The sequence below is a fragment of the Meleagris gallopavo genome, chromosome 1, assembly GCF_905368555.1.
Source record: "Meleagris gallopavo chromosome 1, MGAL_WU_HG_1.1, whole genome shotgun sequence".
Classification (NCBI taxonomy): Eukaryota; Metazoa; Chordata; class Aves; order Galliformes; family Phasianidae; genus Meleagris; species Meleagris gallopavo.
Window position 1 is genome coordinate 185220756 of NC_139404.1, and position 132159 is coordinate 185352914.

At 39.1% G+C, this 132159-nt stretch overlaps 3 protein-coding genes and 1 long non-coding RNA gene across 8 annotated transcripts; 1 reads left to right on the top strand and 3 right to left on the bottom strand.

Annotated features, from left to right (window-relative positions):
• Nucleotides 1-1808: 1808 nt before the first annotated feature.
• Nucleotides 1809-23622, bottom strand: LOC146545829 (uncharacterized). The gene is made up of 4 exons (XR_014881129.1): nt 23523-23622; nt 9710-9800; nt 6560-6749; nt 1809-5146 (listed from the first exon to the last, which is right to left on the bottom strand). It is a non-coding gene; the product is annotated as an uncharacterized LOC146545829 (long non-coding RNA).
• A 20-nt stretch (nt 23623-23642) lies between these two features.
• On the top strand, nt 23643-40363 carry CHORDC1 (cysteine and histidine rich domain containing 1). Its single transcript, XM_085216401.1, has 11 exons — nt 23643-23786; nt 28430-28479; nt 30210-30266; nt 30730-30890; nt 31442-31542; nt 32484-32542; nt 33554-33624; nt 33841-33946; nt 35106-35225; nt 35746-35808; nt 36316-40363. The coding sequence occupies exons 1-11, from the start codon at nt 23723-23725 to the stop codon at nt 36457-36459; spliced, it is 996 nt and encodes a 331-aa protein (XP_085072527.1). The 5' UTR covers nt 23643-23722; the 3' UTR covers nt 36460-40363.
• A 5809-nt stretch (nt 40364-46172) lies between these two features.
• On the bottom strand, nt 46173-82458 carry LOC100550530 (N-acetylated-alpha-linked acidic dipeptidase 2). Of its 5 annotated transcripts, none has more exons than XM_085216399.1 (20): nt 82317-82441; nt 76868-77037; nt 74917-75028; nt 73858-74044; nt 72417-72518; nt 71538-71663; nt 69713-69899; nt 68291-68384; nt 67913-68011; nt 65758-65843; nt 63846-63965; nt 63375-63457; nt 61159-61222; nt 58386-58453; nt 55905-55996; nt 54618-54708; nt 53707-53971; nt 49815-49896; nt 48667-48759; nt 46173-47293 (listed from the first exon to the last, which is right to left on the bottom strand). In XM_085216399.1, the coding sequence occupies exons 2-20, from the start codon at nt 76935-76937 to the stop codon at nt 47104-47106; spliced, it is 2211 nt and encodes a 736-aa protein (XP_085072525.1). In that variant the 5' UTR covers nt 76938-77037; nt 82317-82441; the 3' UTR covers nt 46173-47103. The 5 variants fall into 5 exon arrangements, with proteins under 5 accessions (XP_085072525.1, XP_031407960.1, XP_085072526.1 ...); XM_031552100.2 differs by lacking the exon at nt 76868-77037 and adding an exon at nt 73044-73170 and having other exon boundaries at nt 73858-74015; nt 82317-82340; XM_085216400.1 differs by lacking the exon at nt 76868-77037 and having other exon boundaries at nt 82317-82458.
• Nucleotides 81968-105456, bottom strand: LOC100550836 (putative N-acetylated-alpha-linked acidic dipeptidase). Its single transcript, XM_085216398.1, has 19 exons — nt 105266-105456; nt 103891-103999; nt 101167-101353; nt 100269-100370; nt 96543-96668; nt 95411-95597; nt 94539-94632; nt 93241-93339; nt 92369-92454; nt 90845-90964; nt 89457-89539; nt 89134-89197; nt 88533-88600; nt 87167-87258; nt 86287-86377; nt 85237-85501; nt 85063-85144; nt 83676-83768; nt 81968-82675 (listed from the first exon to the last, which is right to left on the bottom strand). Exons 1-19 carry the CDS (start codon nt 105381-105383, stop codon nt 82486-82488), a joined length of 2256 nt encoding a protein of 751 aa, XP_085072524.1. The 5' UTR covers nt 105384-105456; the 3' UTR covers nt 81968-82485.
• Nucleotides 105457-132159: the final 26703 nt, after the last annotated feature.

A 132159-nucleotide genomic window follows, 5' to 3' on the forward strand; every position in this document is an offset into this window, starting at 1 on the left:
ATAGATGAAGATTAAAAGCTAGATGTTGCCGAAAGGTGGTGGATGCACCATCTCTGGAGACACTGGGGACGGGACTCTGAACACCTGATCAAGCTGTAGATGTCCCTGTTCATTGCAGGGGAGTCGGACCAGGTAACATTTAAGGGTCTCCTCCAACTCAAACAATTTTATGATTCCATGATTTCATGACCTCTTGAAATCCACTCTTAGATTTTGTTACTGTCAGTTATTTTCAAGTGTCCTATGATTAGTAGCCTAATCAAGGTGTTGAACTTGACACTGTAAGTACGATGGCACCAGAACTCAAAAAGTTTTGCAACTTTCCAAAAGTAGTGGCAACCTAGCAAGTGGCTAATTCACTTCGTAATCCACAAGCTCTAGGCCTTGAATCCATATACAGTGATGACAGAAACATACTCCCAGTGCCTTTTGGCCAAAGCATACAGGGCAAGAGTTGAAGACCCAAGACACTTTCATGATGCTCAGCAATAAGAAATTGGTGAAATCATTACTGTGAAAAGATCTGTGAAAGGTGAGGTATGGGTAAACACTGTGACTGGCTCTTGTTATTGACACCAATTTATAATACAGAATGATTAGATTCAGTGAATGAGTATAGCATTCATACCAATGTTACAGAATCCTCAATATTTTGGATGAGTACCTGTTTTGTGGACTCCTATAGAATATCCAAAGACTATTATAAAGCAATGCCTATAATAACATTAGACTTAAGGTGCTTCATGTATCATCTAATGCCTTTGCGTAAATCACTCCATGCTTGTGTCAATTCATGTACGTATATACTTTATCTTCTGAGTCTCTACCTTCTTGAGCATACAAAAGCCTTGGTAATAACTGACTCACTCCCATGTCAGAAGTGACAGTGCACTCATTAATATTATTCAATAACTATCTTTGAGCACTTGAGAGAAATCATTAAAAAAATCATAATGAGTAAAAGAACAGGCTTCTGGAAGTGTGCAGTCTAGAAGGCTGTGAGCAGTGACTTCTGAAACTTTGGATTCTTGGGAACTAGTTTAAAAGTTTCTATGCTAGTGTGAGATGAATCACATCCTGAATATAAAAACAGACTTTGATGAATCGTTCAGATTTGGTATTCAAATGTATGTCTGTTTCAATTAAAGCAGGTGAAAAAACCCATTATCCCCTCTGCCATTCCACTGGTTCCATAGGTTTAGGGATTCTGTGAAGACAGCCAACAGAGTACCTCCAGTTATTTAAGTCATGCTGGTGGCATGGAGTAGTTTACATGATGCACTTAGCTTTCACTGGCCATTTGCAGAAAAGATTCCTTCTCCACCCCTGCATGTTTTCCCAGCATTTCTGACATGAAATACACAGCATAACAACATATAGACATTTTCTTTCCACACGTTGGACCATAAGAACATAATAATGTTACGAAATCCAGACAGGTTCTGATATAGGACCACCGTACGGTTCTTTACTCTGTTCTCTATCAATATTCACTGTAATCTAGCTCAGATTAAGGTTGGAAGACAGTCTGTGATACAGCTTCTAAAAGAGATTTGTTGAAGTGAAGAAAAGTTTGCCCTTAGCACCAGTTACACACTCCATCTCAGAATGATGAAATAATTCAAAGCTACTAATGCCCTACTCCTTCTGGGACACTACTCCTTGTGTATAAAATACTGACTGCACAAGTATTGCACTATTCAAATTGCACTATTCAGAGTTCTGAGTATGGATGGAAGAAACTATGGGATTACTAACGTCAGTTTTATTGATTACAGATTTGGGAAAAAGTTCATTTAAATTTCAGAGATTAGTCTTTCAGCCAGTTGTCACTTAGCCATTGTCACTAATGCACTGTGTATGTAAGAAAGCAATATCTGACCACAAATAAGCAAAGTTTTAGTGTTGTAGAAGGAAGATATTTACAAGTAACACATGTGTAGTAATACTGACACAAGAATATTGGTGCACTGCATAAGGACCTGCAATCAGCATTCTGCACTGCAGCTAAAACTACAGCATTTGACTTAATAGCACTGAACAGGAACATAATCATCAAAATGTATGTTGTCAGTGGTGGGGCTAATTAAAACAATACAGCCAACACAATGGGAAACTCCACTGAGAAAAGTTCAAGATCTTTCACCTTCACATTTTTTGTTTCTAAATTTTTGTCAGGGCTCCTATTCAGCAGATGCTGCAAGTTCTTCTCTAAAAAGAGAGAACTGAAAAAATCCAAGAGATCTTAAAAAGGAAGTTAAACCACATTTCTTCATGTACATACAGCATCTTTGCACGATACTGTCTTGAGATGATGACACATACAAGGGGCAAAGACATGACATAATCTCAGATTTTACAGAAAAGCTGTATAAGAAGTTATGAATTTAATGCAATTATATTAACAGCTCTTACAATTCTTCAAAAGTTGAATGGTCTTTGCTGGGCCTGCCTCTCAAATACACTTCACACTGCCACCATCTTGCTCTTGAGTTCTTCAGCTGTAATCCCTTTTCTTTTATTTGAGTACGAGTCCTCTGCAGCAGAGCTCCGGGACTGAGCATGCTTCCATTTCTCTCAATTTCAAATGCCACATGGTACAATCACTCCTTTTGCTGGCAACCCTTATTCTGAAGGAGCCATTATTTGTGACCCCTCTTTATCAGTTTCAGCAGAATTTCATAGCGATAAAGAAAAGTCTAAAGGACTGATTGCAATTTTGTGCAATAGTCTGACTTCTTGTTGCTGTGCAACTGATTATTATTTATCATCTGCCGTTGTAAACTAGTAAATATTAGCCATTGTTCCTGATCCTACACACTTTTTCAAAGAACTCCATTTTATTCCTGTAGGCAAGCTCTTTGAACATCACAAGTGTATGACTTGCTAGGATCTTTTGTACGAAGGAACTAACACTAAAGAATAACTCAAGAAGGAAAAAAAGAAAGAATCAGACTTGGTGTATTAACATGCGTCACAGTTAAAAAATGAATAATGACACAGCATTTGCAGGGCAGCATTGGAGAGGATATACTTGTGACCATCTTCACTGCATTTCATTTTGCTGAAATGTTTCCACTGAGCTTTTAATAACAGTTTGTTATTTCTTAACATCTGGATCTAATCTAACAATAATTACATATGTTGGGGCTTGGGGTTTTGGGTCCTGAGAGGGTAGAAAAGTGGTTTATGGTAGGAGAATGAGCCTTGTGTCATTCAAAGAAAATTCCACTCATGACAATCTACTTTCTCCTTTACATTAGTGAAATGAGACTCAAAAAGACACACTCTGCCTTTTATTTTTGCCCAAGAATTTCAAAAGCAATTGGAGTTGGATTCAGTTACCCAAATTAAGGCGTTTGCATCATTTGGGGCTCACTAATATATTCTAATGTCCTTACGAAGCTGTCAGAAACATCACTGATAAGATCTGTGCTGTTCTGTGGTATTATGTGGAAGAATACCCTAAATGCCAGACACATCTGGTAGGTGAGCCCTAGCAGACGTGAATATAGAGGCAACTGAGTTAAGCTCTATCACCTCATAAACAGAAGTGGGAGTTAAACTGAAGTAGCTCATCTCTGGAAACATACAATGTCTCCGGAGACACCTGTGAGTATGTGGCTGGATGTGAATTTCACAAGAAAGGTCTCCATTCATGAACACCAAAACTCTGACTCAATGTACCTGATTTTCAGATAACACTAAATACAAAGTCTCATTCAAGTATTTCAGAGTAAGTATTGAAAATCATAGTTACATTTGCAATTCTTGCCCATAATGCTAAAACAGGTCTTGCACAGTCATTACACCTTAACAGCAGTGACGACAGGGTATATAAGAAAGATACGAATCAGTTATCTGGAAAAAAAAAAAAGTCTTAAAATCTGAGTCTTAAGACTAGCAAGGATAGCAGCAATTCATGGTAGTCATGACTGAAAACTGAAATGTTAGAAATATAGCAACTACAATGCAATTGCCACTGATAACTGTGATGGGTGCTGATCTCCATTTGCTAGAGGAGCTAAACAGGTTATTGATTTAGTTACTCTAAGAACGAAAATTGAATACAAAATTCTCTCATGAGCAAGCAACATTTGATTGACTGTTATCTTGTGCTAGGCAAAAAAAAAAAAAAAAAGAGAGATTCTGCATAAAATTCTCTCCTTGCATAAATAGATTTTGTTCCCCTCCACTAAATAGAAATATATTTAATTGCACCCAAAAGGAAATCAATCCTTCCACCCTACATATATGGAAAATGCACTTTAGTTCAAATTCTTTATATTCCAGAAATGTTTCCTCCACTGATATGACTCTTCAGGGGGCAGCTGGCAAATTTTATTTTGTCCACACCTGGTCACAGTGGTAGTCATGGGGCCATTATTATAACAGCAGACATCTGTAGTAATAGTTACTGCTTAAATATAAACTTCTGCATTTGAACTACTCTCTCTAGGCTTTTTTTTATAATCAGCAGGAAAAAAGTAAACATTTTTAGTTCCTGATTTTTATATGTTAAAGTAGGTGTCTAAAACAGGTCAAAACAACAGCGTCCTAGAAATTTCTCTTTACTAATAACATAGAATTTCAGGTGGGGAGCTCAAAAGTAAACGTCAGCTCTGCAGATGTCCATACTTAGAAGAGATTAATTCTGTCCCATGAACAAGGAGACACGCCAATTATGTTAATACTTCTCAGCAGCAATTGCCCATGTTATGAGGTATACTTGATTGTGGATTAAGAAACAAGCTTAATGTACCTTCTCCTGAAGTCCATAATCGTCTTACTATTGCAATATTTCTTTTAGAGGAAAATAATATAGCAGTAATGATATACTGATATTTAATATGGCAATTTATGACAAGAATTGAATATCAGTTCTGTAATGCCCCTATTAACGTATCTTTCAGCATCACAGTCCATCAGAAATGTCTACTGGGGGAACGGAACAGTATCTGTCTCACGCTGTAGAGAGTTGCAGTAGAGATGTTTAGATTGATAGGAATAAAGACATATGGGTGTGGGAATACCAGAAGGAGCAAATGGCAAGAGAAGGGCTAGAATAACAATGTGTTGATGCCACTTAAATCATGAGGTCATCAAGATGGTAGCACACCTTGTGTTTCTTCCTAGGATACCCAACCTGGGAAGAAAAAGACAGCAATCAAAACCTAATGACTCCTAGGTGAGACAGGAGGCATAGACCAATTCCTGCCAATTTGCAAGGGAACAAAAACTGTGTCAAAAATAACCAATGTAAGTTGAACTCAGAGGACATGAAGAGGAGCTGGCCTGTTTCTTTTTGCCCACTGTGTCACCACAAGGAATCTCGGTCTGCTTGCCTGCACACCAGCATCTTGGTGCTCCAATAGCAGACCTGACATGCATCTTGGTGCTTGTACATTCTTGTGGAAATATATGAATGAATCAATGAAACCAGTTTGATTTTGAAATATAATCACCCTTCTGCTATAACATCTCCCACTGAGATTTGCGACACATACGATGCAATATTATTTCCTACAAATACTTCTCTGTTTCTGTCCAAAAAAAAAGAAAACAAACAAACAAAAAAAACAACAACAAACAAACAAAAAAACCCCAGCTCCTCATCAGTCTAAATCTTCTAGTTTTGCCTTCATATCATTAAATATCCAAAGGCAGGAGTTTTCTCAAGCTACTGTAACACTTAGATTTCATGAGCATTACAGCAGGCCTTTGGAGGCATATAGAAGACTACAGTTCTACTTAACTTTTGAAATCAGACAAGTAGCATGACTAAATTCACAATTGTGTTATTTAATCTGGATGACAGAAGAGAAAAATGGACAAGACAAACCCTACCCTAGAAGGCACTGAATTATGTGAGACAGGGAAGTTTAAAACTGGTTGTATTCCACAGCTTTGTGAATGATCAGGTTGAAATCTGGCACTTGTAATAAGAAAAATGAATAGTTTGGGTATATTATTCATTCAAATGAAAAAGAGCCAAGCCCTTTGCTGGCATAAATTGCCACAGCTCTATTGATTTCAAACAAGAGCTGATTTGCATCGGATGAACATCCAAGCCATATTTTATAACATGCCCAAATTTGATTAATTGTTTATACAGTCCTGAGCAGGATTTTTCATTGCTCAATTATTTTAGTACAAAAAGCCCTGCTGTTGAACATACTATGCTCTCCACCATAGGAGAATTAATATTACTTTCTCCAAGCTGTGTGGTGTGGTGAACACACTCAAGGGACAGGATGCCAACCACAAAGACCTAGCTCAAGCAGTGGGCCTAATAGAACCTCATACAGTTCCATAAATCTAAGTGAAGGGTCTCACACCTGGGTGGAAGCAGCCCCTGCTGTCAGTACAAGCTGGTAGACAAAAGGATAGGGCGCAGCTCTGACAGAAAAGACTGGGAGTACTGGTGGGTAGGAAGCTGGACATGAGCCAGCAGTGTGTTTTCACAGCCCAGAAAGCCAGCTATATCCTGGGCTGCACCAACAGAAGTGTAGTCAGCAGAGTGAGGGAGGTGATCCTGCTCTGTTCTATGGGACCTCACCTGGAGTACAGCATCCAGATGTGGAGTCCTCAGTACAGGAGAGACATGGAACTGTTGGAGCATATCCAGAGGAGGGCAACAAAAATGGTCCAATGGATGGAACACCTCTCCTGTGAATACAGGCTGAGAGAGCTGGGGCTGTTCAGCCTGGAGAGGCCTCTGTGGAGACCAAAGAGCAGACATTCGGTATCTAAAACGGAGTTAACAGAAAGGAGAGACTTTTTAGCAGGATTTGTGGTGATAGGACAGGAGGGAGTGCTTTCAAACAAGAAAAGGGGACATTTACATTGATACAAGAAAATTTTTTTACAGTGAAGGTGGTGTAGCACTGGCACAGTTTGCCCAGAGAGATGATGGATGCCCCATCCCTGGAGACACTCAAGGTCAGGCTGGACAGGCTCTGAGCACCCGATGGCGCTGTAGGTGTCCCTGCTCATTGCAGGGGAGTTGGACTAGATGGTCTTTAAAGGTCTCCTCCAAGTCAAACAATTCTATGATTCTATGAATTTTAAGGATTATACTTGATGTTAACAGTGGACTTGTCTATGAAAAGTGAACATCTCCTAGATCCCTACAAGTTGACTCAACCAAGCTGTGTTTGTGCAATTTTCTGAGGTTTCTTTCATCAGTTTCTTGGATTGTCAGGCACGTTTCCTTAACAGAAAACCCCAACTGGACACTTTCAGCATCTGGACAGAACAGGATGCAGTTTCCAATAAGACGTGTATAGAGATGGCCGTACAAGATAACTAAAAAGCTCTTGAAATCAGTGTTCAGAACTACAGAAGTATTATTCATGCAGCACTATGGACTTTAATTCAATTACTTCTGATTTTATCATTCCAATTCTAACTTTGAAATAATAATAAAGAAAAATCCAATAACTTTTTCTGAGTACTGTGCTCCCCTGTGATACATGCTATGTTTTTCGGTTTTGTTTCTTGATCCATCAGTGACTTTATGTTTCATTCCTTTTCCGTCTGTATTACTGATGGCTGTAGTAATATATCAGATGTGGGAGGGATAGGAAGAAGAAGGAAGGGAAAAGGGTGGATGGAAGGAAGGAAGGTAGGGAACTGAGAAGGAAGGAAGGGAGGAAGAAAGGAAGGGAGAAAGAAAGGAAGGGAGGAAGAAAGGAACAAAGGAACGAAGGAAGAGAAAATTGAGGAATAAGGAGGAGAATGGAAAATAGACAGCTGCCCTGTGGCTAGGGGAATCATCACAGCAGCTTTCACTCAGAAACAGTGCTGAGTTAATTGTAGACCAAAGCACAAGGCAAGAGATAGTTTCACAGAATCACAGAATTGTAGGGGTTGGAAGGGACCTCTAGAGATCATCGAGACCAACCCCCCTGCCAAAGCAGGTTCCCTACACCAGGTCGCACAGGTAGGCGTCCAGGCGAGACTTGAATATCTCCAGAGAAGGAGACTCCACAACCTCCCTGGGCAGCCTGTTCCAGTGCAAGTTTCTTCAGCAAATTCTTCCCTATGAAAGGCCTTGTGGATAACAGGTGTTTATTTACACCTAAAGTGCTCCCCTCTGAAAAATCTATGCCTTATTTTTGTTTGTTTAACATGTTTCTGTCAGTGGCTTCATCTAGAAAACATCAGCATCCTTCATCTCATTCTACATGGAGCAAAATACATGACACCCTTGTCTCAATTTAAAGAACATTTAGAGTTATCTCACAACTTATTTTTGCGCCACCTAACATTATGATCTTTTCAGACCTCATATGCCAATCAGCCTGGAGCTAAATTTATACTTAAATGAAAGATCTGAAAAATACATCAATACAAAAAGGCCAGTAGTTCTGACACTTGAGAAAATAAGCTTATTCTCTGTGAGTAGATAAGCTCAACTCTACAGAAATGTGCTAACGAATTTGATATAGGATTAAAAAGTGCCATATAATTTTAAAGCTAGACTGTAAGATTAATTGCCAGGAAATCTTTGCCCAATTACACTTTATGGTTCTGGCCCCTCACACTGATAAACTCAGACTGATTAAATATACCAAAGCATATTTGCTTCAGTAAGCTGCTTAAAAAAATGCTCTGGTTCCAAAATCAGGCTCTTCTCAACTATCAACAGGTATAGACATTTGTAAATATGGTTCTGCTATCTTGAACACAACCAGAAAATTCCATATGGAAGCAACTAATTGAACCAAACCAAATGAAAATTTATTCCCTTTTCTTTCACAAAGTTGTACAAACCTAATATCATGCAATCATAGAATGGCTTGGGTTGGAAGGGACTCAAGGATCATCAAAATCCAACCCCTCTGCCATCTCCAGGGATGGGGCATCAAAAGCCTCGCTTGGCAACCTGCTCCAGCACCCTATTGCCATCTCAGTGAAAACCTTCCCTGACATCTGATTTAAATTTTCCCCTCTTTGCATTAAAACCACTTCCCCTTGTGCTATCACCGTCTACCCATGTAAAAAGTTTGTTTCCCTCCTGTTTATAAACTCTCTTTAAATATTGGATGGCCATAATACTGCAAGTTTCCCTGAAATTATACACACACACACACACACACACAAAAACCCACATCCATTAGATATATAATTTAACAAAGCTGGATAAGTAAGAGAAACTGTAACAGCAGGTGTCTTTAATACAGTTTAAACTGAATATGTGGGGCTTTATATGATAATTATCTACCTAGAATTATAGGAAATGTTACCTCAGCAAAATGCCATATCAGTATGCTAGCTTAGCCCACACATTTAAAGACAGAGATAGACAAATAAATGAAAGCAAGATTGGAGACTGAGACATAAATATAGAGAAAACAGGAGCCTAATATATACTGTCAGATAAAAGGAGCCTGAAGGGAGATGATAAAAACAGTTTAAATACCTAGAAGGATGCAATATCAAGGAATGAAGAGAATTATTTATACCATGTAAGAGAGCTAAACCAACTTGTGTTTACCAGGGCCTGAAAGTTTAAAACAAGAAGATATAAGAGCAAGCCAATATAAACATTTTAGGGGAACAATTATGCATGACTGGGACTCCAGCAGGGAGAATGCAACATTCCTCAAGTTTTTTGAGTGCTTTGCAAACCTGAGCACAACCACTGGGGCTCTGTCCCTTCAGTTGTCCCCTTTCTTGATGACAGAGCCCACCTGCTACCTACCTTCATCACCTTGGTTGGCTGGAGCTCAATTCAGCAGAGTTGTTCTCTCACTGACAATGAGGGTGTTAACTAGGGCCCACAGAGGTCTCACCTAAACAGAAAGCAGCTATTTTAAAACCATGAAAGCAGTTGTGCATCTCCATATGAAGGCTCTGGCCCACAGTCAGTGTTTGAAGCCCGTTGTGTCTGGGTCTGTAAGTACAGACAACCATGAGAGAATCGGTAACCAAAAGGCATGTGCCAGGCCTTGAGGATTTAACAACAGAATCACAGAATTCTGGGGGTTAAAAGCGACCTCAAGAGATCTTCGAATCCAATCTCCCTGTTAAAGCAAGTTCCTGAAAACAGGCCACACAGGTACATGTTAAGACAGGCCTTGAATATCTCCAGAGAAGAAAAATCCACAACCTCCCTGGGCAACCTGTCCCAGTCCTCATAAAGAAGTTATCCTACATATTTGTTCATGCTGAACAAACACAGGTTACTCATCTTTTCCTCATACAGGAGATGCTGCAGGCCCTTTATCATCTTTGTGTCCCTCCACTGGACTCTCTCTAGGAGATCCCAGTCTTTTGTGAACTGGGAAGCCCAAAACTGGACACAGTATTCTAAACGTGGCCTCACCAGGGCTGAATAGAGGGAGAGGACCACCTCCCTTTACCTACTGGTCACACTCTTTTTACTTCACTCCATATCACATCATTTCAGGGGCTTTCTTCAGCCTCCTTCTAGCCCAACCCCATCTCATGCATTCTCATCACCAACCAAAATGTGTTAGACATGCTACCAGACTTCCATCCTGTGCTGTGAATCAAAGCATGCCAAGGGTTTTGAGATTCACTTCCAAAGTGCACTCTTGATCCAAATTAAAATGCTAATGGAGATGAATCCAGTTCAAAAATTGGCATTTTATTTCAGATAATTTTCTTCTTAGTCTTCTTTAGCTAGGTCAAAAAAATTTGGCTTCCTTCCTGCAAAACAGCATGGAGATGTTTTGTTTCTGCATTTTTGCATTTGCATTGCTCACCATCGCACTTTCATTTTCTGAACAAAGCACCGTCTAGAACAACGATTTTCAATTTTTCCTATTTTGTAGAATACTGATTTATTTTCTGTTTTTCATTGGAAATTGCAACCCTCTGTTTCACATTGAAACAATGTACTTGTCATACTCTAAAACCTTCTCCAAGATCTGAGGAAAAGGTAGAAAGACCCTCAGAGACCTAATTTCTGCTCATTGTTTTAGATTATCCACAGAAAAAGATGTGTCAATAGTGACAGCATCCCAGTACATGTTGACTATGCCCTACTTCTGGAGAGGTAGCTGTGCTTTATTATTCCGTTCCATTGCATCTCTCCCATATGGCTCAAGATTAAATCAGAATAATCATACAAGGGGAAGACAATTCCATGCATGTTACAATTAGATGAAAATTAAAAAAGGTCCTTTTCAAAGCTCAGCATCTCAGCTCAGAAGATAACTTGGATTATAAAGACATTTTATTAGTTACGATATCTCCATCTAGGCCAAAATCTATTGCTATAATATGGAAGGTGACAACATAGCCAAAAAAGAAAAAAAGAAAAGAAAATCAAGGTTGGCACTGTCTTTATTATTCCTTTACACTGTAATATCTTCTGCAGAATACATCAAGTGGATTATACAAGCAGTGTGTTACAGCACAGATTCATTTTTCATAGCTTTCGTAGACATTTTCTGCATTAAGCAAACAACTGTCAAATAAAGGCTAAACTGTGCTTTCGGAGTCGAGCAATTCCTCGAGCAGTTTTGCATGAATCACATTGTGTTTACAGGTAGCCTCGGACAAACAAGTAGTAGCCCTAACAAATACCTAAAAACAAATGTAATAAAATAGTTATGCCTCATTGCTTCTGGAAAAGAGGACATAGGCAGTATAACCACATTCCTGCTCAATCTGCTGTTACACATGTGTTTCTGTCATTGCCAGACAGGATAAACATCCATTCCCAAATTATTTCCTAGGGAGGGAGCATCTGACCATCAGCAAGCAAATTGGATATGACACAGGTTACCTGGATTTATTTCCTTGCCTCGACAAAGACTTTCCATCTGATTCAGGCAAGCTATGTTTCTGTATCTCTGTTCCCATGCATGATGCATGGAAATATTTAATTACTTCAGAAAGTATTAAGAAAATGTACATTGATGTTCCAAGAGTCCACGGAAAGAAGACTCAGACAATCCAAGATCTCTCCCATGTGGGAACAATCTAATTGTTTCAAGAGATGCTATATACAATAACACTGTGATAATTAAAAAAGAAAATCCTGATTCATAATTATAATTTTCATCCTAGGAATACATGGAAAAAATTACATGAGTAATATTTAATATTATTTTTCTTTAGAGCCTCAGAAATTACTGTGATATTTAAAAAAAAAATAATTAAGTTTTATTGTTCTTTTCCCAAAGCAAGTCAGAATACACTGGATACAGTGCAGTAGCACCATCTCTCAGCAAATTTGTTACAAAGTTATCCAAAAGCAAATAGGAAATCGTCAGCACAGACCATAAAATGAAATGCTGTGATATGACCTGCGAAGTATATCCTTAAGGGTGCCATCTTACTGCCAAGATCCTCATGTGCAACAAGGTCCCACAACAAGGCGCAGCCATATTGCCAGTGCCACAGAGCTATTATTCCACACAAACCATTCATTTACTGGGAGCCACATTTTCATGAACTAGAATCTCACATGTTAACCTCAGTAATTTTGCTGGAGCAAAGGTTGCCTAATTTGCACAAAAGCTTCAGATTAAAATAAGGGTAGTTCCTCAAAGTGAGTACGCACAGAAAAGAGTGTTCCTGGAAGAGGCAAAGCCATCATGAGTGGCAAACAGTTTATCAAGCTGTCAGCAGTGTCAGTTCTGGCTGTGAAATCCAAAAGAGCAGCAAATGTAAGGTTAACGAGTGATTATTACTTCAGGAAGGGTGGCATTCACATAACTGTGAATACAGGGAAATCTCACAGCTCCTACTGATGAGATCATTTTTCCAGTGTGGAATAGTAACTGAAATTACTAGGAGATTGTAAGGAAAATACACACCTCATCACCTTAATCTCAGAAACAGGCTGCAGTGTGTAGATAAATATTTTGATTGCTGCCATAGAGGAGATCTTAAGCAGTGATTGTGGCATATCATAACAGAGGCAAATGACATGGAAAGGAAACTGTCATCAACTGCAGAGATCAGGAATCCATCCTCAGGCAGGTGCTGCTGTGCTTAGACTACACAGTGTAGTTCATACAAATATTTGAGTGCGCACTGCAAGGCACTGTTTTAATTTACAGTTCAACCTATTGGGCTGGGATAATCCTAAAGCAGATGTGATCATCATATCAATCTCTTTTCCACCTGAGCATCCACCCAGAAGAGCTGCTTTACAGCTTCTGTGGTCTTCTATTATCAGCAATAAGCCAGCTTTCAATGCTCTTACATCTGCTGGGGCCTGTTTTCCAATAAGAGTCTGAAGACAAGAACATCCAGCTCATCTTACATGAAAAATATTCATCACAAAATCACATCATAATTTAGTTTGAAAAATACTGTCAAGATCATCAACATGACCTACCAAGTCCCATGACTAAACCACGTACCTTAGGTCACATCCACACATCTCCCATCCTGTTCCAAAGCCTAGCCATCCCCTCCGTGAAGAAATTCTCTTTGGCACCACTGGAGACCATTTCCTTGTGTCCTATCACTTGTCACATGAGGAGAGATTGACATCCTACTCACTGCAACCTCCTTTTAAGTAGTTGTACAGAGCAAGAGGTCTCCCCTCAGTCTACTTCAGATTAAACAACCCCAGTTCCCTGTGGCACTCCCCATAACTCTTCTTTTCTGGTATCTTCATCAGTTCTGTTGCTCTACTTTGCAAATTCATATTCTTCTTGCAGGGAAGGGTCCAAGCCTGAGCACTGGAGGTGCATATCAGCATGCCATGTACAAACAAGGGGACAATCCCTTCCCAAGCCCTGGGGTCACACTATTTCAGATGCAGGCAAGGAGGCCATCAGCCTTCTTGGCCACCTGGGGACACTGCTGACCTGTGTTCAGCTAGCTGTCAACCAGCAGCTCCAGGTCCTTTTCTGCCAGCCTCTGTTCTCCAAGCCTGTAGCCTTGCTTGGGGTAGTTGAAATCCGAGAGCAGCACCAAGCATTTACTGAATGCCACACAATTAGATTTGACTTATTGATGCAGCCTATACACGTCTCTATGCAAAGTCTTCCTACCCTCAAGCAGATCAACATTCCCACTTAATGTGGTATCATCCACAAAATGGTACTTTCAATACTTTGTTCTGGATATTTAGTACTTGACTGCCTTATATAAATTATATTGCCATATACTTTATGCAATAACTCATTATTTTTATTACGGATTTAGTCTTAACAAGAAAGACACAGGATTACTTGCATCTTGCTTTGGAGAACTGCAAGTCCAGCCAAGCAGCTTAAATTACACACACCCTGGTTTTGCCAGTCCTTCTTCTAATTACTCATGCCTGACAACGTGATCGGCATCAGCAGTTTCAGAGCTTACTTTCCCATACTTGTTACATATGATCAATTGCACAGCCTTCCTACTTCTTTTTAAAATTCCTCACTGACTGACACATCCATTTATTTACAGTTAAGTAGACACAGGCTACAGATTTCACTTTCATCAGTGCTATAAGATACAGAGAAATAAGACCAGTGTGAAGTAAAAGTAGCATTTGGGCCTCCTCATGCTTCGCTTGGTCTCTCACCATCAGCAGCAGAGCAAAATTTCAAAGGGTTTGATACAAGCTTTGCCTTCCTGAGCATGTATCAAAACCAGATAGGAGAAATCATTATAAAAGTGCTGTTTCCTCCTTCCACAGACTACAAGGATAGTATGAGGGCCGATATTGTGAGGCTGATATTACACGCCTAACCTTTTCATAACTAAAGATAGGTATAGTAATTTTTTTTTCTGCTATGGTCTTTCCCACACTTGACTAGAATAGGGTTTTCAGTTCATTTCTAGGAATCTTACTCTACAGAACGTTTGTGCATCCTATCCTCTCTGCAAGACGAGCAGTGCTCCTTTCTCTCCAGATGGAAGCATTAGCTGCAAATAACTGCATTGACATTTTCTTCTCTGCCCTCTTACACTCTTGACACAACCACATTAATAAGTCAGTAGGAGCAGGAAATACAGACCAAGATGTTTCAGATGACTAATAGAGTTCAGGTACCCCAATTAATTTGGTGTCTGACACAAAACATCTCAAAAGAACCTCCATTTTTCAGCAAGTAGTCACTCAGCACTACATGAAGAGAAAATAACCTTCAAAAATCTCAAAGGAGATACCAAGTATCAATTTAAAGCAATTGGGAATGTCTCTGGGTTTCATGAACACTTCTCAAAGACTTGGAGATAAAGAATATATATATTATTTCTAAACTATTCATTTGCACCTATCTAGAAATTCTACTTTTTGTATTCTGTACATTTGAGGGAAAGTTCAGTCACTGCACACTGCAGTATTACGCTGAACTAATTTGCAAAATACTTTTGATTAATGTGGTCTCTTTTCCCCTACACTGTAAAAAAACATGAGGATAATGCATTTCTTTTATCAGTACTGATCAAAAAAAAAAAAAATTTTTTTAAACAAAAATTGAGCACTCCACCAACAGCATCTTTTCCCTCACATCATCCTTCATCACCTCATTCAGATCTCTAAATAAGATTAAACCAAGTCCCTCTTTAATCATAAAAGCAGTTATTTTCACTGTCTAAGTTTTCTTTTGGTTTATCTCTGTACAAGTTACAGCATCAACATTAAAAAAAAAAAAAAGGATTGTTGGCAATACAGCCAATCATCTTTCCAATTGCTCAGGTATTACCCGGCAATCCACAGTCAATTCTACCTCAGGTAACACCTAATTTTTTGCCTCAAGCCTTGTGAGTACGCCTTCCATGCATACATGCAAAACAAATGATCTAAATATCTTAATGTTTTCTATGTTGTATATACATGTAGGTTCTTTTTAACTATGCTTTGTATCCCTGCATTAATATCCATAGCTATATCCATCCATTATTTACATCTGCTGTGATTGTTTGCTGCCTTCTTAATCAGCTCATCCAGTCTCTTTATCACTATAATTGTTGAGGATCCAATACATACTGCCCTACAGACACTACCACAAACAGTTCTGTATTTGTACTGTGAAGAACAGAAAATGAGGAGAGGAGAACAATGAAATAACACTCTGTTGTTGTAACCTTTGCTGAATACTTTTCTCTGTCAGAACTTTGGCAGAAGGAAACAATGAAAGCTGCAGGCACTGTAAAAAGCGTCCAATTCTAAAAGACTGCTAGCTTCAAAATTTTAGCAGTGGCAGGACTTGCTTTGGGCTTCTTCTTCTTTGCTTTCCTCTACAGTTCTGGCAGCTCTGAGCTGCTTGTCTTATAAGCCAGGTAGGGAGACTGATGCTCTCTTGAACTACTATTTCAGTTTACTGATAAATAGATCAAATACAGAATACTTTGTTTTTCCAGCTTATTTCATCACTGCATTCCCAGTGTCACATTAAAACTCTGTTCCCTCCATTCCAAACTGTCCACTAAGTTAAAAAAAAAAAAAAAACAAAAAAACTACGTAGTTACCATAGAAACTATATCTAAGATAAAGAACAGTTTCTTAAAGAAGTCTGCACAGGAGGACTGAGCATCACCAGAGCAGTGCTTCAGAAGGAAATGAAGGGGAGGCTGTGTTCCTGAGCCTGAATTCCTCAGTCATTTCTCTCAGTGATGCAGAGTGTTTCTAGTGATATACGAATGACTGCACAGTGAGTGACTTATCAGTGGGTCACATGAGTATCACAAGTCCATCACAAAACAATAAAACAATAGTAAGAGTTATACCTCACATCTTCAAAGTGTAATTGTTGTTAAGAATGCTAAGAGTGTAATGTGGCATCAGCCCCAGCCCTGGGGGATGCTCTCTGCCTTTTGCTGGTATCTGGAAGAATGGAAAGCTGGAAACAACTATAGAATTCCTCTGGGTAGAAATAATACACTATCTGGTCATCTCATAATACTGACATCTTCCAGTCTTGCAATACTACGACATACAACATGTACCTTGTCATGACAGCTTGTAAATGACTCCTTTTGGCATTAAAAATTCTGTAGACACCTTAATTACAATTTCAAAGAAAAAAAAAAAAAACAAAAAACAACAACAACAACAAAAACCCACAGACAAAAACCAAGTAACAGATCCCACATACATTCCCAATGCACGACATCTCAGGGATAAGAGCAGACACTTTTCTACTGAACAATGCTGCCAAACAAAAAAAAGTGTCAATGCTATTTGTTCCTGCCACTAGAAAAAAATATGTTTTCTGAACTGCATTTCAAAATCACTTTGTATTGAGAAAGCCTGCTGGAACACAATTCAGAGCTGTTAGAGAGGATTCTGCTACCACCTTCTGGCTGCCAGAAATACTTTGAGATTATTTAACCAGCACACAGAGTTCATAATGCATCTACTGTTTCTTCAATATGCACACTTAACACAATACTGCCCCATTTTCTTTAATATATAAATAAGAAATATACCCCCAAAAAAGTAACACCTGTAGCAATAATTTTGATGATAAACAAAAAGAACTAAGTATTTCAGTACTTTAAATGACCTCATTTTAAAACAGTGTTGGATCTGGGGAACTCTCCAAGGGAGAACCTTGAATGTCTGAGTCTGGCAATACTGACCAAACGGGACTGAAAACATGAGCAAAGAGTACAAAGTAAAGCTTAGAATTTTCCACAACGAAGACCAGGTCTCTTCATCTAATATAAGCCTCCCCTATTGCTGAAATAGGTGGTTTGAACCCCCCCATCATCCACAAAATCATTAGTTGTACACAATACTTCCTTCTAGTAAAAAGAAGGGAAAAGGACAAATACCTGGAGATAGCGGAAGCTCAACCGTGCATTTTGGTTATACAGAACATGTTGAAGTGAACACGTTTTTAACATCTGATCTTAATATCTTAATTGTTGTGACGTTGTTATGTTTTGCTTTCTCTCCCACAAGTATTCATCTAATCCAACACCTTTATTTTCAAATTCCTTTGGGTTGCAGCATTAGCGCACTATGTGTACTTACAAGTACATGACTTATCTGAGTATTTTCTCCCATCTAGGGAGTTGTATTTTTTAAATATTCATAGGTCCTGTTGTATTTCATCCTTGTTTCAGCTGCGGGAAGGATGAAAAAGATCATTATAATATATGTACCATTGCCAGTTATTACAAAGCACTACTCTACGTAACGGCTGTAAAGAAAGGTAGAGATTGCATCAAAGAGGTTCCACTCCACAGCTAAGGCTTAGAAAAAAACAGATGAAGTATCACTGCATTATTTGTACTTAACCCATATCCTATTGAATTCAATAAAGAAACTTCCAGTCTCCTGAAAGCAGACCACTGAAAACTGATTAAAAAATCATGTTTTTTAGATTTCAAAGACCCCTTGAGAATCCAGCCATAACTGTCTAAGGATCTCTCAAAATGAGATGCAGGCATCTAGGTTACTTAGATGACACTTTTGAAAATTCCACCTTAAATGAATTCTTAAAATCAAAAGGCAAGCCAGCAAAGCCAGATATAAAAGGCAGGTGGCAAGCTTTAATGAAGCATCTACTCAAATTCAGGCCATCTTTTAGCAGCAAGAGTTCAGGTGGATTATTAGAAGTTGGTGCTCTTTAATCTCTTACCTCCTGGGAAAAACTGGCATTTAAAAAATGTTAGCAACAGCAATCACAGAAGGAATGAAAAAAGCCTGAAAAGCCAGTTGTTCTGTTTCTCTGTGAGATGTGACATTTTCAAATGTTCTGCCCATCATATCTGACTATGTTCAGTTGAACTGGACAGTGTATTGCAAGCTCTGCAGGCTTGTGACTCCATTAGTTTTTCAGGGATTTACATCTTATTTTAAACCACCGCTAAGTTACCTGAAGAAAGGATTTTTTTGAATTGTTTTTAATTTTTATATTTCCAGATCTGAAACAGAGCGCCCTGCCCTGACTGTCATAGATGCCTTAGATCCCTTTTAAATTTCCAGAGTTCCTTGTCTATTCCAAGGAAGCTGAGGGAGGCCAAATTGCCCACTGCCACTAACGAGAAGCTAGAACATTCAGGCATTACCCACAGCAGCAGCTCTATCATACAAGCATAGAATTTGTGTTGGAAGGTACCTTTAAGATCATCTAGCTCCAACCCCCTGCTATAGGCAGGGACACCTCCCTCTAGACCAGGTTGCTCACAGCCCCATCCAGCCTGGCCTTGAATGCTTTCAGGGAGGGAACATCCACAACTTCACTGGGCAACCTGTTCCAGTGTCTCACCACCCTCATAGTAAAGGATTTCTTTCTAATATCTAGTCTAAATCTACCCTCTTTCAGTTTAAAGCCATTTTCTCTTGCTATTTTCTCTTGCTCTGTCACTATCTGGAGGTAGAGCCTTGACAATCACTCCCCTGCCTCTGTCAGTTTTATTCAGAACTGGTGTAGTCTGGAGTTTGGGGAAAACCTGCGATTAGCAATTCTATGTGAAAGACGTACTGCCTTGCAGATAGCAAGACTCAATGCTCTTCCAGAAAAGAAATAGTAAAATAACACAACAGCTTCTGCATTTTGAAAACTTAAATGAAATACTGGTTTTCATGTTTGCAGTGAAACGCTGTTGCTTCAAACGCAATTCTTGTATGCATTCCATAAAGTATGTGTGTGATGGGACAACTTTTGACTGTTAGATATCCAGGGTGAATTTTGGCAGAGGGAATCTCTGCACAAAATCTAGCTCAAAGAGAGACACAAATGCCTCTCTATTAGCCAGAAAACACATGCAGCACGTCAGGCCACATGGAGAGCATTCAGCGTCCAAGAGATCGATGTGGGAAATACTGACATGCTACCTTGCAGTGGCAGCTGACAGAGGATAACTTCACTAAAACGTGATAGACCTAATGATGCATTTTCAAGCATCAAGCACAATAAATAGACATTTCTGTCTACCTAAGGTAGTCTTTGAGAAAGAACTGCTCTGCAATCTATCCTTTGACAATTCAATAGCACCTTCTGCTCACGTGTTCTGCTCCTTTCACCCACCTGCTTGTTCTGAAGTAGCAAATACAGACTTGGTAGAGACTTCCTATTTGGTACAGAGTATGGTACAGAGCCTTGAAATGAAAACTTAGCTAACAAGTCATAAAATATTGAAGCACAGGTTTTAGGAATGTAAATGTTAAGAACAATACAGCATACCCCACAGTAGTTGGATGGAAAAGTGAGAATGCTTCACATGACAGTGGTCATCTCCAGGAGCTAGTAAGAAAACATATTTCATGGCTTCTCAGCATCACAGGATGGGCAGTAGCTCTGCAAACAAGGAATGAACACACATTCATTGTGGTAGTAGATCACTAACTTCCACTTTGGTGAAAGCAGAAAGGACTGAGAAAGAGAAAAAAATACCATCACAATGAATGTGTTGCTGACACTTCAGTCTTTCCCAAATTAAAAAGAGTTTTCTCTGGGAAGAAGAGATTTATTTCCTCCACCACAACACAAACTGTTTTTCACTGTTTGTTCATCTAGTTTGATCCCCACAGTAACAAAACACAGGTTTTTCCTGGAGCAAATCCTAACTCAAATATCCCCAATGCTCACTTCCAACTCAGAATAGGTAATCTGTGCTTGAAAGACACTCTGTTTCATGCACATACATATAAAACAAGTACGTATTATACAAAGCCAAACATTATTTCAAAATTCCCAGTGATGGAAAAATAGCAATCTTTGGAAACGTATTTCATAGATCAATCATCACTACTCTTAAGAATGTGCACTGTTTCTGGAAAACAGATGATGTATAGCTTCCCTTCCCAGACATTGATTTTTCATACTCCTTTTCATTAATTTCAGTGACTCTGTATCTAGAAGAGCAGTTTTCCATGGAATTATACAATGATCAAGTCTGACCTATCTCTAGAATTACTTCAGAAATCCCCATAATCAGAACAATTCTCCTACTTTGTCACCAACTCCAATCAGCAAAAGAAGTTGTGTTCTTACTGTCAGTATGGACTGGGACTGACAGATTATTTCCCACCCATCATTTACTGCTTCTCTAGTAAGGCTTCTCAGAAAAACAAATAAAAGAGTCAGTCATTAAAGACATCGTAACAGTCTGGAAGACTTTGTAAATCAAAGGATAAAATTCATCAAAAATTATATATAGACTTTGAATGTTTTAAATGCTGGGAATCCAAAAACATTGAAAAGATATTGAGTATCATTTCAAATCTGCTAAAAACAGAGGTTTCTACACAAAAAATATTCTACAATCATAAACAAAGCTTTTAAAATGTATTCTCATACACACAAGATGACAGTCTAAATCTTATGTGAACAGTTTATTCTCTCAATTTTCAAAAGTGGATTGAAAATCTCTTATGCCTTCCTCTAAGCACTGAAACTGCCCTTTGAAGTTATACCCAGTTCTGTGAGATGATCATTGTGTGCTGCAAACTGCAGTGCTTCATGTAGGCAGGTGATAGGCAACTTCAAAAGACCTACTTAATTGCAAAACAGTATTCACTTGTATGCTGTTCTGGGAAACAGAAAAACTGAGTCTCTTTAACGCTATGTACAGAGAAGAGCGATAAACCTTGGTAACCTTCACAGATTAAGTGCATGTGAAAGTTAGTAACAAAAAAACAGTAATATTTTTTTAATGTGATACACCACAAAATTTTGAACAGTGAAACAAACAGATTTTCCTTCTGGAAAATTTACGAACAGATTTCTATGACACTGAAGTAGCAACTAACAGTGGAATAGCATCACATGATATTTCTGGGGAACTATGGATTTTCTACTTCATTTTTCTCCCCTCATCTTTTGTTTGTTAGTATTTATAACAAAATCCACTACTAAGACAATAAGAATGCTACTGCTTAATCCAGCAAACATAATATCAGAATGTTTTTGAATTGTTCCCCAAATAATCTCAGGACAAGAATGAAAGAAATTGGTTCTTTCTCAAGCAGAAGCATGATGCACACAATTGTTAAAATACAACCACAGACACAGGAAGAGCACAGTGTTTACTTTGCAGATGTAAATTAGATTTTTATTCTCATGTGTTATTTTTGTTGACACTGTGTAAAGTGAATTTCAAGTTTTAAGAACAATTCTTGGCCCTAAGAGAACAAATGCCCTTAATTGCATTCTCCTGTGTGAGGTGTTCAAGGCCAAATTGGATGGGGCCCTGGGCAGCCTGGTCTAGTATTAAAGGTGGAGGTTGGTGGCCCTGCCTGTGACGGGGGGGGTTGGAGATTCATGATGCTTGAGGTCTCTTCCAACCCAGGCCACTCTGTGATTCTGTATGTTCCCATCAATCTTCTCCTTACAAATTAGGCTATCCAACAAACAGAAACAACTGAAATGTTTTCAATATGAATAAGAAAACATAAGACTTAATTATATTCTTACTCATTCCTTTGTAAATTGTTATTACCACACCTTACATTAAAATGTTCCTGCTTAATAGCAAGAGTTGTTGTTTGTTTTTTTCTGCTGGGTTCAAAGCAATTTATCTTACATTTTGACTCATATTTTGACTAAGAGCTGAAGCAACCTCTTGGTCTTGATGGCTCTACCAAATTTCTGCATCAGGTATGATATATAATGAAGTGAATGTTTTAAGTTAAGGGAGGGAAGATTTAGGTTCAGGGGAAGTTCTTTACAGAGAGTGAAGTGCTGGAACAGGCTGCCCAGAGAAGCTGTGGATGCCCCGTCCCTGGAGATGTTCAAGGCCAGGTTGGATGGGGCCCTGGGCAGCCTGGTCTAGTATTAAATGTCGAGGTTGGTGGCCCTGCCTCTGGCAGGGGGGTTGTTGATTCATGACCTTTGAGATCCCTTCCAACCTTGGCCATTCTGTGATTCTGTGAATAGAGCGCACTTGTTATTAACTTCCAATTGGTAGATACATTGGAAGAAATTTCCTGATTTTTTCACATCCTTTAAGAAAATGTTTTTAGCAAAAAGCACATCTGCTTTAAGATGTCACACACCTTATAAACAGGCATTATAAACTCAGCGTTTCTAGTTAAAAACAGTGTAGCAGATATTAAGTTAGAAGAAGCTTATTTGTGTTTGCCCATATAAATGTAGGCAGTTAACACTGCTGTAACACATTAAAGAAGCCATAGGGTCATCAGCTGACAGCAGCACTCAGCAGAACAATCCTATCAGCAATAAGAACTCTAAATTTCAGATGCAATTGTCCTCATTTCAGCACAAACAAGATGATCCCTACTACACGTTTTTCAAACTAAGTGCACACATACCAGGCACCAAACAACCACAGCTCTAATTGCCACATCTTCATATATATTTCTGAGGTGACTATCCAACCCTCAAACATAATTAAACCACCAGAAGCCGAGTCCAGTGACGGAATCAGCCTTAGGCCAGTTCCTGCGTGTCTCCTGACCACAGAGAAGCACAGCTATTTGATAGCATCCCTACACTCATCATCCCCACTCCAAGCCGCTGCGGACAAAACTCAGCCGCCACCCCCACACAACCTTCCCACACAACCTTCCCGCCACGCCACGCGCATGCGGCCCGCCCACCGCGCGCCCAGCCGCGCGCGTGCGCATGCGCCCCGCCACGGCGCGCCCGGCTCTTTGGTTTCCCTTCAGCACTCACGACTCCCGCGCCGCGCGACGGCACATGCGCAGTGACCGCCGGTCTCTCTCCCCTTCCCCCGAAGCTTCGTGAAGCTTCCGGAAGGCTGCGGCCGGCTCCTTCCGCCGCACCGCCCCCCTCCCCCCAACCCCCGGCTTCCGGTTGCTGCATCCCGTTTCGCCGCGCTGCCGCTGCTGTAATCTGGTCCGCGGAACGCCGCCATGTCCTTGCTGTGCTACAACCGGGGCTGCGGCCAGCGCTTCGATCCCGAGACCAACACGGAGGGTGAGGATGGGGCGGGGGGTCCGTCACGGCGCGGGGACCTGAGGGAGCCGGGGTGCCGGCAGCGGGCGGTGACGGGGCAGGACCCGGCCGCAGTTTGACTGGATAGCGAAGGACGGCCGAGCTGCGGCTGAGCCTTCAGTGCTGAGCCTTCAGTGCTGAGCCTTCAGTGCTGAGCCTTCAGTGCTGAGCCTTCAGTGCTGAGCCTTCAGTGCTGAGCCTTCAGTGCTGAGCCTTCAGTGCTGAGCCTTCAGTGCTGAGCCTTCAGTGCTGAGCCTTCAGTGCTGAGCCTTCAGTGCTGAGCCTTCAGTGCTGAGCCTTCAGTGCTGAGCCTTCAGTGCTGAGCCTTCAGTGCTGAGCCTTCAGTGCTGAGCCTTCAGTGCTGAGCCTTCAGTGCTGAGCCTTCAGTGCTGAGCCTCAGTGCTGAGCCTTCAGTGCTGAGCCTTCAGTGCTGAGCCCACAGCCCGGCTGCCCGCCTGAGTGCTGTCAGCGAGTGCCTGTCCTGCCCGCTTGAGTGGGAAGGGACCTTAAAACCCATCCGTTCCAGTGCCCTGTTGTGGGCTGGCTGCCCCCCAGCAGATCGGGCTGCCCCCCGTCCGACCGGCTGCAGTTCTAAGCAAGCTTTGCACTCGTCTGATTTGTGAGATTTCTAGGGTGGGCCTTTTGTGTTAGCATAATTTCTGGCGCAGTGCACGAGTTTAGAAGTCGGCTGATGCGATCTGACACTAAGAAATCACTAAGACTAAGAAATCACTGCATAAAATGTTATTGTCCTGAGATAAATATCTCCAAAGAGAGGGGCAGCACTTTGTGTAGGCTTGCTAATGTTAGGAACAGCAGAAATGGGCACACAGTTTTGGAGTGCTGCCATTCAGAAATCCTATCCCGCCCCAGCTCAGCTCAAAAGACAAAGTAGATATGGTTTAGATAGGTTTTCCTATGTCAGAAACTTTCATTAGGTCTTTATGACCTGTTCTCATTGTTGTGTAACAACAGTTTTTCACTGTGTTTTCTGATGTATGTGATATAAGTTGGAGTGGATCAGACCTAATGGACGTGGCTCTATGCTAACTGCGTGATTGTGAGAGACAGCTTCCTACAATGAAGTTTATTCAGTAAGTGACTGGGTCTTGGAGTTCCTATGTCCTAGCCTAAGCTGTTCTGATGTGTTTTTTCAAGACTACTTTAGAAGACCAGGTCTAACATGTTTAGCTGAAAGAGAGTAATTAAAGCTTTCAGCACCACTAAACTTCACTAAGATCAATAGGGCTATGGCTACTTAGGCATCTAAGACCCTATCTAGCTGCATTTAGCTGTCAGTTTTAAGTGTTTTAGAGCTGGGGAGAACATTTAAATCTTAGGAATTAAGTGAAACACATATTAAACACCAAAATATGTATTCCTGTGATCTTTGATAAACTTTATATTGATATAATCTATCACTTAAGCTTAAGATCAATAGTTATGAGGAGGTTTTTTTTATATATTTTTTTTCCCAACAAAAATACAAGATGAGGCTCACAGGCCTCAAAGCTGTTATGGATGTATCACAATTTCAGCCTGTAGAATAGATATCCCATAGCAATGATTGATATAAGAGGCCTTTAATATTCTCTTTAGAATCAGCGGGCTGACGTAACGTGCATGTATTTTCTGTAGAAGCTTTCATTGTTTCAAAAAAATGATCAGGTGGCAACTGGCTGACACAAAGGATGCAGTGCCTCTTAAAGAGAGGCAGGAAAAACAGCCTGAGGGAAAGCATTAAAGGTATGACTACACAGGTATGACTGAACACACTTACGAAATCGTTTGTGGCATGCCTAGCAAGGTACAAAATTAACGTGCATTTCAGATACAGTAACAACTAGCTACATCCATACAGTTAGAGAGCTGTGCAGCGTTGGATGTAGAACTTAGCTTCCAAAAGGGACAGTAGAGTTTTAGTTTATTTCTCTGGGAATTAATGACTGTATGGACATTTCTAATCCATTTCAATACCAGGTCCAATTTTGCCACTGATACAATGGTGTAACGAAATACTTCTGTATAGGTTTGAAAAGGTGGTGCTCGCAAAGAGGTTGAAGGTGTACACATATGTTTGTCCCAATTTTCTCACTTAACTGCAACACTTTGTTTTAGGCCGCAATTAGAATCTTTGTTAATGCAGTTTTATTTGGTTTGTTGCCAAAACAGGAGGACTTAGCTCATTTGTCAAGGGTATTGGTGTTGCACCTGCAGGATCAATGTGATCATAGAGCTGAGGAAAACTTACTTTACATATTTCTGAGCTGGGGTGAGCTAGAGTTGAAAGCAATGATAGCCTAGATTTTTAGAGTTTATTTGACCTTTCAACTTTGTTTAACTTTGGTCTCCACTATTCAAACTCTGTTACTTTAAAGTGCACCCTCTGGTCCATTCTGTTTCTCAGCCTAAATCTTTCTTTGTGTACTGTTTATAAGCTCTTCACATACAATATTTTTCCTGTTATCTGCCTTTTATTCCAACACTGAGAAATAAGGTGGAATCAGTACCCTCTCAAACGCATTCACTTTTCCAAGGAGCTGGATGAAGTTCATCGAGTTAAATGAACTTCCATTGCTTCTGAGCTGTAAAGCATAGCTTGTGAAGTATTGGAGTGCTTCCACGGGGCAGCAGATCAGTTTGTAAGTTGTATGTAGACATACCTCTCTTTGTCATCAAGAATTCAGCAGGATTCCATCATAAATACCTTTAAGTTTGGACCACCTTTACTGTTTTCTACTTTGCCATGTAACAAGAAGTATAAGGATGGGTAAGCAAGGATGTAGTAGTAAAGTAATAGCAGGCAACAGTGTGTGCAGTGGTAAACTGGAATTGATTTGGGTATCAGATTTTCATTTAAAGAAAAATGACAGTTTGTGTTACTTGCATCTACAGAAATGATTTGAGCAAGAGAGAAATATTGATTGCTTTGAAAAGCGTTTGTTTGTGTTTGTTTGTTTAAGGAGAGGTGAGTTGAAAAAATGCTGAATAGCACCCAAAGGCTGTAAAGCTGAACTCATACAAATCAGAAATAGATCATACTTTTACCTGTTGAAGTGACTGCTGATGTGTGCCCTGATTCCTTCTTCTCCCTGCTAATCTGATATAGGATATTTTTTATGAATGAAAACTTCACTTAGACAAGTGTTGCTGGTCTCAGTACGAATGGTAACGAGGGATGTTCTTCTGTTCTCTGATGCATAGAATGGTCAGACTGCTTAAAGTGCCACTGCCTCTTCTTGAAGCACTGTAGAGCTGCTTGCCTCTGCACCTTCTGTTGTTGTGCGCACATGGCCCTTGTGAGATAGCAGCAGAGAGTGGGTTGTTGTTTCTCCATAATATACTGCCTGCCAAAGGGGCTTAAGGAAGCAAGGAGAAAGGACTGGGCTTGGCCAGATGGACAAACAGGTGCTTGTCTGCATCTGATATGTGAGGGATAGCTGCCCCTGAATTGTTTCTAAGATGTCTCTAAGTCTTGAGAAATATTGCACTAATTAATAGCACCTCTCTCTTTTCAACTCACGTACTAAATAGTAATTGAGGTCTTCTCATTCAGAAATAATCTGAGATGCAGATAGCTTAGTTCTGCTACCATGATGCTTGTGATAGCATGCTTTCATAAACTTGGAAAAGAGCACCCTGTATTTTTTAAGTAAAAGAAAACAGCAAAGCCCTGGGCTCTTTGTACAAAATAAATCTATTTTTTTTTATTCTTAGAAGCTTTATTAGCATTAACTTTTCATCCTGAAGCTGAAAATATTGGTGGTACTTTGTGGATATGTAAGTTTTGCTGAAGGACTAATGTCCTAAAGTGTGTTCCTTTTGACTGAGGTAAGAAATGTCATCTTAAGGCAGTGTGTCTGTCTGAACACATTAGTGCTTGAGACTTAAGCACTGAGTATGTGATGAAAGAAGATACTAAGCCAGAGGAAAAAGTTCTTCAAAATCCATGTATTTTTATATATGTATACATAAAAAACATAGTCATTTGTTGATAGTCCACTTAAAATCTGTAGGCAGAGTATTAGTAAAGTTGTGTGTTGCTCATCTTATTTGAAATGTGGTATTATGCACACTTGTGTTTTATGGAGGCTTATAAAACAATGTTACTGTTTGTGTCATTTTTAATTTTAGCTGTTTCTACGAAAAACAGAAATAAAAAACCAAATTGCTTTAAAGGCTGGAAGGCAACTGATATTTCCCATCTTGTTTTTGATTCACATCATTAAATTATCCATACGGTATATGTCAGAAATGTTACGTAATGAAGGCACTTATATTACACTTGAAAAATACATGTATTAAGTAAAAAGGAACAATTGCTACGTAAAAAACTGTAATGTTGATAAACATCTATGAATATCCACAGTTCAATTAATGAAAGAAGTATTTTAGCATCATGTTTGTACAGAATCTAGTAGCAATTGATAGTATTGACAGAACTAAATTGTGCATGTTGAAGATTGGCTTCTGACTTCATGACCTCAAACAACCTAGGAGACCACAAGCAGTGATGTAAGAACAAGATACTTATTGAGTTCAGTGAACTCATAGTGCTTGTATGTTTGTGATCAGATAAGAATTCTTGGTACAACTGAATATTAATAATAGCCATTTTCTTCTAGATTCATGCACGTATCATCCAGGTGTGCCAGTCTTTCATGATGCTCTCAAAGTGAGTATGCAAATGCCTTTTTAAGTCTCACCTTTTTTCCATATATGTAAAACAGTGCACTTCTTTTCCTCTTTCTCTTTTCAAAGGCTGTCAGTCTCTCTGTCCGGTCTATCATTTTTGAGCAACCCCATGAAATTCCACAAAGCTGCAGAAGAAGCTTAGAACTGTATCCATATGGTTTAAATGTCATACAAGTCCACATGTCTTGTGTTTCTATTATTTGACTCTCAACAGTTTAATTAGGTCCTGTGAATAGATCTCTGGAGGTATTGAGAGGTATCTTACTCTCTGTTAATTAATCTGCTTGGAATTTAGACCAGCTGCATGCACTTTTATATGACTAGAGCACTAACATGAGTGTGACATTTGTTTACCATAGAAAATGATTGCATTATGTTAACCTGTTAACCTGATACCTTGGTTAAGTTGGGACTGCTCACCCGTGCCTCTGGTGTAACTGTCCAGTGTTCTCAGGATAAATCTTCAGTAATGAATTAAATATATCTGCAGTGGCTGTGTGTGCTTTGGCCAACTGCATAGCCCACATTCATTCTATTGAACTGTTTTCCTGCTTCAGGATCTACTCGATATATACAGAATGCCTGTTGGGAATTATTTGACAGAGAACTGCATAGGTAGGCCAAAACAGTACTGAAAATACTTTTTAACCAGTCAGCAACACAGGAATCTGGTGTTCAGAACCCAGCACTGTTCAAAGTACTAATACAGATGAAGCATAAATGGCCTTTCTTAGGATTTGGAACTGTTACTTAACTGTGGGGCAAGCAGTTTTTCATGGTATTTAGAAACTGCTTTGCTGGCAATATGTTTCATCCATATCCAGCCATGTGGTGGTTTGGAGTATGTGGAGGTACTTGTGTGCTGGGTATCACGTTTTCTGTGAGCTGATGGTGATTTTGCCGTGCAGTACAATACAGTTATAGAAGATAAATTGCCATAGTCTAAATAAGGTTGTAACTGTACTCAGTACAGTGCTTAAGACTTCTACATAATTACAAGGACAAAAATTATAAAGATACCTCAAAAAGCTGTGTTTGCTTTCTCTTAAATGAGCATGGTTCGGCTTCTTCCCTCTCACCCCTGCTTTCCTAACTCTAGACCTAATGAAATTTATCACGATTTTCTAGGTTTTCTTCCTAATGTGGATTGTAGGTAATCCAAGTGAGCAGGGGTTAACCTTTTACCTCTTGGATTGTGTAAATAGTGAATATTTTAAGGATATTTTCAAACCATCTACTTGAACAGTGAGCCAGTGCCTCACTCCAGCTCTCAGTGTGGTGGGAAAGTATATCTGCAGTGCAATCTCCAGAACTGTGGGGGGAAATGAGTACTTGAAAGATCTGACTACAAAGAAAGTCTCTTCATTTTGTAAAGCTGGTCCAAATCTTTTGCCACAGGTGAATGTAGTCTCAAGTATAAAATTTGTTTATTCTTCTCAAATGTTAACGTAAGGGTTGAAGTAACATTTCTGCTTTCTCTCATATGGAGTTGGTACCTAACTTGTCATGAAAATGTTCAGTGAAAATTCTCTGATTAAGGCAACGTGAGTGAAGTAGAAATGGCAGATGGAACAGCTGTCCTTGGCTTCTTAAAATGCAGGGTATTGAAAATATTGTCCCATTTTGTAAAAGAGTAGAACTGGTCTTTCAGAAGCTGCAGCTAAATAGGGTAGTCACACTTGTTCTATTTTTGTTCCAAACTGTTTATAGGGTTGGTCATGCTGTAAGAGAAGAACAACAGACTTCTCTGACTTCTTAAGCATTGTGGTATGTGTTCACGTTTATTTACAGTTATTACACTTGCCAAATCACAGTGATAAATATCAAGTGGTACATCTGCTTACGTGTTTAAAGTTTGTTACTTGTTTTACAACTGTCTTAAATCTTGGATACACTGATTTTCTTGCTCTAAAGTTGTAGCTGCATCTTATGTTTCAAGCTTTAATAGACATGCTTTGTTTTATCAAAACTTATTTACAATTGGTAGGAATGAAGGACAATTTTTTTTTCCCTCAACTGTGAAAAATATATATTTTTCTTTAAAGTGTATCCAAATGAAGGTATTTTCTGTCATAGTTATAGGATTACCTTTATGGCCAATCTTATATGTGGGCTAAAGTGGAAGATGAATCTGAAGATATCAAAAACTGTTGTAAGTTCTTGTATAAGCGTGCACAAAAAATACACTGCATTTATGTATAAGCATAAAAACATACACTTTCCCTGATAGGGCTGTACGAAGGGTCTCCATAATAGTGAGAAACCTCCTGAGCCTGTTAAACCAGATGTTAAAAGTACCACTGAGCGAAAAGAGCTGGCTGAACTGAAACCCAAATTTCAGGAACACATCATTCAAGCACCAAAACCACTGGAAACAATTAAAAGACCAAGGTATTGTATACAAAACCCCTTTTCTTTCCCAAATTTGTGGTTGATTTGCCAAATTAAAGCTTGTTTGATGATTAAGTGTTACTCATTTCATACAGTGTAAAATTCCCAAAGAGTTTGGTTTTGCTAGCAGTGATTACATTGTCTCTAACTGCAAAGTGAGCTAAAAGAATTCTGTTTAAGACAAGGTAGTACTGGATTGCTGAGCATTTAGCTTCATGGCAAACCAAAATTGCAGTGTAAAGCTCTGTAGCTTAGAAAGTGTTTTGTAGTAGTGTTTATGGTTTCATATATTCTTAACACACATTAAGGTGTTTGTATGTAGATTCCTTAATCTCTCTGATTTGTTTTTATTGTACAGCACTTAGGATTTCTTGTTGAAAGGCATTTGAAATTTCTAATCTGTAAGAATGGACACCTAGGAATCTGGTTTGTTACTTTAAGGGAGATTAGAAAGGAAGGGGCTTAACAAAAGATTAAAAGTTACTGCTGTCATCTTTTATAAGTTATTTTCCATGAAGTTGACATGAATACATGGACTTTTTTTTTTTCAGCCCAGATGAGCCAATGACAAATTTGCAGCTGAAAGTTTCAGCTTCCTTGAAGCAAGCACTAGATAAACTGAAACTCTCATCAGAAAACGAAGAGAAAAAAGGTAAGGATATAAGGAAGTTAAGTAGGTATGTGATACTTACTGTCAGACAAATAAATTACTTTTTTTGTTGTTGTTTCTTTCTAAGGCAATTGTTTGACAAGATTATTCATGTTCTCAGTAATCTGAGATAACTTTCCTTCTGTAGAACTATAATCCAAGTTAAATGTGAACAGTGTGGGAATTTGGGTAGTAGGAGCAATACATTCCCACTGCAATTATTGGAGCTTCTTATTCATAACGGGTGACGTTCCCCTGAAAACTGGTTGGTTCTCCCTTGTCTGTTTTTCCTCTTTTTATCTCACTGATCACTTCAAATTTAATTCCTTTAGAGACACTAGAATTGCTGAATTCAATCTGTGTGATTTATGGCAATTTTATACCCTTTTATGTTTTAGCAAAAACTGTCATTTAGCTTTTCTTTGTACTTGGTATTCAGATTCTTTGCTTGTGTCTATTTATAGGCAGCAATTGGATCCTTTTATAGTCTTAGTCTTTATAAACGAAACATAATGAGTGATTGGAGTCTTCTGATTGTTTCCCTTTGTGTATGATTGTAGCAATCTTTTTTATCCTTATTTTTTTTTCTTCCACTTAAAACAGCATAAATGTATAGAAGCTAAAATCTGAGGCAGAAATAATGAATTTATTGGAATATTAGCATAAATGTATAGAAGCTAAAATCTGAGGCAGAAATAATGAATTTATTGGAATATTAGCATAATTTCTGGTTTTTTTTTTTTTTGTACCCTTCTGGAAAACTTCAATAACATGCAGAAGTTGCTTGTTTCTGGTTGTTTGTTTTTTTTTGTTGTTGTTGTTTTTGTTTTTTTTGTTTTTTTTGTAATCTACTCTTCAATTCCTTTACATTCTCAATAGCAGCAAAATGTTTTTTACATTGTAAACTTCAGCTGCTTTTTTCTACAATACAATTTTGTTTACAGAGGAGGACAGTGATGAAATCAAGATAGGGACACCATGTAAAAATGCAGGCTGTTCAAAAGTAAGTCATTCAGTTCCATCTTTATGCCCTCTTCCTAAACCATTACATGCGGAGTTCTGTTTTTTGTTTCTTGTTCTTTTTTGTTTGTTTCTGCTACAAATTGACTGGAAATAGGATAAATTCCACTGGGCTTAACAAATATACAATTGTTAACATACATTAGTATTGACACACGTGGGCTATTTTGTATAGTGCAGTAGGTCTAAAATCTCTTTCTTTTGTTATCCATCCTGAACTTCTAATTAGTAAGCTTACCAAACATGCAATGCTGAAGCATTTACCTTAAAATGCTAAATAAAATATTGGTAAGAGGTGACTTACTGTTAACACTTCAGTTGCTTTTATGTACATACCAGTGTATTCTTCAGAAGCATTTCCAGAGGTTGCCACGTAGTGCTTCCTGCCCAAAGAAAACATTTTAACACCTAACACTGAAATTAGCCTTTTTATTACATTCTCATTGAAACAGACAGTTAAGTTTTTTTGCTGCCACCCTTGTTATGTACAGTAAAGGAAAATTTAAGCTGGTAATTCACTGTACATCTGACAAATGTGGGCTCTTGGCTGAAACTCTGGTGGGGGAGGAATTCATGTAATGCACTTATTTGTATTAGGAAGAGCTAATGTGGTATTCAGTGTCAGAGATATATCATTTACTTTCTTTTGAGAATCCATGTTTTTTATGAATGGCAACTTTATTTTCAGTACTTTCTCTGAATTTTTTTTTTCTTGAATGACCTCTGTGAACATAAATGGTGACACCAATACTGTATCCATTGAAGCAATACAAAGCATAGTTCGTAAGCATGGTGTGCCAGGGAAGCTTTTGTGAATGGAGATATCTTTTCAAAATAATAATTCTGATTGGACTTGGATTAACTGCTGGAAAGCTTTATCTTATTTTGTTCAGTTCTTTTTGTTTGTTGTGTTTTGGTTTTTTGTTATTTTCTTTTTTGTTTTTATTCAACTTTGTCCAACCTGCTGTAATAGTAAAATGCTTTGTTTCACTAGACGTACCAAGGACCACACAGCACTGAAGAAGTGTGTCAGTACCATTCTGGCGTGCCTATATTTCATGAAGGGTTAGTACTCAGTTTAATTTTTTAATTAGTCTTTAATCTGCTACTGCTCTTGTCATAGATGTTGTCTTGTACTCATTCTGTATTTTTTGCAATCAAAAAAAGTAATGACTGAAAAACATCTACTAAATTAATGGTAATTCTACTTAAAGGAATGATAGTATCCACAATAGTGTCCTAAAGATTGCTTCTTCACTACTTTCTTTGCAAACTTTAAAGGATGAAATACTGGAGCTGCTGTAAAAGGAAAACATCTGACTTCAATACGTTTTTAGCCCAAGAGGGCTGCACAACAGGAACACATGTATGGACTAAAAAGGATGCAGTGAGTACCATTAGCATTACCTTATGCAGCTGGTTATTCTAAACTTTCAGTACTGAAACGTAGTTCATAGGTTGTTTGAGCTTTTACTATTGTTGAGCTGCTTTGTATCACTACCTATGAAATAATGTGTAGGGTATTGTGCACAGCATGGCAGGACAGAAAAGGAGTTTGAAGTGATCTGTGGTAGTACTCCATCACAAGTATGCTTCTGCCTTTCTTTGCCTTAATGCATGTATAAATGTAAAAGTGTTCTTGGCAAATTCAGCTTTAATAGGAAGACTTACTGTTGGATGCAACTTAAGACACTTATTAATATTTTTAATTGCTGAGGTAAATTCAGTTTGATGCAGCAAATATGTCACTTAAAAGAAAATCAAAGATTTATTATAGAAGATGTGATTCTGTTACCTCATTTTATAATGACTGCTTTCCAAGTGCTTTACTTCCTCACTCACAAAATTGCTGCTTGCTTTTAAGATTTGCTTGTATTTAAGCAGTAATTTCAGACACGTAAATAACCAACATAAAATTTGAAGTGATAAACCTAAAGCAAGAAAGTAGCCTTGTAAAGTAGTTACTCAAATGTTCAGAAATTCATTAAATGTTTTTCTATTCAGATAATGAACTTCTAGTTGACTGTTGTTTGACTGCAGATTTTTTTTTTGGTTTTTAAATTTATCTTTTTACTTATTTGGATCTTGTGTTCTTTTTTGCTTTTGGTTTGTTTTTTCTTTTTACTATTTCATTTTTTCATGAATTAGGGAACAGGGAGGAATACTTAATTTTTTGCAGTGATATGAAAATTTCTTGGGAGTTCTGGCTTTTTTTTTTCTTTATGTTCCATACTGCTACGTGCTGGGTAACTCCAGTCTTGAAAAGGAGGTTGATCCAACAGAAAATATTTTTATTACGCTTCATCACAGTGCCCCTCTTTTATTCCCATATTTTCTATCATGAACATATATTTATTATTGTATTATACACGTGTGTGTGTGTGTGTGTGTGTATAGTGCGTATATAAAAAAGTGTTTTGCACTCACTTCTGAACACGTAATCATATCCTAGTTCATTGGCTATTGGAATAGCCCCAGGATTTTATCCTAATATTGTAAAAAATACTTCTGAATTCATCTTTTTCCATGACCTTTTCTTTATATAGGGAAAGAAAGTAGTTCCATGTAGGCATGATTGGCATCAAACTGGAGGAGAAGTGACTGTTTCTATATATGCTAAGAACTCGGTTCCTGATCTGAGCTATGTAGAAGCAAATAGCACAATGGTGAGTATCTGCCTTAAGATGCCATTCTTGACCCTTGTGTTTAATTATATGTAGTTTGTTTTGTTTTCTTTCCTGTTGAGACATCCATACTTTGATAAGGCTGCAAATAATCTTTAATTAGACTTCTGCAATTAAATCCTGAGTGTAATGACTTCCATTGGCATATATGTAAATAATTACAGATTTGTAATTTCATTGTGTTTGACTTAAAATAACTGAACATTGTTCTTGATGGCATGCGGTTTCACAGGCAGTAATATTTAGGGAGTGCTAGAAGTGATGGTTCTGTGATTTCTTACTCTTGGACAAAATGCAACGATTTCCACTGTATACACATTGTGGTACTGTGTCACAGTCTCGTAGATTGTATTTCCACTTCTGTGTGTGAGTGACAATTTGATCACTTTTCATGTAGGATCTGAGTCCTAATGTAATGCATTTTACTTAAGCATACTTAAACATAGTTGAGGTGCTTCATATTCTTAGTCTGACTAAATTTTCTGCTGTTTTTCCTCTTAAGTTAAATATCCATATTGTATTTGAAGGAGAAAAGGAATTTCATCACAATGTGAAATTATGGGGAGTAAGTATAAGAATCATTTTTCTATTTAAAAAAAAAAAAAACAAGCACAAAAAACACACAAATCTTCAACTGCTTCTCTTTAAAAGCTGTTAATTTTTCCTGCTTTCTTGGCTTATTGAAAGAAATTCAATTGCATATCATTCAATAGTTAAATTCAAATCTAATGCCCCGAGTGACTATTTGACTCTTCTTAGAACAGCAGATGAAACTTCCCTTCTAAGTCAGTTTATCTTAAGATCTTATCCTGGATATGATAGTTGTGTTACAGAAAACTCTATACATGATATGTTATATGCATACTGTGTGCATTAGTCACATGTTTTGTATGCCCAGACACACATTTATCACTTGAGAATGGGAGATAGCTGTTTTTGTCCAGAAAAGAGGGAATTTCACCTGCTTAAATATTTGCTGATGTCTCATGATAAGATACTCTTCCTAACTTGATTCCAAACTTCTGAATGTTTGTTTCTCGAGGCGAAGTGTGAAATATGTTTTCTGTTTCAGGTAATTGATGTAAAGAGGAGTTATGTGAACATGACAGCTACAAAGATTGAGGTTACTATGCGAAAAGCAGAGCCTCTATTATGGGCAAGTCTTGAATTACCAGTATCCAACACCCAACAAACAAATGAGAATTCAGATCAATAATAATTCCAAAAGATGAGATTTCCTATTGTGAAGTGGTGACTTGCTACTGTAATCAAGTATTTAATTTTTATATAGTTTTTTTTAAATGTTTGATCTTGTTCCATTCTACAACAAAGTTCTACTGCACAGTGAATGAAAGTGTCAACTTCAAGAGTAATAGCTATTTCTTCTGCTCTTGCTCTCCTGAGAATATTTATTCTAGTTGGAGTGTCTCCATGAGGATTTAAAATAAAAGAGCTATTGCCTTCTGCTTACAACCTTACCTACTATGCACTGACCATGCAAGCAGATGTGCTGTCAGTCTGCAGTGTGTGTTAATTTTCCAAGTGCTGTGTTTAGACTGGGACTCTGGTAGTACATGTTAGAATCAGAACTCTTCATTATGAAGCACACAATTTTAAAGGGAAAAAAAGCCTGACTTTTTGAAGTAATGAACATGCAATTCCACATCTAAATTAAAAATACACGTGAAAGTAAATGTTAAAAAGCACTTGTAGACTTCTGTTTTTGTCTGCTGGAACTAATGTTTGTTTCAATATCTCTTGGCTGTAAAGGGATGGAATAAAAGGTATTTTGATAAGAGCTTCAGTACTTCCTGACTCTTGCTGTCTTTCAAGCATAAATGCAGGAGATCAAATTAAAATAAAAACAAAGGTGACAAGAGAGGATATTTCTTATTCTTGTACCTTTGCTGTTTGATTTGTTGAATGCAAAAGGCAAGGGGTGGTAAAATGAGTAACAGTACCTCAACTTTGTAAAACTGCCAAACTACTGTATATATTTCACACCATCTTCAGAATGTATGCTCCATTCTATCCCACAACGTTCAACATCTTGAATATTTTCAGTGTGGATATCTGTAGTAGGAGAGAGCAGTACACAATGTAGTTGTCTCAGGAAAATTATTTTGTTACAAATATGCCTTCTCTTGTTCCTGAGTGATCTGAGAACTAAATTCACAGAGCAAGTCTTAGGAGAAATAAACAACAAGCGTTAAAATGTCTGTCTCAAATCATAAGCGTACTATTGAAATAAAATATTTTAAAATATTTTTATTCAAAGCATAAAAAAGCATTTTTATGCTTTGAAGAAGCATAAGCAAAACTATAATTAGAAATCTAGACCTTTCATTTGTTTCCAGTTTTGCAGCATTTAGGATTTGTATCTGAAAGCACGATAGTTTTACAGATGAGGCTTTTACCTAAGCAAAAACTCATGCACTAATGTTGCTTTCTCCTTCTGCTTGCAAAAGCAATTTTGGGTTGCAGCTGTAAGGGGAGGTGGGGGGAGGAAAACACATTTTTAAGTTAAGCAAATTTAAGCAAAATATATAACGTGCTAAAACTTAAGCAGCTTTGTTGACCACAAAATGTGCTGATGCTCATCTACCTACCTACCTTTGCTTGACCTGATATCCAAGAGAAATGGGGAACTCAGAAACAGCATTCTGAAATGAAGTAGGGATTTCTAAAACTCCTACTGTTTTCCAGCAGTCCAGAGTTCTGCCTCTAGCAGTATTTATCCCTGACATAGTAGCAAACACTTTACCAAATAAACTGCCCCTCACACCAGTGGTGTGTTTTGGTGCATCTTTACCCATTTCCTTATCGACTTGGAGGAACTGTGGCTGCTAAACTGTTCCAGCTAAAATCTTACATGACAGATTCAACCGAATTCTAATAATGCCTTTATCAAAATTATTTTTGTTTAAGGGTCAGATGCTGTGAAGTGGTAGGGTACAAGCTTATGGAAGCATAGGCCTGCAAGTGGTCCTCTAAAAATTGTTCCAACGTTCCCCCATGTGCTCTGAGCCAACAGCTGGAGGTCTTATTAGTCCAGTGCTAAGAAAAATTGCTTCAGTGGATGAAGAATTCTAAACAGCTATAGCTATCAGCATGCCATCTATGTTCTTGCATGCAGAAGTCTGAACTTGGGCAATATTTAAACATCAGGATAAAATTCTAATTTTCTAAGCAGGTTAAAATATCTGTCTACGCATGTGGGTATATCAATACTGTAAATGTATCTTTCCTGCATTTTATTTTACAGATTTTCAATATAATTGCAGGATCATATGCTGTGAGTTACATTGTAAAAATCTTTTTTAAAGAACTACAAGGGAAAGGGAATTTCATCAGGAAAAAAATATCTTTTTAAGCGATTCACATGGCCTGAGTGCATTTAACCCTTAACTCATGAAAATTTGAGTGAATGGACTTTCTGCTGTTAATGCTGCAGCTTTGAGACCCTGTAACTATTTGCCTCTTTGAAACTAGATTCTGCTGGGAGCTGGATAGGCTTGGTAGTGAATGGATGAAAGCTCCTACAGACATGGTCTTCAGTTGGGCTTTGGTATTTTCACTGATTCCTTCCACTCTTTCCCTGTTGTTCATACTCATCAGGGAACTCTGCAAACGCTTCAGGAGTTACATAATGATTGCTTTCACATCAGTGATGATGTAAATGCTTTTAAATAGCATCTGTTTAAAAAAGCAAGCAAACAAAAAATCCCAGCTTAGATGAGGTAAGAAGGTCTAGGGTTTTATAAATAATAGTCCAATTGTCAATGGCTGATGGCATTCGAAATAGAAGGACAGTATGGATTGTGCTAAGTTTCTTGTTTAATTGCATTCTTTGCAGCTTTTTAAATTCATTTGTGTTTAACCATCATAAAGGTACAAAAACTTGCTGAATTTACTTGCTGAATCTACTTGCTGAATCTGAGTGCTCTGAGCAAATTATTGTGGTTGCACAGAGCAGTCTTTAGCGCACTGATGTCTGATATCTTTACATGGCTACTGAGAGCTGACACTTCAGTGGTATGTGGGTTTGACTGTGACTTTTATTAGTAAATGAGGGGGAAAAAAAAAGGTGTGGTATACCAAACAAATCATAATACCTCTCCAAAGCAAGATTTGAAAGCTAAGCTAAGCATTTTTTGCTTGCATAGGCTTTACCCTGTTTAATAATGGTGAAATTCAGTAGCGCAAACAAATATATACTGGGTTATTTGCAGTTTAATTTACCCTCTTTTCCATGTTCTTGGACGGTGTGCTGTATTTAACAAGTTGGTTAGCGGTTTAGCTATAATTTTATAATTTGTAAGACTTCAAACCCATACCATAGCACACTGTACCTCATCTAACACAGTGTTACATGTCTCAGATAGAACTGTCCAGGTGCATGTCAAGCTTTTTCTTCATAATGTGTTTTTAATAAAAAAAAAGCAGTATGTGTATGTACCAATTTGTGACAAATTCTAATCTTTTCCTTCATGTTTAGGCCCATTTTCCTAATTACTGTATCACTGCATATCTAGAACAGAACATTCCTTGGATGTAGTTTAGTTTTAATGCTAGAACTGTTAAGCACTGGGCTGTTCAGCTGCTCTGACATTTTACATGGCTCTGATGTAGCTTCACAAAAAACTTCCATCTGATGATCTTCTGGAGCACTTGCACTATCAAGTCACCATTTCAGTAATTTAGGGACTAGTTCTATTTTGAATAGAATTTTGCCTTGAAAAAAACAGTTACTTATTCTATGTAACAATGCATTTTTTGCTTGCATTCTTTAAAAATGGCATGATTATTGGTTAAATACTGCACCCGTTAATCGATGGTGTTTTCCAATTGCTACTGTTTTTTTTTGTTTGTTTGTTTTTGTCTCTGTTCAGGAAAGAGAGAGATCATATTTAAAGTAATGAGTTACGTGTCTGGAACACTGTTTGAAATGATAATTTTGTCATAAAAATGAGTCTTGAATTACAGTTGGGGGAGGGTGGAAAACATCCTTTTGCATGGTTATTTGATTCTGCACATTCATAAAACTTTCATGCAGAAATTAATCTCATGTCTTTGTTGTTTTTTTTTTCAATAAAATTCTTATTACATGCTGGTTAAAATTGGATTTTTTGACTTACTTTGTTGTAGGAGAGAACTTTTCTTTGGGTTTGTAATGCAGTTATTAACATGGCATTATCCACAGGTTGGTGTCTGTGAGGGGTGCAGTGGCCAAGTGGCACAAACATCCAGTGATGTTTGTAAAATCAGCATTTGCAGTTGAACTGCTGACCATTTTAATTTCTTAGTAGCACGAACAGGAATGAAGACACTGCTGTCCATGAGTGCCATCACATATGCATTTGTAGTGAGTCTTTTGAGCCCAAGGGGTTGTAGAAACAGATACTTGTAATGTAGAGGCATTATAAATGTTTGAATGTGTTTTTAATTCAGCTTAACTCATCATGCAGTTGAGCAGTCACAGAATCACAGAATGGCTTGAGTTGGAAGGGACCCCAGGGATCATTAAGTTCCAACTCCCTTCCACAGGCAGGGCCACCAACCTCCATATCTAATACTAGACCAGGCTACCCAGGGCCTGATCCATCGTGGTCTTGAGCATCACCACAGATGGAGCGTCCACAAGCTCTGGGCAGCCTGTTCCAGCACCTCACCAGTCTCCCTGTGAAGAGCTTCCCAATCTAATCCTTCCCTTTTTGAGGTTGAATGATGAGTTTAATATCATCCACTGTACCTGTACAATAACCAATTCTGGCTGTTCAGAATGAGTGCTTTTTTTTTTTTTTTTTTTTTTTTTTTTTTTGCATCTAGTGCTCCTGTGTGAGAGGAAGCATCCTCTTGTATAGAGTATTTGAAAAAATCATTCTTGGTTAAATATTAATAAAAGCTGCATTGCAACCAAAAATCATTGTAAGTTAGCTAGAGGCTGAGCTGCACCTTCAACCATCTGAAATATTTGTAATCCAAAAACCTTGTTCTCTGAAATGTTTATTTTAAATTTGACGTAAATATTGATACTGCAGTACTATAACAGAATTCATTGCTTAAGGTAAAAGTGAACTGTACTTCAAACTTAATGTGCTTCACCTCATTTGGTTCTTCCTTTATTGAAAATGAGAGCTGTGTGTTGGAGGCACTTGCTACTCTGCACTTCCAGACCCTGTGGGACTTTTTAATTTTTGTAATCAGGTAGTGCTGTATACATAAACACGAGCCCAAATTTCAGAACTTCTACTTTTACTTGTGGATGCTGTTAACGTTTGGATTGTTTACTCATGAATATAACCTAAACAGAGGTGTTCAGAATTACTCTTTGATATTAGCTCTGAAATTCAGAAGCCTGTCAGCACTTCTGTGGCAGAATTTTTACTTCCATGAATTTATAAATTAAATGGGATGCTTATGCTTGCCAAGAGCCATGGTTTAACAACTGAAAGAAGATAAAGGTGGAAAAAATAAGTGGAGCGCATTTTACTTCTATTCCTCTCTAGTGCTTTTTTCCTTAAATCACCCTGCTAAAATCATTGCACCATTATGTTGATACTGCCTGAAAACTGCGGTGTGGTTGGGGTTTGCTCAACGAAAGCTGGCGTGCACTTTGGTGTTGCTGAGTGGCAGTATCAAGTCATTGAATATATGGTTCTAAAGCTAAAATGTGCCATTTGCATGAGTTTTTCCATTTCACAGTTGTGTTATTAACTAAAATGCATGTTTGAATTGTGGCAGTGTTGCGCACCCTCATTTTTACGAGGGGAGATTTAGACTGTAAGGAATAAGTTTTTTACAGTAAGGGCAGTGAGGCTCTGGTACAGATTGCACAGAGAGGTGGTGGGTGTTCTGTCCCTGGAGTTACCCAAAGTCAAGTTGAGCAGAGCTCTGAACCTGATCTACATGTTGGTGTCCCTGTTGATTGCAGGGAGTTGGACTAGATGACCTTTAGGAGTCCCATCCAACTCAAGCAATTCTGATTTTTCCTCCATACATTCTAGCTATTTGAGAAATTTTGAATGTGGTTGTGTTTAGAATGAGCACTAGCTATGATATATCATCTGATAATTGCTCTTTGGTACAAGGCTGAGTGCAGTACTGACCAAGAAGCAAGTGCTCAGTTCTGCAGTTACACACTGAATCCCATATAAACATACAGCCCTCCAACAAAAAATCATTTATCAGACTGCAGGTGGCTAGAAATGATAGATGTTTCTAAAATTAAAGCATGAATTATGTGAAAAGATAAAAGCTGTCCATTTCATCTGTTTCTCAGATTTACCAAAACTGGGTATGTCTTTAGATAGTGTATAGAGAAAGCTGTCTCTGTTGATGGTTTGTGAAACGTTTGGGCTCTCCCCCAAGTACTCCCTGAGTGCAGATCTATGCAGACAGCTCCATGAATGCAGCACTGCCATGGCTAGCAGCAAGGCTTCGTTCTGGCCCTGCGGTCTCTTGGGACTTGCTGAGTCTGCTTGGTTTGAGTGCTCCCCACCTTCCTGGTGGGTTGTTTTAGCTTGTTTGGCTGATGGAAAAAAAAATCACACAGAGAATTACAGACTGGTTAAGAGGGGAAGGCACCTCTGGGTTCACCTGGCCCACCCCTGCTCCAGCAGGGACACCCAGAGCAGGGTGCCCAGGGCCATGCCAGGCACCTTCTGGGGGAATGGTTTACAAGGGGAATGGTTTCAAACTGAGACAGGGGAGGTTTAGGTTAGATATTAGGATGAAGTTTTTCTCTCAGAGGGTGGTGACACATTGCAACAGGTTGCCCAAGGAGACTGTGGATGCCCCATCCCTGGAGGCGTTCAAGGCCAGGCTGGAGGTCTGGTGGCTGGCGACCCTGCACATAGCGGGGGGTTGAAACTAGGTGAGCACTGTGGGCCTTTTCAACCCGGGGCATTCTATGATTCTATGGTACTAACAATAAACTTGGCTTTAATTGTGAAGTGTGCTTCTTTCTGCACATAACAAGAGTGGGAGGATGCTTCAGCTTTATCCCACAGCTGTGGCAACGGGTGGCAAAGCTCTGAGCTGTGGGCTGCAGGCAGTATTTCAGGGCATGTGGGAAGTGCCAGAAGACTGAAGCTCAGCTGCTTTGTTCAGCAGGGAGATGCTGGTTTCAGGAATATCAGAAGGGAAAAGTGAGGGAAAAGTGATCTCAGAGGGAGCGAAAGCTTTCTGGGCTCTCTTCGCAGCTGACTCTGTTTCTCCAGGCTGACGTCCTGCTGCTTGTGGATTACCTAAGGATGTGTTGCCACAACAGTCGCTGCATCCAGCAACCGTGGCTTGTCTCCTAAAAATACAACCAAGTTTGGAGGTAATGGGAATGGCAGAGTCAGGAGTGTGTCAGCAGCTTTCTGTCAGCGAGCAGCCTAGCAGAGCACATCTGGGGAAGCTGCCATGTAAACACAGCAAGTCTATTCTTATCTGCTGCCCTCCTGTGAAATGCTTTTCCTGTTATCACCTCTCCCGTTCTTTCCTCTTATGGAAGGCTGTAACACATTCTTACTTGAACCAGGTCCAGCTCCTTCTGCGTGAGGTTCCTCAAATCCAGTTCTCCTCCACTTGGGAAGCTCTCCAGGTTGGATCCATCAGGAAAACCAGTTGATACTGACATGAGTTGCCTTGGCTTCATGGATTATAACTGGCACAAGCAAGTGTAGAAAAAATCCATTGCAAGATCCTAAGCCTTTCTGTGTTTCTCCCAACAACTGATGCCAGAAACTGATGTCCCTGCTGCACTTCTCTTGAAGTTCAAGTCTAGCACGCTGTATACTTACAGCTGAGTTACAGGGTTAAACAGGAACCACATGTACTTTATTGGTGTTACTTTAGGTCTCAGGCATGTAATGGCAATGCTCTGGTCTTGTTGCAGCTAAATTCAGCTCCTACTGGTTTCCCTAGGGATAGTTGCTGCATGGTAATGTGTTTCTCAGCAAGGAGCAGGTTGCTTTGGTTTGGGTCACAACAGCACAGCAGACACAAGGTTTTTGTACTTTACTTTTGCATTCAGTGCTACAGTGTAGTCCATGATGTTCACCTTCTTCCAGGTCTGGTAATGGCACACTTAACTGTATGGCATTAAAATCTCATGGCTGAAAGCATGAGAATTTAGAGTAAGAGAGGAAACTAACAGGTCATGGTGAGTACACTCTATTCCTCCCTGCTGAGGGCAGCTCTCTCAGTTGCTTTTGATGCCTGGAAATTCCAGTCTGCTTCCTTGTACTCTGTTTCAGAGTACAGAGGTTATTTTCCCAGCAACCTCACAATCACAGATTCCTAAAGCAAAGCAAAGGCACAAAGCAGGTATGTTTAATCTGCTGGCTGGAGGTGTTTGGTTCTCTGCTGCAGCAAAATCATGGGCAGTCCACATGGTTCACATTCTCTTGGCACTTACAAACACGAAAGATGTTACAGGTCGTCTATAGAAGAAGGATTGAATTATAGAAATTGGGTCGGTGCAGAAGTCAGCATATACAGCAACGGTACTGATGGTGACCATCTGCTTATCGGGCTGATTCATAGCTTTAGGACCTTCCTCTTGCAGTGCCTTTGCTTTAGTAGGTACCTGAGTTACACTGCATGGTTTGTTTTGGTTTGCTTTTATCACTCTTGTAAAAGAAGGCAGTTTGAGATCAGCTGAAGCAACCTGACAGATTGCTTTGGTTGGATCCAAACCATGGACAGCTCGAGGCTTTGTTCTAACAGATGAACAACACTGTTATTCAGAAGACTTACAAAACCAGAAATTACAAATCGATGGTGTACTTCAGTGGTCAGGATAGTGGGACAGGGAAACCTCAGTCTCACTGCTCCACAAAAACAGTCTCTTGATGAATGTCTGTGTTGGGAAGGGTTATTAAACCAAAGCATTACAAGTGTTGAGAGAAGCACTGGTCTCACCTAACCCCAAATGCTTCATCCACAAAGGTACCACATCAGCTTCTGTTTTCATTAAGCTTAAGATCTGCAAGATGTTTTTGGAGATTATTTTAAATTAATGCCAACTTTAAATTCCTGTGAGTCTGTGAGCATAAGCCATCTATAAGTAAGTGTTTGGGTATCACCATCCCTTTATAACATAACAGAGGAAGGGAAAGAGATCTAAGCTCCACAGAGTTTTCAGGACATAGCAGGTCATAATGATTCATTCATTCACACATAATTATCAATGAAGTTGAGAAGTGGAAGGAAGCAATAGATTTTAGCTGGGCACTCTTTGTACTGCTTTGAATAGTGCATGGAAACCACAGGAGATGACAGGTTATTTTGCAGTGGTGAGGTAATGGCACAGAGCTTTGCAAACTTGCACTGAAAGTATATGTGTACTGGTGGAGCATTTGTTCACTTAAATGAGAGGTGGTTTATTTTATTATGATGATACCTGCCAATTATGAAGAAATCATGCTACTCCATATATTTCTTTTTTCTCTGTCACATCCTCTGACAGGCCCTAGGCAGCGACCACCAACAGCTGTTCACGAGGAAGGGGCACCAGTGGCTTTTCTTCCACCATCCAAGCATTGGAACCTCTCCCTGGGGAACACTCAGTTACTGTCCATAACATAACATAAATTGATGAGGGAGGAAGAGCTACCCAAGAAAAGGGAACAGTGACCAGAGTAGTTATGGATGAGTCACCGTTCTTCTTGGTAGCACATTCCCTTGAAACCAACACCCTGAAGGATTGAACTACTGTAATTTCTGGCTCCCTTGTCTGAATTCAAGACATTTGGGCTGAGAATAACCCTTGCTGAACTGAAAAAGTTGAGTCTGCTGCCCTGTTTGCAGTTCTGTCTGTTTTAGCACCACATCTGTTTCGCTCCCCATAAAACAGAAAGCACTTCATTCCCACAACCTGCAGAAATTTATGGTTGTGAGAAAAGCTGTATCATACTTTATACAACAGAAAGAAAAAAAAAAGGTTATTATCAGTTTTATTATTGGCTCCCTCACATTTGGGAATGTGATTTAATAAAATTCTAGCAATTGTATTAGTTGTAAAGCGGATGAGAGGTACACTTAGAGGCAAATGAAACTTTTTAAAAAATTAAACAGTTTTATACAGTTTAGACTTTCAATATCTAAAGTGGATCTACAGGAAGGAAGGAAGGGGACAGACTCTTTAGCAGGGACCGTAGTGATAGAACAAGGAGAAATAGCTTCTAGCTTAAAGAGGGTAGATTTGAGTGGGATATAAGGAAAAAGTATTTTACAGTGAAGGTGGTGAAGCACTGGAACAGGTTGCCCAGAGTTGTGGTGGATGTCCTGTCCTGGAGACTTGCAAGGTGAGGCTGGACTAGGCCCTGAGCACTTGATCTAGCTGTAGATGGCCCTGTTTATTGCAGGGGAGTTGAACTAAATGACCATTAAAGATTCCTTGCAACTCTAAGGATTCTATTATTCTACATGCAGCTCCTGATGGGAAATTCTCTCTTATCAGATGACAGCATTACTCCATACACTCCAGCCCTACACCAATAGTGTCAGTGCTGTCATCCACCCCCTTCAACTGGAAGGGACATCACTTTGTGAAAGAGCTCTTCCAGGAGAAAAAAAAAAAAGAAAAAAGAAAAGGCAAAAGCTGCCACTGGTTTGAGTTTGGCGAGAGCATCAACAGGAGCAAGGATGTCAGTTCTCAGTTATCCCATAATCTCTGTTTTCCAAAATGCAACTACAGGATGGAAGTGCACAGTCACTGCCCGAGTGGTGGAACCTCACTGTTCCTGAGTCTTTGTGTAAACCTCCAAGAAAATGCTTTTGAAGGTTGGGAGCTCAGGCACAGCAGCAGTTAGTTGAGGCTGGGTCACTGCAGTAGCCTGCCTACAGCGCATTTTCCCAGGCCATCATCCTATGCTACTTCTTTCAGTGTCTCTGCAGCTGCCTGCACAGTGAAGGCTGCAATGGAAATCTGCCTCTTAACTTCTTCCCAGGCTCCTTGATGATCGGTTTTGCTTTCAATATCAAACATGGCATCATAGATACCTGGGAAGGACTCTCCAGCGTACTTGTTGTGGCTGCTTGGAGCGAAGATGACATGTCTGTGGGGAAAAAAAAAGGTGTATGTATACTAAGTAAAAAAAATCATGAATATTATGTGCATTCATTGGGGGAAACTGTAAAAATGTGTGCTACAAAAAGTAATAAAGAATTACAAGAAGACTAGAATTCACTAAATACACAGGCAGTCTTGCTGGAACTGTCGTTAGAAAGACAGAACAGACCAGCCCATAGGACTAACTCTACAGGGAAGGGATCAGGTTTAGCACAGGGAGCCTTCTCCTTGGGAAAACACAATGCATTTGTCTAATTAGGAATGAAACCTCGTTAGGAACTTTTGTAAATGAGAGCTCAACAAATATGCTGAACTAATGTAACAGTACAGAACATGGAATAAAATAGCAAATGGGTGTACAACAGAAGAGAAAAAGTACCTGAGTCCCAAAAAATAATGCAGCAAATAATTGGTAATTGTGAGATCTGGGAAAGGAATGTGGAAAACTATGGGAGAATTGGTAAGAAAGGCATGGATTCTTTAGAGAAGCAGTAATTACATGGGATCCAGAGTGGACCAAATCGTAACTTACATATTTTTTTTTTATAATGAATAGTTGCAGTCCTACTTTTAAATTTTATTCATAAAAGGTAAAAAAGTGCATTTGTAGTATGTGAAAGATGCCCCCCAACTTGAAATAAACACTAAGTCAATGTTCACAAGAAGATCTGCAGAAAACAACCATTTCAATGTTACACAAGTGTGAACAATTTATTCTAGGAAGACGGAAGCCTGAGGGACTTCTGGCTTGGTGCGAATGCCATCAGCCAGTAAGTCAGGTGCATCCAGCCATCAGATGTATCCAGCCATTGGAAAAAGGGGGATATTGTGAGCAAAGTGAGGCAGTTGCACACCTGACATTGGAAGCTAGCTTCTGGCAAGTGGAACTAAGAAATGCATTGGACTTCTACAGAGGGTACGGTCGGTGGTGAATCGAGCACTGCCTTCCTCCAGACCCACAGACTTGTACAGAGAAAACTTTAATAACAGCCAGTTAAGGATTAAAGACAACAGCAAGCAACCGAAAGTGGGATGGACAGGACTCCACGGAATAGCTCATGGGTTATATAAAAACTTCACAGAGTATCCTGGCTAACAGAGTGCTGGAACTGGGAAGACCAATTAGGGTGTTGCAGATTGCAAGTTCCCAACAAGTCTACTACTTGCTGAATTATACCTAAAACAGTATCTGTTCAGCTATGATGCCTACATACAGCCTACACAGGAGTTAAACTGGCTGGCTTGTTAGAGTGGAATTCATCTCCAAAATCAGCTTGGACAGCCAAGAAAATTAAGAGTTAGAGGACTTAACTTAGACAGTTAAGGAACTGGGACAAGTTAAGAAACTTATTACCTCACCTGTAAAACTTTCTTCCTGGTAAGCCAAGAGGATCAATGAAAGCTCTTTCTATAAACATCAGCTGATCGTTCATGATTCGCACTGCAACTGGGCTGCAGAAAATGGAAACAAGATGCATTTCACATAGTGAGGAAACATGACTGCTCCTTTCCATTCAAACACTGCTCCTCTTCTTTGGATAGAAGGTGAAGCTTTGCAAATAGTGGCCTCCAGCCACTGCACCAATAGGGCCTGTGAGTCCCATAGAAACATTAGGATTGGAAAATGCCTCTAAGATCACACCCAAACATCAACCCATCCCCACCATGCCTACTAACCATCCCTCAGTGCCACACTTCCACAGTTCTTGAACACCTCCAGGGACGGTGATTCCACCACCCCCATGGGCAGCCTGTGCCAGGGCCTCAACACTCTGAGAAGAAGTGTTTCCTAATATCCAACCTGAACCTCCTGTGGTGCAACTTAAGGTCATAGGGCTGCCCCCTAGGTTTTCAAGCACCACATGAATGTTTTATATGCTCTCAAGCATCACTCCATCTCCTTTAGGTGTGCTAAAAAGTATAAATATTTGTGACACCTACAGCATTCAAGCATAGGTGTCTAAATACAGAGCTCAGTCCAACTTTAACTTCCACTGCTATCTGCTTTTCCATTTATTACAATAATTGTAATGACAAACTGATATTTATAAGCTCTACAGCTGATACTATTCATCACTGAAAGCAGAATTAATCCTGGCAGATATTGCCTGTCTCAGAGTTCAAGGGCTCTGCTCTATACTAATCAGACAGACTCCCTGTGCAGTCATTGCCCTCGCTGCCCAAAGCAGATGTGATTAACTGCCCCTTCAAAATACTAATTTTGCTCCATTAAATATAAAGGGAATCAAGACAAGTAATTATATCTTTAAGGTGGCTGAAAACTGAGCAAGATAAATATCACCCCAAGGAGAGAAAGAAATGCAGGCTGCACTAGGAGCAAATCCAAAACTGACAAAAAGTTCAGCTGGTCTGCATTTGTAACTTTTTCCAACCAACCAAAGTCTGATGGAGGGTTTCAGGAGTACCCTGGGACAAAGAAGGGAAAAACCAAGAGATGAGCTTTTACCAAAACGGAGATACACACGTCCTTATGTTTTCAGACTTACTCCTTCCTGTCCACTTGCTCAAGCCTCCTGTGAAATTCAGCAGCAGCCTCCGAGAAGTTCCCCACGGCAGAAAAAAGAGGATCTGAAATGGGAAGGATTTAAACAACTTCAGACGATCTGCAGAGCCCAGTACACCTTCCATTTAACCAGGGAGAGTGCAACTACATATGTTTGGCTGTGCTGCTTGCATTAGTTTTCCTGTCTCTCACAGAATATATTACTTTCCCCAGTGCAGGCTTGGAAGAGCTGCACTACCAGCAGGAAGATGTGTGCCACCCACATCACTGCTACCCCAGACTGCCTGCTACACCTGACTGCACGTTTGGTTGCTTTCTCCAGCTCTGCCCCTGGCAGCCCATCCAACCCCATGCCAAGCTGAGCCACAGAAGCAGCAGACCTCCTGCTAATGACAACATCAGCAGCAATGATTTCCCCGTGGAAGGGGCTGTTTGATACAGACCTGGGGAAAAGAAGCAATTTCTGCAGCAGATTTCTGTAGAACAAGGTGGGTGCTGTGAGCAGAAATGACCTCACCAAAACTCGCTACACAGAAGGAAGTTTCACAACTTGCATATTTTGCCTACAAGTTTCAGAAATCTTTAGATGATCCGGAGTATCATAGAATCTACATAAGTAGAAGCACAGATTTTGCCCCTGCAACCTGTTTATGGACTGTGGTGTGGAGTCACCTTGCTGGGGAGGATTTGCACTTGTCCACGACTGCACTTCCCCGGGGCAATAGTTATCATCTTGCCAGAGGACAGATGTCCCGCTGACATCATGGCTGCATTGAGGCAGCAGATTGTATTTCAGAAGCAGTAGGAGGGGATTTAAGAGAAAAAGGAAAGGTCATCTGAAAATATATAAGAGAATTTGTGCTTGTGTTCATGAGCTACTCTGTGCTGCCAATTTTGTTTATTTTAAAAATTATTATCCCTTTTTTTTTTTTTTCTTTTTCCCCCGCAGGCCTTATTTCCCAATAGCTCATTATTACACGTAAATATTTCATGAAGAAAAGGCTTCCAGCATTCATTGTTGCAGAGGAACAGCTGAAATGGTAGCACAAAGGCAAATTAAAAACTTCATCAACTGTTTTGAAGGACAATTATGTGATTTATTCAGCTTTAATTAACAGCTTTCTGACATTCGGAGATGTCAATAAGCAGCTCCATAGAAATGTTGGGTGAAATGAATTTCGATTTTCACAGTAATGTAAAAACTACATCTTTATTGCAATGCACTCTGGTCCCACTGAATAAACATAAAATGAGAATCATAGTTTTATCTGAGAAATATTTTAAAACTGAAATCTGAAAGGCATCAGAGGAGAGACATGAAAATAATGAAAAATAATGAAAAGGTTACAAAATGTGCTTTGTCAAAGTGCCCCATCTGTGAAGTCCTTAAGGAGACAGTTTAGTGACAGGGTAAAAAAGCCTCAAAAATCGCTTCTAGAGCCTACCTAACATAGTATATGTCAGTATAGTATATGTATTCATCATTTAGAAGTTAATTCAGGCAAGTTCTAATGTGAAATGAGAAAGAAAAACAAACAATGGAAATAAAAGATTTAATAGAAATTTTGGGAGATGTTCCAATAGTGGAAAAAGAAAATCCAGTCTTGATGTTTCCTCATACGATATACTGCAGTTCTCACTGAATTAAATTTTTCTGTTGGGTAAACTCTCAGTCCCAACAACTCATCAATATCACAAAGGGCTTCCTTAATGGCCTCATGGCAAAAAACAACATCACTTCAAAATGGTCAAGAGTTTTCTACCTAGGCCATTACAGGAAGTTTTAAACGTCTTTTTTAGGTTTCCCCCGAGTGGGGATTTGATTTGAATTTCTTCACATTTCAGACAACTCAAAAGAGGACTACATGAAAGCTAACTTATGTCTTCTAAACTATGATCCATCAGATACCAAATGGGTTAGGAGTGACCAAAAATCCTCTTTGGTACAGAAACACAAGGGGTGAACAAGGCAAGGAGAAAGAAAAAAAGAGAGGGAGAAAAAAGAGAATGACTGTGGAAACTATCCAGAGAGGTTTGTCCAGAGAGGTTGTGGATGCCCCATCTCTGGAGGCTTTCAAGGCCAGGCTGGATGTGGCTCTGGGCATCCTGATCTAGTGGTTGGCAACCCTTCACGTAGCAGGAGGGTTGAAACTAGATCATCTTTGTGGTCCTTTTGTACCCAGGCCATTCTATGATTCTTTCTGAGCTTGTGATCCACAGCATTCTGCCTCTGCCATTCTCTGTGCCTCATTACAATGTGCTCACGTGCTTAGTAAATGCATTTATGCAGAAATTAAAGGGCTCTGTTGCCCAAAAGTGGCACCCAGGCATTGATACAGATAGTGGAATGAAGCAGGTTTCCCAAGGTCACATTAAGCCTTTTACCCAGGTCTCTCAAACTTTAGGCAGCTGCCACCAATATTTAATCTGCCTTCACAGAATCACAGAATCACAGAATGGCCAGGGTTGCAAGGGACCTCAAGGAGTAGAGGGGGACAATCACCTCCCTGTCCCTGCTGGCCACCCCTCTTCTGATGGAGCCCAGGATACCATTTGCCTTCCGAGCTGCAAGGGCACACTGCTGGCTCATCTTAAGTTTTTCATCCATCAGGACCCCCAGGTCCTTCTCTGCAGGGCTGCTCTCAAGAACCGCTCCTCCCAGTCTGTATGGATGCCTGGGATTCCTCCGGCCCAAGTGCAAAACTCTGCACTTTGCCATGTTGAACCTGATTAGGTTCACCCGGGCCCACCTTTCCAGCATGTTGGGGTCTCTCTGAATGGCATCCCTTCCTTCTACCATGTCAACCGCACCGCTCAGCTTGGTGTCGTCAGCAAACTTGCTGAGGGTGCACTCGATTCCGTCATCGATGTCATTGATAAAGATGTTAAAGAGCACCGGTCCCAAGACAGACCCCTGGCGGACATAGCTCGTTGCCGGCCTCCACCTGGACATAGAGCCATTGATGACCACCCTCTGTCTGCGGCCTTTCAGCCAAATTCTTATCCATTGAATTCGCATCCCTCCAATAAGGAGATAAGGATGTGGTGGGGGACCATGTCAAAGGCCCTGCTCAAGTCTGGGTAAATGACATCGGTCGCCTTTCCCTTGTCCACCAATGCCGTCACTCCATCATTGAAGGCCACCAGATCGGTCAAGCATGACCTTCTCCTGGTGAAGCTGTGCTGGCTGTCTTGGATCACACGCTCATTCCTCATGTGATCAAGCATGTCATCCAGGAGGATCTGTTCCATGATCTTCCCAGGCACAGAGGTGAGACTCACTGGCCTCTAGTTCTTGGGGTCCTAATTGCTCCCTTTCTTGTAAATGGGAGTGACGTGACCCTTTCTCCAGTCATCCAGGACCTCACCTGACAGCCACGACTTTTCAAATATAATGGAGAGCGACTCGGCAACCACCTCAGCCAGCTCTTCAGAACCCTGGGATGCACGCCATCTGGCCCCATAGACTTGGACACATTCAGTCTCATGAGGCGGTCTTGGACTTGCTCTGCCCTTACAGTAGGGGGGGATTTGTCTTCTTTTTTTAAGGAAGAGAAAATAATCTGGTCACAGGTGAGAACCAAGTTGATACTATCTCTTTGTTCTGCTTTTGATTCTGGTTCATGGCTGCTCACCAATACTGTAATAACACACCTAATAGTATATGAATGAACATTATTGTAACTCAATCAGCTCTAAACAATAACGTGTTAATTCCAGTTAGGTTCAGAAAGATCTTTTTTTTAGTGGATCTTAACATGATAGCAGGTTGGAAACAGAAAAGGAATTCGGTTTCAGAGAGAGAACAGATATATCATGTCATTGCATAAATCCAATTGACCCACTCAACAAATTCTGCTTTGGCTATTACTCACCAAATGATACTCTGTATGTTTCCAACTGTTCTTCATGTTTCTTAGCCAATTTATAAATTCTGTCGCTGTATCCTTTTAAGGACTCTCCATAGTCTCTACAGTCGAATGGAATAACCTGGGAATCTGCAAGCTCATAAACCAGTTTGCCTCGCAGCTTGGCAATTGCTAGCTGTTTCGTGAAGGTGGGGTCATAAAATTTTTCCACTAACTCAAAGGTCTCGTACACAGTGTGATAAACAGGGTAATTGCTGAATTTGTCTGTTTTCTGAAAAAAAAAGAGCAAGTTAATTTGTCAGTGACTACAGTTAGGGTTGTATTGCTGCCATGATGTTCTGCACACCTTCCAAATCAAAAAAGCTACTTCTTACAAAACACAATTTACTCTGCTTCCCTTCTTTTCGTGTGTTTATCTTCAGAAAATAAAGCAACCCAAATCTACAGGCTGTCACACAAGAATAAGGGAGCAGGTTTCCTTCTTCCCACCTATGCAGACCTGACTTCAGTTCCCTTGTACAGACATAGCCTTCACTGATTTGGAAATCAGTCTGAAGTTTGGGATCACAGAAATCCTCAGTCGTGGCCCCTATGAATATTGCACAGTTTCCTGAACAAACTCCAGGTGGATGTATATATTAAGGGGACTACTAATAGTACAGTGGAATGAAATCCACCCTCCCAATCAGATGCTATAAATATACTCCTGAGAACTTGATAGCCCATAAAATGTACACATTACAGTAACGTTTTATTCTCCACGCCATTAGGTTTCTTGTTAAATTCTAAAATGGTACTGATGAGTCAAAAACGAGCCAAAAATTCACTGAAGCTTTTTTTTATTAACTATGAATAAATGCTTTTAAAAGATGACTGTTCAGCACTACTGAACCTCTCAGAGCAATCTGTTGGCTCACCCTGTTCTTGGTGTAGCGGACTCTGCCAGATGCAATTCCCAGTCGCTGGAAGTAAGCTTCAAAATCACTGCCTGATCCCAGTTTGTTTATTCTGCATGTAGAAAACAGAACACATCAGAGAGGCAGTACTTATTTTATAAAATGGTGGTAATGTATGCAAAATGCAGATTTTCATAGAAATGGAGGTCAAGGCTTCTGAAGGGCACACCAGGGACGTTAGTCAGATTAGAGAGTAGATGAGCAGCAAGCTTAATTACCCTAACCGATTTTATTCCAGCACACTAATCCAGTATCTGGTATTACTACGAGGATCTCTTAAAGGTAGCATCCCTGATTGTGACCACATTAGGAAAAAAATGAACGTGGCGTGCACGAGAAGTGTAGATTTGCATCAGACAAGCTTCTGCAATCTTAAAATATTAAATGCTTATTCCCAAATTAAAAGGAATTGGGAGGCAATATATGCAAAGACAGATGTGCTTACATTCTTAGAGTATTCCACAGAACAAAGCCTGGCAAATAATTTCCACAGCAGAAGACATTAACTTTTGTTACTTACAAGTAAATATTGCCATCTGCTGGGTAGATGTTGCAAGACAGAGAAAAAGCAAAATAATAGTATCAGCTAAGAGGGATTAGATCTAGTAGGTTTTTCAAAAGGAAGAAATCTTAAGTGAGTTTAATGTGTCTAGAAGAACATGTTACCACGGCTTGAAAGTTGATAGGGTCATCCATGCAGAACATTTGGGTCAAATGATACAGGGGCAGTTCTATTTGCCTTATGAGAATGTAAGATTTAGCCTTACCAGTCTTGGGCTTAACCAATGTGCTGAGGTTTTAATATCTTCACATATAGATTTTTAATGTATAACATCTACATCCATTGTACAAACAAAGAATAAGTATCATGAGAGCTTTTTAATTACTGCCTGAGGCAATTTCTTTCAACAAAGTACTTGCTTAGCATAATAGTCTAAGAGTAACTAAACTATACGTTGATTTTTTCCCCACCCTGCACTTCCATGTTTGCTTTCCAAAATGTTTTTCTGTTCAAAACAGACTTTCAAAGAGCATGAGGTTTTTTTTTCTTGTAGTGGACATAGATGTCACAATCATTCAAAAAACAGTCATGACATTTTATTTTATTTTAGATATTGTTAGAGACTTCAAGTACTAAAAGATTTTTGCAGTGCTGTCAACAACAGCACATCCTGAAGAATTCCAGAGAGGAGCCATGCTATGATACAACAAAAACATTGGGAAAGTGAAAACAGATTAATTACTTACCTGGGATAACTGTTATTTTCAGGTGCAGGGTCTTTCTCAAGCCAACTCTCATAAAGAGATTTATTTTCATAGCCTTCATCAGGGCTTGAAATCTGGAGAGGAATACATCATAATCTCATTGGAAGTACCTCAAAGTCAAACAGGTATCAAAAGAGACCTTAACCAACATCACTGCTGTATGCAAGGAGGCACATATACCCTGCTTACTGCTATATACAGTAACATCTCACAGGCACCTGGAGCCAACCACAGGCAGAGGGTAGAGCAAGACAAAAGCTGTAAGACACAAAATTAAACCCATCTGGTTTAGGAAGAAAGCAGAAACATACTTGGGGTTTCCAGGACTTTTTACCAACTTATTATAGCACTATGTATGCACGTGTACAAATGCACAGGATAGTACTGTGGAGCTGCTCCAGCTGTTCACTTCTCAGCTGGCAAGAAGAAAAGACAGCCCTAAGCCATCACAACTTCGCACACAAAACAATGATGTTCCCTCAACAGGCTGAGCCTGAAATTGGCATTTCTTACAGGAAGCTTATAAAGGAATTGTGGCCTAAAGTAGTGTCAGTGGAACACAGCCAAGATTGGAGCCCTGTTGTGCAAGACACACTTATCTTAAAAAAAAAGTAAATGGATAGTTATGTATCCATGATGGAAAATTTCGACGCTAGGAAATTCGCTGTCCAAAGCTGCTAGAAGAACTATGGCAGAGTTTCACGTAAATCAGAACCCCTGGCCCAGGTCTCCAGCTATGCTTACCTGTCTGTGACAGCTATGGCTAAAGCTACCATTGTCTTTCAAGTGTAAAATTGGTTATGATCTGCACAAGATTGGGATTTTTCTCTCTCCGTCTTTTTCTTTTCTTTTTTTTTTTTTTTTTTAATGCAAAGCATAAATGTGCATGGTTAGATGCATAATATTGTTGAGTCTTAATACAGCATTGAAAAACATACAGACTCCAAAATCCTTGAAAATCCTAGGAGATCTGACCTCTAAAATTATGGCAACAGTTAGCAGAAAAAATAACAACTTTGTGAAGCAGTCACTTGACTGCTGTCATTTTCAGGGCATTTCAGTAAAGTTTTAAGGCTAAATTGGAAATGGCATAACAGGAGCAAGCTGAACTCTTGACATAGGCAAGTGAAAATGCTTCATGCTCTGTCGGAGATGTTATTCTAACAGCTCTGGTCGTATCAAAACCACTGACCAGAGTTTTCATACAACGCTAAGAACCTTATAAAATGAACTGTTCACTCTAACTTAGATTTAAATCTGGAATCAGATCCCAGGAGAATAATGATGTTCAAATCCTTATATAAATTTTATTCTGTGATGCTAGAATCGGTGAGGGAAGGAAAAGATATATCACATCTCTACAATGTTTATCAGTCACCTGTACACATGTTTCTATGCTACCAGAAATGGTGGCCTAGGTAGAAGTGATCTTTCAACACATTGCCCTTAGTATCTCTGATTTCTCTTCTTCGGTCCATCAAAACATCATTTTCCTTGGGGAAATCCCAAAAACTTCTATTAATGATCTTACAGGGAAGGTCAAAGGAGTAGGAAGGAGAAGTTTCACAGCAAAAGATATGTGGTCACTGGAGGCCACTTGGGACACATCAACATTGATAAATTTGAGGTGGTTTGGAATTGAAAACTATCAAATTGAAGCACTGTAAAAATTGAACATGATTTTATCTTCCATGGGAGGCAGTCACCAGTCAAGGAGTAAGAAAAGATAGCCAAAAATTATTCTCTAGAAAACTGTGGCACAAAACTGAAAAGAAAAAAAAAAAAAGAGTATATAGAGAAAATGCATTGTAAATGAGATTCTTCAGAGAGAGAAAATAAGTCTTTCAGCCTTGTGATAATTTGTGCTGAGAGTTAAAAAAGCAAAGGAGATATGATCTGACCACTTGTAGTAAAGCAAATCCATACAACTGGCCCACTACAAAGCCCATTCAGTCCTCTGATATTTATTATAGTGTTTCAGAAGCTCAGTGAGATCTGAAGCTGATTCAAGGGGATCTGAGAAAAACTGGTATCTAGCCAATGTGAAAAGAAATAGATTTTAGATTGTAATAGATTGCACTTGAATGTCAAATGCAGTTTATTTCCTTGCATGCTTACAAGAATTGATCTTGCTTAAGTGTTTTCTTATCTCAAACTCATTTATTTATACAATTATCTATATTCCAAGTTTTATACAAACATATATACAGTTATCTCTACATACAATTATTTCATTATATATTGCAAATAATATTCCAGTTATGTCAGCGACACATTTCAGCCTTGCTAAGAGTACTAGGGAACTGTGAGCCAGGATTGTGTACCACTGAGAGAATTTTAGTAGGATCAAGATTGTTTAGCACTGCTATAAGACAAAAGCAATATTACTCAATAGTCCCATTTTATCCAATAAATTTGCGCATTCTCAGAAAATCAAGAACAATAAACATTCTGATTCAGTACCTCTTTTGTTAGATTATATATCAGTTTGTAGAGAAGAGGGGTGCAGTCAACTCTTAATGTGTAGTTGCCTGAAAATGAAGCACAGACATGGAAATCTTCCCTCCACATACAATTGGCATTATCTTCTTAATGGATTAAGCCCTGCAGTCCTTTCTTAGACAAACTCCTTCTCAACTCCAAGGCAAAAAATTTAGATCTTTCCTCAGAATACACACAGAAACAGACTGTTTATTTGGTCACACTTTGTAAGCTCCTGTTTCTACACAACAGTAGTGCACTGGTTATTGAACATGTAAAGTAATGTAATGAAGCTTCCCCATAGTTCTAGAATATGCGCAACTATCCTTCATCAGCTACTTGTCACTCATTGACCCTGTCTCTCACATGCTCCCAAAAGCCTGCATTAAACAGAATGCAGTGGTAAGTGGGTAAGTATCTCATAGGGAAGCTGTCAGTCATAGCAGCAAGAGCCCCACTGCAAAGAAACTACTGTCAATGCTGAGGGAGACAGGTCTGCAAAGCAACCTTTTCTGTAGTCACCCAACAGTAGCTGGGCAAACATGTGGACAACTAGAAGGGTGAGAAGGTTTTGACATAATGAAACATCAGAAAACTCTGTTATTAGGTCTTGTTACTGCTTTAGACCTGGGGTCATCCACTGCATGCTCACAAGAGTGAGCGTTGGACTAACAATTACAGAAAACCCAACAACAATGTAAAAAATTCTATATAACGTTAAAATCACTTGATAACATTAATAATGTTTCCAACAAGAGTCTCTATTTGAGAAGTGGAAATTAGAGACACAAAAATACTCAAAAGAGTGACTTGCTATTCCTTTTATGGATTTTCAAGTCTCAAGGCCAATGAATAGAAAGAATTTGCTGTTCAAAACATGGCACGAGAAGCACTATAGAAAATGCATGGTGATAAAAAAAAAATAATTCCCAGAGTATATGGATGTTTTGGCTCTACAGTGGATGCTTAGAGGAAAGTGAAAGACACCCAAATACTTAAAACAGTCCACTGATGATGGTGCTTTTTTGCCTTATTACATCTCTTTCCCACTGGTTTTACTCTCACACTTTCTTTAATGCAAAGAGCAAGAGACACGTTTGAGTAATGAGGATTTGGAAGAAAATAGTTAATGCAGCAGCAAGTTGGCTGCAGATCAGCTGAAAAAAATAAATGTGTTACAATCCATGCTGAGAATATGAAGCAGTTGTAAAGCTATTATTTCATCCATAAGATCTAAATGTGAATTTCTGCTCCACTTTTTCCACAGCATGTACACTGTATAATTGAAAGAACAGCTCTACTGTCCTTACACCCAACCTCCAACACAGCATTTAGAAACTGGGTTTGCCTTTTCTTTCCTTCCAATCCTTTTGTGACAGACAGAATGTTCAGCTGACAGGAGTAAGAAGAGTTTTTAAATGTGCCTACTGATATCCATTTTATTCACACAGAGTAAGCTCAAAATGGTTGGGTTTAACATGGAAAAAGCAATGCCAGAAAGAACTGAGAATACGGTGCTGAACAGATTCATGGGGCTCTACTGATGGAACTCCTCCCCTACAAGGACAGGCTGAGAGAGCTGAGGCTGTTCAGCCTGAAGATGAGAAGGCTCCAGGGAGACCTGAGAGCGGCCTTTTAGTGTCTAAAAGGGGCTGGGAGAAAGAAAGGGACAGACTCTTTAGCAGGGTGTGTGGTGACAGGACAAGGGGAAATGGTTTCAAACAAAACAAGAGGTGATTTAAACTGGATATTAGGAAGTTTTTTACGATGAGAGTGGTGAGGCACTGGCACAGGTTGCCCAGAAAGGTGGTGGATGATGCCCCATCCCTGGAGACACTCAAGGTGAGGCTGGACAGGCTCCAAGCACCTGATGGAGCTGTAGGTGTCCCTGTTCATCCAAGGTAGTTGGACTGGATGGCCTCTAAGAGTTCTTTCTCTTCCAACTCAAACAATTCTATGGTTGTATGATAATTTCAGCACAGAAAACAGCAAATGAAGACCTTCTGTAACAAAGCTCAGAATAATTAAATGATATTATTCTTGCTACTCTGATTTAGGTCATTGTGCTTGCTCTAACTTCCCAAGTCTAGTTTCTAAGCAGCATTCCTGTATGCCAGATTCTTCGGAGAATCTGAAGGACACAGTAAATTAAATAACTGTGGGTCACTTTTTTTGTGAATCACTCTGGAGAGCTTATTTTTCTATGACAGCTCAGGCATATTCTGCAAAGAACTCTGCACAGCCTCCCTTCACAGCACTGCACAAAGGGGTGCACCCCATCCCAAAGCAACAGAACGATTTCCCAGACCTACAAAACACAACCCCAAGGTTTTGACAGTAATTGCCCTGTAACTGTAAGTATAGTGTCCCAAGATACTACACTTCCACAGTAAATGGAGCTGGAGCTGTATGTGTAAGTCAGCCATACATCAACAATAATTGTATAATAACTGCTAAAGCAGTTAAGAGAGATTTAAAAATTCAGACTGCTCAGTTCATTTGCACAGAACACTGAATACAGAGGAGGCCTTCTGGCTTCCAGATATGTGGACTGCAGCTCATGGATGGCACTACTTGCAACAAGCAAGCAGCATGAGGATTTGAATTGTCCTCTCCCTCCATTTCATTCTGTATTTGCTACAATTACTGAATATTACATAATTGATGTTTGCTAGCTCTGGATGCAATAATAATACACAGTGAATTACTAAAACTGACATCCATAAAGTAAAGTGAGTTTAAAAGTAAGACACACCTTCTATAGAAGAATCTGTGTTGATGTACGCCACTGCTCGTTCCTGGAGGACTCTGGCATTTTCCTGGGGTTGTAAAAGTGTAATTATTACCTTCAGTTAGTGACATTTACTCAAGAGCATATTAAGTATACTAGGTGGGCTTTTTGTTTGTTTATTTGTTTTAACCACATTACCTTTAGAAAAAAAGTCAGGATAAGTAGCACAATGTTCTTCACCAATTATTGTGATATTTGAGGATGGGTCAATGATCTCAGCATACAACATTCACTCTTGCTTCTGGGACTCATTTTTTTCTGGAAAGCAACCAACCTCTCATACTGGAGAGAGTCCAGATGGGTCTTGAATATCTCCATAGAAGGAGACTAAACAAATTATCTGGGCAACTTCTTTCCTAAGCTCTGTCACCCTTACCATAAAGAAGCTCTTCCACATGTTCATATGGAACTTTCTACGTTCAAGTTTTAGGCCACTGCTCCTTGTCCTATCACTACACACCACTGAGTAGAGCCTGGCCCCATTCATTTGCCTCCCACCTCCTTTTAGATATTTACAAACATTAATCTGATCCCCCCTCAATTTTCTTCTCCTCAGGCTGAACAGATCCAGGTTACTCAGCCTTTCCTCATACAGGAGATGCTTCAGGCTCTTTACCATCTTTGTAGTCCTCCACTGGACTTTCTCTAGGAGATCTCTGTCCTTTTTGAACTGGGGAGCCCAGAACTGGACACAGTATTCTAAATGTAGCCTCACCAGTTTTGCTACTGATATCACGTTCCAGTATTTAACTGAGTTTTAACAATGATAAAGTGGGTATTGCTGTAATTTCTACACTCACTCATTTCTAAAAACAATGAATCAAAGCAGTTTTGAGTCAACTACGTATTGCTTTCATGATAAATACTTACACACATATGCTTAATTTTTTTGCAAACCGGTAATTATTTTTGGAATTGGTATTCTAATCAGGAAGTGGTATGTTACTAAATCTTGGCTTTGTAATAGATATTCTAATTAGGTTAGTAATTGATACTTGATTCATTCAATTTATAACCAACTAATTATTTTTAAATCATGCGAACTACAAATTAGCTTGATAATAACTCGATGATGCACTATCTTCAAAACAAACACTAGAGAAGATTCTGGAGGAGAATATGAAGGAAGAAAGCAATCTTGTATGTGCATACATGGGGCCATGCATATGTGGAAAAGCATATTTGCAGCATAAATTCCTTCAAGATGTGTTTATGTAACAAAAGGATGTTGCCACACTTGCAGTCTTTGTTACAGAGAAGACAGTAAATATAATGGATTAATTTTCCCCAAGATTTAGTAGATGGCAAATCTGGCAGCTGCAGGAAAATGAATGTAAGCTGTGAGGAAAGTCTCCAGAGAAAATAAAATCTAATTTTGGTGTCAAAGAGGAGGAATGCGCACCACTGAGACAAAGCAGGAAAACAATAACAGAAAAACATCGAGGTTCAGATACGAGTGGTGCTTAGAGGCTTCTAATCTACTACAGCTGCCATGGAGTGAAATAGTGGATGATAGATTACTGGCTGTAAAATTATTAAACAAAAAACATTACAGAGCAGCAGTAGTAATATGAGAATAAGCATACAAAGAGCTAATCTATTCATTACTGCTCAAGAGAATTAGATCTTTTAAGTATCATGCTTTCAGACACCTCATACTTAAAAGAATTGTTCTTTTTTCTCCTGATAGCATCTAAACATGCCCAGATACATAGAGAAAGAAACCATAAATAAAATATTTATGTACAGTACACTTTTGTTACCACTGGAATTCAGGAGAGGTGAAGTTTTAGTACCAACTCCCTCCACTCAATAAATAATTTTAGAGGTAATTTATATTATGTTTCCTTTATCTAATATCCCATAAAACAACATTAAGGGGCACAGTGTCTATTGCAGCTGGAAGCAAAACATCATTTCATGGGAAAAAAGGTTAGTGCAAGTCCAAGGAAAGAGAAATCTCAGCTTTGTTAACAGACGAATGATGCTGTTTTATGTTTCTGGTTTTGTTCTGCAATTTTGTGTTCTACTGATAAATACACTAAATAAAAATATTTAAGTATTTTCTTTACATATTTTGAAAGCAAAATCCAAGTTCTACAAATACACCTCCATAAATGAAATTTTAACAGCAAAAAAATCTGTTAAATGTTCCAGTGCTAATAAACCACGTTATTTACCTCAGCCCATTCTGTGGAACCCAGCAATCCAAACTCCTCTGCATCCCAGCTAGCAAAAATGATAGTTCGCTTAGGTCTCCAACCTGCAGTCACAAAATTAATTTTCAAGTTTAATTTCGCCACAGTTAATTGAATCACTTTAAAAAAACAGACTTAATTGAAATAGCAGTAAAAAAAAAAAACAATTCTAGGTTCTTTAGAGAAACATATTACTGCAAAGACATTTTTCTTAATGTAAAATTTTCATTTCGTACAACTAAAATAGTGATATTACACTGACGAGAAAGATGAGGGAATAAATTCAGCCAACTAAGATGCAATGCTGCATATGCATCTCTTCAATGAAATATACAACCAACTTTCTGTAAAGGTGAAGCTTAAATCAAAGCTGCTACTGGGAATATCCATCACAATCTCTCAAAGCTGTTCTTTTCCATATCCATCACTTTAAGTCCATAATAAGTAAGTTACCTTCCATCTTCATTTTACCAAAACTTCGAACGACCTCTTGAAGAACAGCTGCACCCGTACTTGGATCAATGCCACCAAATACCCAGGAGTCTCTATGACCTCCTAAAATAATGTATCTATCTGCAAACAAGCACACAATATCAATCCTGACTTAAAAATGCATTTAGGTTATTAGCATTTCTATTGATTCCACTATTATTATTCAACATATTTGTCAGTAACATGGACAGTGGGATTTAGTGGGGGGACTGGAGCATCTCCCCTACGAAGACAGGCTGAGGGAACTGGGCTTGTTCAGCCCGGAGGAAAGAAGGCTGTGAGGTGACCTCATTGCAGCCTTTCAGTACCTAAACGGAGCCTACAAACAGGAGGGGAATCAACTCTTTGAAGGGTAGATAACAGCAGGACAAGGGGAAATGGTTTTAAGTTGAGGGAGGGAAGATTTAGGTTGGATATCAGGGGAAGTTCTTTACAGAGAGAATGGTCAGGTACTGGAACAGCTGCACAGAGAGGTTGTGGATACCCCATCCTTGGAGGTGCTGAAGGCCAGGTTGGATGGGGCCCTGGGCAGCTGGTCTGGTATTAAATGTGGAGGTTGGTGGCCCTGCATGTGGCAGGGGGTTGGAGATTCATGCTCCTTGAGGTCCCTTTCAACCCTGGCCATTCTGTGATTCTGTGATAATGCATCCTCACCAGCTTTGTCAGTGACACCGAGCTGCATGGTGTGGTTGGAGGAGTGGGATGCCATCCAGAGGGATCAGGACAGGCTGGAGAGGTGGACCCATGCAAAGCTCATGAAGTTCAACAAGGCCAAATGCAAGGTCCTACCTCTGGCTCAGGGCAATTCCAAACACAGATATGGGCTAAGGGATGAATGGATTGAGTGCAGTTCTGAGGAGCAAGTATTCAGGATGGAGAAGCTTGACATGAGACAACAGTGTGCTCTTACAGCCCAGAAGCATCAAAAGCAGGGTGGCAGCAGGGTGAGAAAGGGTACTGTCCCCATCTGCTCTGCCTTTGTGAGATCTTGCCTGGTGTAGTGCATCTAGGTCTGGGGTCTCCAATAAAAGAAACACAAGGATCTCTTAGAGTGGGTCTAGAGGACCATGAAGATGATCAGAGGGCTGGAACATGTCTCTTGTGAAGAAAGGCTAAGGCAGCTGGGATTGTTCAGCCTGGAGAATTGAAGGCTCTGGGGAGAACTTACTACAGCCCTTCATTACTTATAGGGGGTTTATATGAAAGATGAAGAAAGACTTTTTACAAAAGCATGCAGTGACAGGACAACAAGTTAAGGCTGTAAACTAAAAGAGAGTTAGATTAGATATAGGGAAGAAAATTTTTATTGAGGGCAGTGAGGTCCTGGCACTGATGCCCAAAGTTGTGGCAGCCCCATCCCTGGAGGTGCTCAAGGCCAGGTTGGATGGGCCATGGGCAGCCTGAGCTGGTGGGGGGCAACCAGCCCATGGCAGGGGGTTGAAACGGGGTGGGTTTTACCGCCCTTTGCAATGCAAGCAAATCTATTCTACACACTTTTTGAATTAACATTCTTTTATACATATCCTGTTTACAATAGGATGTTAAGGTCCTAAATCATAACCAGTTTTCTGCGCTTTGCATTCTGTCAAGATTTGCCAGACAAAACATATTAATTATATAAGCAGAATCCCACGGTAAAAGGACAGGCATGTAAAGAATTATGTCTATCATTTCAGCATTATAATTCAAGTATATTTTTGAGAATGCCTATTAAAAACAGTGTAGTGGAGGGATGGGACAAGCTATTAAGGATTTCTCAGGTTCCAGTACTATCTGGCTATCTTAGAAAGTGACTTTTTCTTGCAACCTGATGACAATTTCACCAAACACCAAATAAAGAAGGAATTAAAATCCTCAGGCACCTTATGCTCACCTGGTTCCACAGCTCCTCTGATGATACCAATGACGTTGTAAATTCTAGCAACTTTATTGCTTGTATGAACGTGCATTCTGACTTTTCTGAAATGAAAAGCAGTTGGTGTAACCATCTCTGAGAAGCTCTGAGAAGTAAGTAAGAAAGTTTAAGTTCCTGTTTTGCTTTGTGTGTTCAGCACTTATCTAATCCATCATGCTGCATCAGCTTCCCATTTCTTATTTCAAGTTAAACTGTTGACAGAAAGAGGCCTACACAGGTCAGCCTCTAAAGTTTCAAATGGTGACAGAATTTATTGAATTGTTATTTATAGGTGACAATTGGTCAAATATATGTTAGAGCAGGAAACTGAAAAGTCTACGCAGTAACTAAAAATGAACCTGAATTTTGACCAAAATGATAACTGCAGATATAAATATTTTTATAAAGAATACACTGTGATTTTTTAGCAAAACTGCATGAATTGTGATAGAAGTTGGAGAGATGGTCATAATAAACAGTTAAGCACAAATAGACTGAAATCTCTGTTTAAGACAGCAGATCAAAGTGATCAAGATTTGTCAAAGCAAAATAATATATTAAAAAAAAACTTCTCATGAAATTTCATAAAAAGAAAGGGAATTCAGGTACTATTCAGCCCCTTTTAACTTATAGAAGACACAAAGAATGAAACAACACTAATTTGGCGTCTGGCAAAACTCCAAGAGTTGCACATCTTTTCAGCAGTGAATCTGCATGGCTGTTAAAATTGAGACCCACTTCTCAAGACAGCTACTGGATCACTGCCCAGAAAGTAACTGGCATCTGTGGCTTGAATATGCTTATACTTGCACATTTCCATGCGCAAGTGTCTGTCTACCTAGACTCAAAAGTCTCCTTTTCATATGGAATTACTCTGATAGAAAAGTATATGCAGGATTAGTCTTTATTTACAAAAACTACTTCTCCTATAAAGTGGGAAGATGTTAAGAAGTGCATTCAAAAATATTTCCTTTGCATACGTGTTCACAATGAATCATGGTAGTTCCTTCCTAACTATTGGTTTTATTACTCTTGAAGACATTCAAAACATCATCTTGATTATGCTTTCTTATTTTTTTCCTACTTAGTTCATTTTCAGATGGTGTTAGAACAGAGAAGGAAGGAATAAAGATAAATGAAGTCTTTACAAAATTATATAGTGTCAAAATAATATCTTGTTCTGCAGGAGTTTGAACAGTGATAACAACACATCATTTTCACACACTGTTCATTGCTACTGACCAATCCTCATAGAGTAAAATTGCATGTAAGCTGGAATTATTTTCACATGATGTATTCCCATGTGAAACCAATCTTAACTTTTTTAACGCTGTTTATCAGTTATCAGATATCAGGAATGCCATGACAGTCCCTGACAGCCAGTCAAATCATTGACTTCCAACCACAGCTGTTACAGGGGCTTGGTGTGCTTGAAAGTGATTCTCAGTGCTGGACACCTGACCAGTTTTATTTCTCCATTAGAGATGAAAAAAGGTAAAGAGCAAAATACTATTGCTAATCTAACAGTTCCAAGTTCAATTTTTCCCTAATCAAATTAGTAAGACATTGTGCTTCATTTTCTTATATCCTGTCATTTTTACAGACTTTTCACCATGGGAACTACCAGCTTTGGGAAACAGTTGATGGACTCACAAACCATTCCACAGCTCTTATGTTCAAAGAAACTCTGGGAGGCTTCCAGTGGACGATGGAAAGCTATCTAGAAGAGTACTACTTAATTAGTAGTGTTTCCCTTTTGGACATCTACAGATTGGCTTAACTATTTTCCCCTGATCATTAGAAACATGAAAGAAAAAGTAATAGATAGATGGACTGGATATATACTCTTTGCATCTGTCTATCCATTTACATTGGGGAACACTGAGCAACACTGTAGTTTTGACCATTTACCTCCAAATTCTAATATTTATCATTGAGTGTTCTCCACTAAGAATGAAGTTAATTTATCCAGGGCAGAGTGGCTAGAACTAGATTTGAATTCAAGGTCCCTTTCATTCAAAACCATTCTATGATCATATGTTGCTATTAGGACACCTCTGGTTGTATTGCTTCACAATCTTTTTCTTGTGGACATTTTTGCAGTTTTTATGAACAGGTGAGTGTTAAAACAGACCTTGTTGAAAAGTTGTCTACAAATCCTGGCCCTACGTTATATGACACATTCAGAGCTCCCTTCCAGGTGCTGTCTGGAGCTGCAGGTCCTCCCATTGCACTGTTAAGTGAAAACCAAGAAAAACAGTTGAGCAGTGGGCTAAAAGCAGAAAATCCTTTAATAGCTGCTGCACCTAAACCAAAGTGGGCTTACAAAATTCTTAAAAACATCATGCCTGAAACAGATTGCTCCAAAACTTTGAAATTTCTGAAGCACATGCTACTACAGAATAACAATAAATATAAGTAACTCTACAGATTTTACCATCTTAGAATAAAAAAATCTCACAGTACATTTGTGAATGCTAAATTGTGGTGAAGAGGACTGATGTATACTCACTGTAATAACACTTCTGCATCATGATATCCAATGGGATGAACTGGGATTTTTGGAATCCCTACACCTTCATTCACTTTGTATCGGAAAGTGTACTCTAAGAAACCAGAACAAAATATCCATTGTATAGCATTCTTATCAGCTTTCACCAAACTAAACCAAGATTTCTTTTGATTGATGCAGCCACATATCACTCACAAGCATACATCAATTCCTAAATCATTTCTTATATCATTTCTTAGATATTGCTTCTAGAAAACCAAAACGTAATAAGAGAGTCACAAATCCAGTGGTGCTTCTGAAGAGGTCTAATGAGGATTCTTAAAGAGACTGACTGCATCACATTCAGAGAACATTCAAGCTGAAAACATCCAGACACTGGAAGAATTATGCATATCAGACACACTTCTTTGTTTCTAACCTTGCATGGGCATCCACTTAAAGTTGGTTGTAGAAAGAGATTATTGGTGTAGATGAATCCCTAATCTGAATGCACATTTGACTGAAGGCTAGATTTGCTGTCCATCTACATTATTATGTCTCTTCAAAGCTGAATGTGAGATAACCAAGCTGGTGTTTGCTTTCTGCCAGATTCAGAAGACATCCACAGATACATTTGGGGGTTGGACTCGATGATCTCTAGAGGTCCTTCCAACAATTCTGTGATGCTGTGATTTACCTAATTTGCAGATTTTCACTGTCTCTCTGAATCTAGTGAGCCACACACAGCCTGCCCTGTTAGGTTTGCTTTTTTTCTATATGGTGTGTGTGATGCCTCCAGTAGTGATCACACAAGCCAGTGAGCTTTCCAGAAGCACCCTTTTGTTGCCATCCCTTTGGCAGACAGGACTGGTAGACACCTTAATTCAGGATGCCTATAGAGACAAGACAAGCGTTATGGTGCCAAGTTTCAAAAGGCTCTAGGCTACTGTTATTTTTATTACAGAAATTTACACCCTGTATAGAGAATTCTAAATTGTTTTTCTACTTGGAATTTAGGATGAGAAAGAAAACATACCTTCAAGCAAAACTATTACTCCTCTTTGATGATAGAATATAATGTAGTTTAAACTTGTCCTCTTGCGAAACACAGAGATTTAGAAACAGCTGTAAATTGTTACTCATTTTCAACTACTTTGCAGTCTGTAAACCTGAAATCATTCAGCTGAGAGTTGTAAGGCTGAGAAAATGCAAAGAGATTTTCCAGAAAACATAACCATCCCCACCTACCTCAGAAGCAACCAGTTGAAATGACACAGGCAGAATCTACTGTGCACCAGGAAAATGAACGACTGCTAGAAGTCGTTCTAAGTAGCTTTTCTCTTTGCATCTGTACCAAAACCAGATGAATTTCTATAGCTACAGTAACTTCCAGTATCATTTTAGAAAGTACTTGATGATCCAAGGTACAGATCTGTCACTCACCTTTTGCAGGATAACCAGGTGTTAGAGGATCTCCTGCACCATTCAGGTTCAGCACATTCCCACGCTGGACTCCTCTGCCTGGAAGGTTCCAGCCATCTGGGTAAGGATCTACTCCTGGGGCACAATAGTCAGCAGGGTCTGAATAAAGTATGATCCCTATGGCTCCTGCTAAAATGGCATTTTTAACCTGTAAAATGATTTGGCATTAAGAAATATAGGGTTTCTTAAGTGCAATAATAATTTCAAGTGCTGTGATTTATTCCCATGGGGACATACTTTTAGAAGATATATATGTGGAAAAGTGAAAATGATCACAGACTCATCAGAACAAACCACAACAAAAGACATTAAGATCATTGTTTGTGTCACACCTTTAAATCATACTTCAAAGCTGTGAGATAAAGCACAAGGCATAACATTGAGAGAAAAAAAACTAACCACTACCCTCCTTTTCCTTCTATCCTGAATTTTATTGGAGTTGACGTCCAAACCCAGAGGAGTAGTTAGTTACTCACTGTCTGTACATCAGAATCCTTATTGAATCCTTCTCCAAAATACTGTAGCTCTTTAGATGAAAAGTAGTAAATACCTTGGCTCTACAAACTACTCTGTTCCCCAAACTAATCTCTTGCAAGAACTGCCTAAAGAGTTTGTAGTCATATCACTCTCAGAAGATTAGTATGCTTAACGATTTTCCTTCTGTTACAAGTTATTGTAAAGAAGGCAGAGATGCTGAATGCATTATCAGGACTTTTCAACATCTTTATCAATGACACAGATTATAGGACCGAGCACACCCTCAGCAAGTTTGCTGATGTCACCAAGCTGACTATTGCAATTGATATGGCAGAAGGAAGGGATGCCATCCAGAGGGACCTTTTAAACTCAAGAGATGGGTCCATAACAACCTAGTGAGGTTCAACAAAGCAAAGTGCAGAATTTTGCACTTGGGTCGGGGTAACTCCAGGTGTATATACAGAACGGGAGAAGAAATCCTTGAGGGTAGCCTTGCTGAGGACTTAGAGTCCTGGTAGATGGAAAACTTAACACAAGCCAGAAGTGTGCTCTTACAGCCTGGAAGGCCAACAATAACCTCGGTTGCATCAGAAGAGGGTTGGCAGCAGCGCAAGGGAGATAACTGTCCCACTCTGCTCTGCCCTCATGAGGTCCCATCTGGAGTACTGCTTCCAGGTTTGGGGGTCCCAACACAGGAAAGATGTGGAGCTGTTTGAGAGCATCCAGAGGAGGGCCATTAAGATGATCAGGAGTCTGGAGCACCTCCCCTACAAAGACAGCTGAGGGATCTGAGCTTGCTCAGCCTGGAGAAGAGAAGGCTGTGGGGTGACCTCATAAAGGCCTTTCAATATTTAAAGGGATATTATAAACAGAAGGAAAATAAACATTTTACATAGGTAGATAGTGCTTACACAAGGGGAAATGGTTTTAAATCAATGGAGGGGAGATTTAGATTAGATGTCAGGAGGAAGTTTTTCACTGGGATGGAAGTGAGGTGCTGAAACAAGTTGTCCAGAGAGGCTGTGGTTGCTCTATCCCTGGAGGTGTTTAAGGCCAGGTTGGATGGGGCCCTGGGCAGCCTGATCTTGTGCTTGATCTAGCAGTTGGCAATCCTGCCTGTGTCAGTGAGGTTGGAACTTGATGAACCTTGAGGTCCTTTCCAACCAAGCTATTTTATGATTCTATGATTCTGCTCATATATTGCAACTTATATTTGTCATTAACTCCTGCAGGCTTTACCATGAGCAGTATTAGACAAAGCTACCTACAAAAAAAAATAAAATTAAATTAAATTAAACACGGCACTTACTTTGTTTCCTCTGAAGATCTTCCCATATCTGGCTATAACAATCTTTCCTGTACAGTTAATTCCCATTTCACGCTCCAGCTTAAAAAAATCTTCAGTGCGGCCATAATTCACATATACCAGATCTGCCTGTGCAGTAAAGAACATCAGTTTGTTGGCAATTGGTCATCGAACAAACAAAATACCTCTTCGATTTTCTTCATGTGTGATATATTTTGTATTTCCATACATGAGTTCCAGCCCCGATAAAAGTAATAACAAAATATTTCCATCATATCTACAGGAAATCTTGTCTTAGGCAGCTGACCTTCCTGTATTACCCTGCACTTACATGCTGCCCAGCAACCATACAAACCAAGGCTGCAAACGAAAACAACGCAGTCTGCTAACGTAACAAAGTTCTGTGGCCATGGATAGATAATGCTATTCCTTGTATACATAGACACTTGCTATTATATAATTTTATTCATATATAAATATATATAAAACAATGCTGCCCCTGATTGATCTAGCCATGAAGAATTATTAGTTCGAGTAATTTTTTAACCTCAGAAGACACATACTCAATCCGAAATACTCATGGAAATCCTTTCTACATGACTGAGTAATGTGGAGTAATCTGAGATGTATCCAATTTTCCATAGAAATAGAAGCTCTTCACTTGTTTCACAAACCACATTTCTAGCACTTTCAGAAAGGCTTCTTTTTAATAGACTTCTAAACTTCACATAATATGCGGCCTAGCTGTCCTTTTCTTCCCTTGTAGCAATGGTTAATTAAAATTTCTACAGGAAATATTTTGAAATGCTGAAGCAATCCATTCCACCAAGTGTTTCTCAAAACATGATTTCAGTCAACAAATCTCTTACTTTTCTTTCTTACCTCTGGTGTTCCTTGCGCTGAAAAAGCATTATATGGTGGCAATATATCAGTAACATTTTCATATCCCTGAGGAGGTGGTTCAAATGATGAAGTATTGAAAATCTATCAATAAATAACATCTTTGGTCAAGCAGTGCACCTCAAGGTATAAGTTCAGTTAATGCAAATGATATGCTAATTTCCTTAAACTGTCAGCAAAAAGATGGAATGCTAAACATCACGCATAACTTCAAAGAAAAATCAGCTGAGGATACATGGCTGAATTTTTATAACATAATGCTGCTACAGTGCATACAGTGCATAAGTGAATACAGATCACTTGTCAGAAGATGTTCATCAGTCATTTAAGTAAAGAAGTAGCAGAAAAATGCCAAGAGGTGACAACAATATAAAGACACCTAGTTCATCCATGCCTTCACAGGCATTTCTTGTGATAACTCCCACCTACGTTATTATTCATGTATTCACCTCTCTGAAGTAGTTATGCTCCAGTTAAACATGCAGCCTTTCACCACTATTTATCTGTAACACTCATGTTGTCTCAAGTTTACTTTTATTCTTTGTCACCTTGTGAGAGTCTCAGAGACTGTGTTAAGGAGTTTCTGGAAGGCTTTCTCCATTCTTTTACCTCTAAGTTCATTCCTTCCTGAGCACATATTCCTCAGTTCCTACCAGTGGCCTCCATTCTTGCCAGTGTGCTATGATGCTTCCGTAGCAGCTCCATCTTCCCTCTTCACTGCTACCTATTAATTCTCCTGGGTGTAAAAAATGAAGGTGACTACATACGAGTCATTTGTTATTATTTCCAATACCCCAGGAAGGCAGTAAGATCATATTCAGGGCAATTGAAAAGAAGCAGTACTCCATACAGTGAGCAGCACTGCATGGCATACCTCAGCAATGTGTAGAAACAATTGTACAGACATTCAAGCAGACTCAGGATAGGCACTTGGAACAGAGAGCTAATAAGGGTACTGACCAATTAAATACTTGGAAAAGAAGTCTAATATGTTCTCCGAATGTGATACAATCACATTTGAGCTGAAGACACTGGAAGAATTATGCACATTGGACACATTTCTTTTTCCTAAATTTGCCTGAGTATCTACTTAAAGCTGTTTGCAGAAAGAGGATATTGTCTAGACGTACCTCTAATATGGACCAGTAATGGTCATTCTTACATGTTATGGCATACATGTGTTGAGTCCCTGCCTAACCTCACATCCTTTCTCTTCTGTATCAGGCACTGAGATTTAAGCCACACTATTCTGTTTTGCTGCACAGACTGGAAAACTATTTTTACATTTGAGTTCTCTTTCCACTGGATTTTTTTATCAGAATATCAAGCCCAGTGCTGGGATGAGGGAGTGTGAAGACAGAGGAAGACATTATTTCTTAAAAGAGATCTTACATAAACGTAGCTTCATCATTAAAAATATCACCTCATTCCCTTGATCATCAATTACTGAGATGTAGTTTGGCTGTGTTTCACTTGGGTAGGAAAGCAGCACATCATAATGAACAAGTTCTGCTGAATCCAATCCAAATTCCTTCCACTGGCCTTGAATTTGTTTGGCAAGAAGAAAATTCTGCTCAGTTCCTGCAAGATGAGGCAACTCGGTAAAGGAGCTAGAATAGAACAAAAGGCCACCAGTAGTACTTATCAGTTTATTGAATGAAAGAATCACAGAATTATGATTAAGGTTGGAAAAGAACTCTAAGATCACTGAGTGCAAACAACAGTCCAACCCCACCATGCCCACTAACCATGTCTCCCTCAGTGCCACATCTACACAGTTCTCGAACACCTCCAGGGATGGTGACTGCACACCCTCCCTGGGCAGCCTGTGTCAATACTTCACTCTATCTGAGGTGAAATTTTTCCTAATATCAAACCTGAGCCACCTCTCTTCATCATCTCTTGTTCCAAGTTGTAACTACACACATAACTCAGTAGCATGCAAGCACTGTAACCTTTTGAATGTATAGATTTTCTACTTGGACTAACTGGATTAACTGGATTATTGCTTATACTGAAAATTTAAGGACACATTGGACAGATTATCAATCAAATGTAATTAACAGCAATCAGTTTTTACCAAATGAAGTAAAATAATCTCTGTTCGAGAACAAAGAACAAAATTCTTCACTTCTCTCATGCTAGAGCTTCAGAGAGTCATGAACAAAAAAGCAGTTATACTACTTTAGCTGAAGACTATAGAAAATCTTCATAGCAAAATTTTATGATGAGCACTGGAAGCAATAGAGCTTGAGGGAAGTACCCTTGTGCTGAAAAGACAATTTCAAAAATGGGGAGGAAAGAAGCAGAAGGGTTGTGGGTCTCTCCCTTCCACTCTCCCCAGGCAGCCTTCACAAACCAGGAATTTTCAATGCACCTTAACAGTTCTGCTTTCAGGGACTGTTTCTTGGAGCTGATGTTATCACTTCCTGGCTTTCATGGCTGATGAAATTAATCACAAGGCAAGATGAGCAGGGCTTACCGAAGGAATCGCTTGATGCTTTCAGCTTTCATTTCATCCACAAGTTTCTGTCTCACATTCTGACAGACATCTGAGGAGTTGGGGTTTTTTTCGGTTGGCTTTTTAAACCATCCTGAAACACATTTTGAAAAGCTATTTATGAAAAAGTCATTATTGAAAAGATCCTACTTAGCGAGAGCCCCAGCTCTCACATTTATGGGCCCATGTGGAACTTCAAGTACGGAGCAGTCACATCAAAGTCAAGAGGATGACTGGGGCTTAGAGTGCCCTCTGTCAGTGCCTGCTGACTCAAACAGAGGAGTGAAACAGAGAAGCAAAAAAAATTTCACTGACTGAATTGCAAAAAAAGTGACATCATTAAAAGAGCATACCCCAAACCTCTGGTAAATATTGTTAATTTTTAAGGCAAATTCATCTCTTGTTAGATTTTAACTATGGTATAAATTCTGAATCATGTGTGAAGTTTCCTTAATTTATACAGGTATTTAAAAACCTGTGTATGAGCATATTCAAAGCAAAAGCCTAGGACACAAAAGCCCCTGTAGCAAAACCACCAGAAATTTGCTGTTTAGTGATCTCCTAAATGAAAGCAACAATTTTTATGTTTCATAGCCTTCCTTTGTGCTTTAACCCTTTGCTTCTGTTGCAACACAAGGTTAAAAAGGACAGATGCAGACATGCAATGTTAGACATAAAATCAAATGTTGCATGTGAGTGCAGAAATGAATCTGAAGTAGTGGATTGCATTGGACATGATGGAAAATTCAGCAGCTCTGCTCCTGGCTGTTAGACAGCACTCCTCCTTGTCTACATTCCTTCAACAGAATAGGAGCATTTCAATAGAGCTATGAAAGGAATCACATAATAAAAATGAAAGAAAAAAAAATCCTGGAGGTTTTGCAGTCATGTAAATCACAAACTCTTCTGTTAAGCTCTCCTCTCTGGACTGCCTGTTGCAGGGAGCTGTCAGCTCACTGTGGCTTCTCTTCTGCTGAAGCGTGACTGCTGTACTCCACTCCCTCCCCAAAGACACAGATCAGAGTGATGAACACTCTTGGTGCAAGTGAGCGTTATCTGAAGTCCCTGAACAGCAGCCCAAGCTCCTCGATGGGAAGTTAATCACGACACGGGCCACATAGAAGTGTCTGTGGAGGACAAGGGCTGCAGGTTGAGTCCCAGAGCTCTGTACTCACCTATGAGAAAGCCCAGCACAAAGCAACCCAGCAGCGCAAGGCAGCCCAGCCATGTGCAGAGGGTGGCCCGGCTCCTGGCCATACGGGCAGCTCTGTGAGAGGCAGAGGGCAGACAAGCTCCTGCCTTCCTCCTCCTCCTTTCTCTCCCCCTCCTCCTTCCCCCCTCAGCACCAGGGTTGCCTCTAGCTTCGGTGATCCTCAGCTCATGTCCTGCCTAGGAAGCTGCAACCCTGCGATGAGAATGGGAGGATTTTCTGAGCACAGCAAACCTCCCCACAGGACAGTCTGTGTATCAGAACAAAGGCTGTGCAGCAAGCAGTGCTTAACTATTATTTTTAAAACCATTTTCTACTAATTATCAGGACTTTCTGCTTTTGAAAGTTCCTGTTTCAAGCTGAACCACAATCCGTGGAAGTGACCACAAAATGAAAAAGAGGAAGGGAAAACTGCTGTCTCTGTACTGAGGAAGCACTGAATCGCTCCTCTTTGTAATCTGTGGTTATGTTGGCAAGCAATAAATACTTAGAGCAGTTCAGGCTACGATTTAAATTAGCCAATGGGGACAATTCCAGATGTCACTTTCCAATTTAGATACGTTGCCAAAGGATTTCCTACATCCTTTAGCTTTTTACGTTTTGGACTACAAGGTCCCTAGGATCTAGTTTTGACAGTCTAATTCTACCAAATTCATCAATATTTTGTGGGAAAGGATGCAGCCTCAGCCCAGGGAAAAACCAAGGCTTTTTGTGGAAACTTACTCTGGCTCTGCATATCTCTCCCTGCCACTGAAGCCAAGGCAGATCTTTCTGGAACTGAGGGCCTGCCCATGAGACAGCTTCTCAGGATGAAAGCAGGAAAGCTTTTCTGGGAACCCAGACATACATGTTGTTCTTACTGCTCAATCCCAAAGGTCCAAAGGAGATAGATCCTGTGAAAGAAATGGCAGTGCTCCAAGTATCAAGTATCCAAGTGCTTCAAGTGTCTCAGACTGTACCAAGAGGAAAATAATCAGAAATAGCTAGAAAGGCTGCTTAGCATCCCAGTCACAGTAGGAAGGGCCTTTCAAGAAGGCCAGAGATGGAAGAAGAGTTGCAAGACTTGGGGACTTCTATTCCACTCCAGGCCATGAACTTGAGCATATGGCCACATGGCTGGATGTCTTTGTTCAAACAATAAGCAAGAATGATAAGCAAGTCCAGTTTTCTTTTTTTTTTTTTCTGTCGTTTCCCAGCTGCTCATAAACCATCACAAATCCTGAACTGCAAGGCCTTTTCACACCATCTCACTTGACATACACAAACCAGATGGATTTCCACCTACAGAAAATATAACAAATGAGCATATTGGCGTATTATTGGCATTTATATAGCACCACAGGTGTGGGATTGGCACATAATAGACAGCAAAGTGACAAGGGCTTTTGGGGATGAATGCCTAAATTAGATCTCACATGATAGTAACATCAGTGCAGGAAGAAGGTAAGAATAGTAACAATGAGACAATACGAAATACATTTATTTCTGTATCTTTCTATATCTTCACAATATCAGCTATACAGGGACTTGTGTTTAATACAGCAGTAATCAAGTGGCTTCTACAGTTTAAGACAAAGCTCCAATACTATTAGTTGTTACCTGTGGCATGTTCTTAGACTCCATGGTTTGGCCACAGGCAGAGTACAGTATGTTTCATTTAAATGCAAACATACCATAGTATGAATCTTTGCCTCCAATAATCTTGGTGTGCTGTGGAGACCAGTTCAAGGAGTGACATTACTACTTAACATTTGTTGCTGGCTCTCCTGGACCATATCTATTATACATAGAATTGAAATGCTTGCTGATACGTTGTAAGAGTATACATTAGCTGTCTCATCTACACATTTGGTAGGAAGATGAGAAGAACGACGTTTAAAGGCCAAATAAGTTCCATTCATGTAAGAGAAACAGGAGTTTACGCTTGATAAGAGAATTTATAGCTGCTGCTATCTTCCCTTCTGGAAGGGGGAACAAGGTGCAGAAACATAGATGATTCTTACAGAGTGTGCAGAGGCAGTGGCTTGTTTTTCAAGAGAAGGGAAAGGGAATGATGGCTCCTGTACCCACTTTCATTTTCCTCACTGCCTAAGCTGGAAGAGGGGGTTCTCTTTAGTATTTTTTGCTGCTCATTTTCTTATCACTCTCATCCCCATCATTTTCTATTTCTTTAATTCCCTTACTTTCTCTTCCTTGCTTATACTACCAATTCTAAAGAATGCAGCATAAGAAATGCAGTCTGTGTCCCGCACATTTGCTACTTCCTGATACATGCCCTGAGTAGCCCACAAGAGACATTACTAAATCACAAAGCCAAAGTTGTATTGGCATGTCTTGACTATGCTAAAACATCTAAGAATAACTGAAGCCAGAGAAAAATGAGCCTGACACGGTGAGAGCTGAAGTACAGCATGCCTGGAATGGAAAATCACATCTGAGAGGAGGTAGAAGAAGCTGCTCCAAACAGAAACGCATAGATCTCACTGAGCATCTTATTTAGCAGTCAAGGAATGCTCAACTGCAATTTCAAGTCAACAGATCCCTTCTGACTCTGCCAGTTTCACAGTCTCCCCAGAGTTCTTCCTCTCATGGCCTCTGCAATCTGTCTGACTGCTAGATTAAAAGGGCAGCAGATTTTGATGCCTTGAGTTGGAGACTGCTATCTTGAACTTCAGAAGTCCCTTATCAGGTTTCAGATAAAGTTTACATTACTGGCAGCTAAGTTCAGCTTGCAGACTTTGATCCTTTCTTCTACAATAGGAATAAACCAAGTGAGGTAGAAAGAGTAAAGAATGCACGTTAAGCATAAACCAGAAACAACCTAATGGTGTCTACAAAAAGTCTTTCAAGAAATAACATGAAGAACAGTTGGCATCAACTGAAGCAAAAGCTTTTCTTCATTACAGAATGAAGCACTGGTACACGTTACACAGACTGGTTATGCAGTCTCTGTCCTTGGAGTTCTTTAAGACCAGACTAGATGAAGCCCTGTGCAATCTGATCTGCCCTCAGAGCTGATCCTGCTTCGAACAGCAATTTGCGCTACAGACCTCTGATGTATCTTCCAGCCTGAATTACCCTACAATCCTCTGATTGAATGATGTTGCTCTATGCCTTGCAGTCCCCTACCCTCAGGACCTGCTGTGAGTCACATGAAAGAATGACACACACTCTGACTGCAGCTGCTTAGAGTCAGCTACTCTGCTCCACCACACTACTGTCTGTGATTCAGCTGCAAATTTCAAACAGCTTACATATAGAGAGACAAGCACAAAATCTCAAAGATCTTGACTACCAGGGACTGCTCTAACATTGACATCAAGGATTAATTTTAATACAAGTATAGGTTCTACTTTTCCAACACATTCATTTGTACTGTACAGTGCACAGTATGGTCATATGGACTTCTTTGGAAAATCTTGACAGCATTCAGTTTAATGACATATGAGAAGATGTACTTTCTTTAAAAAAAATACTTTTTTTTCGTTTCTCTTAATAATGCCTGAGGTTCCTCCTTCTGCTTACTTAACACTTTTAATCTCTTGACTTCTATTTAAGTCAGCTACTGCTGTATTTGAATCAATGACATAATGAATTTGTCTGCTGTAACCATCAAAAACAAATGAGTGTTTGCAAGGACCATGCAAGGAGCTGTCTAGAAGTACAATGTTATTTCTTCCAAGTAGTCATTACAGCATATTTAGAGAACAAAGCTCTGAAGGTTGGTTACAGTAAACGATTCTCCTATTGGTCATCTCCAGCTGAAAACATCTGTAGTTACATGAACAACTTGCTCATGTTAGACAACCAGTAAACTAACTGTAAATTCAACACATTTTCTTTTTTTATTCCTATTGACAACCAGTTTAAAAAAAAATTAACAGTCCTTCTTGGCCAATTATTGTGGATTAATATCAAAGCTTAAGAGTCAAAATGGTTAATCTGGTCAACAGCAGTTGGTAGCATTAAAAGTGGCTCACTGTAGAAGTCCAACAAAAAAGACTTATGCTCTTTTGATTAGATGTAAGGAAGGAATCCTTTAGGATGAGGGTGGTGAGGCACTGGAAAAGGTTGCCCAGAGAAGCTATGGATGTCCCATCCCTGGAAGGCCAAGCTGGAAGGGAGCCATGGGCAGCTTGATCTAGTGAAAAGTATCCCTGCCCACAACAGTGGGGTTGGACTAGATGACCTTCAGGGCTCCATTTCAACCTGAACTCAGTTTACACACCAACCACTCCCTGATTCCACACTCAGGGCTTCAGTTAGCTAACAGCTATACACCTGAGCTACACCAAGAGATCCAGCTGAGTACAGATGCTTAAAAACTATCTGTTCCTCTACCTGGCTTCTAACAGTGTGTCTTAGGAGACCTGCTCATAAGATATATCTCCTTGTGCATGTGCCTGGTTCAGGCTGTTTTTTGAGCTCTAACAATCACTGAACTGGAAATATTTGTCAGTAAAGTTACAAAGTTCTCAAGAACATATTAACAGATAGGGCTCAGAATGCTTATTTATTGTTTGTTTAACTGTTGTTTTGCCACTAGGCTGATAGGAACTGAATGCTTCATTTGCTGGCACGTGCCAGTTGGCTTGACTTCATTCATAAATGTCACGTGACCTGTGTTTCTTACTGTCCTCCTAGTAAATGAGTAATGTGAAATGCCATTTCTCAGTGCACACAAAACTGTTCATTTTTTGCTCATTTGTTATAACTGATAATCCAGAATAGAATAGAATGAGAGAAGAGGAGAGGAAGAAAAGGAGAGGAGAGGAGAGGAGAGGAGAGGAGAGGAGAGGAGAGGAGAGGAGAGGAGAGGAGAGGAGAGGAGAGGAGAGGAGAGGAGAGGAGAGGAGAGGAGAGGAGAGGAGAGGAGAGGAGAGGAGAGGAGAGGAGAGGAGAGGAGAGTTCAACTGGAAGAGATCTTCAAACACAAAATCCTATAGGTTAACTTAATTGATGACCTAAACTAACCTCACTAATTTTGCAAGAATTGGACCATAGAACATCATGATTCATCGCTTCATTGACAAAAGGAGCAGTGGAGCAGACAGCCGTGATAAAACTAAGACAGCACTGCCTCCCATCCACACAACTTGATTTTGGAGAACGTGTCTTCATGCTCTTATTCCAGCTTTAATCAATTCCATAAAAATGTGTAAATAACTGGGTAACAACTGTGGTTGCAAGAGCACTTCCCATTACCTGATAAACTGGATTATTTTGAGAAAGACTAGCTGCCAAGTAAAATGATCTAACAATAAAGGGTTTTAATGTGAAAAGAAGAGTTATTAAGAATAAATTAATTGTTACGGAAAATAAAAAATCTTTCACTACACTGAAATCCACCAGATGACAGATGAATATTCTAAGAAATGATAGAGGACTCAGATGAAATAACAAATCAAATTTCACAGAAATATTGAATTCCTGCAGTGGCAGACTGTCAGATGAATTGACCTGGTTTTCTGAGTCTTCTCCATCCGATTTCAGTTGTCCCTTCTAGCAGCTTGGTGTAAGAGTAAGCTGCATGCCAAAATCAGAAATACAGGTTCTATGGCGGTTTTAATAATTTAGTAAACTTTCACATGAGGGATATGATGAATTTTCTTTTCTTCTAATTGTCTTAATATGAAGAATGCTGAGATATGGCCACGATGCAACATAGGTATGTTTAGGATGAAAGTATAAAACCAGGTCTTCATCTTGAAAGACATGTTTTGTGAGATCATTATCTTTCTGATAAGATGTATCACCTTATTTTCTCTCCAGTGACTAGAAATCTTGCTTAAATCTATCTGCAAACAGCTGAAAGACTTAGCATGTGGAAGAAGGACATCATGGATGAGTATTTTGGGCTGGCAGCTCAAACTGTGATACGATCGTAATACATTCCTCATACAATATATGACAGTTTTCCCATCTTTCTACTTGAATCTTCATGTAAAAGGAAAGCAAAAAGACAATCACAGAGTACAAATCACAACTCAAAGGTAAAAAATACAAAGATAAAAAAAATAAGCAAGCAGAATTGAAAGCTCTGAAAATAAATCCAGTGGTTAGAGATTCTTAAAATATGAAGCAGAGAAAATATATAAATTTTAATGTAGACTCTCACTTCAGAATTTGTATAATGCATCCATTATCCAGAATTTATGTAATACATCATTACCTTGTTAACACTGCTAAGTGCATTCCACTTGGTTATAATAATTGCAAAGAACAAGACTGTTTGGGTTTTGTGGCACTTCTAGTAATTGTCTTAGTGTTTTCAAATGTTCTGGTTTTGAGGCTTCTGCACACTGTTAAGACATAGTCTTCACTGATGGTAACGCAGATATTTATGCTACTTCTTTCAGTGTTCCTGCTGCTGCCTGTACAGTGAAGGCTGCAATGGAGATCTGCCTCTTAACTTCTTTCCAGGCTTCATCTTGATCAGCTTTGTTTTTAATGTCAAACATGGCATCATAGATCCCTGGGAATGATTCTCCTGCATACTTGTTATGGCTGCTTGGAGCAAAGATAACGTGTCTGTAATTAAGGGGAAAAAAATATTCTGTAATAGGAAAATATTTTTTTCTGAATAAATCTGGTGTTTCTACATTCTTTGTCAAATTCTTGACACTGAAGGTGTAAATAAAGATTGTCATTAAAGCCACAATGCCTACAGTCTATGAAGAAAGAAAATTAAACGAGCTACATTACTCCATGCAAATTCAACGACTTTGTAGCTAGGAAGTCTTGAGATAAAACTGACTAAAGCATTTCCCTTTCCCTCATATCAGAAGAAAGAGAAAGATTAAAAAAAGAAAAAAAGAGCCAGCATCTTTTCTCACAGATATACACAGTCTTTGACAGATACAGGCATGCTCTGAGGTATGATAGTTAATGTTCTAACAACAGGCTGTTCTCAAGAGATTTTTAATCAGAAGTCATGAGAGAGAGGATTGTAAATCTTACATTCTCCTTCTATAGTTACTTTTTATTGGAAAGATTACTGTTCAGAATACAAAATAGTAAAAGGATGAAAAAGCTAAGCTCAATTTGGCTATTTTGCCTCTCCAACAAAATTTATTTTTTGAACTGGAAGAGAGAACTAGTGAATTCACTGCTGCTGGAGGACTGCCCTCTATAATGTATTTGCTAGCATGCCTGTTCTGCTACGATGAGTCAAATTTTAGATGTTTCCAGTATACCCTATGTCATTCCAAATCACAGCTTCCTAAAGATTTTTTACCAGAGAATTTGCACTGGGACCAGAGCCAAACTTTTTGATCTGTTTAGAAGCCCACTAAGATCAATGTAAATGGATTTTTTTGATTTGAATATGCTTACAGCAAGACTCACTGTGTATAGAGTCTGTCAGCGAAGTTTTCCCTAGCACTGTTTCCTTTTCAATCTTACTTTTCCTATTTAATGGACTTTTACTATGTTCAATAAAGTCATTACAATTTCATTTAGAGATCCATAAATTACAAAGAAATTCTCATATAGTATTTCAGGCAGAAAGTGAAAAATAACCCTTACTTACCTATAAAATGGCCTTCCAGGTAAACCAAGTGGATCGATGAAAGCCCTTTCTAGAAACATGACTTGATCATTTAACGATCTAACAGCAAGCAGGCTAAAAAGAAAACAACAAAAGAATACATCAGCTACAGTTTTTTGCTTACTCCTTCCATGCCATGAGATGTATAGAGCTCTGGATATATGAAGGACAGTAGATCCAGGATGTTGAACTTGAACCATAGCCCACAGAAGACAGACCATGACAACTAACCTGCACGAGCAAATTATGCTATTCTATACTGTGAGACAGTCTGGTGTATAAATCATAGAATCATAGAATGGCTTGGGTTGAAAAGGACCACAATGATCACCTAGTTTCAACCCCCCTGCTACGTGCAGGGTCACCAACCACCAGAGCAGGCTGCCCAGAGCCACATCCAGCCTGACCTTGAATGCCTCCAGGGATGGGGCATCCACAGCCTCCTTGGGCAACCTGTTCCAGTGTGTCACCACCCTCTGGGTGAAAAATAATGTTTAGATTTAGGTCAATCATCAGTAAAATGATTCTCATTTGCTACTGTGCTGCAGAATTATCAAGACATGTTACTGAGTCACAAAGATTAATGGTAAAGTATTTTCTTCTATATTTACTTTGAAACTTCAGCTATGTTTACCGACACATGTTAGTGATTCAGGAAAACAAATACATTGAAATTTACAACTGTATAAGCTTGGTATCTGACAGGAGTTACAAAATCAAAATAACTAAGGCAGAAGAGGGAAGTCATGATTTGCAAATGGAGCACAAAACAGAAAATGAATTACATTCTAGCTTAAAAGTCATTTTTTCTGCTTATGCCAACTAACCTTTTTTCAAATAACATGATATAAGCACCATAGAAATATGAAGCCCAGAAAAATGTCTCATATATGCAATATGTCATAAATCTAATATTTTACATAAATTTATCTCTCTTCAAAGTTGCCACTATTACAAATAGGGCTTTTATTCTTAGTATTCCACAAGGGCAAGCCTTTGGCTAAGCTCAATTCTTCCCATGAAATGTAACATATGTCTACATATATATAAAAGGAAGTACAGTTTTGTGTCACAATCATGCACCATCCAAGTGCTTCTCCTGAGCAGAACTGACATTCATTACCTTGGATACTTTTCAAAGTGAAAATGGCTAGATTTCCAGGCTCTCCAGTGTCTCTCTGATGTCCACTAGTTCAACACTTTCATATTCTGTTTCTCAGAATAATCAGATCCTTAAAGACAAGAGCCCATAAGGACTTCAAATGACCACCTGTTATTTGTCATCATGGTTATTCAGGGGACTAAATGCAAGTGAAGACAATACCCTCTGAGCCCTACGAAGATTTGGTTGAAAAACAGTTAAACTTACTTGTTGATATCTATTTGTTGCAGTCTATCATGAAATCTATGGGCAACTTCTGTAAAATTCTTCACAGCTGAAAAGAGAGCATCTGAAGGGAGCAGAAAGAAAGGAATTGGAACGCTTATAAATTAAAATAAGGCATCACTACAATTAACAGAGGAATTAAAAGATTATACCTACCGAAGGATACATTGTATGCTGCCAGTTCTTCCTCATGATTCCTTGACATATTATAGATGATATGAGCATAGTTGCTCAGAGCTGATGCATAATCTCTACAGTCAAAAGGAAGCAGAATAGAGTTGGCCAATTCAAACACCAGCCCTCCCCGTACCTGAGCTACTGTCAGATGATTCTTGAAAGAGGGATCATAAAATCTTTCCACAATTTCATAGGTTTCATACACACTGTGGTAAACTGGATAGCTGCTATATTTTTCTACATTCTGAAACAAACAAAATCAAACAAATTCATTATTCAAATCAGCCACAGATACTTTATGTTTGTTTGAAAACCTTGGCTGTAGGATTTAAGGCACAGTAAAGTGAAGTGTTCAGGTCACAATACTACTCTGTAGCCGCTATGGACAATCACATGGGAAGAACTGCTCAGTGGTGGAGCTAGCTCTTAGACATCAGCTTATGATGAAGTGGTTACCTGGAGATGCTCTTTCCAATGACCTGGTGGACCTAAAGAAAGTAGCCAAGAACAGACACAACTTCTAGTTTTCTAAATTAATGTGAATTTGCCCTTCCTCTCTTTGGATCTCAACAGTTATTTCTGTTTACGTCTTTGGCTATGTTTTTTCACAGGAAAAGACTAAATTTAATAGATTGCTTCTCAAACACTTCTCAGTTGTTTTCATACCAAGAACCAGAGTCGACCCTATATTCTTCACAAAACTGCTGAATTCAAAACTTCATAAGCCATAAAATTCATTTAAAAGACATCATAAGCCACTGAACCCTTCCTGAACCATAAGTAATTTTGAGTACATCCACTTACTCCAAATAAAATTCCTCTTCTCTTGTCTGATTGACACCAGGCTGACAATTCCTGTTTATTAAGTATTTGTAACATAGTAGCATATAGAGTTCCAGTTAGGAACTGAGACTCCACTCTAACACAGTAAACTGAACTATTCCAAAAAGCTACCACTGTGAATGGCTCATTTACACTTATTATTCAGGCAACTGCAAGGGAGATAGAATTACTAAGATGCAGACTTACCCAGTTTTTACTGTAACGTGCTCTGCCTGAAGCAATGCCAAGACGTTGAAAAAAGACCTCAAAGTCATTGCCAGAACCCAGTTTATTTATTCTTTTAACAAGAAAAAAGAAAATGCCTTGAGTGACAATACTCAAAATACATTTTCCAGTTTGTTTCCAAGTGCTGAGATAGCTATTTATTCTCCCGTTACAGTCACTACATGATCTTTCCCTAGCATGTTCTTTCTTTCAGTACACCACAGATTCCCTGAAAGCCCTGCATTGTATTCATCTCCTACCAATAACTGTACTCTCAGGAGGACAGAGCCAGTGCAGAGAAAACATTGAAGGGAAAAATTTAACTCACTGCCTTTAATAATTAAGAAGACCAAAATACCTTCTTCCTGCTAAACTTGCATTATTTCCAGTCTCTCAACTGAGAAAAAACATAACAGTACTAGCATGGCTTCACATAAGAGAATCAGTTTCTTAGATTCAGTAAATTCTGAAGGACAGTATTACAAAAACCTGCTTGGTGTGCTCCGTAGCCACAGAAATTTAGAGCCCTGCTAGGAAACCGGAAGAAACTGCAAGGGAATGCTATTGTGTTATCATCTAGTGCTCCTGCCACTGGCTTTCACATACTACTTTTATATGTCTGCATCTCTAAACTACGCCAACACTACTTTTAACTTACAAAACCTCCTGTTGATGCTACAAGTCCAAGTTCATATAAGTGTTGTATGATACCGTATCAGTGGCAATCAAACTCTGAAATCTGTATCTGTTGAAAATCACGCTGTTTCATTCAAGTGCTCAGTTTTTCAGTGGGTATTTCTTTAACTACAACTACAAGCTGCAGTAAGTTCTGGCATTGCCTTCATTTTCTTTTGTCACTTACCTGGGGACCTCTTTATATTCTGTTGATGGATTTTTTTTATACCAGCTCTCATAAAGAGATTTTCCTTCAAACCCTTCATCAGGACTTGGTATCTAGAAAATATATATTGCAAAAAAAAAGACAAAAGGTACAGTGTTAAATATTACCAGTCAATGAAACTAAAACTGGCCATCACTTAAAGCCTATGGCTTAGGACAATTAATAAATAGAAGTCTTAATCCCTTATCCTTTCTACATTTCCAGTTCAAACTTTTAAATGCACATTTTTCAAAGGAATATTTTATTTGCTAAAAATAAGTAACTTTAAATGAAAGAAAACACAAGAAAAGCAAAACATTTTATGTCAGTATTTACCTTCTGATACTTTTAATGAGATGTTCAGTCATTTAATTTAAATACTAGAATATTATGGAAAAAAAAAAAAAAGCTTCTTGCTTTAATTGGCAGGAAATTTCAAACAATTCTGTCTTGGTTTAATTTACAATTGTTTTTTTCCTTGTTTCAGTTCAAAAAGGATTTCCAGGGAAGTTTTAGTGATCTTAGAAGGACAAAGTGTGCAGCACTGAGTGCTTCCATCAATATTACTGCTACAGAGGTATACAAGTATTATCTAGTTCATTCCTATCACTGTTTTCAGACAGCTTCCAAGATTACTGAGCACAATAAAGACTGTATATTTTTCAGCTTTGTTTTCACTGACAGGCAGCTGAGGTTTCATTGCTTTTACTGTATTAAATTTTTTTACTCTCTATTTTTGTTTTAATGTATTTCTAAGAATGACTCCATTATAGCAATCAAAATAAAATACGCTTGGCTATATGGACATGGAGCTAACAGCTTAAAGAAGCATGTTAACATTTTCTGCCACAGGTTAATTTTGGATGGGGTTACAGAACCTCCTTCCTCATGAGTGATCTCTTCAGACACCAGCTACCAACAGGGTCTAGTAACATGTGTTAATCAGCCTTTGTTGCTGCTTTCCAGCTCAAGGAAGGGTTATGCAACCATGTTTACTGGTATTTAGGTCAACAATTTAATGATGGCTCTGGTGTGCAAAGTGAGGCTCTAATGACCTGATTTTCTGCAGTTCTGAACTCCCACATTTAGCACAAGTTACCATGGGAACTGCAGGTGATCAGCTCTTCCACAGTTCCATACATCCAGATATCTTTAACTGGGTATCTAAATTTAACACAGTTAAATTGTATTTGTTGTCTTTCAATTGCCAGAAAATGCTTACATTGAGTTACTATACTTCCTTTACCTTGGTAGAAAAGAAAGCAACATGACATCATATTTTATACACTAAGTCCTATCTAGTAAATAAATAGTGAATGCTGTGGCTAAAAACTTAAAGCAATATTACCTCTTTGGTCACACTGTACACCAGTTTGTACATCAGTGGTGTGCAATCCACTCTTAGTGTATAGTTTCCTGAAAAACAGAACAAAAATATTCATATGAAGAAGGAAGTTCAGCCAAAGCCTTGTGCCATTATCAGTTAATAAGAAAGACATTAGAAAATTACACACGCTACAAGGAACAAGCTGATTCTTCCTGCAGAGGGGCTCTTCTCCTTTGAGCTAGTTAGGATGAATTATAGACCAACTTCTTAAGCAACCATAAGAGCTTTTCTTATGCCCCTATGCTGATTACAAACATTATGAGAGGGATGTAGACCCTACTGAGTTGCTACAGAACTGCTGACAGAGGCACAACAATTGTTGCTCACCATGACTCCCCAAATAATGTAGCTGCTATAACGCATTTCTTCCCTAAAGCAACAGGAATGGAATATCTGAAGGATGCTTTACAATTCTGGGTCACCATTTCCTTCCACACTCACTATTACATTAACTCAACAACATTATCATGCTCAGGCTTTCACAGATTTCTAAGTCAAGCTGCCTCCCAGTCATCCATAAATACATCTCTATTTCTATAAAATGCAAGCTAAAACAATATACCTTCAATGGAAGAATCTGCATTGATATAAGCCACTCCTCGTGATTGCAATAGTTTGGCATTTTCCTGAGAAGGAAAAGAGAAAGAAAATGTTGATGAACTTCTCTCCTCAGAACAATTTTTCTGACCACAGAAGTAACAGCTGTTTCAGGTAAGGTCATATGATCTACTGCACTGAGTAGATCTACCTTGGGGAGTCTGTAAGGAAAACTGTGCATATGTAAGATAGACAGAGAGCAACTGAGAGAGGAAGTGCTGCTTTCTTAAACAGATTTCTTAAAGATCTGCCATTGTGAAGACTTGTCTTGTAGCCACATCAGTTTACCTCAGCCCACTCTGTTGATCCTAGCAAGCCAAATTCCTCTGCATCCCAGCTTGCAAATATCACTGTTCTCCGTGGTCTCCATCCTGCAGTAAGACCATAAAAAGTGTATTACCACAATAAAAACAGCTCATGTCATTTCTGAGGTGTTCATCTTTTATCTCGATTTGTGGAAAAAGAGGAACTTTAAACATAATTTTCTCTCTAATCTAATAAGGCTTTATTATTTTTTAGCAATCTCATATCCACTTTAATATCATGCCAAAAATGTACACTTTTTCTCCTCTCAACAAAGTTTTCTCAAATTTAAAACTGAACAAGAAAAAAGAATGTCTGTGCATAAATTCTTGAAAGAAAGCTTTTCTATCTGCTCATTTCAACTTCGTGCACACTGTAAATCGATTGTACTTTAACAAAAAGCTGTATTTGGAAAGTTGTCACGTCTAGTACTCAATTTCTTTGATTTGTTTCACAAATATCAGATTTCCATACCTAGATCATCTTCAAAACAAAGTTATTTCACTTGAAGTTCTGCAGTTCATTCAAACCCAGGCTGAATGCAGCAGGCTTTATTGCCTTGCCTCTCTAACTTTGCACAAAGTTTGAGGATACTGGAATCTTTCAGTCATTTGCCCCCTTACAACTTTTTTTTTTTTTTATTTTAAGCTTGCATTGCAAAGAGAGCGTCCCCTGACATTCAATAACTGCAAGGGAAAGAGGAGAAAACAGAATGCTAATAGGTTCATAATGCAGAGGCAAGGCAAAGGAAGCTCCTCTAGCACGCTACTTGAGTTATATCAGAGCTTCATTGCATGAGATATCAAGGCGGGTGACAGCATTTGCTCTGACAACAACAGAAATTTGGCACATTTAATATTCTTCTCCTATTATAATATAACTAGGTAAGAGGTATTTTTAAAACTTTACCTCCTACTATGTTTGCACAGCTCATTCTTTGCATTACACAGATTTTATTCGTATTTCGGTCTGTCTGCAGACCAGTCAAGTGATCAGAATACTTTCAATGCTGCCCTGCTGAAGTATTAATCAGTTCACCACAGTACCAATTTTATAGTATCATTCAAACTCCCAGTATGATCAACATCAAGTAAACAGCAATCAACTTTATCTGAACATCATATTTATTTTACAATCCTTCTCATAACTTATGGTTTGACTTTTTCTTCGGGTATATTTTCTCTTGAATAGATGTAATACAGAGGTATTGAGATTTTAAGTGTGATTAATTAAGAGCTGAAGAGCAATGTGCTTCTTTGAGAGATCAGGGAGAAATAAATCTAGGTTTAAGCACATGCTTAAATCTCAGAGATATCAGCAGACACTGTTGAAAGCAGTGTTTTTTGTGTGCTTTATTCCCTCATGACAATTACCTTCTTTTTTCAGTGTTCCAAAGCTCCTCACAATCTCATGAACCACAGCTGCTCCACTCTGAGGATCAATGCCACCAAATACCCATGAGTCACGGTGGCCTCCCAAGATGACATATCTATCTAGAAAAATATGGAAGTTTACTTAAAAAAAAAATTTTTGCCTGCTATAGTGTTGTTAATTACACACAGAATCATAGAATTGTAGTGGCTGGAAGGGAACTTTAGAGATCATAGAATACAACTCCCCTGCTAAAGCAGGTTCCCTACAGAACAGGTTGCACAGGAAGGTGTCCAGATAGGTCTTGAATATCTCCAGAGCAGGAGACTCCACAACTTTTCTGGGTTGCCTGCTCCAGTGCTCATCACTCTCACAGTAAATTCTTCCTTGCGTTTATATGGAACTTCCTGTTCTCAGTTTTTGCCCATTGTCCCCTCTGCTATTGCTGCATGCCACCAAAAAGAGCCTGCCCCCATCAACTTTACTCCAACACTTCAGATACTTATGAACAGTGATGAGATCCACTCTCAGCCTTCTCTTCTCCAGACTGAAGAGGTGCAGGTCTTTCAGCTTTTCCTCATGTGGAAGATGTTCCAGACTCCTAATCATCTTTGTGGACCTTTCCTAGAAGATTCCTGTCCTTTTTGAACTGAAGAGCCCGGAAATGGACACAGCAGGATTGGAACTTATTTCTAGTTTCTCATGTAGGTGTCAGGTAACAAAGCTTACTAGTTTGTATCACATATAATGTAAAGGTAAAATATATTTTTAATATCTAGACGTTTTTCTGCATTTTCAGCCAATGCTAAAAAACTTGTCAAACAATTCAATCCCACAAGATCTCCTAAATTTCATATTACTTCTACCATTAGAAATTCTGTGGTTTGCCTCAAAAATAGACGCGTCTTTTCATGTTTTACAATAGTGTGTGTATTTTTGTACATCATGCTGACTCCCAGCATTGCAAGTATGTATTTCTTGAGTATGCATACAGTAAAAAGATGTTCAACGTGATGGAAATGTGATTAATATGATCAAAGGCAGATTAAATAGCTGTGGTAAGATAATATGGTTAGCAGTTGTGTTTCAGAGAACAGGGAAGGGCTGCAGTTTCATATTAAATGAATGCATAATTCTAGGGATGTCTCTATGCTTTTTTATAGTGTAAATATAACATTGGCTGCAGAAACGATGGAAACGATGTATTCAGGTGGAATGGAAAGCCTGTTTTTGAACCATTTCCATTTGGTTTTGAACTCTTCCAAATGGCAATATTGTTCCCTCATTAACAGGGAAAAATATCCACTCAAGAGTATTCCTTCAGTTCCAAAACTGCCTGTTTGAAGGCAAATATTCTGTCTAGTGTATGACTCCCCCTTTGGAACTCAGCATTTATACTCTTAACTGTATGAAAACTGATGCAGTAAGTATTTCAACACCAAGTATCACACAAAGCAGTATTTCAGAGAAAATTATCTTCCTCATTTCCCCTTTCTAGCTTGTCCACTGTAGACAAACGACTTTACCTGGTTCCACTGCGCCTCTGATGGTACCAATCACATTGTAAATTCTTGTTATTTTGTTGTTGCTATGAATGTGCATTTTTATCTTTCTGGTGCATTGGGAAGAAAATCCGAAGAAAAAATTAACCAGATTACATTATAAAGCACCAACACCTTTAAAAAGCATACAGAATAAACTGTAATGAATTCAGCACAGTCTGCGTGTTCGTACTGATGTGGCACCTCAGACATCAGAAAATCAGATGAACTGAGTTGTGTCACAGACTCTCTTTATCCACAACACACATGGAGGTACAACAGCTCATCCTCAAAGATGCCTCCATATTTTTTCTGGAAGAAGAGGTCTGACTAAAAGACAAAAGGTCAAATGGTTCATACGAAGTCAATACAGTAGTTCAGCCAATAGTGAAATGCCTGGAATTAATCCTAAACTGTAAGTATTTACTTAAACACAAATCTGAGGCAATAAAAATGACACTGCACTTCCAGCATTTTTTTCTGGAAATCTTAAAAGTGTAGGTTAATAATGTTTCATACATGGCAAAAGGTAAGATCAAAAGCCAGTCCAACAAGAATTTCAAATACATAGGTTCTGTTCTCAAAAAATAACCCGTCTATTCAAATAGCTTGCCAAAAGCTAGATGACTGTCAAATGGTTCAAGATTAGCTTGAAACTAAAGCAATTCAGTCATATGAGCCCAATTAGATGTGAATCTATTGAAGCTTTGCACACAGAGCAGTTCAGCCCAGGAAATAGCCAAAATCAAAGGAACAATGCATATAACCTCAACTACTGTATCTTCAGTCAAATCTTATTGCTCTACCAATTTTTTTCTCCAATCCCAAACATGTTTCCCTTATGAAACAGAACTTACCTTGTAGAATAATTTGTTGTGAATCCAGGACCAACATTGTAAGACACATTCAAATTTCCTTTCCAGCTACTATGCGGTGGTGCAGAACCTCCCATATTACTATTATGAAAAGAAATACATAATAGTATCATTGCTATTAGAATCATCTTGCAGCAGCATCAAACACAAACAAGGAACCAGAAACCACGTTTTGCTCAGAGTCATGCAAATGCAGAGCACAGTGATGGTCACTGTCTTAAACATTTTGTACCATAAGGTTTCAAAGGTGACTAATCTACATTTTTGGCTACATTAATACAAGTATTTTAACAAGAGGAACTGTTCCTGGGCATTGAGGACTGTTCAGAATGGAAAAGTCTTTGCTTCCAAGGGTTTTGCATATTAACTGTTCATTGTAAATGGTCCTTGGAACTTTCTACTACCTTAAACTGCATTTGCAGTTTTCATTCGGGAGACTTATTTGGACCATTCTAACAGTTTAACAGCACAGGCAATTGTCTTTCAGTGTCTGTCTCTGGGCACCATTTAATATGGTGGCATAGACATAGCTGAAGTGTTCTTAAGATGAACAAATACGATGTGCCCAAGTCATCTTTTCTTGCTCCAAGTTGAATGTTCAAGGACAATGCTGCACCTGCCAACTCTACTGCATCTTAGTTTTTTCAATGTATATGTTTTGTTAACATAAAAATGAATTTTAATATCATCCTCTGCAAAGCTTGGAGCCTGTCTTCAGATCACTTGCATAATTAGTATGCACACTTACTTACATATAGGTATCTATTAAATACTTTTTAACTCTCCAGAGTTTTTCCAGTATCCTTACATTAGTTTGCTAGCATCATTTCACATTTACACAACATAATACAAGTGAGGAAAGAAAACACATGGCTTCATATAACTACAACAGAACACAGATACTGTCCTATCAAAGATGTATAGTCAAGTATTCACCTGGACACTTTAATACCTTTTTTTTTTTTTTCCACAAAACAAGCATCACAGCAGGCCCACAAGTTCTTGCCTTTTCTCTACAGTAACATTATAACTTCAGTGTACCTGTGCTAATCATTGTAATCACGTAATACCTGATGTATTAAAAACAGCCCTTTCCAAAACACTTTGCATGAATCTGGTACATAGCAACATATGTAGATCTCCTACAGATCCCTAATCACAAACAGGATTTCAAAAACTACAGAAGTTGTTGAGTAAAAAAATCTTTTCCCTTTCTTTTCAAACACTCTTCGCATTGTCACTGAACGGTCTTAAAAATTCTCTGTCTCCCAAACACTTACCGCAGTAATGATTCAGCATCATGGTAGCCAATGGGATGAACTGGTATTTTTGGGAGACCAACACCACTGGCTTTGTCTAACCGATAGGTGTATTCTGAAAGGCAAAGATGAGGATTTCTGTCCTTAGAAGTCTGAGAAGGAATCTGTACATTTCACAGCACAGTCCTCAAAGACACCACAGGACTCAAAGAGAATCATTTCACTTCCCTATAACTTGGGCTGACATTCCCTCGGTGACTTCCCTATTTATGCTCCATCAGCACATTTTCAAAACAACACTAAAAAATATTCTTCCACAGCGTCTACAGTTACACATTCAAAATTGGATGGAGATTTTAAAACTATTTCTTAATCATGTTTTTTGTTTGTTTTTTTTTTTTGCATTGAAATGATACAGAAATACTTCTCTTTGTGGGAAGCAACTTCAGAAAAAGACACAGCCGAAAAACAAGACTAAAGTGTGTGCCCATAGTCTAATGCTTGGAACACCAAGCTGGGCATCTGCCAGAGATTCAGATACAGTCTTACACACTAGACTAATGAATATTCTGTTTTGCTGTTTTCACAAAAGAAAATAAATAAATAAATGAGGACTAGGTTTTACTCAGGCAAGACATAATTCAAATAATTTTTTTTCCCCCCCACAAACCAGAATCTAAATTTTCACGGTGTGGACAAACATAAACATTTGGAAGCCATTTTTCTAGTTGGTTATGGAATAGATTGGAATTTCGAGCTTAAACAAAGTGACCTTTGTGGAGGCAGACTTTCCTCTTAGTAACTGTAATGAAGACATACAAATGTCTAGCTCCACAGTAATTTTCAATACCCATTCAGGAAGTGTGTGATGGTCCACTGAACAGACACTTCACCTTTTGCAGGATAGCCTGGTGTCAGAGGATCTCCTGCACCATTCAGGTTTAATACATTTCCACGCTGAGCTCCTCCACCTGGAAGGTTCCAGCCATTTGGATACGGATCTACTCCTGGAGCCCAGTAGTCAGCAGGGTCCGAATAGAGAATAATTCCCTTGGCACCTGCCAGCTCAGCATTCTTCACCTGCAAAGCACATCTCTGGTTTCTATCCAGACCTTTATAACTTGACATACGCATTCAAGGGGCAAAAGAAAGTATTATAAATTACAGTGATTATAACTTGGAACCTTTCACACAGCTTTAGCTAAGTAAAGGTCCCATACTTGTCTCATATCAAAAAGATCACATAGATACACAGATAGTGAAGTAGGAGACTTGCACACCAGTATAAACAGTTGTTAGAAACACCACCTTAAGAGTGAATGTATCATCCCTTTATGTCAGTGAGGACATATCTCTTCCAAACTAAATGGCAACTGCCTGTCCCTCTGGTTATGAGTAATTTTGATGTATTTCATTTTAATAAATGACTCACATTCTTCTATAATGTTTAAGTCTTTTCCATTCAGATAGTATCTTTAAGAGTGGCAGCCTATAAAAATTCAATGACAGTATTGTCTGACCTAGAGTTAAGAGCCACAAGTCACTTTTCACTGGTGAAAATAGCATATATGTAAACCAGTGAGTTCTCCAGAAGATTACTCAAGTCTGTATAATAAATTTTGGCATTCCAATTAGGATATTCAGTGTTTGACACTCAGATCTAACTGAAAAATTCAAAATACAGCACTTCCCAAATAATATTAAGGTGCATTTGAACAAACTGGGAAGAATAGACTACTTCACAGAGTATATTACGGGAGCATGTTAGTTACATTTTGGAACAATTAATAGTAAGCAGATACATTTTGAAATATGTAACATTTTCCAATTTACTTTTATCCTTTAGATTATTATATACATAACAAATATATATTTTTCTATCCCCTATTAAATAATTTTCTTTGAACGCACCTCTATGAAAACCTCAATTACACTACAAGCTTGAGAAGACTTTGCTTAAGAGATTCAGTCTCTTGAAATCAACTAAAGGAAGCCATAAATCACGTTTTTGTATAGAGTGATTACCTTATTTCCTCTGAAGATCTTCCCATATCTGGCAATAACAATCTTTCCTGTACAGTTAATTCCCATTTCACGTTCTAGCTTAAAGAAGTCCTCAGTGCGGCCATAATTGACATACACTAACTCACCCTGATAGAAGGAAACAGAATTTGAATGTCAATGAGCATAACAGAAGGAGGATGGGATCTAGCAAGACAATAGGCTGGGAACAATAATCTTCAGGACTGGCTCTTGTATGAATTCTTTTCTGATAGAGGCATTTAGGTAAGTAAGTGACTTCTCATGAATTTACAATAATATAAAAAGCTGTGTGACCTCAAGCCTCTATAGAGAACATAAGATATGATTCAGAAATCGAGTGTAAACTCTCAGAGCATTGGCCTTTCTTCTCTCCTAGTCTGCTCAAGCTCTAGTCAGTCAGCCTTGGACAGTTGGAGGCATCCCAAAACTATCTTAGGAAGAAACATGCTGCCCTGTTTAGAATAAATGCCTATATTGAGATTGAAGAACCAGTTTAAGGTAGACACTTGCCATTTCAGACAGCTAAACTTAGGTGACAGATAACTCTTCTCAAAGTGCATTTCTCTGTATGACCACATGCTTCCAGAGAGATACTCAATTTAATTTCAAAAACGAATAAGCTTAAATCTCCTACACAGTCTGTAACCAGACATTCAGGTGGCCTTGCAAGACAGCATACAGCATAGACTGAGGTACAGCCCTCTAACTGTACTGGCTTCATCACAGAATCACAGAATGGCCCAGGTTGGAAGGGACCTCAAGGATCATGAAGCCCCAACCCCCCCACCACAGGCAGGGCCATCAACCTCTACATTTAATACTAGACCAGGCTGCCCAGGGCCCCATCCAATCTGGCCTTGAACACCTCCAGGAACAGGGGCATCCACAGCGTCTCTGGGCATCCTGTTCCAGCACCTCACCACTCTCATAGTAAAGAACTTCCCCCTAACATCCAAAGGCATGAAGCATTTTTCCAGTCATTTAAAAAGGAATGAAGGAAGGAATAGAATTTTACTGCTATTTATGATGCTAATGTTCCAAACCAACACTACTGTATGTAAGAACGTGACTTCATGTCATCACTGTGTAAGCTTTCTACTAAAGATTTATATGAAAAGAAGTTTTTGCTCAAAACTTAACTTCTTTCCTCTGTTTATTGAGATCTAGTTGAAATACATCACAAAAAAGAAAAATATATTGTATCTGAGACCAGGGTACACTTGTCACAGTTTTATGATTTTTGTTATTAGTATTCCACATCATCACATCATGTAAAGCTCGAGGAATTAAAGAGTTAATACTCCAATTTCTTGGACTGACTTCTGGATACCTGGTCAGAAGAGAAGAACTACATACCCTGGAAGACTTTCCTTCAGAGAAAAAGGAAAGACCTGTAAGTCTTGGGACTCCCTCCCTCTCTCTCTGCCTGGCAGTGTATGGGTGTGCTCCCCAGCCATTCCACCTTCAATTCAAAGTAAGGCCTTCGGTTTCAGATATTCTCTCTCTCATTTTACTTGATTTATTAGCCTTAATTCCAACTATATATTGTATTATATTGTGTTATCTTGCCTCCCAATATCGTATTTAGTAAATTAACTTTCCTCCTCAGATCACTGCTTGTGTTCTGTATTTAGGCCCATCTCCCATCTCCCTACACTTCCCCCTTTCCCCTTCCCCTTTCCCAGGGCGTGGATCCATGGGTCCCTTGCCCCATTTGTCACAGAACTGGGCTGAAGTGGCCCACAAACCATTGACACCCTCCCCTCCCCTTTTTGGGTCAGTGGGCATGTGGGCCTGCTGTCCTCCTGTCACAGACAGAGATAGACCTAGAAAACCCTGTGACAATACTACATCTACCAGAAATGAGGAGCAGCTATTTCTAAATCTCTGCAGGGTTTCACTCTAGCAGGTAAGAAGCTACTATCCCACTCTGACAGTATATAACCTTCAAAATACAGTCACTACCACTTATTTTTAAAGAGCAGCTGCAGGAAACAGTAATGGTGCTAGCAGCGCCTAACTGTACCTCTACAACTCCCTGATTAGAGCTTTCACCCAGAAGATAAGAAAGCTGAGTTCCTGGCCTCTCTCAGTATGAAGAGCTTTCATCCATTTCTTCCCACTTCTCAGGAAGGTGTCCTACTCTTGATACTACAGTTACCCTGGCATGCAGGTTCTTGACAGCCTTCTCCCTTCATTGAACTTCGAGCTTTATGCAGGAACTGTTCCAAAATTCAGAGCAGAAAGCCTAAGACTGATGAATGCACCTGGCAGGTTCCAAACCTCTCTCCACAGCCTAGTTCTTTTTAATAAAATGGCTTTTAACATAAAGAGCATAAAAAGATCTGGGAAAACTCAGACGAGCCCAGAACACAGGCAGCATTCCCACTGCAGAAGTTTATACGTGCTCCCTCCTATGCTATTTGCAGTAGAGCTGCAACAGCTGCTTACTGAAGAATGTTGTGGCTAACAGCACCAGTATCTGGAGCTATTATCAAACTATTACGCTTTAAGGGAAGCATAAGCAATATATTTTGAATAGACAATCTGTCCGTTAGGTATTGTTTCTTTCAGAAACAATGTTCTCCTATTTAATTCAAATAAAATCATTTTCTAAAGAAGGAAGCTGCATCTTTTAGAACTTGTTTTTATTGTTATTTCCCATATCCCATAATTTACTGTAGCTCACTAGAAATCAAATAAAACAGTGAAGTTATTCTGTCTTTCTGTGGGAATATTAAAACAGGAAGACAGAATCGATGAATTTTACCTTATACTACCTTCCAAATTTCCCACTGTGATTCTTGAAACACTCATAATTCTCATATCCTAGGAGACAGGCTATCTGTCTGGCTCTCCAGCTTCCTCTGAGTATGAATATAGGGTATCTTTTGCTTTCTGGGCTTGCACAGCTTACTAACAAGCTTCAGAAAGCATATGAATTTAATACACTAGCAGATTCCAAAGTCAGCTCCAACTTTAGAGGACAGCTTGGATGAGAGGACCTCCAGAGGGCCCTCCCCACCTATTATTCTATGTACAGACAGGGAAGGTACAGCAAGCAAAAAAATATTTCCTATTCTTACAAATTATGTATTGAAACAATTAATGACCACAGAATAGAAAACTCCTGTCACACAGACCAGCTTCAGAATAGACAGTTTGTTAGCTGGTGTCATCTGCGCAAGAGAGAAAAGATAAATGCTAGCAATAGCCATTTGCAATAGCCATGGTACACTGCACAGCTACAGCTGTACAAACTCTCTGGAAAACCACACTTTGAAAAAGAGGTTGTTTAATTGCCTACTTAAATGTAAGTCTTATTTTGATCACCAAGATGGAAAAGAATAGTGAATATCTGGAGAAGCTGAAGAAGTGGATAAAACAAAAGATTTATTTTCACATTTTTAGGAAAATGCAAAACAATTCAATTTTAAGTCAAACTAGAGGGAAAAAAACAAACATGTACGTATGACAGTTCAGTTTCAACACAGCTCCATTGTAAAACTCCCAACAACATCAGGGCTGACTCATCTTTCTTACTGGTAGTATGTCAGGGTCTGTACACACACAGCCTAAGACCTAGGAATTTTATATTACTCTATTCCACACTATTCCATTCTACTTTACACTACACTATGCTCCAGTATCCCATTTTCTCTTATTTCTATCTCTGTCCCTGCCTCTTTTACTATTTCACTATTTTACCTCAGGCATTCCTTGGGCTGAAAATGCACTGTAGGGTGGCACCACATCTCCAACTGCCTCATACCCTGCAGGAGGCGGCTCTGACAGTGATGTGTTGAATACCTAGTAGGTAGGAAAGAACAAACAAAAAAGTAAACCAGGAAATATGAAAAAGAAGTACTGTTTATGCAGGCACATTTCACAGGCATTTATGTTTAAAGGACTCTAGTTTTTTAACTCAAAATGAGATGTGACCAAAACTTTAATAAGCAATGGATATCACTTTCTGTATGCAAATTCAGTGTGTGATCTTGATAGTCTCACTGTCACAGAAGCCTGTTTATGTGAACCCAGGCTCCTTTAAAGGTGTCAATATAGCAAGTAAGAGAAGGTTAGATCACAGTAATAAAAAAAATGTTTGCATTCTGCTCATCCCTCATCCTTCAGCGAGCAGTAGAGCTGCTCTGTAATGAACTGATTTTATTTGTATGAGTGTATCTTGAGGCATAAACTCTGTAATCTTCAAGGAACTGAATTCAGCACAATCACCAATACTGTAAAATGACTCAATACAAGTAATGATGCTAACCATGGTTGATTTCCTTTCCCTAAATAACAAAGCAATTTTAAAACAGCTGAATTACATACAGTAACTCTAATACATACTTCTCCTTTCATCCATGTGTGTCAGTAAGCTGCATGAAGCAGCGTAGTTATTAGTATTCCTAGCACAAAAATGAAGAAACAAATATATAAATTAAGAAAAAATAAATAAAGCAAATGAGAACCACTAATTTCCATAAACTTCGAATCAGGTGCCACACCATGAACAGAGCAGAGGATAGCTTTTCCTTCCAGTCTTCCCAGGTGTATAAAGGTGTTTTTTTGCACTTTTTGCAAAAACAGGTGTTTTCAGTACCTCATTTCCATGCTCATCAATTATTGAGATGTAATTTGGTTTATTTTCATCAGGATAAGAGAGCAGGACATCATAATGAACCAACTGAACAGAATCCAAACCAAACTCCTTCCACTCAGCTTGAACCTGCTGAGCCAGATGGAGATTCTCTTTTGTTCCTGCAAGGTGAGGACGCTGTGTAAAATTGCTAGAAGAAACAGAAACAATTGGTCAGGATCAGGCATTGCTGCATATAATCCTAACCTAGCTAGAAACATCTCCTGGATATGACCAGATATACCCAGACTGAATCAAGACCAAGATTCTTCAGCATTTATATTTTTGTCTGCCATACACATAACGTGAGGCAAAAGGTTTTTTCAGTCATAGGTGTTTACATCTTGTTAGCAATACAGCCTAGCAAGAATGGCAGAAAATCAGCCACAGGGTATTATTCTTGCTTCATTCCTTGTCTTCTGGGCAACCTAGGGCCTGTCATTTCTCTGCATAATAAGACCAGCCTTCCTTGAAGCAGTAAAATAACTGAGCACAATTACTTCGAGGTATTCAGTTTAGAAATGTGCATAATTACTGTGATCCTTACATTGAATTAGCTGGATAGTCACCTCAGATCCCACTGTTTTAATTAATTTTAGCACAAATACTGATTTATCTGAAAGTTGACACTGAGTGTGTTTTGTTGGCAAATACTAGCATGAGTTTGTAGCAGCTTACAAACAAGGAACAGAAAAACTAGGCAGCTTGTGACTTAAGAGACATGCACACTGAATAAAAAATAGTGTATGATACCAGGAATGGTGAGCAACTCATCAGCTGAAAATGAAAGTTGGCCAGATTATTGAGAAAACCCAGTGGTGAACTGATCTAAAGAAGCCTCCATTGAATGAGATTATCATCATTATGTTCACATATGACCGTGCCATCAGCAAGCCACATGAACCAAGTGGTGTTTATGAAGGAAAGGAGACCTCAGATAAGATCCAGGTATGAGGTTGGGGAAAATTTTACTTCTTAGGTTCCACTGAGTGTTACCAAAAAACAGCAAAGTACTTTGGAAGAATTATATACTTCTGATTTTTGTACAGAGCCATTTTCTTCTGATAACATCAACAGTTTCTATCAAGACTGTACTGCACTGCTCCTCATACAGTCACGGCACCATTTTCTGGATTTGATTACAATTTGAGTTATGCAATAGTGTTCTCCTGTGTTATATCCCCATTTAATAGAAATTTGTTTTTCTTCATTTCCCATTCTAATCTGTTGACTGCATGTACTGCTAGTTCTGAGTAGTGATTAAGCACTTGTGTATTCCACCACAGAACTGGCTGCATGTCAGTAAATGTGGTACAGTGTTTCCTGTTGGCAGAGAAACAGAGTTTGGAGGGCAGAAAGCTTCTTTTACAGAGTGGTTGAGCAACAGTTGGTGTTCTAGGAGCCAAAACACAGATTGAAGAGTGCAAAAAATCTTAAGTTTTCGATGTTTACATAGCCCAGTTACGGCTGTTACGCAGTAAAGAGAATGTACTTTCCAGCTAACTTACTTGCAATAGTTTGTGGAAGTGCTCTTAAAATGAAATAGCTGGGATTGACAATCAAGAAGCTGAACATGTTTGGGTTTTTTTTGTTTGTTTTTTGTTTTTTTTTTTTGTAATTTGGTTTTGCAGTAAGATATAACTTCCTGCTATTTAATCAGGCTGGGATTTAAAGACAAATCCAGAACTATTGCCTACTTCTAAAAGCACTGATACTTTAATATTTTACATAGAAAGTCAGTGTCTACCTAAAATCTACAACTTCTAGCTTGAATAGATATATTATTTTAACAAATATCACACCTTCCTAGTAGAAAATCTGTTTACAAGGTCCCTAGAACAAACGATTAATAATGCATCAGCTTCCTAGCAGCTAAGGCTTCTAAACTTTAAGAAATCAAGAAATTAACTACAGTAATTCAACTACAATAGATTTTAAAAATCTACAGTGCCATTTTTTTACCACTTGAATTTTCAGGAAGAAAAGTTAGCATCTTTGCTTGTAGAAGTAGAAAACTTCCTTGGGGAAAAAAACCATGGTCTTAAAAGTGTCTTTACAGCTTTAAAGATAACCATTCTAGCTGTTCACTGTGAGGAGAGGGAGTGCTTGGGAATATCTTTCTTCAAGAAAGTGAGAACATGACAGAATGCTGCCAAGTAACACAAATGTGGTCAGAAATTTGGGAGAACAGCAAAAAAGTGTAAAGGTCTCTACACGAAGAAACACAAGCTCAAATACTGGCATGATTTTTTTTGCTTTAATGCTTAAGTACTCCACTATTTTGCACTGAATCTGTCCTGACCTAAGTTCATTCATAAAGCCTAATTTGAAGTAAACACCCTCCATACAAAAACAGTGTAAGGTCAACATTGCTGTTGACTAAATAGGCCACAGAAGTGAAAGAGTGAACTTCTATGATTGTGCAAGTATTCACCAACTGCTGAGCAAAAATTTGGCCAGCTCTTAATTACTTTTAAGTATTGAGTTTGCTGAGAATGACTCCAACTATTTTCAACACAAACAAGAATGAGAGGAGTCAAGATGGACTGTACTCTCTCTCATCTTACTGGGAAACATTAGTTGAAACCAATGGCCAAGAACCTACACACTGATCTGTTAAGTGGTATCCTTGGGCTGGTTCCTGATTTATTTATTTTTTTTTGACAGATAAACCTACACATTACTTACAAAAGAAAGTGCTTGATGTTTTCAGCTTTCATCTCAGCCATAAATGCCGCCTTCATCTCCAAATGAGGTCTTAAAGGTATCATCTCTTCTACAGGTTTCGCAAACCAGCCTATACAACACATCAAAATACATTTTTCTTCAATATCACAAGATTTTCACTGTTTATTTTACCATTATTCTTTATCATAGCACAATAAAACAGCCACAACTTGATACTGGTAATGGCAGTAATAGTCCTGCACCACAGTATTTGTTAGCTAGGACACTGAGTCCAGTGCTATACAGTGCTATACCAATCACAGTCATTTTACCACAGATCTTACATCACAGAATCATTAAGGTTGGAAACAACCACTAAGATCACCTAGTCCAACTGTCAGCTCACTCTCACAATGTCCACTACGTCCCCCAGTGCTACATCTCCATAGCTCCTGAAGACCTCCAGAGATGGTGACTCCACCACCTCCCTGGGCAGCACATGCCACTCATCATCACACTTTTTGGAAAGAAATTCTTCCTAATATCCAACCTGAACTGCCCCTGCCACAACTTAAGGCTATTATCTCCCACCCTATTGTTTTTACCTGAGACAGGAGGCTGACCCCCACTTAGCTGCAACCTCCTTTCAAAGAGTTGTAAAGAGGGTCACAATCTCCCCTGAGCCTCCTCTCCTCCAAATGAAGAGATGTTGAGGACTCCTATCTTCCCTGAGCACCAGAACATGATGCTGACAGTCATTTCAGAAAGATAGCAGCTTTAAAAAAAAGAAAGAAACAGACTCCCTTTTTAAGGAGTCTTTTAACTCTCTGTCTCTGGTTCTTATCCTGGAAACCTTCCCTTACTATACAGGCATTATCAGAGTAAGTGATGAGAGGAATACCTGGCTAGAAAGTTTCTCACATCTGTTTTTATTTTTAAGTCAAGACATACAATTATAGAATCTTTAGAATGGGAAGGGACCTTTAAAGGACATCTAGCTCAACCCCCACGCAATGATCAGGGACACCTACAGCTCCATCAGGTGCTCAGAGCCCCGTCCTGTCTGACTTTCAGTGTCTCCACGGGTAGGCTATTCATCACTTCTCTGGGCAACCTGCCCCAATGCTTCACTACCCTTTCTTATATCCAATTTCAATCTTTTTCGGCTTGAAACCATTTCCCCTTGTCCTCTTACCGCAGGCCCTGATAAAGAGTCTGTCCCCTTCTTTCACCCCTTCCCTAATCCTGAGCCATCTGTGCACGACTCCCCAACCCCGTCCCTCCTCCCTCCTCCCTCCTCCCTCCTCCCTCCTCCTTTCTCCCTCCTCCCTCCCCCCAGACCCGGCCGCCGCTCAGCCCGGCTCCGCTCCAAAGAGGGCTGAAGTCCGCACTGTACCGATGAGGAACCCGAGGAGGAAAAGCCCAACCGCTGTCCCCAGGGTGACGGCCCAGAAGCGGCCGCTCGCTGCCCTGGGGCTGAGCCGCTCCGTGGCGGCGCCCAGCGACGTCCACATGTCCGCCCGCTGCTCCCAGCCCGCTGGCCGAAGTGCCCCCGCCACGGGGGCGGGCGGGAGGGCGCGGCCGTTGCTTCCCGCCTCAGCCGGGGCCGCCCGTCGGGGTGTTTCGTAAAGGCATCGGACTTTGATCTCGCCCGCAGCACCCAGTGCTATGCTTTTTTGCACAGTTGAGGGATAGGATGCCATCCATAGACCTAGACAGGCTCGAGCAGGGAGCCCAAGAGAGCCTCACGAGGTTCAACAAATGCAAGTGCGGGATCTTGCATCTGGGTCGCAGCAACCCCCACTGTCAGTACAGGCCAGGGGATGTAAGTGTAGAGCACAGCTCTGATGAAAAAGGACTGGTGGATGGCAGCTGATCACAAGCCAGCAAAGCCAGCTGTATCCTGGACTGCACCAAAAGAAATGTGGCCAGCAGGACGAGGGAGGTGATCCTGCTCCTCTGCTCTGTGCTGTGAGACCTCATCAGGAGCACTGCGTCCAGATGTGAGATCTCAGTACAGCAGAGAAATGGAGCTGTTGGAGTGCTCCCAGTAGAGGGCCACAGAAATGACTGGTGGTATGGAACATCTTCCCTACGAGGACTGGCTGAGAGACTGTTCAGCCTATAGAAGAGAAGACTCTGGAGAGATCTGATAGCAGCCTAGAGCCCGTGGATGCCCCATCCCTGGAAACATTGGATGTCAGGCTGGATGGGGCTTGAGCCCTGATCAAGCTGTAGGAGTCTCTGTTCATTGCAAGGGAGTTGGACGTGATGACCTTTAAAGGTCCCTTCCAACTCAAGCAAGTCTATGATTCTATGATTTTAATGGTTGAGCTAACAGTCTAGGTAGAGTGCTCTGCTACTCTGTCAAGTAAGTCAATACCAGATGTCTGCCAAATTACCCTCTGTTGTAGACACCATTCTGGAACGTTTTAGATCTCCTATGTAGAAAGTAGGGAACATGAGTTTGGGAGTGACCACAGTGGAAGTTTGTATCCCTACCTAGCAGTCAGTGTCACATTTTGTTCCTGGAGTGTCATAATCACAGAGTTATTAAGGTTGGAAAAGACTGGTAAGGTCATCTAGTCCAACCATCAACTCATCTACATTATGTGCCCATGTTCACTATTCTGCCATTACTCATTGGTGTAAACTGAAGTCAATGCTGTGTTTAAGTGAAGTCAGTGAAGAAGGCACATCTGGTGTTCCTGTGAAGACTAACATGACCAGGGTACCTTTAGGCCTAGAAATTTGGAATCCTTGATCAGTTAATTTCTGCTGCAGGTATTTGGAACTTGAGTTAATGAAGCACTGTGGGACTAGGCAATGAACAAAAATATATTTTATCGCTAGTCTAATATTCCTTGAAGATTTAATCCCTATGGCTTAGGGAAAGCCAATTTTACTCAAGTAAAATTCAAGATGAAAAGTAACAGTGAGAACAGTGTGGTGGGAATGCTGTCAGAAGTTTGGTGCTATTCAGCACTCATAACCTAATTGGCCTGCCCACGCCCCTTAGAATCTATGAATTCAGCTATTTTATATATAGCCTTCAGTGTGCCTCAGCTTGTACAGGACATTATGACCCCAAAGAGCATAGGCAAACTTTGCTCAAGAGCAAATCACAGCTGTGATAAATACATAAAGTTTGTTCCTCTGCAGAATTCTGTAGATCACTTTGCAGCCAAAACATTTCACTAAAACAAAATCATTAAATAAATCAGAAAGTAGCATATTTCTCCTTTCCTTATGCCCTAGTGCAGAATCTGTTGCTGAAGATACAAGATAGAAGCTGATAAGGCTCCTATTAAATTGAGTGAGCATGCTGTGAATTTACTCAGATTTTGTAAGAGTTTTGTAAGGTTTTGAGGGAAAGTGGGGAGAAGATCTCTCAGTGGTAATTTTTACCATATAATTTAATTCCTGTGAGTCACATAGCTAGTTTGATAGGTGATTAAGACAACTTCCAACGTTTTGATTACAGCAGAAGGCTAAGAAGGTGAAACCAGTTATTCCAGTTACAACCCCCTGGAGGAACACCTAGTCTTGAGTGGAGATTCAGGTTATTCTGTAATCTCTGAGAAGAACTTTTGTAGGTTGTCAAATAAAGATGAGTTATCTAGAGAAAAAGGTTGCTGGTCTTTGTTACAGTTTTAATCATCAGAGAGAGGATGCTAAGCAGATGCTCAAATACACGGAGTTCTGCTTTGGAAATGATGACAGGGTTATGTGTCAGAATTAGGAAGGGAGGCCAACAAGGGGGCCTTCATGTTGTCTGACTGCAACTGACAGCTATCTCAAGATAAGAAAGAGGAAGAAACCTTTTGTCAACAACTGGAAGAGGTCCCACCATTGCAGTACCTTCAACATGGGAGTGGGCAAGCAGTGGAACAGGCTTCCCAAAGATGGAGCGTATAAATTCCTGGAGTATTTCAAAACATTGCACAAAGCTCCATGCAACCTGATCTAACTTTGAAGGTAGCACAGCTTTAAGCAGGAATTTGGTCCAGATTGACCTCTTGGGATCCCTTCTAACATTTTTTTCCTGTGATTCTTGTGGATTAATATGGTGTCTGCTTTGTAAATATTAAATATCCCTGCTTCTCTGTTACATATTTGCCATACAGATAGTGAAATAAAAAGACTTGCCTAGCTCCCCAGGGTTCTGTAGGATTGAATCATTTATTTAGAAAAAGTAAAGAAATTCATGAGTTCCAAGTGTCTATTATGCAATGAAAGCACTCTCTAATTAAATCTGAAGTGTTTCTGATAGAAGTTATTGTTGAATGCTACATGAGAGAACTAAATGAGGTGTATTGTTGTAAAGTGTCAGTAGAATACAAGGAAGTGAAACTTATGTTCTTTAACCTAGAAAACTTTTATTACAATTTATTTGACTTTCTTAGTTTCAAACTGTATAAAATACCAGCTTCCCACTTTTTACTCATAGATGGGATAGAAATAATAAGTAAATGTATAGCTGACATTTTCCTTTCCCCTTCTATATACCCTTCTGGTTGAATGACATTTGTATGGATATAATCTTTCACAAGTGTCCAGAAACCACACTGCTTTTGATTTTCACAATGCACTACAGGGCTTCTCAAATGTCCCATTCTGCAAGGTGCCACATCTGCCTATGTATTAAAATAAAACTTGTGCTTTCTTAGTATTTTAATCCCTATAGATCTCCATAGAAAGAAGAGTGCTGTGTCTCTGCCTACATAAGGCACTAAGCAACGATAGAAAGGTAAACAGCATTTCTCTGATTTTAATTTTTGGTAGTCAAGTTTTTTAACTTTCTTTGTTGAGTTTTGTGCTTTGTCCCTAAGCTCTGTGCTTAGAGATTTTTGTTTTGCACTGCTGTGATAGCACTCCTTCTGCTGAGATTCTCATGATTGTTAAAAAAAAGAAGCAGTGACAAGGCTAGGATTTTGCTTTCCTGTGGTAAGTGCTCAATCATTTTTTATTCCTGCTCACATCTGAGTTCGTTTTGTTACTCCTTTCCCTTTTAGGGATTTCCTCTCACAGATAGTAAAACTTATAAGGGGATTGATTCTTCTGCCCTAGTGAAAATGGAAATGAATGGTAGTGGTCACTACTTTCTCATGTGTGTTCTTTAGCTCCCCTCAGTCCTGAATTATGATATTTATAACTGTCAGAAATAACTATGTACCCATCTTCTGAGCATTGCTAATGAAATGCTGGGACACTTTAGCTTTTACAGACCTCACAGGAATGAATATCCATCTATCTTCAGTCCAGTTATTCAAATAGAAAAGCATTTTGGGGTAGCACATTGTGAAAGAAGGAAGAAAAATATACTGTGTACTAGTGCAAAGGCCTCTGAGGATCAGTTCCATGCATATAAAGACATGAGGTAATTCTGAATTGTACCAGACTGTCCTTGTTCTAGTGTTGCAAGCTACAGAAAGAAAGTTAAGAAACATAGTTCACAGATTGATCAGCTTGCCATACCAACTGAAGAGTTTTTTGCTGCTCTCTCCTGCTCTTGGCTTCACAGGTCAGTTATCTCCCAGTTGCAGTGCTCAGTGTGCTACATACAATTAATTAGGTTTCATCACCATTCAGTTTACTGCTGGATTAGAATTGTTTGAGTTGGAAGAGACCTTAAAAACTATCTACTTTCAACTCCACTGCTGTGGACAGGAACAACACCCAGTACACAAGATTGCCATCCAACCTGGCTGGAGGGATGAGGCATCCACAGCTGCTCTGGACAACCTGTCCAAGTGCTTCACCAACAGCACAGTGAAGAATTTCTTCCTATATCTAATCTTAATCTAATCTCTTTTAATTTAAAACCATTACTCCTTGTGCTATAACTACATATGGTGATAAAGAATCCCTCTCCAACTTTCCTGCAGACCCACTTTAGGTACTGGAAGGCCACAGTAAAGTCTCTCTGGAACTTTTCTTAAAAAGGATGATCAACTCAAGCTTTCTCAGCGTGTCTCCATAGGAGGGGGGCTCCATCCTTTTGATCATCTCCATGGTCCTCCTGTGGACTCACTCCAACAAGTCACTGTCTTGCTGGGGCCTCATCTCATGAGATCAGAGTAGATAAGGAGGATCACCTCCTTGACATGCGAAAGAATTGGCCCATGAAGATGATGGACAGTAAAATGTTATTTCATCTCTAGCTTCCCTATGTGGATGTTGCCATGAGAACAGAAATGGCTTGTAAGTAATGCAGAGTTAACTCTTCCATGCTGACACGGAATCTTCCTATTGATTGAGAATGATTTCTTATAGAAAGACAGTTTCTTCTGTGGATATTTTCAGCTTTTTTTTCTTTTCTTGGGGCATTGGTCTATCACATACAGAAAGCATGGGTTCCCACAGTTGTTCTTCTGACTTCGCTGGCAAAGAACAGGATGCTAATGTGGAATATACAGATAATGGAGCGAATTAATCATGTACACTTGGAAAATTTCTCTGTTTTTAGGCCATAATTGATATCAAAATATGTGCCTTTCTGGACAGGGAAATCTATAAACTCCAATTTAGCTGTGTTACAACTACTTCAGGATGAGCATCCTAACAGTTTATGCTTTCTTCATAGCTGTACTGGGGTGCTCCAGAGCTTTCTGATCCCCTAGCTTTTCCATGCTAGAAGAATGAGGATATATATATCTTTTTGTGATTTTCTAAACAGACTGACACTGTTCTGCCTTTTAAATATTCCTTTCTTTGTGACTTATAGTTAGCCAAAGCCTACTCTTTGAATGCTATGAATAGTGGTGTTGCTGTGATTATCACTGTTACATGTGCTTTGATAATTTTGTCTGCTCCTAGCTGTTTACTCTTTCTGATCTCCTATTGCAGCTGGAAGAGATTTGGTGTTTGTAGTCAGAAGTCAAATTCTGTTGGTGGACAAGACACAGTGGCTTAAAATTTTAAAAACAAGTTAAAAATAGGCATCGCTGTTATGGACATTTTTGTTTGAAGTGTTATTGCATCGTAATGCAAAGTATGAAGCTTATTTTTTTAATAGTTTCCTGTTCTGAATTTCATCTCAGAAATAAGGAGCTAATAATTCCCAGCAGGATTTTTTGTGGTCAGACATAAGACATAATATTTGCTCCAGAAATTTGCAGTGTCTGCTTCATTTTTTGTCCAATTTGGGATAATCCTGTGATTGAAGATTTTACATTATTGTATTTTCTTTTAGGATCTCATTATTCAGAAAAAATAGAACATATGGATGCAGGTAACACCATTTCTCCTGGTTAGTCTGAAGCACTTTATCTTTTGTAAGTATGATATTTATTTTAGTCCTCACTGAATCTGAAGTGTAGTTTTTGGGACTTGTCTGAGGTCTCTGTAGTAGACAGGAAGGTCTCTCATTTCTCAGCACTGCATCCTGACCACAAGACTTCCCTGAATTTGAAGTCTATGGTACTTCTATCTTAAGTAGTAAAGTCTACACTTGACTTTTGGATGATGATCTAAGTCGATTTTGGTCCTCACTACTGCTCTTAGTTCAAAGGCAAGTTGTTTTGACAGAGGTAGTTATGTACTGTGTGCATGAAGAAAAAATGCTATCAGGGAAAGTTCCACCTCTGTGGTCATAATTTCTGCTGTCAGCAGAAACTACGGAGATATTTTTCCCACTTCTCTGCATATTTCATGCAATGCATTTCCTTAAAAAAATATCCCAGTGGCTCAAATGAACTTTCCTCCAAACATATCTAAATACTTCTGTGATGTCAGTCCTGTATACAAATCTGTACCGTAGGCCTGAATTGCAGGAGTCTTGCTCTTGCCTCTTCAGGAAGGAACTGTGTTGGTGTGAAATTGGCATGTTACACATGTGAATCATACTCCTCAACTTTGTGTGATTGCTGTCCGAAGGACAAACTGAGCTACTCTCAACCTCCTGATAAAAGCAATTGAATGAGCAATAAAAGGATATACTGCTGTGGAAAAAAATATGAAGAAAGGACAGAGTTCAGATTAAAGACAGAAGCTGAAGAAAGGCAATTCAGGAAAATAAACAACATTAAAATAACTCTTGTGAATGTCCTGCAGTGTAAGGGGAAAAATGTTTTCTCCTGCCCTGACCTCTAAACAGAAGTCATCAGTTCTCTGAAAGTCTATGTGAAAAGGAAGTGCTAACATCTGTTGACTATATTTTCAATTAGTGGTTTGGATATAGCCTGAAGAAATAAAATATAAGAATATAAAATAGCTTCAAGAATTCAGTCATGTTATCTGTTCTACCCAGCAGTGAAAGGAAGGCCATCTTCTGCTGAACCCTTTTGTGCTGAAAATGCATCGCTCAAGGAGCTTGAAACAAGTATTAACCTAAATTGATTGAAATGAGGGTCTGGGAGATTGCAAGGAAAATGAAATTGAATCACTGGGGTCCACTTCTTTCCTCGGTCTCTACAAGACTATTTATTCCAGCTGTAAATGGCTTTCCTTCTACTATTAGGAGATATCTTAATAATTCCAACACTGCAAGGTTCAGTTAAAATTATCTGCCTTTCAACTTTCAAATATGAGGTCAATGAAATTAGTGACTCTGAGGAGACCTGCCTTGTCTACTGTTATTTTTTCTTTGCATGTGAATAGTGGGAATGAGAGGGCAGGTCTCATCCACGTCCCGGTCTATTTCCATTGTTGAATATCATTATCACTAAAATAGATCTCCTTACAGGTGGTTTAATTGCTAGAAAGAAGTGCAAACCAAGCAGGTTTCCTACACCTCCATAGTGGAAGAGTAAAGTGAAAGGGTGCTGAACAAAAGGTATGTGTGGATCAGCTAAATTTATCATGTCTGAATCCTTATGGTGATACAGGATTTAGCTCTGTCACAGCATCACAGCATTTGGTGTTATGGCATTTAACTTGTAGGTTCTTGCCCTTAAGCAAATGTAGATAGGAAAACTGATTAGGCTTCAGGCTTTGTTACTGATAGACTACTAAAGCAAACCTTGGTTCTCTGATGAGAACATAGAGTGTACTTTATTGGAAGCTAAAAAGGAGCATTCTGCACCCAAACTGTACAAGTGATCAGCTGTATAAAATTACATGAGTTTTCTGCATAGTGTATCCAATATTTCATATACTGTATTATTAGTTTGTGTTATATGAGCATCTGCAGCATCAGATGGGATTGATGCGATGCCTATGCATTGTACATGTATCATGCATGTCACTGTATCAATCCTTGGAGAATAATGGACTGAAGGGCTTATTAGATGTTTTACCAAAAGGTGTAATCATTTCTTCCTCACCAAAAGAACTTAAATAAAGATAGTCTGACGTATTACTTCATTCCTTTTAATTCTTGGATAAACTGTGTTCTCTGTTTTGAAGCCAGAGGGTGCATCCCTTAGATGGTGCTGCACAGGGGATTATAAAAAGAAATGTTGCCAATAGCAACTTGTTTTTCTCTTGGAACAAAGTGAATTTATTTGAAAAAAAAAAAAAATAGAAATAGGGAAGCTGAGAATGAATGGAAAGCTTTTGAATTTACAAGTGAAACAGCCTTAAATTTCAGGGATTTTGATAGGAAAATGAAAGTGAACAAAATCTCCTTTTGAATTTTTGGTGGAATTGCGTCCTGACAAGTATCACACCTTGGTCACAAGCCTTCCTGACAGTGCCCATGTCATCAGTGCTGCTGTTGATGATCCTCGCCATCTCAATGTCAATATACTGAACCTCACAGTTAATGACTACTGTTGTGACAAGTGGGTGATGGGAGTGGCAACATTTGTAAGGTATCCTAGAAGGCAAATGATAAAGACAACAAGGGAATCTCTTGTGTGTCTACATGCCACTTAATTCTTTATAGAGCTACTCTGCAAAGAGTAAGTTCCATGAGGAGAATGAGGGTGAACTGAGTGATAGTGAGATTTATGAAAGCGAAGGGACTTACATTATTGAGAATGGAAGTAATGAGTATATATATAACTGTTATATGTATATATAAGAATATTCATGTTGCTCATCCTGAAGGAATTAAAAATAGTGAGAATACACAACACATTCTTTAAAAACACTATTAAGATATGATCAAGGGATGGGTAATTTCTTGATTTTCCTGTACTTTTCATATTAAACCACCAGATGGCAACCACAGACTGCCCACCAAAGTGAGCCTATTCCCCTGCCTGTTTATTTAACATCTGAGGCCTGGGACCGTAGCTTGGCAGGGCTGTTTGCTTTCAAAGAAGCAAGGAAAAAGAAATACAACTGTAAAATGATCATTGCGAGTTTGGTTCTGTTTTACACTTATTCTTGCTTTCTATCAGTGCTGCTACAGCATTTCCGTCTTAGAAATCAAACCAACTGAATCTGTATGTATGCAATGGATGTGCCTATGTAATGCATTTAAATCTAGCAGAATAAAGTTGTTAATGGACGCTGCAGTTGCATTCTTCTCACAGCTTTTTCTGGACTGAATAGTTCAGGTCAGGTCAGGTCAGGTCTTCAGCTTGTGGAAAGAGACAATGAAATACATTCAGTTGAGTTACATTGGCCTAAGCCAGTGAAAACAATAGTCCTAGTTTTACAGCATCTGGCGTGATGCAGCCTACCAACTACATTGAAACATTAAATCTCTTGCATTCAGTGTGAAAGTCTCTTTCTTTCATTCCCATTCATTCTTTTCGTCTTTCCTATGCCTGCTTTCACCCCCATCACTTGTACTAAGTAGGAGATAGGGCAGTACTGCAGCTTACTTGGAGTGTGCTTTCCACAGGGAGCCAGCTTGGATACCAGCTGCTTGTTATTGCCCACCATTTTGATAATGTATACTAATGTTAAAAACACTTCTGTCCTTCTGCTCTGACATCATCAATAGAATGAAAGTCATAACTTTCATGTACTGAAAGTAAATGCTTAAAATCTTTATTTGAGGAGATGGTTGTGGAGTTCTACTGGACTAGACTCCATGCAAATTTATCATACGATCTTCATAATAGAGGACTTACCATGGATATCCAACCTCTTGGCTTACTAAGGATACATTGAGTTAAGAGGAATTATCTTGGACCACTTAGAAAACATATAATAAAGCATATAAATAACAAAACTTTTTAAAATATATTTTTTATTATAACATACAAAGAGGGCAAGAAAAGCATAGAACTGTTGGGTTGGACATGTATGATAAACAGTAGGAAGGAATTATCATCAGGATGAGTAGGGACATGTCTCAGATCACAGAGCTTGTCAACACAGAACAAAAAAAGATCCCAGATATTTCAGGTTATTCATGCTATGGCATTCACTGAGCAATGTCACTTAAACCTATTGCTGTCCTAAGCTCTTAGAACTGGCTTTTACTCTGGTAACTACTCAATTTGGAAACTACTGTCCAAGGAGGAACCAAGAATAGCAGCAGTAGAAGCTGAGTTTTCCTGTGAGCTGTCAGGGATGTGCTTTGCATTTGGCTTTTGTTTTGCCTGTGAGTTTTTCTGAGCTGGCAGGCTTTGAGAAACATACAAAAAGACAGCATTTTAATACCCTTACTGCTCCAGTAGATAATTTGAGTAGGCAGCCTGGGAGGAACTATACCTAACAGAGACATGCATGAAACAGAATGAATCCTAGTGACAAAACTGGTTTATAAGGTAGGATCGTGCTGGGTAGGTTGTATCTTTTCTACATGGAAAAAAAACAGCTGAAACTTTTTGGAAGGTTTAGGGTTAGGATGTGGTAATAACTGCAGAATCTTACATATGTAAAGGCTGTGGAAGTAACAAGCTAAGTGCCATTATGTTCTTTACTGACACGGACATGCAAAGAGAGAGGTTCCTCCTCAGCACAAAACTGCTTTTTGGAGGTAAGTCTCCAGCACAGCATCCTGGCTATCAGCAAGCCCCTTCCTTTGCCACTCTGAGGCTGCTCTGGGCTGATAGAAATCAAGTCATATGAGATAAATGGAAAATTACATTTGGGTACAGTGATGACAATATCTCACAGAAGGGACAGCGTGCTATTTAAAGGAATCCTGATAGATTGTAGCAGAAGTGCAGTGCCACAGCCTCTTTTCTCACTCCATTTACCTGGTGGAGAGATGCAGCATGTTTGTGGGACACAGTGCAGGTCTGCCAGTAGCAGGCAAGATCCTAAATCAGTCAGCCAGAGGGAAGCTGTGTTGATGTACTTTGATGTATCTTGTGAGGAGGAAGCAAAAAGTCAAAGCCATTGCTTGAGTCTCTCATACTTACACTTTTTTTTACACATAAGCTGAAGGAGGTTGCAAAGGGCTAAAGCAGGATATAGTATTAGGTCTGCAGCTATTTCATCTTTCTTACCCTAGGTTTTGATTCAACGGGAGGGACATGGCTGTGAATTTGATTCCTAAGTAGCCTCTTATCTCAATTCTACCTTAAACATCAGCCTACACATTTGAAATGCTGCATGGATGAGAAATCACAGGCCCACTTTTTTCCTTCCCACGTGTTTCATTCTCTGGTAGCTCTTCTGAAAGGCTTTACCATTGACTGCTTCCTGACCTACTTTATTTCACATGTAGAAATCGGGAAGGATTTCAGCAGTTACTGTTCCTTCTCTTCTGCAAGGAAAATCTGGCAATCCTATTTTTATTTTCATCTTAGAAAGAAAAAGATTATTACTCATGTCTTAAAACAAGGTCACCATTTGCCTTCAGTGTAGGTAATGTGAGAGAATACAATATTAGAGCTTTTCCTTTGAGTATTAACTGGCATAAGCATGGTAAAGGATGCTGCATCCTTATATTTTTAGAATGTTTTGAGTCCAGTATGGGCACCCAGAGCTGCTGTGTTTCCAGTCTTGAAGTGTTAAGAGTTGAAAATCTAAGCTAATGTTAATTTCTTTTGGAGCTTTTGACAGTTTTTACTGTGTTTAAAAAGAACAACAAAAGCTATTTCATACAGCTGAGAGTATAAAGCTGACTCTTGCTGCTATGCAACGTCATGATTCATAATTAAAAAAAAATATTCAAGTTAGTATTACACTGTAGCAGCATTAAAACCCAACCTCCTAAAATACATACTGTCTAATTTATGGATCTCTACTAGCTGCTTTATTGTAGACTTCTTCACTTTCTGTAGACAGATACAAAGGAAACAGTGAACATGTTATATTGCTATTACTTAAGGGGGATACAGACTATAGAGACTGCAGGAACCATAAATTACTTATCAGAGTCCTCTTTGCTGCAACACCAGAGTTATTCTTATAAAAATGTATTTGTAGTGGCACTGTCTATGGAATGTTTATATTCTAAAATATCCTTCAGGTTGCCAAGTGCTTTGGCTGGAGGTATGAGAGGTTTTTGGTTTTTTTTTTTGTTTTTTTTTTTTCCTGTTTTTTTTTTAATATATTAGATAATATACTCCAGCAAATTTCTTTTTCTGCGCTTTGGGGATACTTCATCATTTTGTGAATGGAGTCATTAGTAAGGATGATGCCATGGTGCTTAGGCAGCCAACTGCTTCTAACAGAAGAAATGTTTGTGAAGCTCAGCGTGACCACTGGTTTTTGCCTATCTCAGGGCCTGATCTTATTCCCTCAGGAACTGGTTGTGTAAGTACTCAGTAGTTATTTTTACCAGATGTTATACATAAGGAAATTCCATCTTACATATTTGTTTTTTCAGAATAGAAACATCGTGAACTTTTATTATTATTACAGAAGTTATCTGTTTATATTGCAGTGAGCAATGCTGGTGCTACTGCAGAGATCACATGAAAATGTCTCTGCCTTTACATCCCTATCAGCTATCATTTATAGTATATGCTCTTACATCTTATGCCTACTTGTCATATGCCACACTGGAATGCATGTTGTAGGGAGTGTTATCTAATGACTGCAACAGAAACCTGCACTGTCAGAAATGGCAAGTTATTACAAATATTCAATGTAAGAGATAGGAAAATATCTCTTTTGTTCGTGTTGTTCATTTAATTTTGAAGACAGGTATGAGAATTTACTTCTGTAAAATCAATTTTGTGAAGGTTTGCATTTGAGATCCTGTCTTTATGCTGGCTCTGCCTTTCTGTGTGAACTAGAAAATATTCTCCTGGTATTTTTTTGGATATTCACTTTTCTATTGAATAAAATACACTCAATTTTATTCAGCTTTCAATTTCACTCCTGTAAACATATGAAGCCAGTTCTCAGATGAAATTTACTACACTGAAACAGGTCTGATTTTTTCTCTTTCTTTTACATCTCTGCATATAGTACAGTAGAGCAAAGGGATGATGTAATCAAGCTAGAAAAGAAAGACTACTGCAATCATAGCAACAGCATAGGAATTGTACCTACAGTGTTCTTATTCAGTAGTTATATTAGTCATTGCAACAAAAGGAGGAGGAAGAAAATGAGATGGTCATTGCTAAGATGGGCTGTTGAGAAGTCTAAGCCAACAGGAGATTGGCTAATGAGATTTGCTGACTTAAATTTACCCCAAAATAATTTGGAGGGTATTTTTGTTGAAGGACTGTAGTGTGAGACCATAAAACATTGCTGTGTTCCAAACCAGTAGTCAGGAGCAAATGAATGCTGCTGTGGGGCTAGAGATGAGCACTGTAGTTGGGCCAAGGAATGTTTTACCATTGCTTATGCCTGTTTTCTGACTAATGTGTGTTTTTCTAACATGCCATAGGGTATGGATTTCTGAGAGTGAAGGAGTCTCAAATCAGAATTTTGCCCATTATTCTGTGATCCTTTTTTTCCTAATACTATGATCTACGTATCCCATTTCCACCACCACCTCGCTTAGATAACCCAGCTAGTTCCCTGACATCAGGCTCCTACAAATGAGATCCTCTTCTGTTCTAGATCTACAGATCTACCAAGGCTGAGGCAATTGCTCTTCAGTTGTTTCATGCTCCTATAGAAGTAACTATTAGAAAACTTTAGTTGAAAGAATAAGGACTTGCTTACTTTGTGGCCAAAAAACTTCACCCTAAGTATTTTAAAGAGCTTTGAAGAGTTTTGTTAATTTTTTGAATGATTCAAGCAATAAACAAAAGTGTTTGACTTTTAGTTCTGTTTATATTCTTTCACTACCCTTGTTCCTGTAATGTCTGACATTCTTTTAATTAATACTATGACTACATCCTGACTTGTGTGGGGGTCCCTGTTTTCTCTCCTTGGAGGAATTTGCCATTGCATGTCCTAGCTACTTGGCCATCAAAGCAAATATAATATTCCTGAATGTAATCTTTCTTTACATTCTACCTTAGTATTTTCTAGTAGTGTTGTATCACTGCTGCATCAAAAGAGCTTTTACTTTTTTTTTTCCTAACATCCTTCTCTGGTCCTTTAAATGTAATAGGAACTATGAATTGATAAACCTATCCTCAAAACTGCTGCTTGGTGTACCTTCCATAGTGAATTTCTGTTGACTTTTGGGCATGTATTTATGAATTCTCACAAAGATTTCCAGAGCAATGATATTTGGATAAAAAACCCTTTGAACTGCAATTTCAAATAAAGTGTGAAGACAGATGATGCTTAGTTTCTTAACTACATAGCATTTATAGGAGATGAGTTGGTTTATATGGTTAGATGCCCATCTTCTTACATCCTGTTTGGATGTGTTTATACACTCAGTGTCAGAATTAACTGGAATGAAAGTAAAGCTGCTCCTTTTTGTACAAGAGTTACTTTAGGACGGCTGCCAAAGCCTGCTGACTATATTATGTCCAGTGGTCTTAAGATGAAGTGGTCAGATACTACAGTATAAATTCAGCTTTCAACTTTGTTGTATACATTACATGCATGCATTTTCCTGGGTAGTTTTTAAGTAATAATAATGGCAAAAGTATTTGTTTCATTTACAGTGAAATTTGCCTGGGGAATGTTTTCAGCCTGAGCACTGCAGTTCAGCATTAGGATAAGAGCCAAAAAGTGAAACTAGTCAGGAACAAATGAGCAATTCATCTGTAACAACAATGCTGCTTCAAATGTAGAATTGCATAATTGGAGTGAAATCAGTTACCTCTTGACAAACTAAGAAATCTATGTGGGATTAGTAATCTATGTTAGGAAATTCACATGGTTTCCTGTAAAGCGTGGTCTGAGTCTGGATGGAGTTATCTTTCCTTTAATTAAGATTGACTAGTATGGTTTTTCCAAGTTAGGTAAGAGCAGAATCAGATTTGATAGCTTTTCAAAAGCAGGACTAATGACCTGCAAGGTCATTAAGATTAATGTATATGTTTCATGAGGAATTTAACTTTGAAGACTTTGTCACAAAGTCTCCATCATGATTAAAACTTTCACTACTTGAAAGCCAGGTCAATCTCAAAACGGTTTTCAAAAATAGTATATCATGCTGCCAACATCCTTTTCTTGTATGACATTTATGCTTGTTATAGTTGTCATCTGAAATGCATTGCTATGCACATAAGCTCAACAGGGGCTGCAGCAGATGATGATGATTTTGTTTGTGAGAGACCAAGTACCTGAGATCTGTTTTCATAGTCTGAAATGGACACAGTCCTTTCCTCAGCAGTGTCTGTTGCTGAAGGGCATGTCCAGAACCTTACTGCTAGTTTGTTTAATGTAAACTGGATAATTTGAAGCAGGAATTCCTAAGGTCTGGCCATCCCTTCTTAGGCTTAAAAAGAATGTAAGGGAAGATCTTCAGAACAAGTAATCCTCTACTGCTCATTTGATTGACATTGTCAGACAGAGGAGGGTAGAAAACCAGTATGGTAGCAGTGAGCTCACAGAAGTGCAGAGAGCAGAACTGACAATGAGCTTAGATAAACCCAAGACAGATATGCTTATCTGACTTGAATATTGATACTTGATATGCTGTGTGCTCCTTCTGTAACTGGAATGCCAAAGATGCTGTCTTGGTGTGTTTGTTTGGAAGTACAATTCATTATGATATGGCTCTTTTTTCCTCTCAGGGTGGGAGAAAGGACAATCATATTGTTAGTGCATGTATGAGCTCTGTAGGGGAATATCTCTCTGCAGTGACAAACTGGTGGTGCAGCCAACGCTGTCTTTGAGGCCTGCAGGGCTTTGGAGTCTGGTGCATCAATCTTGCACACATAGGACATCAACAGATTTGCTGCATTTTCAGTGTGCAGCCCCTCCCTGTGTCTTGCACAGCTATTAAAGGCTGTTTGGGACTGAGCCCCTTTCATGTGAAGAGTTGGGGACTGACATGATTATAGAAAGGAAAGAAAGGGAAAACATAGAAAACAGGTCAAACAACTTTTCAGAATCCACCTTATAACTTGTCTTGAATACCATCTCTCAGCCCAGAGCATTCCAAAATTTGGACTGATATTTCATCCACTTGTATATTTTGCAAAGTGAAAAAGTGTTGTTATTTTTTTAAATTTCTCTTTTGTCAGTTTAAGTGAATCAGCAATTTAAGCAGCTGCCTATGTTGTGTATGCCTCTACTCAAAGGTCCTCAAACAGATCTCATGAGCCCAGATTTGAAAATAGTAAGTATCTATATTGCAGCCATTGTATTTAACATTTTTTGTGTCAAGGTAATATGTTTAGTAAATTAACAGTAGGCCAACTGTGCTAAATTGGTAATATTCCATTACTATGCTTTTAGTTGCTTCAGCTGTCCATTCACTTGCTAACAAGTAAAACTGTGATACCACTTTAACACTTTCAAGAGTATATTGCAGAGATGCTCCAAAAGAGCTGTTCTTGACATGCACAGATCTTTATTCTGAAGCTAAAGAAATATGCTGATGGGTCGCCTAACCTATCTGAGATATTCTAGTTTCTTGTTTGCTGCAGAATAAAGCAAACAAGTGGTTCGTCTTTACAAGAGGCAGATATTAATCAGGCAAATCAAAATAAAAAAGAAAATCATGAGTTGAATGAGATGCTCATCCACAAGATGAAGACATGATGAAATCAATGTTAATTAAATAACTATTTCTAAAAGGCACTCAAGTGGTATTTCTAATAAATGCAATGTGACTTTTCATGCCTTTGTCACCTGTTTTATTTGTGTTCTGCTTTTAGATTACCATTTCTAAACAAAGGAGAGGAACAGAAATATTTTAAAGTGAGTCCCATTATAAAAACTTCTAATTTACTCTTAGTTTACTGCTGACAGCCGAACTTCCAAAAGATGGGACTTGAATGTTTTCCTGGACCCAGCACACTGAAGTCTATCAGAAGCCATGTAAAGGAAGTGATAATGCTGGGGATGGGTGAAATGGGATAAAATTTGAAACTAAATTGATTAACTTGGAAGAATTTTAGCTGATATTCACTATGAAATGCATTGCAAGTCTGAATCTTGTACAGTGAGACTGTATAATTCTTCATTATAGACTTTCTTTACTCTGCATAGAATCTATCCCTTGCAGGTGAATTTTAGATTGTGTATACAGAAGAATGCTGGCTCTGTGACTTCCTAAGCCAGAATTCTTCACAGCCAGTGAATGTGGTCTGAAGAATTACTGTTGTATGTTTGCCTTTTTATTCCATTCTTCTGTTTATAGCTGTTGGAAGTAAAACCCTAGACTGCAATGACCTTTGAGCTGACCTGGTATGGCTTTATTTGGCAGCTCATGAGTGAAAAACAGGAGCAGACTACTCACAAGGAGGGCTTATTATCATTTCTGAAGACTTTTAAGAGCAAGTGACATAAATTTATGTGACTTTTGGGGAGAGAGGTGAGAGGGAGTGAATGTGCAAGGAGATGGGCTCTGTCTTTCTATTGGGTTTGATAAATACAGTGTCAAAGTAGGGGAATTCTGCCAGGAAAACAGAAGTGTACTGTTAAAAAGGAGCATACAGGTTAATCTGAAGCATTTTCTTTCCAATCACTTGTGCAAGAGACATACGTGAACAATCCAACAACCAGGGATAACTAGATAATGGCAATGCCATTATGGATTGCATTGTTCACTTTTGTCCACTGCATATGGCCCTTCTCCACATCAGAGAGAACAGGCGAGATGTGTTTCCTGCTAGACCAGTAATGCTCTGTCAGACAAGTAAGCTTCATCACTCACTGAATAAGCAATAATATATTGATTTTTCAGGAAAAATACTCCGTAGAGCTGCTTGCCCTGGAAAATCAATCCTTGACTAATTGGTGCAATTCATAGAATCAGAATCTACAAATCTTTAATAGTTTGCATTTCACTCCATGTACTTCTAAATGGGCATCTTTCTGTTGCTTAAGATGTGTGAGTACTTGTTCCAAGTTCATTATCTCATGTAAAAAAAAATAATTATTAATGCAGTTTTTCTTAGATTTTCAGTGGCCTCAGACACTGGAAAAAGGTAGAACTTAATTGTGTAATCTTCCACTCTACTTCCATAATATTAAGAGAAGAAGAGAACTCAGATAGCTTCCATTGTTGAAGAGGCAGGGTATTAGGAGTTGTTAAATTATTGAGTATTCAGAAAACTTTGTAATTGTAGGAGGACAGAAACACTGGGATAAGTTGTATAAGGTACAGCAGAATGCGCTCTTTTCTATAATGGAACATTCTTCTGCCCTTTAGCAAAAATACACTTTGACTTACATTCATCAGTGACATAGATGATGGCATCAAATGCACCCTCAGCAAGTTTTGCAGATGACACCGAGCTGAGCAGTGCAGTCAATACACTGGAAGGAAGGGAAGCCCTCCAGAGGGACCTGGAAAGGCTGGAGAAGTGGGTTCATGAGAACCTAATGAGGTTCAATAAGGCCAAGTGCAGGGTGCTGCACTTGGGTCGGGGCAATCCCAGGTATTTATACAAACTGAGGGAAGATCTCCTTGAGAGCAGCCCTGCATAGAAGGACTCCTGGTGGACAAGAAGCTGGACATGAGCCAGCAGTGTGCGCTTGCAGCCTGGAAGGCCAACTGTGTTCTGGGCTGCATTAAAAAAGGGGTGGCCAGCAGGGAGAGGAGGTGATTGTCCCCCTCTACTCGGCTCTTGTGAGGCCCCATCTGCAGTACTGCATCCAGGCCTGGGGCCCCCATTACAGGAAGGACGTGGAGCTCTTGGAGCGGGTCCAGAGGAGGGCACTGAGATGATCAGAGGGCTGGAACACCTCCTATGAGGAAAGGTTGAGGGAACTGGGATTGTTTAGCTTGGAGAAAGCTCCAGAGAGACCTCACTGTGGCCTTCCAGTATTTGAAAGGAACATATAAACAGGAGGGGCAATGGCTGTTTATGAGGGTGGATAGTGACAGGGGGAATGGTTTTAAACTGAGACAGGGGAGGTTTAGGTTAGATATTAGGATGAAGTTTTTCACTCAGAGGGTGGTGACACACTGGAACAGGTTGCCCAAGGAGGCTGTGGATGCCCCATCTCTGGAGGCATTCAAGGCCAGGCTGGATGTGGCTTTGGGCAGTCTGGTCTGGTGGTTGGTGACCCTGCACATAGCAGGGGGGTTGAAACTAGCTGAGCATTGTGGTCCTTTTTAACCCAGGCCATTCTATGTTTCTATGACAGAGCTCATGGCTGATGGCACTTTACAGCAATCATTTCAGTGGCTAGAACAAATTGTTATGTTAATGAAATGTTACCAAGTGAACTAGAAAAATATATCATTGCAGACTTATTGTTGTTTGGAATTTTTATATCAAAAAAGTCCATAAACAGTTCTTCATTTTTCTATCAGTATTATCCCTCAAAAAAATTTCAGTAGAGATATATCTGAATCTTGTGCATCAAAAGAATCTGGCAAGCCAGATAAGCGTACGAAATACCATGAGAATAATCAAAATCTTGTGGCTTGACTGCTAAAATCTAATTGCCACGCAACCCTTATACATCAATTGATATTATATATCAATTTGATATATATATAGCAAAAAAGAGTCATTAGCTATCACTCCATAGCTATCTTTTTCAACCCAATCAATGGAGATATCTAGAGTAAGAGAAAAAAAAAGAAAATAAAAAAGTAACATATTAGAGAGGCTGCATTTGCATTTCAGAGCCATAGAAAAATCTATGATTTAAACACCAAACAATGAATCATCAACTGAAATGCTTTTTTATTATTTGAAAATGTTAATGTTGGAAATACATCAAAATTCATAGGCAGATGTCTAAGTGCCTTCTGAAATGGAGAGAGCTGTACCTCTTAACCTGAAGGGAGGTCTAGATCATAAAAAATATATTTGGAAAGAAGCAGAATAGAAACAAGAAGATTTAGGTGTACCTGAAGTGAGTGTTTCTTTTTCTAAAGGATCCTCCATTCTGTGATGGAGCTCCCAACTACTTTTATTAAAAACTAATTCCTTTGCTTCATAGAATGATAGAATGGCTTGGGTTGTGAGAGTCCTTTAAAGTTCCAATCCTCCTGCCATGGTCAGGGACAGCTTCTAGTAGAACCAGGTTGCCCAGAGCCCCATCCAACTTGCCCTCGAACACTTCCAGGAATGGGGTATCCACAATTTCTCTGAACAACCTGTTTCAGTGCCTCACCATCCTCATAGTGAAAAATTTCTTCCTAATATTGAATCCAAATCTACCCTCTTTCAGTTTAAAGTTGTTATCTCTTGTCCTACCACTGCACTCCCTGATAAAGAGTCCCTCCCTAGCTTTTCTGCAGGCACTCTTTGAGTACTGGAAGGCAACTATAAATTCTCTGTGGAGCCTCCTCCAGGCTGTACATTCCCAGCTCTCCTAGCCTGCCTTCATAGAAGAGGTGCTCTAGCCTTTTGATCATCCTCATGACCTCCTCTGACCCCATTCCAACAGGTCCATGTCCCTCTTACTTTGGGAGCTCCAGAACTAAACACAGCACTGCAGGTGGGATTTCACAGGAGCCAAACTTACAGGGACAATCACCTGCTGGCCATTCTTCTTTTGATGAAGCCTAGGATATTGTTGCTTTCTGGGCTGCAAGCGTACATTGCCATATCATGATGAGTCTCTCATCAACCAATACCTCCACGTTGTTCTCAGGGCTGCTCCCAATCCACTCATCCCCAAACTTTTATTTGTGCTTGAAATTGCCTCAGTCTAGGTGCAGGACATTGCACTTGGCTTTATTGAACTTTGGGAGATTCACATGGACCCACCTGTGAACCTTACTCCTCCTTTGTAAATTATCTATTCTGATAGGGAGCTTTTAACTTCTGATGCTGAAATCTCTATTGCTGTAATGTAACACACTGATACCGGTTTTACTAACAGCATGCATGGAGATTATCGTTTTCTGGCTATCTCTTATGTTTTCAAAAAGCCAATGTACTTCAACTTACTGAAATGTCAGTATATCTTATTTTTCCCTCTCTGAATAAATCAGCTCAATTTTTTTCCCCTTTCTTTCAGTAAATTCTGATTGCCTTTTTTCTACCCCTATTCTCTGAACTTTCTCCAGTAGATCCACATCCTTACTGGATTGCTGTGTGGAAAATTAAGTGACTTTACATACCAGACATGTAGAGAGGTGTCCTGGAAGAGATACAGCTGGTAGAATATAGACTTTAGTCTGACAGAATGGAATGCTCTCAGATTCATGCATGTGGAAAATTGAAATGCAAGCATAGGTGAAGCTGTGCTTAATCAGTCAAACCAACTGCCACCGAATTTCATCAAAATCTGATGCTCCAGATAAGATTGTCAGTCATCTCCTGATGATGTATCAATTACCTTATGAATTCAACGTATCTGGAGTCAGGTTCTGCTGCACCACACCCTTGTAAAGTTGAGACTTCTGTGTGTTAGAAGATATTAAGTGAAGTATGAAGTAGGTGTCATATTCTTTTAAACAAGCTGTTAGCATCAATCAGCAGGATTACTGTGCTTGGGTGAGCTTGACTGAGGTAGCCACTCTAAAAGACAGATAACCTGTGTGATTGGTGATACACTGATTTTATCATTGCTTCCCTTAAGATAGATTTCATGCTTTGGATGAAACAAAACACCTATGTTGAGTTCAGCAGTACAGGATTTTGCTGGAGAGCAAAAATTTTATCTGAATCATCTTAGAAACACATGGCATTTGTTTGTACACTTAAAGAGGATTTGATGCTGTGCTTGAGAAATATCAATGTAAAATAATATTTGACAAATCAGAGGAGGTAGAAAGGCATCTGTTCTTTTGTACGTGAGATTCTTTATTAAACAGTTATGTAGATGAGATTAAAGAACAGACAAACTTTATTAAATCATTGCCTGTCATGTAAAATAGTTATAAAAGACAGTTAAACACTTAATTCACACCAAATAGAAGAAGATGTAATGGAGTTCAGTAATTAGCATACCTTTCTGGAGAGTATCTGGTGAATATAATATAAATTGTTGTGAAGAAAGGAACAAACTCAAAAGAAAGAATCAACCCATATTTAGAAGTGTGGAGAATGAGTTAGAAAATTGCTGGAAATGTGTTTGCTGTGGAACCAGGAAACTGCCCTTATTTGTCTTCATCCCTTGTATTCAAGAAGGTTTAGGTGATTATAAAGCAGCAGTAACATCAAACATATATTGTCACCTAGATTTTTCATGATTTCAACTTTTCTTCTCTTTCTGGTTAGGGAGGTAACCTCGATACTAGCAAGGTATGTTATGCTGAACAAGTAGTCAACATACATTCATAATACAACGGTCATTATGGTTTTGTTACTGTAATAAATAGAAAAAATGACATTCTGTTGAACAATTTTGTTGTAACAATAACTGCAAAATGTCTGTGCAGGCTCAAAAGCATAGTTAGAAAATTCTTCTCTGTCATGGTAAGACAGCTTAGGCAGAGGGCCATTTGGGCAGAGGCCAGGATGTCCCAACTTAGAGGAAAAGCTATAAGGAGAGCTTGTTGCTTAGTTCAGCATTGTAACACAAATAGATGACTAGGGTGAAAGCACATTTTAACAGCCAAGCTAAGACAACCAAGCCAAATAAAAGTGAAGGAAACAGATTGTCCTGGAAATGATGCAAGTCCTGGACATGCAGTGGAAAGTCAACTAGCCAAAGTAGGCCAAAAAGCTAGACACTGAGGAAAGAGTCAGCTGATGGACATGTGGAGACCTGTGCTACAGATATGCCAAGGGCTGCAAAGCTAAACTGGCAAAGGGACTATTTATGAATGTTGAAGTGGAATTAAACTTAAATTATAACAACTTCAAGAATTTCAAATATGTGAGCCAGCAATATGCCCCTGTCACACTGAAAGCTAATGTTCTGTGCAAAGCAACACCGTCAGGTTGAGGGAGGTGATCCTTGCCTTCTGCTTACATTTGAAGACACATCTGGACCTCTCATTATTAATGCAGAACTGGTTAGCAGAGAGCACCATATGTGTCCAAGGAAAATCCCTTTCCTGGACTGAAAAAACACCTGACTAAATTTACAGATTTGGAAGTGCAGTGAATTCATTGGTGTTGCAGCTGAATAGTAGTGTTTGGCCTTTGAGATGGTGAAAGGAAGTGGCAAAAGCACAGGGTAACTGATTTACTTGTTTAACAACCACTCATGGAAAAGGTGTTCTAAAAAATGTGGGAAGTGTGCTTAAAGCAGAATAACATTGGCCATTTGGGAACATGCAGTCATCCAAAAATGGAATACGACTACCCTGAAACACTAGTAGGAAGTTTCGGTCACGGTATTACTCTACTAAAGGAGAAGGACACTGTTAGAATCTCTACATTATGTAAGCTTTCTGCAGCTAAATGAAAAGGGATCAAGATGAAAAAGTGATGAAAGTCTGAGCACTCATAGTTCTGACTGTTTGAGAAACAACAGATAGGAAAAAAAAACACCTGCTTATAGAATATAGAGGTAGAAAAATCTATTGATGTGCTGAACACTGGTAGGGAGGAAAATAGGAATGGAAAGAATGAAAAATAAAGATCTAGGAAATTTGCTTTTGTGCAAAGGCATATGATAAAATGAGGGACAGCAAAACAGTCAGAATTTCTGTTTAAAAATTAGTTTTGATTCATGGATCTGTGTCAGTGGTCCAGTATAAAACTGATACAGAATAACCTAATTCATAATTCATAATTGTACTGGTAGGAATGAGATATGCCAGCTCACTGAAGAAAATACTGTGGTGATATCAGTGAGCTTTTAGTCCGAAGTTCTGGTTAACAAAAAAAGACAGGAACACAGAATTACAAAGGCTTTGCACAGACTCTATGCACAGACTCTGCACAGAATTAGATGAAGTATTTTTAAACACTTCTTGACTGTAAAAGAGATGATACCCTGGAGGATGTGACAGGTCATTGTATGCCTGTCACACAATGTTAAAATTGAGCATTAGGAAGTACTCCAAATATAGTTTCCATAGCAGATAACTTCAGAGGTGAATTTGGGACTGTATTCCTACCTGATCTGGGGCTTTGTAGCTGTACTCTTTGCTGTGCTGCTGGTCTTATAGGTCTGTTACCACTGACATGTCAAAAAAGGTGTAGGTCAGACTTTTATGATCAGCCCTTTGGATCAGCACAGATCAGTAGTAGCAGTTCACTGCTAAAAGAAGAAGGGTTAGTCCATGTGGCATGTATAAGACTTCCAAAAAGAAAGAACAAAGCTGGTGCATTTGTAGAGTGGCAGTGTGTGGAGCTGAAAACTGGTAACATTAGAAAAGATGAAACTGAGTTCAATCAGAAAGAAGAGGGAAGATATCTTTCCTAACATGGAGCACAGCCTCCCGTACGCTTTCACAGTACTCCTATTAAAGAAAGTTTGGATTTTTTAAGGTTTTTTTTGGGGGGGACATAGGAGGACAGTTTTCTTGTTATTCCTATTCTGTTGCATGGGCCAAACAAATCACTGCATCAATTGAGCTGGTTTCAGTATTTTTCAGTTTTGAGGACTCTACTCGCTGTTTCTGTACTTGGTTAGCTGTGTTTTAAAAAACTTCTTATATTAGGCAGTGCAGGTGCTATTAATTTAGGAGGAAGTAGTGATGTAGGAGCATCAATTATTAAATAAAGAAATGACTTTCAACATTAAAAGTCTGATTTCCCCTGACAGGGAGCACTGAAACAGACCAGAATTCCTAGAGATGGTTAATGATTAGCAACAAACGCTTCAAACATCAATTATGTGGGATAGGTTTGTGAGTGGAGTCCCTGTAGCATATCCTTTGCATTCTATAGGGCAGTTTGCCAAATGGTTGAAGAAAAGGTAATGCTGCTCTTCCAGTCAAAAGTGGGCATAGATGCAATTCTGATGCCTTCTTTTTCTTCTCTTCCAAGAAGGGAATTCATTGCTCAAGGACACGAGCATACTCAGCAGGAGAATTACCTCTTGCTTGTTTTCCATATTTTGCAGAGGTGCAAATGGTGCTGGCCTATTTGCGAAGGCAGCGATTATGAGGCTGCCAGAATAGACTGCAGTAATAAAAGTTTTACAGAGGTAAAAATAAATGAGTATCCCAAGTCTGCCATAATGGGGATGCTTCTATATTGCTGCTTGCGGAGCTGTAATTTGCTAAGAGGAGGTAATACAATGAATTTGCATATTCTCATGTAAGTTTAGATTTTCTGATATTAAAACATATGAAATTGGTTTATGCTTTTAAGCTGTCTGTTTCCTGCCTCCAACAATTGTTGTGTTTGCCTTTCTTTTTTATTTTGTTCATAGTCCTGCAATATTTTTCTTCCTTCTTTATAGTTGATGTACCTGTTGTCATTTCCATGGAATCTAGGGAAAACCAATTGGCATTCACAATTACCCCTAGACCAGCCTGTTAGAAAATGTTGATGAAGAATGGCTGACGAATTCCCAGCACCAGATGTTCTGTCCAACTGATAGCAGATGAATGGAGCCCTGCAACAGTACACTGCTCAGTCATCATAATGTTCTAACAACATCTGGTTCATTTGCAGGTGCCCTCTGCGTCAGAAGCATTATATTAAACTCCATGCACTATATTACAAAGGTAAGTAATGCATTTTCTATCAAGAAGAATATCTGTAGGGAGAACTGCTTTTGTCAGTAAATCAAACTTCTGCTAACTGTTGAAATAAAATGACTGGAAATAAATTAGTTTATTTGCAATGTTTAGATTCCCAGCTTCTAGATAATCCAGAAATGGAAGTGGCTGTTTTTTTTTTTTTTTTTCCTGCACAATTATGCAGGAAAGAAAAAAAAAGAAAGAAAGAAAGAAAGGGACAACAAAGTAAGGAGAGAAAGAGAGAAAGAGAGGAAAGGAAGTGAAAAAGAAAGTTAGGAAGAAAGAAAGAAAGAAAGAGAGAAGGAGAGAAAGAAGTGGTATTCTTTTTTTTTTTAGTTACTTTTATTATTTCTGGAAATAATCATAAGTTGTTAATCTCTGCCTGCTTGTTAAAATTCATAGTTCAGGGATTCATGCAGTTATGTTTTTGGAAGATTAGATAATTAGTAGAATGTCAAGCTGGGACAAAATCTATCTGCAGTGCAGTACTTCAGAAGAGTGTTAGGAGATTGGTTTGTCTTGTACAATGCTTCCAGTAGAAAAACTGAGCGTTGCTGAATTCATGCTTGATGTACACATGAGATGTGTACTGGTGATTTCCATTCCTGACACCTGGAGTCAATTTATATTCCATACTTCATGATGCTCAGTGAAGATTGTCAAGTCAGTTGTGGTCTCAACATGGTGTCTTCTCAAACATGCGCATTGCTGAACAGTTCACTTCTTAACTCCATAGCCTACAGCTGATATTCTCTCTATTGGAGAATAAGGGGATATTAGGGAATAAGGGAATTAAATAAGGGAATTATGGTGCTACCACTGATGTGGTTGTTCCTTAGACCTAGGCAGTGCAATGCCTTTTTGGCCCTGCAAATCAGGGGAAAACAGAGACAGCTTCAGGACTATAGCCATGAAGGTCTCTGGCCCTAATGGGAAGCACATTCCTACAGGTGAGAAAAAAAGGACGCCTTTGAGGTCTGATAGAAGACATTGCAGCCTTAACAATCAGCAGTTTCTGCTGAGAATGACCACAAAGAAAGCAGTTCCCTTGCAGAAATTTTACAAATACTCTATGACTCTAAGTTGTCCTTGAGAGCTGAAAAAATATGAAACAAATTCTGCTTCTGCATACAAGAGACTATACATATCTAATCAAAGATATGTGGTTTATCTAGAGCTTTTTTTCTCTCCATTCTGCATCTTATAGAATCATAGAATTGCTCAGAATTTTTCACAGAATCTTCTCATGTGTGTCATGATTTAAAGACCTTTTCCAGGACTCTGCTTTAATTTGATTTGTCAGTGAATCTTCCAGATTAGTAGAACACGAGGTAAATGTATGAAGGAACATGTTTCTTCTTGCCACTACAGTAGGATTTCAGTAGTCTATCCTTTTAGAGTTTGCTGTGATAGCGTTTTTATTATTTTCAACATGTTTATTCAAATATGTAGAACTT

What these genes read in the sequence shown, in the direction of transcription:
- CHORDC1 (XM_085216401.1), top strand. Translation starts at nt 23,723, where the DNA reads ATGTCCTTGCTGTGCTACAACCGGGGCTGCGGCCAGCGCTTCGATCCC. An exon ending in AGAAAACGAAGAGAAAAAAG is followed by an intron (nt 31,543 to 32,483) that starts GTAAGGATATAA and finishes TTTTGTTTACAG; the next exon opens with AGGAGGACAGTGATGAAATC. An exon ending in ACAATGTGAAATTATGGGGA is followed by an intron (nt 35,809 to 36,315) that starts GTAAGTATAAGA and finishes TTTCTGTTTCAG; the next exon opens with GTAATTGATGTAAAGAGGAG.
- LOC100550530 (XM_003203527.5), bottom strand. Translation starts at nt 76,191, where the DNA reads ATGGCCAGGAGCCGGGCCACCCTCTGCACATGGCTGGGCTGCCTTGCG. An exon ending in ACCTGGTTATCCTGCAAAAG is followed by an intron (nt 68,385 to 69,712) that starts GTGAGTGACAGA and finishes CTGGTTTCTTAG; the next exon opens with AGTACACTTTCCGATACAAA. An exon ending in TCCGCTACACCAAGAACAGG is followed by an intron (nt 53,972 to 54,617) that starts GTGAGCCAACAG and finishes TTTTTTTTTCAG; the next exon opens with AAAACAGACAAATTCAGCAA.
- LOC100550836 (XM_085216398.1), bottom strand. Translation starts at nt 105,383, where the DNA reads ATGTGGACGTCGCTGGGCGCCGCCACGGAGCGGCTCAGCCCCAGGGCA. An exon ending in TGGAACACTGAAAAAAGAAG is followed by an intron (nt 89,540 to 90,844) that starts GTAATTGTCATG and finishes GTCTTACTGCAG; the next exon opens with GATGGAGACCACGGAGAACA. An exon ending in GATCAACAGAGTGGGCTGAG is followed by an intron (nt 89,198 to 89,456) that starts GTAAACTGATGT and finishes TTTCCTTCTCAG; the next exon opens with GAAAATGCCAAACTATTGCA.